Genomic DNA, 144,179 nt, shown 5'->3' on the forward strand with positions numbered 1-144,179 from the left:
TTAGAGAAAATAAAATAAAGTTAGTATTTTTTAGCCAAAACTATATTATCATTATTATTATTATTATTATTATTATTATTATTATTATTATTATTATTATTATTATTCTACACACTAAACAATGACACCGCCAATTGAGTAGAAGGAGACAATACACAAGGAGGCAAAAGGTCATTTTTGTGTACCGCCAACCATCCATTATAAAGAAACCACCCCATCCAAAGGAAGTGACAAGTGAGTGAAGGTTTATTTAGACATATCCATTTCATATACACACCAACTTAACGAAATTAATTTCAGTTCAGTTGAATATTAACATAAATAAATAGATGTATAAAAGGTTTTAATGATATAACTTGTATTATAGACTCATTATAAAAGTGTTCAGAAATCGATATAATATAAGGTTTGTATGATGATTAAGTTGGTCCAACGCTTTTGCTTCAGTTACAATATCTAATTTTTTGACTTTATTCTTTTTATTAATTTAAGCAAAAATGATTATATGAGATGGTCTCGATCACTATACAACATTTCGATATACAAGTTAAGAAGCATAATTAATATTTAATATAAATTATGAGAATATTAGCTATATATTATATTACATATTTTAGATTCATATTAACCCAATTAAGACCAATATTAAACTTATAGACACATATTAGACTATTAGACACTCTAATGAAAATAATAGTGGATTAAAATAATTAGCTAGGTTAATAAAAATCGATTAGGTTTGGTGAGTATGAGTCTAAAATTTTCAAATTTTGTAAGTTATAAAATTTGATTTTGGTCAAATATACAAATTAGATTTGAAGTTAGTTGTTTCAACCCAAAATTCAGGTCATAAACTCATAGCCATTTTTATTTATGGATAGATCATGAATCGGATTCTAACCTCTTGACTCTAATAGAATACTCCAAGAGGAAATCTAAATCTTGACATGTCTAGTCTTTGACTCCCTACTCGTGAATAAATCACGAATCGGTTTTTAACCTCTTGACTCTAATACTATTAAATTGAGCTGAACTTATTGTAAATGTCAGCATATTAACGGGAAAATACAAGGTGCACACACTTCATAAGCCAAAAAGATATATATTATCCCAAAATCATATGGCAATAGAAAGAATGTCTCCATTAACTTATAAAGTATGCACATCATCTTTAATTTGTCGATGTAAAATAAACCATCCCAACAAATACAATACTCCAAGAGGAATCTAAGTTTTGACATGCCTATTCTATAACTCCGATCATTAATCAAAGATCAAATATATATTAAAATTCACATATAAAAATGACAAACAAATTAATATTGATTTCAGCACGTATATACTAGTATTCTATACTCGGCCTTGTAATACTCCCGGTGTTAGCCAAGCCAAAAAAGGAAGACTAGAAAGTGTCCAACAAGGATGAAAGGACACGTGGCAAAAGTAGATACCCTGAAAGTGTGATAAGTCCGCAAGTGTCAAGCTAATACACCTGGGCTTTAGCATCCTTAACCTACGTACGCATATCCATGCCCCTCTTACCTCTACATCTCTGATCTGCCGCCCTTATTTCACTCTTATTAATCTTCCTTGTCATTTTAGACTTGGCTACTTAAATCCTTTATGTATTTATAAAAATATCTTTGTATTAAAAATAATAACAATTGTACAATGCAAATATGCAATACTAACTAAACATAATATATACTTCTAAATATTAATTCATGCTAATAATATAATACGTTCATTTTAATTTGTTACATAATAATAATATTACTATTTTTTTTTTTTAAGTTTATCATATCATGAGGTCTAGTGGGGAGTCTAGTGCTTCTTCTGCAACATCTATCATTGGATGTCCAGAGTTTGAAATTGCTAGAGTTTTGGCTAGTTTGGGAAATAATATCAACGTTAACAATAATATTAACACTAAGCACGACGCTGTGACGGTGGCGGGGGTGGTGGTGGATGGGGAGGAGGAGAACGAAAGCCATCACGACTCCACGAAGAAAAATTGTATGCCTTGGGGGAGTAAAGGAAAACGTCGGAGTAACAGTAATAGTAACAGTAATAATAGACGTGTCAAGGATTCTCGTCCTCCTTCTCCTACGCCGTTTCCTTTTGATCTTAACTTGGTATGCTATCTTTATTCTTTTCTATTAGCTTCTTTTTAGTTTAATTTATTTTTGGTTGTATAAATGATTTTATATTGTTTTTTTTTTATCTTGCTTATGTTTTTTTATTAATTATGTAGTTTATATAATTTTAAGTACTTTGTATGTGCAAAAATATTTTCTTAACAAAATCATTAAAGATAGACAAATGATGATTCTTTAGATATTCAACTATTTATAAACAGAAAGATAATAAAAAAGTGAAAAATTAAAATATGAAAAATTATTTTGATTCATGTGTTTTGTTGATAAAGTTATTATAGCCTATAAATTATTGAATATTTAAATAGCTTAAATGACTATTAATATTAATATTAATAAAAATAAATATTTGTTGATTTTGTTGGATACTTGGATTTTCTGTTTTACTCTTATGATTGTGACATATGTAATCAAGAATAATGTATTTAATTACTACTTCTTAGTATAGATTTTTTTTTTATTTTTTATTTTTTATTTTTTATTTTTTTAAAAAATTTTGGTAGTGCTTTTGAAATTTTTAGAACAAATGTGTTTTGCTGAGAAACGGCTGAATTTTTAAAGGGGATTTTAAGTGAGAAGTATCTTTCAAATTAAGGGGAGTGAGATAATCTAACTGTCACAAGTGGTGTACCTGCAACCACAAAGAAAGACTAAATCGGGAGTTGATGTCCCGGAAAGCCTCTCTGATGTTTAAGTTAAATTAGAAAATGTAAATGTAAGGAGTGTAAGTATACTTATGGGTAAGAGAGTAAGATTTAAAAAAAAATCTATTTATAAGAGTTTCAGTATAGGAATCATAACTGCTGGTTGGTTATTTCAGTAGTGCTGCTTTATGGAGAACGTGAACATGGAAGTGACATAGTGGACAACAGTTACCTGGGCGGTTATCCTGAAAAGCGTCTTTAATCATGGTGATAGTGGAAAGTTGCTGTGTGATGTCTGATTAGGATAAGTATGCGATTTTGGCCATTATAATATTGACTTTTAACGATTGACATTGACTTATAGTTTTAACCTTTGATCCATTGAATTAGGGTATTTTGGATGTTTCATATATATGGGATTTTTAATCCCCCAACAAAATGGTTTCAAGTTAAAAGATCATGGATAAAGATATTAGATTGTGAGTATTATCTATTTTTGTTGAGATCAAATAGCCAGATTAACATAACTTGGATATATATATTTTGGTGAAACCGTGAAAAAAATTTTAAAGTTTCGTGAAGAATAGCGCAATAGTTAACTTCAATCAATAAATGGTACTTATGTTCTTTTCTAATTTATTTTTGGTTTACTGTAGTAAAGTAATAAAGTATAAATATAAGTTTTAATTAATAAATTTATTTAATTAAAATAATTAGTTTGATATATAACTTAGTGTATATTAGACTATTAGTATTTTTTTTCTTGTTTTACATGAATATGTATATTCAGTAATGTAGTCAATTTAGTGGTAATAACTTTTTATATTTAATTTAGAATTGCTTTGTTTGGTTCATTTTATTTCAAATCTATTGAATTTGATGTAATTATATTAATTTGTAGTTATTTAATTTGTGGATTTATTAATGTGAATTTCAAATTTTCTTCATTCTAAGGATTAGTATAATTAGTCAAAATTGTAAATTGTATTATAGGAATGTATATTAAAAAGTTGTTCATGAAAAAAATGACTAATTAATGTAGTTTTTAACCCTAATTTTGATGATATAGGACCAGCCTTCTATATTTGAAGAGGAATGCCAGAATGGTGATGTGAAAGTTGAGGAGGTTTGTGAATCAATTGAACCTGGTTTCGCTAACAAGCTACGAAACAATTGTAGTAGGTCGAGACATAATCTAACCGAGGTACATGATACTTCAAGACGTACGTTTAAATTGAATTTCACTTTTATGATCGTGTTCTTAATTTTTATGTCCATAACATATGATCCAGGAAGAGAAAGAAGCACGAAGAATACGTAGGATTTTAGCTAATCGAGAGAGTGCTAGACAAACTATTCGTAGGAGACAGGTACTATCATCCTTGTACCGATTTTATTTGATATTACATTGTTAAGGAATCAACTCAGCTAAAGCTTAAGCTCATGGTTGAGGCTCAAAGAATTGATATATACTCTAACACACTCAAGGATGCAACACATACTCTCTTCATACCTAAAGCTGGATATTCAATTTTGGAAGCGGGGTGGATGAGATTAGAACCTTTGACATCTTGTCACGTTGGCTTTGATATCATGTTAACAACTAGTTTAATCAAAATGTTAAATTGATGGTTGAATCCTCGTGATATGTTATATATTCAAGCACGCTCCCTCACATGAGAGCCCATTGAGCTTTGAGCTAGAAGTGTGGATGGTTCTTGCAGATGTTAACACAATGTGATTTCTGCCTAATACTCTGATACCATGTCAAATAATCAATTCAATCAAAAGGTTAAGCTGATAGTTGAGGCTCCAAGATTTGTTTTATACACTAAGATAAGATACACGATTGTGATTTTAATATCCGACTTCAATAATTTACATTTTGCTTAGGCATATCATGAAGAGCTAACTAGGAAAGCTGCAGATTTAGCATCAGAAAATGAGAGATTAAAAAGGGTATGTAACCTTTGGCTTTGAAGCATTGCATTATGACATACTATGTTTCATACTCACTTCCGCAATTCTGTCTTTCGAGCAGAGTAAGGAGGCGGCGGTTAAGGAGTTTCAGTCGCTTCAAACTGCCAATCAAAAACTGAAGGGAAAGGTACGTATGCACAACTGTATCAAATATCACACGAGTTCGTTGCATGCTTCGACATGATATTCGACAAATTTTACTATCAATAGTGTAATGCGCGCAGTTAGCTCAAATGTCGGGCATCAAAAACAAGGGCGGAAATGAAGCATCCGGTACTGTAACTCATAGTCTGCACCCTGCGAATTGGTCACATTACATGTACAAGAATATATCGGCAAACCGCCCTTTAGTACATCCTGCATGTGTGCCACCTTCAGATCATTTAAGCCAACAATTTCCTTGGTGTATATTGCCTTGCCCTGTGGTGCTTCCGATGAACGGTATTCACCAACTTTCATCGTTTGAAAATATAGGCGAGGGTGGTTTTGTTGATTCTAAACATGTTTATAGCCCGTCTTCTGTTATACATTGTCTTCACAGTTGTCCTTTAGTTATAACAACAGATAAGAAAACAGGTCCCATACAAACACAAGGTGAATCTTTGAACAGTTTCTATCAGACTTTGTCGGGAGGTTCACAAACCTCATGTTTTTCGGGGGGTGGACTTGCTCTAGAACGAGACGATTGTATCTCGTTACACCCACATCTTAACTCTGATTTTCCTTCAGCAAAAGCGGCATCATCAGTGAAGATTGCAAGTATTTCGTCAGAAAATAGAAAAGAGCGGAGTTTGAGAAAGAAAGAAATTTCAGTCGCAGGGACGGAAGCAAGGAGAAAGAGGAAAGAACTTATGAAACTCAAGAGTCGCCTTCATTATCATTTACTAGGACGGGAAAATGGCTAAGAAATGAAAACCGAAGCTGTTTTATTATGTCTCTAATACTACTGATGATTGCTTTTTTTTTCTTATATGTTCGTGTTCGGTAACAAGTATTTCATTTGAAATTATGGATTTCAATTATAAAATCATAAATATAGAATTTGAGAATGATATGGTTTGGGAAGTAATTCTCAAATTCTCAACTTTTAGTACTTTATAAATAATGGTGGAATTGATTCAAATTCGAATTTGAAAATTTTTAAGTTACCAAACAATAAATTTGAGCCAATTTCAAATTTATAAATGAAATATCGTTCTCAAACATGACAATAAGGAATAGCTGCCATCCTTACTCAAGCGCAATACAGGACACTGGTGTTGATTGAACACGTCTGTGGCTTAGCTACAGCCGAGCAATAACAGACTTGTTTTGTTCCTTGCATTTTTCAATTCATCGTACTTAACTGGAGACGGAAGACTGCTATGATCACTCGAAGAAGAAAATTGACGGGTTTGCGATGTCACTGCGTGACTATTGTTCATTTAGCATTGGTTTCGGCTTTTGTCATGTATTTTCCCCTTAAATTACGTTCTTGTGTTCGTTAGTATACCACAACTCTACTGGTATGTTTGTTGATAAGAAACTGTTTCTAACATAAAGCATAAAATTCTGGTGAAGCAACCGTCATTTCTTCAATTTACAACAGACAATCATTCCAAATTAAGACTAATTAAAATCTTGGATTATCATTAAGCTTAAATGTAAACTAATTACTCGAAATAATCAAACAATAGGCCTATAAATCTGAATTGGGCTTCTAACTCTATGCTTTGGATCAACCCATTCTAAGAATGTATTGATATTGTAAGGTGTATCCTTTGTTATGGATCCATTTATCACAACTTTGTAGGTTCTTCTTTGGTATGTTCGTGTGAATTTCAACACATCGGGAAAGGTTTTGATTGAGAAACCTTTGGGTACTGATGTAACCTTAGCTTTGTACTCTGCGGTTCCATTTGCAACGTATGTCACGCTACGATAGAACGTTTTTGAAATTCTTGTATCGGACGATTGCAGATGGATATGCATTGAAGGGTAGTTGAGCCCATCTACCCCTATGCCAGGCTTGAATTTCGAGCAATTATAGCGAGGCGGCCCCCTTGCGTTACTTCCTCTTCCACCTCGGAGAAGGGCTAATGTGGTTCCGTTGTAGCCTTCCCTGCATAGGTACCGAATGTAGTCGTTTGCGGAGATGTTGTATACTAGGCCCGGGTGGACAGCTGCGACAGGGTTGAGAAACCCAGCCCCTGAGCTTAACGGGTCCTCAGCGCCATTATTCAGTACCGGTTTTGCTGTTTTACATGGACAGGCTGAAAAATCAGCATTTCTACTAGGTGAAGTTTATATATGGCTGCAAAAGACTTGACACAGTACTAACCAGTGGTCATGAGAGCGGATTTGATGGCTGCAGCTGACCAGTCAGGATGGAAGGACTTGACGTAGGCAGCCGCACCAGCGACATGAGGGCAAGCCATGGAAGTTCCCGACAGGATGTTGAACACGCTGTATCGATTGTCGACGCCTTCGCTAGTTATCGACACCAGTTTTGAGTAACCAGCAAGAATATCAACTCCAGGTGCACTTATATCTGGCTGCATATTTGGTATTTAACCAATGAGGAAATAGATTTCATATGACTTTTTGATCAATGAATTAATTATAGTTTCGGAAACCATGCTAGTGGTCATGAATTTGTTACCTTGAGGATATTCCTAGCTTTTGATTGAGGACCTCTTGAAGAAAATGAAGCAATCATAGGAGTTTTTGTTGTATTTACAGTTCTAGTTTTGTGTATAATTGCCTGTGGTGACCTGCAGGTACTGCTTGAGTCACGTAATGCACAATACGTATGTCCAAGAGTCGGACCAATGTCATGCTAGGCGGGATTTAGAGGAACAAATGATGATCATCATACTGGTTAGAGGTGTTCAACGGGCCGGGTTGGGGTGGTTCATGGCAAATGTTAAATGGGTCGGGGCGGGTTAAAGCCCGTTGAAATCCAATCCACTATGACCCATTTTTTAAAAGTTCATAAAGTAGTTTTTTTATTACTTTATGGCCTGATGGGTCGATCGAATTCCTTTAATTATCCAATCTGGCCTGGTCCAACTCTTCACACCAAGGCCCGTCAAAGACCCAACCCTTGACCCGTTGAAACCTCTATACCGAATATATCCAGCTCATTGTAGCTATGATTTGGGTCTGGAGAGGGTAGAGAGACAACAGACCATTACACTTATCAAGGAGATAAGAAGGTCCGGTTTTCATACAAATTATTTAAGAGTTATTTTACTGTAGCCAATAATAAGAGGGAATTTTAACGAGGACTTACTTGGTGGTGTTGATGTAAAGATCAATAAGGTGTCCACTAATGGAAGAAACAAAAGAAGCAGGAATGAGAGTGGTGGAAGTCATATCAGTGAATTCATCAACAGCCATGATCGTACCAAATCCTTTGTTTCTTTTGATTACATAATCAGCTAATGTTGATCCAAAGCACAACACTATTTTGCCTCTCACATTACTCTCTGATATTGTTGCATTATCACATAGGCTGCCACACAATTCTATTACTCTTTATTATATATTTTTTTTAAATCCACGATGTCTGATTTCACGAAAAATATTATTTTGCAAAAATAACTAAGTGGATGAAATTGTCAACTTTCTTTTCCATTTTCTATTTTTCGTCAAATCAAACAATAAAAATGGAAGAAAACAATTTTTTGAAAAATATTAGTCCCAAACTAAAAACTCTTAATAAATTTAGAATTAACTCCAACTAAAAAAAACACAATACCTTAAATTTGTTGACGGATTTGGGTTGCCTTTATATGCAAGAGTACCAGTTGTTAAAGGATACATAGTTTTCTTGGGTGAAAATGTATTGATTGATATCCCCTGATCCACAAATATCATTCATAAATCAATCGCTTTAATTCATTTTCATATAATATGTTTGGTGGGCAATCCTTCTACTATCATATAGTTTTAGAAAAAAATAAACCTTATTACGTATGTAAGCAAGTCAATACTCATTACCTGTAAGTTTCTGGGCTTGAGCCCACATGTGCCCCATAAATGTGCCAAAAGAAGTGGGCCCATGAGATAGTTTGGTGACGAATTGTCACCAACTAAATAAAGAAACAGAGGATAGTAATTGGAAAACTTACATTAAATTTTTTACCATTCCCAAGCTGAACCATGGTCTTAAACTTCCTATCCAAAGTAGTAGCAGCAACAGTTAAAACCCAAGGAGAAACATTATTAACAGTCCATAGATCAGGACCTTCATTACCCCCAGCACAAACTGTAAGTATCCCTCTTTTCATGGCGTGAAATGAGCCTATGGCTAGCACATCATCCATCAGATCTCTACTATAACCGCCAATCGAGACGGATATAATGTCCACTCCATCAGCAATGGCATCATCAAAACCGGCTAATAAGTTCATATCGGAACACCCAAATGAGCCACATACTTTGTACGTGGCTAAGCGAGCCTTAGGCACCCCTCCGCGAGCAGTTCCTTTGGCTAACCCGTAAAGGCTAGCACCATTTACAGTTCTTCCTGCTGCTGTTGATGCTGTGTGAGTCCCATGTCCGTCGTAATCTGTGGGAGTAGGCTCTATTCCTGTGTATTCTCCTCCTAAGTCATAATATCTTGCTCCTATCACCTTCCTGCATACAAATGTAAATTGTATTTGTGGGTCATCCTTAAATTTTCAATCATATTAAGTCTGATTAATAGGAGTGAATGTAGGATAACAGTATATGGAGGGTCAGACATGTTAGAGCATTAAACATTTCATATATAATAACTAGGTACAAACTAGAGTATCTAGTAATTGTAATTTTTTTTAAAGAGGCGATGTTTGCTATCAATAGACAATTATAAAGAACATTTTAATTATCACCGACAAAAGTAAGATTACGTGCATCTGACCAAAATCTTTGGTGATGAGAATTGAAAGCCATCAAATTAATTGCATTGCGATTATGAAATCTTGTTATAAGCGCAGTTGCAAATAATATATACTATTATGAGTCGATCCAAAATAGTCTCTACTCCAACCCCATCAAGTTGGAGGAACATAATAGTTGAAAATATGACAATACTTTTCATTGTATCAGACAGAAACAAAAAAAGAAAAAGACCTGTTACATCCGGTGAAATTTGCTCCTTTATCACATTTGCCTTTCCATTTGAGTGGAGGAGGACCATATCCTTTGTCATTGAAGCTTGGAGCATCAACATAAATGCCTATTAACATACAAGTATAAGACAAATAAATTCACCTAATATTAGACACTTCACACTTTTTTTCAATTAAATGATAGACTGAGAAAATAATAAGACTAGAAGAAATTCATATTCAAGACCTAATTAATATTGAAAACTTATTAGTACTACGTATACAATATAATTTTAATTTCACACATATAAAAACTATACGTATGAGCTACATTTATAATGTATATAAAACATAAATTTAATTGTATTTTAAAATAATAATTAAAAATCTATAAATTCTTTTGAATTATAATATAATCGATTCTATTAATTCATGTTAAATTCTTAAGAAAAAACTTTAAACATATAAAATATGTTAACAAAATACAAATAACATGGACAAAGAAACATAAAGAAGAAAATACAAGAGTCCCAAAAAAACCTGTATCCAAGAGTCCCATAATAACATTGCTTTCGGTTTGAGAATTACGTTGCTTCAAATCAATAGGCATTCCCAACAAATCCCATGATCTTGTTGTCACAAGTTTACGTATTGTATTTGGAAATACTGATACTACGTTGCTTTTCTCTGCATTTTCAAATTTACATCTATTTATTTTCATTATTAATCGAAATAAATACTCAGAGGGTATTTAACAATTAACTTTTTGATTTCTTTAGTTAGTTTTAATTTTTTTTGTTGGTCAAACGGCAAAAAAAAAATTAATAAATAACTTTTAAGTTAGCTGAAAAGCTGACTATTTAAACCAAAATCAAAAATATTTATTGTAACTTTTTCATTGACTTTTGACATATTATTTCTTTAATTTGTCAAACTTGTACTCTAATCACATTTTCAAAGTCGTAACGTTAGTTTTGACATTTTGACACTTTTGTCATATAAAACTTTTTCTATTACTATATATTTTGTAAAAAAAATATTTAATTTATACATAAATATTAATTAAGGAATTAAGAAGACGGAGAAAGTATATGCCAATATACCTGATAAAGCAGTTGCTTCACTAGGCAATAAATTAGCAACAAATCCATTAAAACTCTTTCCGTAGCTGTGTATCTTAGCTTTTGTTGCTATACTTGCACTATTATTTAGAATAAAAATTGAGGATTATTTATTGTTGACTTAATTAGCAAAAAAAATAAAAATAAAATAATTTAGAGTAATTAGAAGCACAATAAGAAAAATACTAACTCTCCAATGGTTTGAACAAGCAAATTGTGATGATGCTTTTGCACTGTTACTTGTTTAATCCCTTGCGATAATTCTCCCATGTAAACTATATATGGCTGTATTATTTCAAATGTAATCCAATTCAAAAAAATAAAAATCGACATGAGTTCCTCAATTTCATTTCTATATATATATATATATATATATATATATATATATATATATATATATATATATATATATATTATGAATAATTTTTGAGACCTCATTCAGACTTCATAGGTGTTCATTCGGTGTTATCGGTTTGATTTCAGGCTAGGTGTACATTTTGAGTCGGTTTAATATTGGATCGTTTGTTTATCTTGATTTTTACATAATTGTATAAAGTTAAAGTGGGGAAAATTAGATTCAGTTACAAAGTCGGGTAAATATCGAGCCGTTGAATTTGTTTTAAACAACTCTACTCGTTAATTATTTTACAATTTTGTAAAATTATAGTGTCTAAAGAAATTAAAACAAGGTATTATTAAATAATATAAACTAATATATGAGACACTTTAAGTTGAGGTTCTATGCAATGGTGCACCTTAAAATTTGCATTTTTCACATGTTTTCTCTAAAAAATCAAATGTTGTAAAATCTAACAACAATTCTCATCCAATCTTTTCCTTTTCTAGCCTACTCCATAATTTAAAATTAGAGAAATACTAATTTTTTTATCAAAGAGATCCACATAACTCAAAATAATGAGAAAAAAAAAAAAAAACATGTAACTTATCCAACAAAACGGACATAGAACACCCAAGCAAACTCTCTCACTAACCATAACATTAAACTGCACTTGGTAAATAGCACTAAATAATTTTCATATCTTGAATCATTGTGGCAAACTTAAATTAAATTGTGTTATGGACTTATTTGGTTGCCATATTAAAATTAAATTTCCATTCAAACAAAAGTTTATTGTAAAATAATTAATAGTATTAGAAGTAAATAATGGAAACCAATTTTTAAAAAAGCTTTTTAGTGATAATATGAATGAGATGTAATTAAATGAATATTGAAATGACAAATTTTTTAAGCTCGTAAATAATAATACGTTCTATACTACATAATTATGTGGTGATCAGAATATCATGAAAGCCTATGACATAGACCAAGGGGAGCCCGCTTAGCCGTTTATTAAAAATCTATTAATACTATTAGTTGTGTAACATAAAATACAAATAAATAACAATCAAGTTAATGCGAATCATAGTAGTACATGACATATGCAACACATACAAGATCTATATTTTAGTAACAATATGGTTGATTGGAGTGCATCTACTTAATAAAGTCCTTCTTCACTGATCGTAACATTTTTCCACATAATATATCACAATCAGTTGTAAATATTTCACAATCAGTTGCAATTTGCAAATATTTAAAAACGGAGATAATAAGACATATGTACCTTTCTTTGATTGTCATGATTTGAACCGTGGATCAGTGTGATTGTAATGTTTATGACAAATACAAGAATAATTACTGAAATCTTCATAATTTGTGATGTTTCAACACTGAGTTTGAGTAATGATTCAAAGTTAAACACTGCACATATATAAACAGTATTAGTAGGGTAAAAAAAGGGGGTTTATGACCATGTTAACTAACAAAAAAACAGAACCATAGAATTTGTAGGAGTTTTACAGACAAGTTTACTATTTGGGGTAAATAAATCGATCTGCATACCATGCATAACGCAATGTCAGTTTTACAACAAATTCCTTGTAATTATTCATATGCTTTTCCTTCTATTTTTAATTATTTCATTTATTAATTAATACTATTGTTTTAAACAATTTTCTCTTGTTTTTAGTTAGTTCTATTTGTAAGGATCTCACTTTTTGTTAAAATAGATTACTATAGGCTATTTAGACATGTATTTTTTTGTTTTTTTTTTTCTTGTTCGATGGAGTGGAAGATTCATAGTCCTTTTTTTTTATTTTGATTACAATGGATTATAGTCACATAATGTTGGTCTACCATAATCAATCATAATCAACCTTTTGTTTTGTTAGTACTAATATTATCACTAATAAGTATAAAATTACATATATTTAATTATTTAAATTTCACTGGAAGTGGGACCCACTAGATGACATAGGGTAATTAAATGTTGTTTCTTTTTTGTTTTATCTTGTTACATTTGACATTCAGAATTTAATAAGTTAAATATCAAAATATAATGTTATAGGGAGTAATAAAGGTCATTATAATTAGGAAAATATTGAAAATTCATTATTTATTTGAATATTTAAGGAAGATCATTAATCCTTAATTGAATATTTCAAGAAGATATTATCTCAAAATATTTTGAAATGCATTGAAGTGAAAAAATTCTAATGTAGATGTGAAGACAATATGCACAAGACTACAATGACAATAAATATCATAATTCATTATATACGACTACTCTACTAGTATGTACTAGTAATAGTACCAGTACAGTAGTATGTAGCAACAGTACAACAGTAGTATTTCTGCTGAGTGCTGGCATAACTCATTAGACTACACTAATGATAAAATTACTACGTACAAAACCATATAGACTACACTAATAATACTATCAGTATGTACAAAAATACAGCAGTTGTCTCTGAGATCACCACTTTAACAGTTTCTTATCAAACACTGGGGCAACAATCTCTTGACAACGCACAATTCCGGCTGCTCCGCCATAGCATAACCATCTCTCACTACCTTTGTTCATATTCCATCTCACGCTGTACATCGAAACGATTTTGGGAGGAGGAACTTCTATTATCCTACCTGCTTCTCCTTTAGGATCTGCTTTATTGTTTGAATTCTCCTCATTTCCGTCAGAACAAATCAATGCTTGATCATCATTTGTTTTTTCCGATTTGCTTGTTTTATTTTTTCCACCTTTTGCACTTGTCTGAAGCTCATTTGTGTCTGCATTTCTGGTATCATCACCATAGCACAATGCTGCAAGATTTCAAGGAGTTGTTGAATTGGTGAAAATGACATTAATTATCACACAGGTAGCAAAAAGGATTGATAGAAGCTTACCAGGAAGCTGATCATCTGGTTTTTGGGTTTTTTCTGTACCTTTTCTAACCCTTTTTGCTTGATTCAAATCAGATGCAACAGTTCGTGCAGATCGGGGTGCATTTGTCCATTCTGTTGCCGACTTTTTTATTCTGTGGGGAGAACTTGGTAGTTGAGTGTTCATTATAACCGTCGGCTCGTCATTTGCCAATGAACCATTGAGAAATTCAGGAGCCCGTTTTCTTAATGGATCTTCACTTGCCAATGAACCACAGAGAAAATGTGGAGCCCGATTTCTTAATGGATCTTTGTCCACTTGTTTGTGTGTTAGCTGGTAACAACATAATCAAATTTAATCAAATCGAGAAGCTTTTCCAAATGAATTCCTTGAAAAATAAATCTAAAAACACCTAGCTCATGTATAGCAGGTTATCTATAGCATCCTGTCTCCTTCTAACCCAACCAAAAAGAACCCCTATGAAATATAGAATACAAAATCTATTTTAACTATAACTTAAAACCTTCAAACTCTTTTTCAGGTTTCGGTCCAATTTAGTTCAATTCAATTCCAACACGTTCATCTCAACTCAGTTCTAATATATTCCAAGTAAAGTTCAGTTCATTTAGTTAAGTTTAGTTCACTTCAGCAATAATTAATCCATGCAAACAAGTAGTTAAGTAACAGTTAAACACGACTTAAAACTGCCTCGGCAACCATTTAGAAGAGTAGTACAAAATATAATGATAGATCTAACCATTCACTTGTTACTTTTTTCCCAGGTTTGAGCAAGCGTTAAATCAGTTCTGGCAATTTCAAAAGTAGATCCCTTCCCAGGTATTTCTTGCAATCTATTTTTCACTTGCTAAAATTTTCAGAACTCACTTCTACTTTCCCAGCATCAAGGAATAAAGTTGTTCAGGTGATCAAAGAAAAGTGAAGTGTAAATTATGCTGAACTTTCTCTAAAATATTTTACCGCATTTGTCTGCTTGGCGATGGACAATATAAGGATGAAGGAGATTGAAGGAAGAAAGAGGCTTGTCTCTATTGTGAGTTTTGGTTTGCCTTCCCTTTGTTCCTTTTTAATCAATTTCAACCCATGCCAGTAGTTTTCTTTTGGATTTTAAAGAAGGAAAAATAGCTAATTATGTCAAGAAAAAACAAATATGTACAATCAGTCATATTTTATGAGTAGCATGTCATCTATGGCGAAGGAATTAATGCCACAACTTTGAAAGAACGGATCAGGCTAGATTTCACTACTTACGAGAATGGAGAATAAACATTGATGAAAAGCTTGTGATGCAATGTCTAACACGTATACCATTCCAAGAATATCAAAAAAAGTAACTGACGGAGAAAATAGGACATTATTTATGCTAACAGAAATTGAAGGTGCAAGTTGCAACATACCTGAAAATAGAGAACAGTTCCATCTGTACAGCAATATGCAACCATACCTATACAAGAACATAATTTCAATCAAAGGCTAAAAAAGGATAACTATATCGAAAGAAACTACATAGATGAATGAAAAAATGAATATGACATTTGGCTTTCTTTAGCTAACTCAAGTATGAGAAGTGACGGGTAAGAACCCTTTTCAGAAATAAAACAGGCATGAAGAGATCTCAAAACCCAGATGTCAGGACTCAGAAATGTAAGAAATTTTATATATCCATTTTGACTCCAAGGTCTAGAATTCTGATCTTTATAATCTCAATAAGTCAAATTTAAAATGAGATAGGTTCAATAGAGAAGTTCAATCAAATCAAATTAAAAATATATGCCATAAAAGTATATTAATGCAACCTGTTAGTCGTGAAACATGGATTCTCCATACGGCAAATGACGATAAATAATAACTGTGCACTCCTTGTTGTTGTGTACCACTAAAAGGTCGCCCAGTAACTGGAACATCACATGCAGCTCTTGATAAGCTAAGCATCCGTAGTGTTCCATCATCATAGGTTACAAGGACACATCTTCACAGAAAAAATACCCAACATGTAAGTGCAGCAGAGAAGTTTCCTAAACATCTTATTATCAGATTCAACTTCTTTTTCTTGTAATGATAACTACCATATTAAAATCTTCAATTCACAATTAAGTATCATTTTTTCTCTCCCGTCATTGATTGTACTTTACTCTACTTTTTTTTAAAAAAAAGGAAAAAGACAATTAAAAAGCTTAAAAAGACAAGAAGAATATGTTATTGTTAATTTCGTATCAAATACAACTTTAATGCTATTATTCTCTTATAATGTTCAGAATTTCATATCAAATATCAAATATGCATGCTAACAATGTCAAAATGTATGGCAATCATAGCCAATGGGTGGTAGTGTGGACAAATATTTGTTAGGCTGTAGTCTCGTGGGAAACAATTCTCCCTAGGTTCCAGGAATCAGCACATTGCCAATGTTAAGTACTATCCAAATTCAAGCTCCAAAAGACCTTTCAATAGCTAGGTCTTTAATTTTTTAGATGAGATAAAAAGGATTATGTAAAAGTTGAAAAAGAACCAAGTAAATTGAGGAAAAGATGCCATCTAATTTCTTCAAATTTCTCCAATCAAATAACTACCCTAAGCTCCACTGTTTGAACCATAACAACAGAGACGCTGACTAAATTAGTTACAAATCAAGACAAAGAAATTTCAAAGGACACTAATTCAGTTCGAACCACAGGCACCACATATAAATTATTCACAGTTAGTGATTCTGCACCAAATCAAGGCTCTTCATACAGAAAATAACCTCCTCTGAAGTTAATATACCATCTCACAAGAACAACATGCAAACTTGATTTGCAAATAATCATCAAGGCAGAGAGATCGTGAGATAGCCAAACCAAGCGTACAAGTTTAGAGCATTATAAACGGCTAAGACATAATAACATACACCATGTCAGCAACCTAATATGAATCCCACCACAAGCGAGGATTGAAGAGGTCTATTAGTAGTTAAATTCAGTAATGTTAAGACTTCAATACTTTATTGTCACATTTTCACTTCATTTCAGTACTAATAAGTCAAGTCCAGTTCAATAGGCCTTTAGTCTTACACGCTTACCCTTCAATAGTCCATGCAAAAAGAAAGATGTGGCAGACCCACATACAATATTTTATAAAACAAAACAATAAATATGTTCTTGTAAGGGAGAAAACTTGACAAAAAACACATTAGTAGCATCAAGCATGTGTATGCTAGAAGCACGAAAATTTTATACAGTTTCAAAAGACAATGCTATTTTACCTTGGATCAGGAGCCCAATCAAGACCATATATGAAACGTTGTGAAGGAATTGCATCCCACAAAGGCCGGAATGGATCACTGCAGGTAACAGTAGTATTCACTAGTCAGTTTATAAATTATGCATTACAGGTCAAAACATTCAATAGCTAAGAAATGAACCCAAGAGCAAAATATAGACACAACCAACAAACTTCATTTATTTGGGGGTGGGAAGAGGAAAAATGGGGAGAGACCGTGAGCGACTAGGGAAAGGTAAGCGCAACAAGAAAGTTGAAATATACAGACTATCCCAAATCTTACTCTGTCGGTTTGTCCAGAGTCTGTCATACAGCCTATCACTAAAAGATAATCTATTTCACACTGATGAGTTTAAGTGATCATTCAAGGTTTTATAAAGTGAACAAATAAAAAAAAAACACTGCTATATTACCGCAAGTCCCAGAACTTCAACCCTCCATGTCCAGCGGTGACAATAATATTTGAACTCTCAGGATCACTGAAAAATAAGAAGAAATATTAGGTTTCTTCAAAGACAATTCTAAAAATTAAAAATGAAAGTTAACTTGAAAGGTCTATAAGCAACAACAAAAACAATAACACGCCATTACCCCAATGCCAAGTGGGAAAAGAAAATTTCTTTCCAGGATCATAAATTGATAATACAATAGAAAGAACTTTCAAAAGAACAAGATGGTTCATAACTTCTTATTATTAGTACGTGACATCAGTTTCTTTGCCTTACTGATCTAGGGTGTAATGAAAAAGAAAACCATTGTTGCTCATCAATAACATTCCATTACCTCAATGTTAGTGGTTTCCAGTCTCCCACCAAGGCAGGATTTGGGGGCTTAGATTGATGCAACCTTAGGTTGTTTTTCATTGACCCTTGATAGCAAACATATTAAGTTTTGGGTCTTTTCAAGACTACAGTTACCATTATTACTTCTCCCAAACTAAAAGAGCAATCTGATTTACCATCTTGACTCAACAAAAGTTACTACCATCCGTCTCTACATTCTCCATTACTCTTCAGACACTAAGTCGAATCGTGGCTTTTTGTACAACACTACTTTTTTGAATGAAATATAGCGAGATTGATTGTCAAGGAAAACGTTATGGACTTAGTGTTGTCTAATTTCTTAAGAGACCTCAAAGGACCCTTAATATTACATAAACTTCAGTACAAGAAAAATTATGATATTAAGAGGAGTGAATATATGTGCGTGGATTCTAGATTGTCAATGACACTCATTCACTACCTAGTTTAAACAACATACTACCTCCTTCCCCTTTTGGTCGTCTTTGTTTAATCAAAAAAACTCTCAGAGATTTGAGATTAGGTCAAACCGGGACATAAAAAGGAGCTAATGGAGTAGAAGAGTTAGATCTTTATAATATTTCCTACAGTCAATAATAATATCAGTAAATATCAAATGCATAATGTACTAACAATGAATTTTCATGCGCACACATTAACTACAAGACACAGCATTGTACAGTCTAATAACCTTCATACAAAATAAACCTGAGCAATGAAAAAAGGCAATGATAGTGAAGTCAAAGAATAAATTCTGAATCGGTGAGCTCTACTTTCATCAGATGCGATTTCCCAAAGGTGTTTTCTACAGAGACTAGTGCCTAAAACTTGAAACACATTCATTTTTTCATCCTACAACTTCGACAGAAAAAAAAAAAAAAAAAAAAACAATTTCTCAATCAAAATAAATTACCCTTCATATGGGGCCCAAGTAAGAGCTCTAATAGGACCTGTCTCTGCGCTAAAGCACAACAGTGGTCTGGAATCTGTAGACAAAAAATGCTACAAGTTAGCAACTGAAATTCAGGAAATACAAAGCATAATATTATTAAAAATTCTTTTTTCAAATTTACTTTAAGGATTAACCAATCAAGCAAAGAGGAAAGAATGACATGTGAGCTCAATGACCAAGCACACTTGAATCAAGTGCCCTAAAACTAGATTACAAAATTCTAAAGCATACTTGCTTTTAGATTGAAAATAACAAGGAGATAGGGCGGGGTGACAAAGATTAAGTAGACTAAGTCAATCACTTATGTACCTTCAGGAGAAGCATTTGCAGAGAACTTCCACAAAGCTACCTGCATTAATTTGTGGTTCGGTAGAAAAAAAAAAAACATAAGTATCAAAAATATTTACCTTCAATTCTTTAGAAAGGATAACTAATAGCAAAATATCATAACTTTGCAAACATGAAACATCAATTAATCAAACTATTGAAACTCCACATAAGAAGGAAAAGGAAAAGGTTCTATAACAAAATGAACACGGCTGGGTATGGACATTAAAAAAAAAGATGAATGAAACCTACCACTCCATCATGACATCCTGCCAATATCAAATCGTGCGGGGGGGTAGTTGACCATTCCACCGTGAGAGGCATACTGCAAAATTGACAAATTTAAGCTACAAGTAGCTAAAAAGCCATGCTCACAAGAGCAGTTATTAGATGTACTATTATCAAAATAATGAAGAATTCATGACACCAATGAGTGTAGCAGGAATATGATCTATGTATAACTTTAAGTAGTCAACTTTCTTTCCAGATAGCCTATTTTGCAGATTGCAACAACACAATGTTTTTATCCACTAAGATGCACTAAGAGTACTGGAATGAGTCACAATATGCTCGTGGGCATGTCAAAAAGTTTCTCTAACTTCTAGCTTGCCCCCCAATCAAAAGAAAAAAACAATTGGTACGTAATGTCACATTATGGTATGAAATGCAGCAATAAACTATGTGTATTGGAGCTAGATATAGACGAGAATCAAAGAGAAGAGGAATAATATATACATGGGTTGTTTCTTATCATAATTATCTGATCTTATAAGCCCTACATTGAACTTCTCTGAGATTTTAATCTCCTATCACTGAAAATAAGTATATGAAATATCTCGTAACTAAAATTAGTTAGAGTTTATTAGACCTGATTGGAGCCTGATCTACCTGGATGAAGTTATTTGCTAACTCATCAACCATATTTGAAACTTATTAGACTTGGTTAAGAAAAAAGCATATCAAAACTGATTGAAACTTATTGGAAGACTTGAAATTTATATCATTTTTTTAAGTGAAGAGAATGTATATGCATTCTCCCCAACCTTTTGGGTTTTAGATTCCGACTTTGTTGTTGAAGAGAATGCACTCTATATTAACATCATTTGAATTGAATGATTAAAAAGTAATTTGTAAATATAGTGTTGAGAATTGAGATGGCAGATTCCGACATTCTTGTTGAAGAGAATGCACTCTATATTAACATCTTTCTAACTGATTTTCATTCACTTTTTACCTGAACTATGCTACCTGAACTCTTCATTTTACCTGAATCATCCACGTCAGATCCTTGATACTCAAACATGGGTAAGGCACTTCAACACTTTATTTTGAGCCAAAAATATGGAATTTTTTCATGAAATAGCCAAGTACAACTCTTGGACCGGAGTTCCCAAGTCCAATTAACATAGGTGAATGCGAATAGTCTAATTAACTTGAGTTTTATTCAATCTATCCCTTGCTTCCCTTTTTTATGATACATGATATGAACAGATGGCGTGTTTCTGAGTTCATACTTAACATAAGCATATTATTTATTTTGAAAAATTCAGAAGCATGTCAGATAGGAGACGAGCTTCTTTTTATTGGGTTGCGTAAGGACTATAAGACTTTACAGTCCCACAACAAGGCACGAGCATCTCAGACTCTTGATGGGTCGCAATACCAACACTAGACAATGAATTTATTTAGCGTTCAATGCCATATATTTGTGAACATACATCTATGATTCTATAATAATACTGACACCAATAGATGATTCTCAAAGGCTAAAAATAATTGATCAATCATAAAAAGAGCAAATCATTCATGTAATGTCAAATATTCAACTGTGTGAAAAGTAGAAACATAAGATGTGGTTTACCTCTGCCTATCACCGTATTTTAACATTGAGCATCGGAATACTGGCTTCAATTTTGCAAAGCGAGGATCTGTATCCTTTGCACGTCGAGATGCATAAATAGAACTAATTACTTTAGGTGAAGGAATTTCCCACCTGCAGTTGATATAAAAAGTGATGCTTAAGTAAAGAATTGGGAATGTCAGCTTTCAAGATTGATGGAAAGAAAGATAGTATGGATGTGACATTAAGCCCAGAGAGTAGATTTAAAGTTATGAAAGCCATGAAGCTGAAGAATCTCAAAGACATCATTAAATTGCACATGCAGAAAAGAGAGAGAAAACGGGACCTTACACTTCCACAGATCCATTGCCAAGAACAACAGCTAGATAGCCCATTCTATGCTTAGCAACAGACTCGGTATCAATAAGAGGCCTCCATTTTACATCCCAAGCAACCTTCCCATCATGACCCAGGCATAGGACAACTCTAGGGAGAACATCGTTTAGGACATGACCACAGTCAGATCCCAGATTTGAGGTATTTTCACGCATGTCTTCTTCCGATACCAAATTGTTTTTATGCATAATATTTTTTTCCAGACTCACAGTTGCAAGAGAGGGTGCCGGATCCAAAATTTGAGTCGGATAACCATTGTTTTCGCGATCCAATTCATTAAATGCTTTTGACTTATTTCTCGACCTTCTCTTCAACACTGCAAGTGTGCAATCCATGTCGGCTGCAAGCAATCTTTCGCTGGTACGGCATTTCTTAGTTTCTTCAAGAGGCCCAGAGGTGTTCAGCAAATTATCTCCAGTTGGAGAAAATTTTTTCATACCTTCTGGAAATTCAGTGGCAAGAGCTTGAATAAACTGCCCTTCAGAGCTACCAGCCGTTCGGGCTGTTGCATTCTTTTCATTATTGGCAGCTTTTCTCTTTCTTTCTTTTCGTTTTTTTGGAGCAGAGACACTTATTATATTTTCATCCACGGGAAGCACATCTAATGTATGCCCTGGGAGCTGAACTGCAAGGGCTGGAATGAACTGGCCTTCAGGATCTTCAACAGAAATATTATTTATTCGATTCTTTCTAGCCTTTCCTCTGGGTTGTTCTTGTTTACTTTCTTCCTTTGAAAGGTTCTTACTTTGATGTAATTCATCATTTTTGCTACCAGGAGATGACATTTCCTGGGCGGCATGTGGCATGTCAGATGTATTTACTGGAAGCTTAACAGCAAGATGGTGAGCAATCTGAACTTCAGGAGCTATTTGTTCCTGGAACTCATCAGCAAGTGACACTTCTAATGTATTTACTGAAGGCCGAAGCACAAGAGCTTGACTTATCTGACCTTCGGAATTTGAGGCAGGAGGTTTTCTCAGTACATTCTTTTTAGGTCTACCCCTAGGCCTCACAGGTTTATTCTCGTCATTTTTTGCAGCCTTATTTTTTTGGTATCTCCGCTTTATGCTCTCTACAGGAGCTAGCATACCTTCCTTAGTCGTGGAGTTTAACAGACACCAAATCTGAATCATCCCTCGACCACTAAGAGGATCACCTATTTTGTGGTGCTTTGAATCAGGGGGATGAGCAGCAACAGCAATAAACTGAAACATGACAAAAAGAATAAATGAGCAAGTCTGAAGGTAACATTGCAACATACAATGTTGTAATTTAATACCATACAGTGTACTTGTGGCTAACAAAAAAATGGTACCATGCACTTAGATTTCGTACAAGGCATAGTGCAAAAAATCGACTGCATTAGGGCACCAGGATCACATTGTAAAGTTTTTTGGGGTTACTGTGACCGCAAATTAAGTCACGACAACAACAAAACCATATGCATTAACCACGTTTTCCAACTGTTACCGCAATTGCATCCATGTTTTGCACAATGGTACAAAGTCTTGGATCCATTTATAAAATGCCAGAAAATCAGTAATTTATTTTAAATATTAATGCAAAAATATGAAACCTTATCAAAAAGGATTACAACAATGCCGAAGTCTTAATCCCAATTCCCAAGTCCCAACAATATGGAGTCAACTACATACATAAAAATAAATTAACGTGAGAGATCGTTGCTAACAAAGATAATGCTCGAAGAGGATTGCAATACAAAAAAGAAAAAACCAATTGCAGTTTTAAGATTTATACAATAAAAAAAAAAGCTATATATATATATATATATATATATATATATATATATATATATATATATATATATATATATACATACATATATATATATATATATACATATATATATATATACATATACATATATATATATATATATATATATACATATATATATATATATATATATATATATATATACATATATATATATATATATATATATATATATATATATATATATATATATATATATATATCTTTTAGCTAAATAACAGAGGGGCATGATTAGAGGGAAAAGAAACTTGATCTTTCCAACATCGGGAAAATTTATAAGCAAAAGTGATCACTAATATCTTATTCATTCGCTCTCTTTGTACCAAAGATGTTCCAAATCCAAGAAATAGATATGTCTCCATTCCACAACATAGATGGAAATCATTTTTCTCTAAAAATAGTACCCACACTTAATGGCTCAATGCCAATGAGTGCTCTTTTCCTAGTCATTCGATAACAAGGAGGATCGCAGTGGGTAACAACTAGTGCACAACTTTGTCCCACCTACAAGCAACAAAAATCCTCATCTTTTTTGGCTAAAGGTCATGTTCTGCTTATCTTTAAAGAATTCATAATCATAAAAAATTAGTTCTAATCAGAAAAAGTAAGTTGTAATCTCTAAAAAGTACTAAAGCAGTTACGATGAATAAGTTCAAACTCGAAAACGATAATAGTAATTATCAGGCTAATCAGTAACAATCATTTCAGTAATTAGTAACAAATCATTTTGATCAGTATCATTCGGTTTTAATCTCTCAAATCAGCTTTCATCTGTAAAAATAAGTTTTCATCACAATATAATTTCAATCCAGTAAGGTGAAAATAATAGGACTTGCAAGAGAATAGGAATATCAATCTTTTACTATTCTACTAATTATAATATTGAAGTATCAACACCATTACATACATGCTCACTACTCTAGACATGTGTATAAACAGATGAAAAAATAAAGAACATATAAAAGTAAAATTGAAAATGAGAAATGGAGGCACCATGCTATTACCTCACATTGTGCAGCAGAGTTTGTTCCTTGATCCATCCTAGGACACCAATCCAGTGACCACACAAGTCCTCCGACATATAATACAAAATCATTGCTGAAACAAACTTAACATTAGGTACATCTCTAGTATAGGTGAAAAAATAAGTACAAATAGAAAATTAAATATGAATAGACATGCCTAACACACAGTGGAATTACCAATGTGGCTCTATGTTAGAAAATTGTACTGAGGTCAGTTCAGGCGTCTTGACATTAATGAGGCAATATTTAGGTCTATTGAGGGCGTTTACTTCCCGCTTAAAGTGCTCTAAACATTATAGACCAAGCATTTCTTCCATGTAAGGAGCACAAGATCATAAACATGATATGGAGAAACAAAAATAGGTGAACGAATGAGGTGCAGACTCCAATGCACTTTTCTTTGAGAGTCAACAGCAAAAATACACGGCAAAGGAGCTAAAAGTGTCTTAAGGTAGTGTCTTGTGGAACAAATGTCACATAAAAAATGTCAAAGGTAGTTTTTTTCCATCATTTCATGTTTAAATTACAGAAGCCTGTAACTTCAATCTTCAAAAGGATCATTGAGGAAGCTTGATAGGTAACAGGTATAAAACCAAGTTACAAGATTATAATTTTCAGCATACCAGGAATCCGTAGACATCGGATCAGCCAATTTCTCTGTCTGAAAAGCAAGGACAGGAATCAGCATCAAGAAGTCATTTTTTCATGCACATGTACTAGAGTTATAGTTTATTATCCTTGCAGCAATTAAGTGTTCTGGAGCAAAGATTACCTCCTTATCATACTTTGGCACCATCGCAGCAGAGAATTGAGATAAAGCTATTTCTCCCATCTCATTGGGATGTCCTGTTTCAGACACAAAGCGAATACTCCTTGAATTGTATTTGAAATATCTCCACTCACTGCACACACACACACACAGTATACATGAAATAGGAAAACAATCGAGAGGAAAAATGAGGTAGAAGCTGTCTCTTACTCCAGCCTAATATCTGATATGAAACACAAAATAGTCAAAATACATAGAAGGACAGAATAACATATATTCACTTCAACACAAACAAGTTCAATAAATCCCAGCAAGTTAAGTTCAGTACAGTACATGCACATTCTTGTACAAAATTTCTAAAACCTATTTGTTTCAAATCTCACAAACTCTTACAATAATATTGTTGAGATATGATATTGAGCTATACATTGTATACTGTCTGCAGCCTTCATATGGGTTATTCTTAGTTGCTTCACAATCCTTACATTGCAGCTGTATGGAATATTCAATAACACATCAACAACAGGCGCAGCTATCTCCACGTCAGATGATACATCAGCAAGCAGCAGCACGTTTATTTTAGTTGTTCTGTTTAGTGTTTGTTTCTTTTATATGATGTAATCAGTTTTGTTATAGGTTGTTAGGGAGTTTGTTAGAATAACAGATTGTATAACTAACTCCCTCCTAGCATTTTCTTGATGCCTATATAAGGAGTTGTTTTCTCCTGATACATTGTACAAAATATTGAATGTTTCAATAACAAAGTATCACATTCTTGTATCTTCTCGCTTCTTTTCTTTCAAATATCATTCACTAAATTCACATGCAGATTAATGAACATACAGGATTCCCAATTCCACTTTCCAGCAATCATCCACATGAATTAAAAGCATCAACAATTCTATATTCAAGGAAATTCTTAAGCTAACCAAAAGAATCACTTTTTTCGTACTAATCCAACATTATCAAATTATAAAAAAAACAGAAAAACAAAAGGCATCAAAATTTTCACAAAATCATAAAAAATCAGGAATAAATCAGTACCTAAGAAAAGTGATAGTCGACGCTAAACGTTCAATTTCACAATCAACCAAATCTAAATCATCCTCTTCACCACAAATCTTATAAATCATATCCATTGCTTTTAAATGATTCTCATAACAATAATCAAACATCGATGATTTAATTTTCGAATTATCCTCCACATTAGTATTATCATTATCAGTAGTTGTGGTAGTAGTACTACACTTGATCAAAGGTACTTCTACTGCTTCTACTACACCTCGTGAATCCAATGCTGTTCTTGAATTTTTGTCTTGATTCTTATTCTTCTTTTTCTTATTCCTATCAGTTGATTTTTTGTGCATGATTTCGACTTCCATTGTTGTATTTTTCTAGGGTTTAGGGTTTTCAAATTGAGGTTGAAGGTTCGAATCAGAGTAAAGGGAATCTGATTGATGAATAAGTTTCTAATAAGTTCCAGCGTTCGAGTCTTTGTAAGGAGTATTTGAAGTTTTGAGATATCGAAGATGGGGGTGCTAATGGTAGGTATCGTACTGAGGACATGCGGCGTGATGGGTAATACTAAATTACTAATAGGGTTCGGCTGGGTACTTTATTTTTGCCGCCTATAAAAAATTAGGGCTTTTTTTTTTAAGATTAAAATTAGGCTTATTTAGAAGCACAAGAGTGAGAGTGATAAGGTGATAATGAAAAATACAATATATAATTTTTATAAAAAATTTTTTTTTTAATGTTTTGGAAAATTTTAATTTTCAAAGCAAGTGTTTAAACTAAAGTCAAGATTTGTTCGCTGTTACTAACACTGAACGAGAGAATCTTTTGCTCGCTATTGGTAATAGTGAACAAACCTAACCTTAGGCTCAGACATGAAGATGTTTATTTTGAAAATTTAAATTTTCCAGAAAATTATTTTGGGAATTTTGTTAAAAAAATTTATTTTATTCAATTTTTCGGTGATAATTAAACTAAAAACTTTTGAAACAGTCTAAGTCGTGCGACTGGCCCAAGACCCAATCAAATTTTTATTTTTTATACTCCAATAGATTATGACGTACTAATTTCAATCTTTAAAAGAATGATTCCAAAACTTTAAAGGCGGTCAATTTTAAGACTTTAAAGACTAATTTCAAATTTTTAATACCAATTTCTTAATTTGCTTGTATCATCAAAACTATAATTTACCATAAGAATTTAGAATTTTCAAAAATTATAACTTCTTACGCACTTTATTTACTATACCCGTCCCTTAGTTATATAAAATTCATATGATATTGAAAATTCTCTAATATCCAACAAACAATACTCAATACTATTAGTAAATTCCTAAAATTTAACATAATAAATAAATTTTTAAAATTTAAATTTAAAAAAAAATTTACTTTCTATTTAAATAAAACTAAGAAACCCTTAGAAATATAAAATAAATAATTGCATTTATCACATGGCACTAACAACCAAGAGTACTACCTTTGAATGATTCAAATTAATTTTATAAAAGTTTCACAAAATACATTACCTAGGAATCATGATTTGGCAATCCTAGGAATCTTTTATTTGGCATCATTCAAATATCAAATTCCACAATACAACACTTAATTTCTTGGAAGACTTAAGTCTGGTTTGGACTTGACAGATATCCTAATTATAATTATAATTTTTATGAGCGAGATACACGCCTGATTATAATTATAATTTTTATGAGCGAGATACACACCCGATTATAATTATAATTTTTATGAGCGAGATACACTGATATAAGTTACGATCATATATCATAACCTAGCTAACCATGACTAGTTTGTTTTTTTCTTGCATGCAACAAGACAGGTAACCCACCAAGAAAAGTAGCAGTCAAACCAGGAGAAAACTTTGGAACTTTACAAAAATCATTATTATCCACTAACTCAAAATGAAACTCCCTTAGAAGACAAATAGCTACACATTTAATCTCCATTAATGCCATTTCTTTACCCAAACAAACCCTAACACCGGCTTGAAACACAGGATACTTATAACAATCTTCTTGAAAAAACACTCCATTTTTAAGCCATCTTTCAGGCTTAAACTCTAAACAATCTTTACCCCATATCATTTCCATCCTTCCCATTGCATAAGGATGGTATGTAACTCTACTTCCTTTCATCACTTTTGTGTTCATATCAGGCAAAATATCATCATTTTCAGCATATTTTGAGTCAAACTGAACAGGAGGATATAGCCTCATACTTTCAAATATTGTTGCTTGTAAATAATTTAGTTCAACAATTTGATCATACTTACAAATCCCTTGTTCTTCTCCAAGAACTTTATTTGCTTCTAGAAGGATCTTTTCCTCAACTCTAGGATGATGGGCTATTAGCATGATTAGGCTTGTTATGGCTGATGCAACTGTATCTCTTCCTGCTAAAAGGAAACTAACAATAATATCTCTAAGATACCCATCATTGTTATTATACCCATTTTTCATAAATCTTGAAAGAAGGTCTTTTTGATCTTCTATTAGATCATGATCATTGGTTGAGTTTAGTTTGTTTCTTCTTTGTTTGATGATCTTCATGGCTACAAGATTCACTTCTTTTATAGCATTTCTTAGCTTTTGTTCTTTTCCTAGACCTAGCAACCGTTTCAGCTTCCAGGAGAACGAGCACACCTCAAGTGCTCGTTCTGCTGAAAGCCTGGTTGCTAGGTCAAATGAGGTTGAAAAATCTTTAGAAGAGCCAACAAGTTCTTGTAATGATTCAAAATTTACCCCAAAGGAGATTTTAGAGATTGTGATGAGGGAAAATGCTCTGAAAATTTCTTGTAAGTCCACTACATGGTTAGATACTTTTGCATAAAGATAGAGTATGAGTTGTTTGTCTATTTCCTCTTTCACAACCTGAAACAATCACAAAATTTAAAAATAATAAACCTTTAATCTTTTACCAACTCTTTTGTTAAGATTCATGACTTGTTTTATAGCTAGTTCAATTTACTAAGTATTACTATTACTATATTAGTGTTATAATACTGATAGATTATATAACATATTTTTTACCAAAATATTATATGGAAATTTGTTTCGTTTCGTTTTGTTAATGATATTAATTGGTGGCTATAAAAATGAATTTTAGTATTAATTAATCTCAAGGTCTTATCCTCAAACATGTAGTTTCTTCAAAAAAATTTCATTGCGTCTAATATTTTGGAGAAAAAAGAAATTAAGTATTCTAATACCACTATTTAATAATACCAACAATTAAAAGAGCATGTTATATAATGATAGAGACACTTTTAAACTTCTCTAATAGAATTAAGTCTTGTCTCAATTAAAGCAAATACCATATATTTGAGATGAAATTTTAAATTCAATTCTTACTTAGCCTTTACTTTCCGTCAGCCTAACCTGTAATCCAAAAAAGCTTCTCTAACCTGAAAGGAATAAGAGCGGACTGAGAATCTATCTAGCTCAACCCTAGCCATCTTCCTTTGAAACCTCCATGCATCACCATCAACATTGAAGATTCCATGCCCTAAAAGATCACCCAAGATTGTTGAAAAGTGTTTTCCTTTTGGGTAATTATTGAAATTAGTCTTCAATATATACTCAACATTTTTTGGGTTGGCAGTTATTATGTTATCCAATACATGGATGTGAATGGTTTTTGAAGGGGAGTTTTGGAGAAGATGAGTATACCAATCACATACATTTTGGTAATTTTTAGACCAGCTTGAAGTCACATAACAATGGCATATTTCACACTTACAACTAAGTTTACTCCTTTTTAGTAGTAAAAAGATGAACAAAGTAGTAAAACTAAGCAAACCCAGAAGTAAGAAAAGTATTAGGATGATAAAAATAAAGAAAAAATAAGATGCATGAACTGATTCATATAAGCACAAGGAAGGTTCAACCAATTCCATTTGTTAGTATAAGAAAATAGTTTTTCTTTTTTGAGGGTAAAAGAGAGTTGTGAAAATGAAGGGAATAATACCAATGACAAATAAATACATACAACTATATATAGATGCATGTATCGACTTGTCTTTTCTTGCTGTTTGTTGTTTTTTTAGTCAAGACTCTCATCATACCTTCTATGAATATTATATACTTGATAAAAATATAATAATGGTTTTTTATCGTGTGAGTATGTGAACGTATTACTTTCTGGTAAAAAAGTTATTATTTTTTTTTTGTATTTTTTGGTTGAAAAGTAACATTTTTTTTGCTAAGAAATAACTCTTTTTCAAATTTGTTACTTTTATATCAAAAATTGTTACTTTTCACCTATAAAAATTCCTAAAAAAATCAATAGTAACATTTTTTATACACTATGTAGAGAATCATTGAATACAGATGGAAATGAAAAGGTTGAAAAATAAAAGGATAGAAGAGATGACAGCAATTATAGGCTTTAATAAATAAAACATAAGTGATTGATACTGTTTTGAAAAGCTTAATCCATGATCTATAATTTGGTTCAATATTTGATATGATAGTGTTATAATACTCATTACCAGATTTTAATTTTCAATCACTATAATTAATTAATTGATGAGGGTGATTCCACTAACCATGAAAAATTGATCGTCTTAACAATTTTAAAAGCAAGATACAGGCCACGTGCGATAAATTACAAGATATAAATATATTTTGGGAAAATTTCATTTGGTAATCTGGAATTTTCGACTTTTACACATGGTAGAAAAACATTTTTTTTAAATTCACAAAAAGTAACCTTGACTTTTTAATTTTTTCACATGGTAGACAAAAAGAAAGTTTTTTTGTTAATTTTATGCTATTTTTATCCAACGTAATGACATTTTTTTTAAAAAAAACAAATGTCGTGATCAGCCTAATTGACCATATATTTCGAAATTCAGTCGAAATAAATACTAAATTTTACCACAAACTTAACAATTTGACTACCACATGAAAAAGTTGAAAGCTTAAGGTCACCACGCGGATTTAAAAAAACATTTATAGAAAAACCTAAATCTTAAAATCACCACATGAAATTTTCCAATATTTTTCAATTGCAGATTAAAGTGAGCTTAGATTAAGAAAGGAAAATTGTTGTAAATCAATTGATCTATTCGCGATCTGCTTAAAAAAATCAACTTATTATTTATTTTTTAAATAAATCAATCTAATGTATTTAATTTCTTAGAACATAGCATAGTGATATGCAATTGGTTATTTAGGTTAGTAAAGTTAACGTTTATGTCCTTTCACAATTGACCCTTCCACCTCCTTCTGATTTTTTTATTAGATCAATGTTCATATCCTCTCACAATTCAATGTTTTTAAATCTAGAACAACGAATCGAAGAGAAGTACGCCATAATCAACTATTGAATTTTGATTTTAGGTTTTTTCTCAATGTATGTTCAATTGATTTTATGTAGGTAAAGTGTATTTGATGATTTCACATTAAAATAGTGGTATCATGTTGTTTTCAAAAGAACGGAGATTAGGTTAATCATAATACCTTTCTTCAGCCCTAGAACCATTCTTCGTTGTTTTCAACTCCGCTACAGCACCATGGTCACAAGTAATAGATCTATTGACATTTGAATTTATCGAATTCGATGAAGAATAGTGGGATGCCATAAAAGACTTCAACAAACAGTACTGTTATGCATTTAAAATTAGAAATGGCGAGAAGAAATATGGAAAGAAGAGTAGGATTGAAAACAAGGAGAAAAGAATTAAGCTTCTAAAATGGTTAACAATGGTGATGAATGACTTTTAAATGTGAAGAAATTGAAAAAAAAAATAAAAAAATTACCCAATACAATCGGTGATTTACCTACAAACTAGACCAATTAAGTAAATTAGGTTGATTTATTTAACAATAAATAATAAATTATTTTTGCAAATAGATTAGATTATTTAGAGTAGTTTTTCATATTTAGAAATATCCGTTTAGCTTTCAGACCTCACTAAATCATACATACAGAGAGGATATGAATGATAGAGTGACTAGACAATTATAAGTAGATAGTGGAATCATCACATGTTATTATTTTTTTTTTACTTTAATTATTAGTGGGAGGCAATTATAAAATTTAGAAGGTTTAAGAGGACAGTAACAAAATATAATACCCAATAATAAAAATCTTAAGTTTAAACTTTAGGAGGGTACTAGAAGTATATGTTTAATTAACTATTATTATAATAATTACTGATCATAATAATAATAATAAATTAATAATGATGCATCATGGTCCATATGGAATTGCAATTAGTCCCTGTGAAGGATTCACCTGACGATGCTTCACGTGCTTTTATTCGTATCCGTACAGCTACGGATACCAAGAGAGTAGTAAAATTTGACTATCTTTTACGGATGTCATCCTAGTGAAAAAAGTAGATATACATAGCCGTATACGACCTAGATTCCTTCGTTTTGAAAACTTGGGAGTTGGGAGAATTTTTCAAGTATTTGGTTAGTAATATTCATTGTTTAATTTATTTTTTTTATATATATTGTGCAGATTACGTGTTAGGGGGCTAAATTGTCGATATACGAGCAAATTATTTACTATATATAAACTAGTTAAAATGTGAAAATTTTAAAATTTTATAGACCGAAATAAACTTGAATCATAGCAAAAATTATATTTAACAAATATAGTTGAAGCTTCCCTATAATTACCCCTTTAGAAAAAACCAAGTGTGTTTTGACTCCATATATTTGCCTTCTAAGTCTCCAAAAAAAAGCACTATTTAAATTAAAATAGCAAAAATATAAACACATATACTAAAAAAAAGGATGAATGTGAAATTATGAAAGACAAATAGTAATGACATTATAGTATTAATTAAATTTATTTGTCTACTAAAAAATAATAGTTCAAATTTGGGTTTGATTTATTAACCTTAGATTACAAATATATTATCTCAACAATTGACCTATAGTAATTTCTGTACAATTATGCACTCTTTAAATTATATAATATATTAATAAGGGGGGCCAAAGCCACAATTACAAAATATCGCATTTTCGGCAAGGGGGTCGGGCCTCTACCGGCCCCCAGTGTGGCTTGCCCATGGTGCTATTGAAATGTTTATTATCATTTACATGTAAATTATCTCATATCGAAGAAAGAGAATTTAAGGTGAAGTTAGATAAAAAAAAAAAAAAAGATTACATTTGTTCAAGAGATTAAAATTTTAAAAAAAATTATAACTATTATCATAAAAGGAAAAATTCATGGTGAAGGCCTTGTATCCGACTCATGTACACATATATCGGCTTATCGGTTAACTTAACCAATATATGTATCAGTAATCAGTTAACATTATTAAATGATCTTGAATTTGCCCTTGTCCATGTAGACATATGCAGGAGCAGAGCAACATAACTATGAATTATAATACTTAATAAACTAATAATTTAAATTAAAATAGAGCAACGTAAATTAATATTAAGGCTCATTAATATCGACTTTGCATAGGTGATAGGAAGTAGTATATAATATAAGTAGCCCATGTGTTTGTAATATTACATGGGTTGGTTTCTAATATTTGTTAAAACTTAGAGAGATAAGAAGGAAATAGAATGAGTAAAAGTTAGAAGATGGAGATTTTATTAACTTCCATATTTATAGGTAAGTTCATCTACAATTACATGAATACATTCACATTAGGGTAAATTTAATAATTACCTTTCACACTATATTTCAACACTCCCCCTTGAATCCATTCTAATTATGTAAAAAAAAATATTATTACAATATTTCTATTTAATACTGCCTCGTTAAAAACCTTGTCAGTGAAAACCCAATGGGATAATAACCTGAACGAAGGGAAAAAGAGTGCAGTGAGTATGATTCTCCCCCTAAGTTCAACAGATATCTCGTAGATAACACATTCCAATTTTATATACAAGTTGCTCGAATCTCTTTGATAGAAGAGACTTTGTGAACAGATCTGCAAGATTTTCACTTGATTGAATTTGTTTGACTTTTACTATTTTATACTTCTGGAGGTCATGTGCAAAGAAAAGTTTTGGTGTTATGTGTTTGGTTCTATCCCCTTTTATGAAGCCTTCACTAACTTGTTCAATACAACCGATATTTTCTTCAAAAATTACAATTGGAGAATTTATTATCGAGTTTATCCCACATCTTTCTTGAATGTGACCAATTACTGACCTTAACCAAACGCATTCTCTACTTGTTTCATAAAGGGCGATCAATTCTGCATGGTTTGATGATGTAGCTGTCAGTGTCTGTTTCGTGGATCTCCAAAATATTGCGGTACCTCCATATGTGAATACATATCCATTTTGTGATTTAGCCTTATGGGGATCTGATAATATATATTGAGAAGCTATTATATATGAGAAGCTAAGGTATGATAATATATATTGAGACCTTAATATATATTATCAGCTTAAATAACTGTCATTATAAGAGATGAAAATCGAATTCTTAACATAAAGGTTTAAGCTTTAAAACACCGTAACAAAAGATAGAAAAAAGTTGATTACATACCTAAATTGAGAATAAAAATGGAAATGAGGAAGGAGGAGGTGAATAAGAGGTTATGTGTATGCCCCATTATAACAAGTAAAGGGATGTAGACAATGGAGGATGAAGGATGTATGAGATGTTGTGGTCGTAAAAATAGTGCTTTGAATCTTTATAGTGGTATAAGAAAGAAAAGTTTGTATATATAGAAATTAGTGTTGTTCTTTGTCAAAGCCTAGATAAAAAGCTATAATAGGAAGTATTCACAATGGCGTTACTTTGTACTATTTTTTATGTATGTATTACCAAGTGTAGACGCACTTGCCTCTTGTCTATCACTTTATTCCATGCTTTCCTTTTGTGGGCCTATGCATCATCCCTATCTCATTTCCTTTTCAGTATTAATGTTAGAGTATTTTTGTATTATTTTTATCTGCCACAAATATAATAAGTATCTAGTGTCTTGATCCGATTTGTTCAGGTATCCGGATAAATCAAGTCGGGACATGGGTCATTAAAACAGAAAGTACCCGACTAACTGATCACTTGAGCTTAAAGTAATGAACAAACGCACTAGCAAGAACGCATAATGTTTAATTGATTTTATGGACACCTCCCCCTCAAATAGAATTAATTATATTAATGACTCACAAAGCTTGAACTCGATCACTTGAGCTCAAAGCTATGGTGCAACTCAACTGTTCTTTATTACAGATCTGTAATCTTCATTGCATTTCTACAGGATGCATGGCCGTCGGACTATCAACTTGATGATCTTTTATATCTTTAACTCTAGGGATAAAAATAAGTGAGACGGCCGTGATAGGATGATATATATAATCACATAAACAATGGGAACTTAAAACATTAAGTACAATTTTGAAAGCTAGTCTTTGGTACAAGAAATAATATGATTTGAATATCACAAATCACAATTGAAGCTTAAGACTACATTAGAAAACACTAGCTAGCTAGTATCTATGTTATTTGGATTCGTATACCCATGCCAACACGAATACTTTAAAACTCGCAAAACTTTGAACAAAAATTGAAGTATCCAAGTGTCTTATCCATATTTGAGTATTAGAGACCCAAGGGTACTTGAGATAAAGCGAAAAGTCTGAGTTACGGAAGCTAGTACTGAAAAATGATGCTAAAAGAGACAAAATTTAGATCATATACTGAAGTGTGATGACTTAAAGCTAAGCAATTAAACGACTTGATCTGCTAGTTGATGCTCATTTAGGAGGGAAAAAGATGGCATCTGAAGTCCTCTTTGATCGGAACTGATTCTCTATCTCTGCACTTACATTGAAAGCTGCTTGAAGTACTGCAGGCGATAGTGCCTTCCATGCCGAGGTCTTTCCTGCTAAGTGTGTGAATGTTGGGCTGCAAACAACACAAAGATCAGTATTTGGTTTTAGGAAGCAGCGAACTAAGAGTGCTCGAGAAAACATGCATAACATATGAACTAATCAAGCATGATTCAATGCAAAAGTGAAGATTAAGGACATCAGAAATGCTGTTTTCTGTGCTTAGACCATGATATGCAGCCTGCAGGATTAGGTTCCTAGAATGACTTACTTGGGTGTCGTAATGATCGAAAACCATTCCATTCCCATGGGATCAGCAATCTTTGAGACAACAAAGAATCTCGGAACTATAAACAACTGCCCTGCCTTCACATTAGCTTCCAACATCCTTCGGCCATCTATCCCCACAACTTGAACACGGCCACTCCCTCGAACAATGTACGTGACTTGAAGGGCAGAATCACACGAAAAACCAGGAGAACACATCGCGCTCCCATCCAACTTCACAAGATCTGCCCCGAAACCAACCTGGCCAACCAAGGGCAAGTTCTTATCGTTCAAAACAACCACCCTACCGCCATTCTTCACATCCACATCCTTTGGAGCTTCTTCACAATTAAACACCATTCCTTTCCTATGCTCATTGATGGGTTCTGGCATTTGGGTTGATCCATTAAGTTGGATTATTTCTAGACCAGTTTGACTTCCTACTAATGAATTGGCAATTTTTTCGCCTACATCCCATGCTCGGCACACAAATTCTGTACTGAATCCGGTGAAAATGCCATTCGAGCCAGTTAAGAAAAAGTCTGTGAATCGGCCTGCTTTATGAGATTTCGAGGTGTCACCTAAGAAGAGCATGACTAGCTCTGTGTCCTCTTTGTTGTACCACCATGTTACTACTCCAAATGGGAGAGCTATTGCATCTCCTTTCTTTATTGGAATCACTTTCTCTTGCTGTTCTGGAAGAACAATCCCAGCTACTCCACTTCCTGATAAATTATTACACAAAAAAAAAATAAAATTCAGACTTATTAAAAGGCAAAATCTTCAATCAACAAATACTGATGAACATTTTGAAGCAGGGTCGGTTTTAAAAAATGATCAGAATTTCGATGAACAAGAACCTAAGAAAAGGCCCACGACTTTCGAGTGAGTTATTGGATTGAAAACTATGATTAGCACATAATAGTCGAAATGACATAATATATATTTTTTAATTTGATAAATATAATTTTACTTAGTTCAAGAGCACCGCTTTATTGCATACTATCTCTATTAAAATCAAATTCAGAAATGATTAATACCCAAATTTAATCTTTGAGAGGATCATTCGACAATCTACACAATATATAGAAAAATTGAGGAAGAAGAGTATATGACATATTTGAGTTTCAATTAGCCTGTGACTTTCTAACTTAAGTTTATAGTTGAAGTAAGATAAAAGATCACAGATTTGAATCTTGTTCGCCTCTTTTTTCAAGATGGCATGTATTACATCAAAGCTTTTAGTTCAAATATCCGTTTTATTTGAATAAGCGTGATAGAATATATAACATATATCAGCCTATATCAACCAGCTTAAACTTGTTGTTGAGCTGATTGCTCGACACAACCATCAATAAACGATTGCGTCATGCAGAATAATGTAAGAACAACTTTGTTAAATAACAAGAAATAAATAATAAGACAATGAGCTCTATGATTATGACATACATTCAATTACCCACTGCCATTAATTCTATAATCATTAACATTATAAACAAAAACAATATCATCAAAAAATGGACATATGGGTGATAAATTTAGAAGAATTAAAGAAAAGTTACCCTGAAGAACATAGGCAAGCTTAGAAGAATCAGAAAAAGAAGGAAGAGCAAAGCCAAATTTATTAAGAGCAAGTTTAGCAGCACCAATATTAGCCTCAAGTAACATTGGAATCTCAGAGTCACACCATGCGTAGAATGTTCCTCCTAATCCTCCATGAACCTTCGCTGCCATTTGCGGGGCTAGATCATTCTCCTTCTTCTCCATTTTTCTCTTCTGATTTTTCTTTTTTTATTTATTTTTTTCTTTATTTTTTTCTTTATTTCTCTATGCAATGCCAAGACTTGCAATTCTTAATCACAGAAGAAATTATTAATCAATTGTCCTACAAATGGTATGGTTTAGCTGATTTTGAGGGTAGCTTTTATTAATAGGCACTAATTAGAGTTTTTGTTCTTACAAAATATATTCATGTATCATATCTACACTAATCTTTTTGTGTTTCTAAGTAAATGAAGGATTTTTTTTTATTTTTTTTTGTTTTATTGACTTGGGGACTTGGGGTCCAATAAGGTAAAAGTATTATAAGTAGAGGTGTCAAACAGGTCAGGTTGGGTCATTTTCAGGTTCAGGTCATATATAAATGGGTCAATAGACCCTTGACCTGAACCTGACCCATTTAATTAAATGGGTCAAAAATTGAAACCCCGACCTGATCTGTAGCAGGTCGGGTTAACCTGCTAATGACCCATTTAACCTGCTTTTTTTTTCAGGTCATTAAACCCATATATTTCAGGTCATTTGACCCATTTGACCCAAATATTCTATTCACATTTTTACTCAAATCAGACTCATTGTGCAATGATATCTTCATGGGATCATCACTTAACCCAATTTCAGATTCATCATCAATTGATTTAACAACATCATCAATTGATTCATCATCAATTTAACAACATCAATTGACATGATTACTCCCAAGAACAACAAAATGGAAATACAAAAGCAAACTCCAAAGGAAAATACACAAAGAACTCAATATACATAGCAGTAACAGGATTTGGTGGAATGGAACACAAACAAAATCGAAAAAATCGAGCATTAAGAACAATGAAAATAGCAATATCAGGACTAACAACAATGAACATTAAAATCAGAAAAAATCAAACAAAAAAATCAGAAAAATCGGACAATAAAAATAAAAGAATGAGAACAGAGAAGAGGAAGGCCTGAAGGTCGAAGACTCGAATCACTCGAAGACGAAGTGGAAGGCGCACAGAGAAGAGGAATAAGGAAGGCGCACAGAGAACTGAGAGAAGAGGAATGAGGAAGGCGCACAGAGAACTGAGAGAAGAGGAATGAGGAAGGCGCTCCGCAGAGAAGACTGAAGAGGAATGAATGAGGAACAAAGGAAGGCGAAACCACGAAATAATTTTAGGGTTTATGATTTTGAATGGAACAGAGCGAAGAGGAATGGGTTAATATCGCAGGCCCAACTCCCAAGTGGGTTAATATGGGTCGACCTGACCTGAATGACCCATTTAATAAATGGGTTAAACGGGTTTTTTCCGGGTTTAAAACCCATTTAATAAACAGATCAGGTCGGGTTGACCCATTTAATTAATTGGGTCAAAAATCTAAACCCAAATTCGCTAATTTCGGATCGGTTTCAGATCAAGTTGACAGGTCGGGTCAGCTTTTGCCAGCCCTAATTATAAGTGTATGATATGTTGTCTTTGATCCCTTCCTAATTTTATTTATAGTGATGATTTTGGAAAAAACTATTCTACTCTTTTTCTTTGTACTCCATTAACTCATAATCTCTAATTTATATTTTTTATGTTTAAAATTAATACACATTATATACTCCATTTTTTTGAAGCGGGTGTTGACTAAATCTATACCGGACCAACTTATTGGTCATGGGTGCTTCTCCAATGGAAATTGTTGAATAACTTTGAAAACTCTAAGGCCCATAGCTTCCTAATGAATTCCTTAACATGCTTTTGAAAAAGCCCATTAGTTTGATACCACTTGAAACTATGACCCGTTTTTATTATATATGGATATGTCTTGTTCATGTAATGAGTGATCTTGATTTCATTCAAATTGATATTTTCTCTATCCCTTTCAATTATACGTCTTTTCATTTTAGTTTGTCTCTCTTATTTCGCATCGTTTTTTTTTTTGACAATAACCCCACTTTCTTTCTTTATATCTCATCTACAAACTTATTTTCTCTCTCCATCTTAACCATTCATTTCTATCATCTACTTATTTATTGTCTTATTCTCCAATCCAATTTTACATTTTATTAAACTTCACTGTAAATAATTTGGGTGCATTCTCACATGAGGATGGGAGTAATTGATAATAATGCATTGACTTCAAAACCCAACTTCTTCGCTCAAACGGGTTTAAAGTGATTGTTAAAAATTATTTTCACCCCTATCAAATTAGTTTTTTTTTTTCTTTTTTTTGAAAGGAATTTATCAAACTAGTTTCATCCCAAGCTTATATGTCTTTTTTTTCAAAATAAATAGCTCAACAAACTATACAATTCTACCATGAAATTATAAAAAATAAAAAAGTTTAAGTATGTCTTATACTCCCTTGTCCCTATTGAATTGCATGCATCTGATTTTTTCATATAATTATTAACTTTGTATTAAAGAATAAGACACTTTTAAAAAAAAAAAACTACTTTTGTAATAGATCGTTTTTCGGTGAAATGATCTCAAATAAGGACTTTATATTCTTAAATCTCATAATATGTATGAGATGGACTAATTAACCCATAAATAAGACACGTCTCTAGATAAGACCGTCTCATACAACAATTTGTAATAATACAAAATACAAATAAATGAAAATATAACCAGATTAGATGATGAATGATTAGAATTAGTATGTGGATGATATTTATAAGTAGTGTGACCATTGCTGAAAAAAAAGTGAGATTAACTTAAACTGAATAGAGAGCAATTTTATAAGGACAATCTAAACAGTACATAAAATAAATAATTAAATTGTGTGGGCAACCTTATTTTTCAAATCCTAAATCCGTCTAAAATGATTCAATTCTTTATAAATACCACTCTTGTATTATAAATTAATAATGCAAAATACAAATTACAAATGGGAATTTGTATTTTCCCTTTGTTGATGGCTAAATAAACTTACAAAATACACTAAGAATTAACTTGAAGATTATCTTTGTAACGACAACCGTTATTCGAAAATTTGATATTTATTTTAGGCATGTAATCACTTTCCTTTTATGATATTTCCCTTACAAAGGTACTTGGATTTTGAATTGAAAATTCACAACGAGATACAAACAACACAACACACCCTTAGTACTTAGAGTATGTTACTTAACAACAAGTGTTTAATGAATTATAAGCTTTGGAAGTTCTAACAAAAGTTAATTACTCTCTTGAAAGAACACAAGTAAAAGAGAAAGAGCAAGAATGAGAATTCAGAAATTAGAAATTAAGTGTGGTGAACATCTTTCCCCGAGCCGTTATTTATATTATCCCAAGTATAGCTAAGGGTCATGGCACATTCAATCATCCATTGATGACCAATCTTAATGGCCTCCAATCAATACCTTTAACCAAGGTATTCATGAGCATTATACCTCCCAATTACTCCTTTGTAACATAGAAATGATATGGAATAAGTGAAGGAATCCAATGCAATTAAGTCAAAGGAAACATAAAGACACAACGGTCAGAAAAAGCCGAGTTGGCTTTTGCTCTAATCCCAGGAAAGCTGACTCGGCTTTACTTGCTGGACAAAATGATTTTTCCAGAACCTAAAGCTAAGTCGGCTTTAGGCCCATTTTAAGGAAAGCCGAATCGACTTTTCCTGCTGACTCGGTCTTTGGATTTTCTTTTGTCTTATCCTATGAATTCCTTTTGGACCTTGTATTTTAATACATATTGCCCCACTATTTCTGTAATACTTTGGTGATTATATATTTAGAATTATTAGACGCTAAATGTTCAACATCTTAAACATACAAAATGTTAGTTCCACAGTCATAAGTGCTGAAATTTGACAAGAATGTAATGGCAAGAGAATGATATAATGGACGACTAGAAGTAGACAATTCAATTGGTGGTAATCAGAAAGGGATGATACACCAACCATTATAGAGATCTTCACTATAGCAACCTTTGAAAACCACTCTTTTGCTTATTTACGAAATCTTAATGAATGTAACTCTATGTAAACCATGTATCTTCATAAACAAGTCAACAATCAATATTATTAGAATTAACATATATATTGCTTTAAATTTAGGTATACGTATTTAATCTATAATTTACATATTTTTATGTTTATGAAAAACTTTAAGCCATTTAATTTAACTTTATGAATACTAGATGTTTTTGCATTTGTAACTATTAGAGCTTGAATTAATAACATTTTCTGTAATAACAACAACAATAATAATAATTATAATAAGTGGGTGATTAGCTTATTGTTCGGCTTTCTACCAACGTCATTTTGTAAGTTTGTTTTATATAATAGCACTGATATAACAATAATAACAACAACAATGGGGAGAGAATCTGCTTTCACCATTAACAATGATAACAACAACAACAATGGGGAGAGGATCTTGATTTCACCATTAAGGGGTCGCTTGGATTGAGAATGGATATTTAAGGGGATAAAAGAAGTCAAACTAATGTAACAAAGCTAGCTAATTGGAGTGCAAATGAAGTTATTGAAATAATTGTGATAAAGGTAAAATGAGAGAAGATAAAAAATGATGATGTAACACCCCGGCCCAACGGACCACCGGTGGCTACTCATAAAGACTATAAACTAGCCCCACAAACTAACACAAGTCTTTCCAGTGCTCTTTGGCTTCACTCGTGTGCGTCCGGGAAAACTTTTCAGGAGGTCACCCATCCTAAGATTGCTCCACAGCACCTTGTTGATATGAGTAGTCTATCAATCCTTTTTAAGCTAAATTTGGGGTATTACAGATGAATAAAAAAAAGGTTGATTTTCCTTATTAGGAGGTGAAGAATTTTCCCATCCTCTCATAGAGTAAATTTGTAACCCAAATAATAGAACTAATTGCTATGTTCTCCATTTTTCATTACCGTCTATTTAATTCTTTTACCTCTCTAACAATTAAATTTTTTTAATCATTTATTTAATTAACTTTTTTTTCTAGTTTGACTTTTATTTTTCCCATTAATATTTGCTCTCAAGCGATTAGTTTTGATTCTCACCTATAATAAAGATTTATATTATTTTCTCAAGCCCGTGCTTGTAGTATGCCCAAATCAAAAAATAAATTAATAATAATAATGATAATAATAATTTATAATAATAATAATAATAATAATAATAATAATAATAATTGTTATTATTATTATTATTATTATTATTATTATTATTATTATTATTATTATTATTAATTCACTAAAAACAAAATTAGAAAAGATTACTATTCACTTATAAAACAGAAAAAAATTATTGCTTTATTTCGAAGCATATATGAAAATATAAGACTAAAATACAATGGAATTTTGATCAATTTCTATGAAATTTGAAGAAGGAAGATCATTAATTTCTTTCGTATTATTCCAAACTATATGCCTAAAAATAAAAGAAACTTAAAAACTACAAATACTAAATGTATTATGTATATATACATGAACATCAATATTCAAAACCAGCTTTCCCTCTCCCATATTATATCTGAATTTTGTGTGAAAAAGAAAAATGAAAAAACAGATTTACATCTAACACTAAACAGTAGTATATATAATCCGAATTAATATTTACCGATTCCTAAAAGGAGTAATCTTGATAATAAGACCCGGAAAAACATCATCCGGGTCGTTAATATGTGGGTTTTCTTCAAGAATAAACGGGTCCCCACATTTTTCACTAATTGTATGAACACTTTCACCTTCTTTAACCACATATATTTCATCACATGGTTGTTTCAACATATCTTCAGTAACTAATTTCCAGCTTTCCGTCGTCGTCGCCGCCGCCGATACGCCTTGGATATTATTCTCACATAAGCTCAAGCCCAAGAAAAAAGTCATACACAAAGCTAAATACCACCACCAGATATTTTTCTGTCCCATTTTTGGAGTTGAATAAGAATTATTATGAATTATGAATATTTATTTTCTCAATCCTGGCATCTATATATATATATATAAATATGTAAAATATTAAAAAAGTATATAAAAAAAATAATGTGGATTCCAAAAGAAAGTCTTGTAATATGGCTGCTGCTGCCTGCTGGTTGCTTTCATGGACGTTGAATATTCGTGTACTACGTGGTATTTATGGGAAGTTTCTTCTAATAAAACGTGTGTTTGAAAAGATCAGTTCAACTACTTTTTAAAAGAAAAAAAAATAGAGAATTGATTTAACTCAAAAAAAAAAAAGAGAATTGTATTTTATCAGAATTAGATGAATTAATTTTAAATTCAATAATCAAAAAAAATAATATAAACAATAATAATTACACAAATTCTCATATTAAACATTTTCATGATGAGACTATTTATATTCGATAAATCTAATGTATATATAATGTTTTAAACTAATTAGTTACAATCTTAAAATGTTCGTCTTTTATAATTTTAATGTGATTACTTATAATTTTAAAGTGATTAATTATTAAAAAAAAAATTGGGCTAATTAGACTCATCTGTGAGACGATCCAACAAAACGAGCTGTAATAATTAATAAATGTTAATGTGTTTTAATGTTTTATTCCGTTTCTTGTTCAAGTAAGGTTGGTCATGTATAAGTTGTGGGTCAATTGAGAAGTGGTTGGTTTGGTCACTTGTTTTATATTTTTCTTGTATAATAATCAACATTTGCCCACGTCTCATTTTCTATCACTTACCTATTTTATTTCAATTATTTAAGATTCAATGATAATTTGTTATTTTAGTTATAAATTATAATATATACCTCAATAATTACATTTATGATTACAATTATTGATACTCATCTATTTACGTTATGATTACAATTATTAATTAGATTCATATATATTATAATTCAAGTTATTTAATTATATAAATGTATAAATACATTATGAATTATGAGCATGTCTTACGCAAGATAATTATTTATAAGGTAGAGATAGATGTATAATTATAATTGTTAACTGTATATATTTAAAAATTACTACGTGAATAGCTATTAGTGATACCATTAACGGCTCGTTTGGTTGATGGTAATGAAGTAATGGGAATGAAATGTTGTAATGGCAATAGTAATGAAGGAATGGATATGAGAATTGGTAATGAAGATTCTTTTGTTTGGTGTGCATGACTAAAGAATGGTAATGAAAGATAATATTCCATTGATTGCATTTGGTTGTTAGTAATAAAAAATGATAATGACTCTTAGTTTCATTATTATATATTTGTATCTAAAAGCATTATTGTATCTAAATTATTCTATCTAATGATTCTTTTTTTAATAATAATATTTTTTTGGATAATTACATATATTACCTTTTTTTTCTTCATTATTTTTTTTCTTCAGCTCGAAACAACATTACCTTATTTTATTACCACAGTAATACTTCATTACCATTACCGCCTAATACCATGTTGTTTGATGGTAATGAAAATGACCCTTTTTGGTAATTTCATTACCTTATTTTATTACCATCCATTACCATTGAAGGCATCCAAACAACCAAAATTTTCATTACTTAATTTTATTACCATTACCGCCCTCTAATACCATGTACCAAACGGGCCGTAAAATTAATATAACGAAGAGGTTAAGGTTTTAAATAGTTATCTTAATTATATTGTACAATACGTGATGATGATGGGTGAATAATGATGAGAAAGTTGGTGTAGCTGCTTATATTCGATGGAAGGTTCAACGTATTGTAGCCTAATTATAATAATAATTATTTAAGTTTAAATTAAATAGGATGGTTGGAGGAATGGAGACATTTTTGTTTTTAATTACTTAAGAGAATCATATATTGTGAATTTCTAATCACATGATTATGTCTATAATTATACAAATCACGTGTATTTTTATCCAACTCTTATTGTTCTATTATAAGCTATACTTACAAAAGTCGTTGCCTCCTAATCTTCATTCTTCATTATATAAATAATAATAACTAATAATAATGAAAAACTTAATAATAACAATTAATGATGTCTTACTAAAGAGGATGATTGAAAAAAAAAAAAAATAGAGGATGATTGTAGATCAAATTGAGTTTTATCTCAGTAGGATCAATTACTACTTTTTTCAGGTAAGATTATGAATTCGATTTACACTTAACTTTCTTCTTTTCTAAGCCTACCCTATAATATAAAACAAAAAAAATAAAATAAAATAAGAAAGTTAGATGATATGAGGTAAGATCATCAGCAAGGTGAAAATCATCACTTCATCACCATTATCGTACTTAATATATAAAGCTCATAAGAAATATAATCTGGAAAGAGAAGGAAGACCGTAACCCATAATCATTACTGCAATATTCATATTCGCTAAAATAACAAAGTTTAAAATATACTTTAACTGATTTAATATGTTGTGAAAGAGACCTTATCATCTTTAAACATATTATCCAGATCAAGTTCATAAAGAAATACAAACAAAAACGTTCACGAGAATAAACCAATCGAACATCAAAGTGTTCAAGTTAGGCTTTTTAGTTTAACCAAACAAGGCTTGAAATTTTGCTTAAATGTCTATCGATGATAAACGAGTTTAACCGAGCTTATTCTCGAGCTGCGCACGAGTACATCAACTCATTCACAACCCAATATAGGAATAACTTGATAACAACAACGATCAACGAGAACAAGTTAATAAGATTGCATTGAAGGGATTAACAAAGAAGAGAGTGTTTGAATAAACAAATGCATTGCTAGCATAAAAGCTGAAGCAAATTAATCAGCCCAGATTATGTGGGTGAACATAGAGATTTACAATATTAACAACACATTCATTCAATCTTCAAATCTGCATTAGTTGGTTCTTTATGTACATTTTAACTTCTTCGACGTCAACTGTCCACGCTACAGAAATCGGAGAATATCCTGTCCATGGATTTTCCGAATTCCACCTGTTACGCATAATCAGTCAAGTTTATGTAAGAGGCGGGATTTAGAGAGGTCTGAGTATATATGACTAGATAGAAAATGAATTTAACTAACTTTTTAAGCCCTTGATCCATCAATGTATGTCCCACACAGATGCCCTGCGTCTCAACTCTCACGACCCCTTTCTTGTACGTGAAAAGATCTGGCCTCACAAGTGCTACAAAGCTAACCGGATCATGAAGGAATACACCTATGGCCATAGTTTTCATGTGTTGGAATGTTAAATGTAGACTAAACTGCAGATCAATCAATTTTAAGAAACACGTAACCTCTTTGTCATTACAAGGGTAAGATGGCTTACATCTGACCCCTCAAACCCTTCTTAAGTGAGAGCCTAGCTAGGTAGGAGCCACTTATAGGGTAATGGAACGTTGATCAACCAAATTTTAGATGATGTTATTTGGGTCTTTATTTAACTTGTCATTGTCCAAGTCAACAATTCATGTTGAACCAACAGCTATAAAAAATTTTCGTGAAAAAGTAAATTCTATTTTCAATCATTCAATGGCCAATGCCATAAATAGCTCCCACCTATGAGCAGGGCCGGCCCTATTAAGGGGCAAGAAGGGTCTTCGCCCCGCGCCCATCCTGAAAAACTAGAACAAGTTTACCCAAAAATTCATATTTATCTAATCTTGATACTTTTATTATTTCACATGTAAATAGTAATAATTAGGGGCCCATAATTGTTATCTTGCCCTAGGCCTCTCAAAACTCCGGGCAAGCCCTGCCTATGGGAGGTTTGGAGGCTCGAATGTACGTTACCTTACCCTTGTTAGTAATAACAAAGGTTGTTTCTAATTTCATAAATAAATAAGTAAATAACCAAATTTAATGCTTAGGCACAAGCCCATGTCAAATATGAGATCTAGATTCCGAGTAACATAGATTTTAGGTATAAGCAATGTAATTTTTATTAACCAACTAGCAAAGGTGTGATAGAAAACGGTAGTTGCATACCATGTACACCATCGGACTTCACATGCCAATCACGGTAAAATTTGCACATATCAGTGAGTACTTGTGTATGTCTTCCTTTTGATTCCCTTAGCTCAAGAAGTTCAGAGTCTGCCACCATAGTAATATTAGTCGATAATAGCAGTTCAAGTTGATAACAGAGGGCATAATATAACGTCGTATTAACATGAAAATCGCAACGAAGTTGAACTGCACCTGTAAATTTGACTTGGGTTGTGATGTTAATGCCAACAACTGTTATATTTGCCCCTGAAGTAAAAACTACGTCAGCCGCCTCAGGGTCTCCGTAGATCTGAATTTAAGCATAAATGTTAGCGTTAAATATTAAAAACTAGTAGAAGTATAAGATACATGTTGCGGTATCATAAGAAACCGACAACATTTGACAAGGGCAAAAAGAGCAAGAAATTACATTTGCTTCAGCGGCAGGATTAACATTTCCAACACAAAAGAATGCGCCCCCGAGAACCACAATTCTTTTCACTTTGCTTGCGAAGGTTGAATCCTTCTTGATTGCCTGCAGTATAAGATGTCAGATACAGCTATACTTCGAGAGCATTAAAATAACCGAGAAAAGTAAGCAGACTAACCAGGGCTAAGTTTGTCAATGGCCCCAACGCAAGTATCGATATTTCACCAGGGTATTCAGAAACCTTATCCACCAAAAATTCTGCAGCATTTTTCTCAATTTTTTTCGCGTTGGGAGGTGATAGATGTATGTTGCCCAATCCATCAGAACCATGAACAAAGTCAGCAACACGTGGTATGCCACCCTGTTTATAATGAAAAAACTGATACAATAAGTGTACAAAAGTATTTCTTCCTCGAGATGTTGGCCGGGACTGAAAACTAATGTGCCCGTTTCTCATAGAACTTCGATAAATAACTATATAGCCTATGTGAGATGTGGCGCAACCAACAAAACGATTCCAAGGTCAGAAATCTTAAAACTTGTTTCAACATGCCGAAACCAACATGAGCAATTTTGTATGGAAACATAACATGGGTGATTCACTGAATCATAAAACTTCAAAGCTCAAAACAAGACAACTATATGCTCGAAAGCTATGTTATTGGACTCGGGTAATTATGCCGGATATCGGTACGTATCCAGGTGTTAGATACGTCTAAATATTCAGTTTTAAGCCTAAAATGAAGTGTCTAAGTGCCATACCAATGTCCGAGCATCAAGGATCGGACACCGGTACGTAAAGCAAAATGAAGAGTCTGAGTAACATAGCTCGAAAGCAAAAGCAACAAAAGGACTATTTGTCCCAAAAGGCAGCAGTAAATCAGATTCCGTCAAACAGATAATACCATTTAACACATAAGTTCATTTTCATAAGAATGTAAAACAGGTGAGTCATTGACAAACAATGAATCGAGTTTCAACAGTCTTTGACTAAAACAGAAGAGAAGAAATTGTCATGAACAATCAATTTAGAAGAAATACCTTCAAAGGCCCAGGGCTTCCCTCTGCGACCGGAATATCAGGACGTTCAGCAATCTCACACTATCCTTTTGCACATTAAAACCAGTGAGTGCTCATAAATATGAGAGAAATCAGATATCTACGTGGGTTACGAAGTATAATAAGAGAACAAACATAGAAAAGAAGTGAGAAAGCAACCACATACCAGGAGCAAAGCATTCCTACTTGCATTTTCAGTCATGACATTTCCAAATATCGTTGTCAACCCGATGATTTCTACTTCTCGAGTTTGAAAGGCCATTAGGATTGCCATGCTATCATCTACAATCATTTTCATGTAAGTATATCGTGAAGCGCATTTAGAAAAACCAATATACGTAAGTGTAAAAATACACATCAAAACAATAATTGGTCAGAAAGTAAACATGCAAAGTCAGAAGATGAAAAATGTTTTCCCTCAAAAGATAGCTTCCAAATTAGCACCATAAGAAGCAGAAAGATCACATGAAGCTTGCCTCAGGTTTCCAAAAGGAAAATAAAGAATCCGAAAAATGAAAATGAATGGCTGATTATAAGAACAAAACTAAGACAAGGAAGAGAAACTACTGGCCTAGCTTCACATAACTTTGATGTCCGGTATCTCACATTTAAACGGTTATGATAATTCATACTTGAGATTCAAAAACGCTTCCAAAATACCTCGATAAATTTTACGCTCAATATATATCGTAAGGCATGAATGACAACCAAAGAAGTTTATCCAAATGCCAAAATTGAAACATCATAACATGGCATTACGCCAACTCTAGTAAGGAGCACTCAGTCTCTCACGTCGATGGAGCAAGAAGATCGAATGCAGGCAGCCTTTATATCCTAATAACATAGAGACGGTTTCCGAACCAATATCGAATTACAACATAAAAGCTGCTTGAACCACTACTACACCATGTTGATCGTACTTTTTATTTCGCCTTCAAATTAGATATCTATATCGAATCGTTATCACTTCAACTTGGGTATGAATTGACACTTGATTATTTGATCAATCATTAAAATTCCAAATAATAGCAAAACAACACTTAAGAAACTTCATTTAAGTACTCCCCAATGTCGAATTACACATTCATATCAATAGTGCTAAAAGAAAAGCAGTTTGTTTAGACCCGAGCGTAAAAATGAAACCATATTAACACATTAAATCATATACACCATATCCGAAAATGACCCGACCCAGAAAACATGAAACAAAACCACACAATTGACCCAAATGGACACCCCTATTGGTGGTAGAGATGTTCCAAACAGACACGACAATCCGAAATTTACACGATCTTGTAACCGAACCCGATTTGACTCGACTTCAAAAATGATTTACAATTATGTAATAAACTATATGGATACAAAACCCAATTTCAATCCGACCCGAAAAACCTAACCCGAAACCAACCCGATGACACGAATGAAAACATCTAATTGATGGTGATGAGAAAGGTTCTGAATTTGCTATTCTTTTTATTTTTTGGCAAAAGGGTAACTGGAAAATTCCCAATCCTTAGGAGATAACCTTTGAAGATTCCAGAATGAGGATTAATCATTCTAATAGCCATTTCAGGAGAGAGCCCAATCATCATTCTTCAATAAAATTCATCACAAAAATTTACCCTTTCTCTAAAAAAAATGCAATCAAAGCGGTGATCATGTCAAAGATTTCAATTTACTTGTGATTTGAACTATAATCCTGGAAATTAAGGTAAATTGGAAGCTTTACTAATACTTGTGATCAAATAAACTAACAACAAACATTAAATTCATTCTATAAAAAATCAATAAACACAAGAACAAATTAAAATCATGAAATTAGCAAAAACCCAATAAATAATGTCATCAAGCATTGATGATTAGACCATAGATCATGTATTGTCCCTAAAACCCATTGATTGAATGATCAAAATTCTTTCACTTTCAGTCTTGTAAATCAATTGCTTAAATTATCAAGTATAATCTAAGAAAAATAAAGATAAACCTAGAATAGAATGTAACAAACAGGAATCTAAAGTAATGGGAAAAAGAAAAAATGCAAATTACCAATGCCAGGATCAGTATCAATAATAAGCTTTTCAGGCTTATTAGAAGAATCATAAATTATGCCATTGGAGATGCTTTCTCCAACGTGAGAATCAGTTTCCAAAATTGTGCCCATAAAGAGAAATTCAAGTTAAAAACTTTAGATGAATGCAGGAAAAAAGAAAAACTTTTGGGATTTATAAGAAAAGTGTCAGTCAATAGAACACAAAAAAGGAGAAAGAAGAAGGGAAATCCCAAAGTGAAATTGGATCTTCTCCTCTAAACGTCACCTAGCTGATCCCACCACTTGTTTTTTTTTTCAATAAATTATAAAAGTAATTTATTTGGAACTAATTTTTTAATACTTTTGGAAGAGTTTTATTTGGAAATACTCCGACTCTGACGTAAAGGTTTTTGTTTTTTTTTTACTTTTTAATTTTGATAAATTTTTTATTAAGACCGTTTCATCGTGAGACGGCTTAATATGGGCTGATCTAATTTTTTATTTCTTAAAATTTTAATGAAAAAACTGTTTTTATATAGTTAACTGCTATGTAAGTTTAACTTTGAACTGCTTGTATGAATCCGTCTTACGGTGAGACGGTCTCATAGAAGACTTGTTGAATGCAATGTATATCTTTTTCATTAATTTTTGGTCTTTTAACATGTTTTTTTTTTCTAATAAATAATCAATGACTATTTTAACCAAACTAATTGATAACAACGTGCTTAAATAGGTGGTTTAACAATATTAAAAAGGAAGTAATTGTTACGATTAAGTCAAACAAGTTAACCAAATCAGTCACCAATAATCAAATTGTCAAGCATCTTTTATATCTCATAAGATGGTAGTTTTCATTTTGATTAAGATGCAAAAAAATAGCTACTAAAATAAATATTAGAATAAAATGATAAGAAAAAACTAGTTTATGTATGAGTGGAGCTAAAATATAAATTTATATCCGTAAATAAAATTAATAAATCAACACTAAATGTTTTAATTGAAAATATTATATGATATTTTACTTATTAAATTATTATATCGCTGGCAATAGTAACAAATCAAGAGTAGGTATTGGTGTAGATTAGTACTTCATAGAATAAAAGTAGAAGTCTAAAATGGAGTTGGGTAAGAAGCCTTGGGAGAAAAGCAATAAGAAGAATACAAGTGTACGTAACGATGACTCATTTACAGACATGCATGATGCATCATACATGATACAACTTGTGGATAGGATTCAATCTTTGAGAAAAAAATAAAAAACATAATAAAAGAATTAAAGAGAAAGTGCGAGGAAAAAAGAAAGTAAATAATGATAATGAATAGAGAAGATGAATTGCATAGATGAAATTAAAAGAGAAAATACTTCTTTTATTTTCATATGTTCTTTTTAAATAGGATTTACGAGTTTTAATGTCAAACTTTGATTATGATTTCTCATCGATCTACATGGCAAAACATATTTATGTAGAATTTTGATAGATTTGTCTCAATATAAATTTTCTAAATATTAACTTTTTAAAATTCTTAAAAACTCACAATTCAAATTATTTGACATTTAAGTTTATATTGGGATCTGTTCAAAAAATAAATAGAAAAAAAAAACAAAATACAGGGTGTAAAATATATAAATGAGATTAAAAAAAATGATAGATCAATTGTCCAAAAATAGAAATAAGCAAATTAAATAAGACAAATTAATGTAAATTGAGTGAGACAGAGAAAGTATATATTTAAAGTCACGAAATAATATAGAAGTATAAATTTTTTTTGTCTAATTACCTAATCCACTTTGATGAAAAGTTCCATTACAATCAACATGTGCCTTAAATAATTAAGGATATACTTGTGTAGTAGTACACATCAAATTGGCATCACTCCAATTAGTATTTAGTATTTGTATTATGTCACCGACTCACCGCTTTCATCTCATAATTATTTTATCTTAAATATTAAAATAGTATAAATAGGGTTAAAATAAATGAAACTGTGTAAACAAGAATTAAGAAAATAATATTATTTAAATGACATTATCTCAAGTAAAAGAAACATACCAAAATATGCGAACGTTGTAGCATTTTGATTGAAGCTGAAAGAATCAATCGCTGTGATTTGTAAATTATCATAAAAAGACAAAATAAATATTAATAAAATAAATAAAATAAAAAAGATATATTAAAATCATAAAACCCCCAACTTATTACATTGTTCCACATCAGGGTGATTTACTAATATCACGATTACCGTTACTTAGATTATATCTATGAAAGACTACCAAAAAGAACATGTAATGTAAGAAAAGTACAAAGATTTCAGTGAATTTTGTAAGTTTGAAACACTATCAGAAGAGAATTTACTCAAAATACAAAGAGCACAACAATGGGTACAAGTTCATCACATGTTAACAAGTACACTAATAGGAATCATCTAAAAAAAATTCCCAACTCCCCCACCATTTACTCGCTACAAAATACATCATCGAATTCTTCGTTTTCCTCCCCAGATTATCATTCTATCGGGCCAAGTAATCTCGAACTTGACAAATTTCTCGCTTTTATTTGTCAATTAGCGTCTTTTCCTTTACGATTTCACCGTTGAGTGCATATGAGATGGCTATTAGCTATAGCGGTCAGAATAATGGGCGACTACAAATACAACATTTGTACAACAGATTCTGTAATCTGTACTTCAAAGAAAAACACATTTATAAGCTTTCGTTAGTGCTTGACATATAACTTTGATCACCGATACATTTGATGACCAAAACCGATGAGCTTGAAGAGTTGGATTGTCATTTTGGAGGTACCGAAATCAAGATCCCACAACATTGGTAGCTGCTTTAGTGAAATTTCCTTTCACATTTCCTGTAGCTGGTCCGGCAGAGGTTTTATTCGTTCCTGTCTCAGCTCCAGTATGAGATTTCTTTATCTGCCAAAATTGAGGAAGAGAATGGTGCAAAACAAACCGTTACACAATATAAAACATTAGAAACCAATTACAGTACACATAAAAAGTAAAATATCAGGTAACGCGTATCTACAAAGAAGAAAAAAGATCGGGTACCAGAGCTAGGCGCTCTTTGTGTATGTCATTAGCAACCTGTAAAAACAAAAATGAATCACCATTATGAACTCAACATGAAACCGACATGAAACGAACATAAATTGACATGAATCATCCCGAGCGCTACAACAATACCAAGATTGGATTACCCTAATGCCAGTAAGAGGGCTCCTTAGTCTGGATTTAGAGAGTAGATGTACACTACCTTACTCCAGTAATAGAAAAGAAGTTGTTTTGAACTGACCCTTAAATTGATCTCAACATGTATTTTTATACGAGGGTGGGTGTTTGTGTGTGTTGAGGGGGACACCATCGAACATTATTGCAAAGTGTTGATTTCGTGTTGGGCTTTTCAAGTCTGGTGTTGGGCTTCAAACATGGGAGTAATCTTAATTTCAATGAAAAAGGTGTGATTCGTCTGGGATGGGATAACTTGGCATTTTCAAGGTCAAATTTTCCTATACAATAAGTTCTATATCTCATTCAAAATCTGATACTCACTGGTTTCTTATAGGTCCTGATTTCATCTCCACTAAATCCAGGAAGCGTCATGTTCCAAGTTCTATCTGCGTTCACATAAACAACTATTCAAATTAGCAGAAGAACAAACATATTTTGATGATTAATTGACATGCTAGAATATGAAATTTAAACATTGCCTATCATTGACCTATATGCAGCAGTATGTCCTTTGCTTCCAGTGTACTCGACTTCCTATGTTTGGCCAATGAACAGCCAAATGTCGTTATCTGCTCAATAAAAACACACAAGAGTTAGTTTCTTAATGGGATGTAATATAATTTTAATGAGGCAATGGTGAACATGTTTCATACTTGTATGTGGTTTGGAAAAAATTTTAAGGTATTATAACAGCATCTAATAATGGCTACATAAGAACATTCACAAACTCTGTGATGAGGTGCATTCAAAATTAAGTTATCACTCGTCACGAAAGTAGAAGTTCAAACTCACCGAGTCGATAAATTCTTCAGCAATATCAACTAAAACATCTTCAACTTCAGGATCAAGTTTCTCAGATGGATCAATCTGATGATATAGCAAACGTAAATTCCAATTCTTAAGGGGGTGGAGGGAATATTACAGGAAGCAAGGAGCCAAAGATTGAAGGCAGAAAAAAGAATCCACCTGATTCACGATTTCCTGGATGTTTCTCTTGCTTAGGATCGTGCTACAAGCTTCAGATATCTCAGTAGCATTTGAATTTTCAGTGGGGCGGCCAGAGGGGGCGATGCTTGCTTGCCCAATTGCTGGGGAAGGAGGTTTCTGATTCGTTGATCCCTGAACCCTGATGAGTTGTTGGTTAGCTAAAGGTTGTGGAACTCTAGCTGACGAGAGCTGCTGTCCATGATTGTCTTGGGATTGATTTGATGCTGGAATCTGTTGCGGCTGTTGGGAAGAAGGCAATAATTGATGTGGCAGTGAAGCTTCTTGCAACAGCTGAGGTGATTGCTGAGGGATATGAGATCTCTGCTGTAACGATTGAGGATTCACTTGGGTTCTGATAGATTGGGATGGCAAAGGAGGGCGCCCATGTTGAGCAGATAACCACGGCTGGTGTGGAGACTGCTGGTTTTGTGATGTACTGGGTGTTGATGTACTCGAGGCAGAAACAGAGGAAGCTCTCAACATGCCATGTCCTTGAAAATTCTGCAAAGTTAGGTCAAACAAGTGAACTTACAATGTCTAGGAAAAGGAAAATCTTTTGAGGATCTCAAACCAAAATCAGTTCTAACAGTGAAGGATACATCCAAGAATAGAAAAATAATCAACAAAGGCTAAATGGGAGGCTAGTTGAGAAGCGAAGTGAGGTGAGTTTAACAGCCAAAAAGAATTTAAAAAAAAAAAAAAAACTATTAGCATGAAAATCACCCTTTAGTAGGAATGAGTGAGGCATTCGAAGATGAAAGTTGAAACTATTCAGTGCAAGATTTCATGATATAGGTAAATCAAAGACACTTCTTATTTGAGCAGTTCCATCAATCAAATCCTAGAATTATTATAAAAATCCAACCCACCCTTAACATTCAGCAATTTCTTCCCTTGATAATGCTGCTCTTCGCAATAAATTTCTTCCAAGTTGCAAACAACAGTAAACATAGATTCACAGTCAACAAGAATCGATTGAAGGTGTTAAAAGAAAAGTGGTTTAACAAATTGGAATATTCAGTAGTTCTATGTAATCCTATAGTTCAGGAAAAGCCTTATATCAAGCCCTAACTAGCCACTCGATATAATTTTCTGCCATTAATTGTTATTAAATTATTACAATGTCGTGCTAAGAACTAAAAGACATAAATCAAAAATTTGACATAATAAAAACGCAAGATGTTTAAGTATGAATGGAGCCAGAGTGCCAAAAGCTTGAAAAAAATTCTTCAATTTTCTACATTATATAAAGCCTGAAAAAAATTCTTCGAACAATTTCTCATTGCATTCACCTGCAGACTACATTATATAGTGCTTTTACTTGGTTTCGTGTGATTTGTTTTTGATTTTTTTGGATATTACGCCCTTTGTAAGATAATGTTATGTTAATACGTAAGTATGAAAAAAAGAGGGAAAGAGTGATTATTTGATGGCATTTGAGTAAACGGATATTTCATGATATACCACTGAGTTTCTTCGAAATTCACCATATACCACACAAAATGTTTTAATTCACCATATACCATTGAGTTTTCGTTCGTTAGAACAGAATACCATTAATGGCAACTGTCGTTAGTGTGTCGTTTGTGGTAAATTATTAATTCACCATATACCATTAATTTTATTTTTTTTGCGTCAAATACCATTTTTTGCGTCAAATCTGATGATAGCTGATATCCGTATGTATCAAGAAACGACACACTAAAATTGCATTGGTAACAATAGCTATGCTATAGAAAAAGGCAGAGATATCCGAAACTACTATATGAATGTTTCTAACTCATCATAACTCATCAAGGCACACGCAAGTATACATGTTTGTGACATCGCGTGGCTAAAATAGGCTACGTTTACAAGCAAATTCAAAAGAAGACATCACTTCAAGCAGGAAAACCCTAGATAAGTTGGTAGTTTACAAGCAATAAAGATGATTAGAAAAATTTAGTCTCTATGCCCAGCATATGAAACGCAAGTTTTAAGGTGTGCAACCATGGATGAGTTCGTCTACAGATCATGCCTATCCCTCACCAAATTTGAAAAACTAGTTCAGCCCACAAGTCATCAGAGAACATGCAGCATGCCTCTTTAGCCGCAAACTTAAAAGAGTCGTGACAAGCAGCTTTAAAGTTTACAATCTTATTATTGATTAAGTTATCTTTATTAAGAATTTAAGATGAAGCATATTGAGAAACGCTGCAACCATGGGCACATTAAGGATTACGGAACATGTGGTCCTTTGTAAAAATGGGCAGCAGATGTCATGTTTTATCAAGATATGAACCAAGATTAAAGCTCATTCAAGTCAATTGCTCGTAAAGCACTCATTTATCCTACAGAGATGCCCTATTATACTAAAAGCCTTATTAAAAAGATAGTAGAAGAAAGGAAAACAACAAAGAAATCAACCAAAATGGATCACGTTCAACCCCATCACAGACTCGTATTCCAAAAATTCAGCAACTAGGTTTTCAACTATTGTCAGATTTGACGCAAAAAATGGTATTTGACGCAAAAAAAATAAAATTAATGGTATATGATGAATTAATAATTTACCACAAACGGCACACTAACAGCAGTTGCCATTAATGGTATTCTGTGCTAACGGACGAAAAATCAATAGTATATGGTGAATTAAAACATTTTGTGTGGTATATGGTGAATTTCGAAGAAACTCAGTGGTATATCATGAAATATCAGTTGAGTAAATAGTGGGATCTCATTAAAGCATAAATAGGGAAAAAAGGTTACTAAATTGGAAAATGGAACACTTGCTTTTAACATGCCAATAGCGGAAAGCGGACATTTGATTAGAATAAGAGGGAGTATGTTTTTAAAGATATTTCCCTATTTTCTGGCCCTTAACAAATACTAAGGATGATGCCTGCTAAACCCTGGACACATAGAACATTTGAGACTAAATTGAGGAAGAAAAGAAACAAAAAATTGCCTATTGTAGCCCGAATACATGGGCAAGGTGACCAGAACCACTCCGGTAAATTTCTTCATAGTTTTGGATCACTCATAAACACAAATAAGAAACTGACCAAGTGCAATAGAACATGATTACTCAAGCGATAATCCTCCACAGCTATAACAGTTGCACGCATAATGTTTTTGGTCCTAGATCACTTAAAAACACAAGAAAACATAAAGTTTACAATCCCTAAAGTTTCATAGAAATCTAACTTTCAATATACACCCCTTTCGGCCACATCCCTAAAATTCTAGAGTATTATAAGCTCCTTGAGATATGACTCGCTAAATGCCACTTGTCCATAGTCTAGAATTTTCTTATAATATTTTACAAATATATTTTCTTGCACAGCTCTAGTTACCTATTGAGAAATGAGTCCTAAGAATCCTTCAAATTCATTAACGGCATACAAGAAAAATTTACATAGTTCAAAATGGCTTTTACTCACTCCAGAGTGTTTCAAAATTTTAGTGCTCTAGTGTTACAATGTACTAGAGTTCAATAACAACGAGTCCCAATGGCACATTTCTCAAGGAAAATCTCAACAATCCCAAATATTACTGAAACAAGATGATGTCACGAAGTTCCTTAGATCCTAAAGAACCCCATACAAAATATATTGTGGCCGTAGGATTTTGTTTGCCCCTCCAACTCGCTTAGTATTATGTTTGTGTAAAGGATGTGTCAAAACGGGTCATTGCCGATGTCTCATATAAACCTCCGCTATGGGAATTGTCTATTCATATGGGTATCTTTGTGGGATGATCACAAGCAATGCTCCAAGGGTTAAGAATAAGTCTTAAATCGTGAACGAACACTTCAACTAAGATAAGCAATAAACCTAGTTGCAACAATAACCAATCATCATATTACCTAAAAAATTCTCCACACATAAAAATTAAATCTTCAACATAATTCAAGAAAACCTATAACCATTTTTAAGGAAGGAGTTCCTAAAAAATTTCCTGATAAAACATCTTCTGGAAATGATAGAAAACTTGTACAATTATATGAATCCTCCTATAAGGACCTAAAAGAGCACTAAACACACTTCCTTTGATTTTAAAACAAATGATTTACTAAGCCCTCATAGTCATATTGCAAAAATCACATATTGATAAAAGAAAATTAAAACCATCAGATCATTATCAGAGAAGTAATCATTTTTTCCCTTCCCTAAATCACCATCAACATCCTACACATATATCTGCTCATAATGTTACAATGTAACTAGACATTAACCTGGGAAGCAGAAGGCAAACTATTGGATGCAGGCTGAGGTCTAATGCCTGATGCTGCTTGGACTGGTCTTTGCTGAAGAAGAGCAGAAGGTGGAACCCCACCGGGACGTAATTGAGAGCCTATCATCCCCATACTCGGCATTCCATGAATAGATGGACGTGCCTACAAAGCATTTCCACAAAACATTCAATGCCAAAAAGGTGATAAATCAATACAGAATGATCAAGAACCGTTAGTTTTAATGGTGACTTGAGTGCACCAAATAAAGTCAACCGTTAGTTTTAATGGTGACTTGAGTGCACCAAATAAAGTCTATGCATTATGTGAGCATAGAGATGGAATCCCATGGGCGGATTAATGTGTGTTAAGTGTGTGCATTAAGTATGCACATTAAGAGGAAAGTTTATGGTGGTGTTTAAAAGTGTGTTAATGCATTAAGTTATGAGTGTATTAATAGGTGTCTTAAACATGGATATTAAGTTGGCATGATGAATGATAGTTAATGAAAAGACTAAATGGTGAAGATTCTTGTACGAGGCATCCAAGTAATGAAGCATTGCCTTGATCAAGCATTGGATTCCGTTTTTGACTCTTAAAGTTCCTTAAAGTTGCTTGTTGTGCATTAATCCTTAGCCTTAATTATGTAATACTCATTAATGTACAAACCTCTATAAATAGAGGTCTCATATGCCATTGTAACCTATCCACAAAAACACCCCAAGTTTAAACACATAGCCTATATCTCTTTCTCTATTCTCCATTTGAGAGTTCTTTGAACTCCTTTGTGATAATATAAGTGAGATACTACACACCGAAGGACGTAGCCTTAATTGGTGAACCTCGTTAAATCTTTGTGTCATTTTATTACATTGTTTTCTCTTACAAACATTCATTTCATTGAAAGTGTAATTTGTTCGTCACAAGACTTCATACACTCAATCTTGGTGATGTTGGAGTTTGAAACACGTGGTTTGAACTCTAATATAGAGTCGTTTTCAAGAACCAATCTTTTTTAGAAAAATTATGATCACTCTTAAGCTCAAAACCTGAATGACAAAATCAACATCAATCCATCTAAATTAAACCAGTACATAAGAATTCAAAATTAATCTTAACCCCAAAAGGCTTGAAATTGGACAAGTTCCTCATAAACCCATCAAAATGAAATCATTAATTCACAGAATCACACAACGAAAAATGACGAAACAGCAAGAAGAGACTAACCGGAGAGGGAGACGAAGCAGGTGGACCAACAAAGTGAGCACCAAAAGAGGAAGAAAACGAAGAAGGTTGAGAAGAAACGGAAGAAGCTGGGACACCAATAGCAATGCCAACTCTTTGTGGAGGAGGAACACCTGGAGATGAAGTAGAAGTAGGAGTAGAAGTTGAGGAAGAAGAAGATGAAGAATGAAATTGAGAAGGGAAATGAGAGAATTGAGAAGTGGGTTGAGACCAAGGTCTATTAAATGGAGGCCTAGTACTAATGTTGTTGTTAGCAGGTGGCTGTTGAGGGAAATTTGTGGGGATCGGATTAGGATTAGGATTAGGATTAGGATTAGGATTAGGGTTAGGGTTAGGGGTTGGAATTGGGGAAGAAGATGATGAAATGGTATGAGGTGTTTGGAATGGTTGTGATTGTGGAGTTTGAGAGGAAGAAGAGGGTGGCTCTAATGGCTGTGGCTGTGCTTGTGGCTGTGGCTGTGGCTGTGGCTGTGCTTGTGGCTGTGGCTGTGGCTGTGGTTGTGGCTGTGGCTGTGGTTGTGGAGTTTCAGTAACAATTGGAGGAGTCTCCATTGAAGGTTGTGAAGAGGTTGTAGGAGTGGGAATTGGTGGAGAATCCATTGAAGGTAGAGAAAGAGACAAGAAAGGGTTTGTGTATTAATTTGGGGATTTGGGTTTGAAGATAAACTCACTGTGTTTTGAGCATTCAAGTATGGAAGAAGTATAAATTGGGAGTCAAAGTCACTTTTGGTAACACTAAGACCACTCTTACATGAAAACTTGCCATGTTTCTGATAGTAAATAATATAACTTTTTAATTTTTTTGTTATAATAATATGAATTTTAAATAAAAAATAATAATCGGCTATATTTTGCTTTAGAATTTTTTGTTATAATAATACGAATTTTTTAATTAACAATGAAGGGTCAAGTATCTTTTGCTTTAGAATCTAATAAAATAGGTGACAATTTATACTAAAAAAACTAAATTAAATAAAAAAACAAAACTCTCATTTCCTTCACCTCTACTAGCAATTTAAAATTATAAGTGACCACTTTGAGATTATAAGTAATCATTTAAAACTATTAAAAATAATCAATTTAAATTTGTAAATCTTTAAGATTACAATTGGTCATTTTAAAATCATAAATGATTAAAAAGGTAATAAGTGATCATTTAAGACTATAAGTGTGCATTAGGTCAACCTAGAGATGATCTCCAATAATTCCGTCTCATGTGAGAATTTGTGACTTGGGAGTTTAATCTCAATCATTTTTAAGGTTAGTAATCAGAATGTCACTTTATTCATTCTTCCAATAGAATTTACAGGGAGCAAAAGAAAGAATTTCACAGTTTACAACCCATGCCTTGCATGGATAAATCAAAGGAAGAGCAAATGAACAAATGTAGTCTCCACAGTCAATTACATAGGATTGATGATTTTAACATATATTTGCACAAATCACATTACTTTACATACAAGACCCTCTATTCGATCAAACATCTAAAGACGAACAGCGAACTGTAGTGAACTCTACCAGGCACCAGCAACATGTCAACCACTACAACATGGTCCTCTCTGCGTAGACACGTCTCTTCCAGCAGCGTTTCCTTGAGTACCTCCATATCCAACTTTAATCCCGTAAGACTGCATACAGAAGAACAATTTTAGTAGGTAACTCTAACTGTTAATCGTATGAGTAACACAAATTAAAATTAAGTAGTATTTAAATCTAAAAAACAATATTTTCTACAAGGATGCTGACAATGGTGTACTCGATACTTTCTCTAGCAGCTTGTTCGAAGATTCCATTCATTTACCTGTAAGCTAATAGAACTAACCTAAAAAAGAAATGGAGGTAGTACTGGGGAAATGTTGTACCAATCACGGAGATAAAAGCAAGAGAAAACTGATGTTAGCTTTCATATGGTTGGTGTCTACTTATAATGCACTGTTGTAATTCTCTGACTTTAGATTCACAATGGATTATAGTAAAATGAGACATTAAAACATTTCAAGTTTTATATAAGTGAACTTGTAGATAATATTTGCAAGCAAGAGTCAATTTGCAACCCTCTTTGTTATTACACAAGGATATAGTTGCGTACATTCGATCCTCCAAACTCCGTCTCAGCAGGAGCGACTTGACGTTGAGGTAATGACATATTGTAAAAGCTTATTTGGTCGTCAAACTTCTATTAGGTTAACGCCTCTCCCTTGACACAATTTAAATGCCTAGTATAAAAATATGAACACATATCTACTATCAGTAATAGACAATCAAAGTAAACCAAAATTTATCACGGGGTACATAAACAAAAGTTTATCGAAACAAGCTAGGCCAAGTATGCAATGTTCTCATCTTTGCAAGGGATATGACTGGTACTACACAATATTTCAGCTGAGATTAGCTTAATTGCAACAAGTGGTTAGAAAAGACTCCAAGTGGAAGCTTGTTGAAGAAGCCGAGTATATAGTTACATATAGCTTGTGCAAAATTCTAACAGCGCATTATAAGTAGACGAAAGCAGTAACAAGGACGATATGTGAAGAACTAATAGTTGTATTGTTCTACATTTCCCTTCATTTTAATCTTCTCAACATTCGCTTTATTTCAATGGAGTTCTATAATTCTCAATGTAGTTTTCCATGTTCTTTGTATTCTCCAATGGCCATGTTGTTTGTAGCCAAATAGCAGAATATACACATGTCTGAGGAAACTTTTTCAGTAATCCAAAGATATTACAAAGTAAATAGAGCGATGTCAATGTTTTACGTGCAGCAGAAAGCACAGAATAAATCCCCTTGTTCAATTTACAATCATTCTCGAATTCCATTTTCTAACGTCTTGACTCTTGAGATGCAAAAGCGGTCAAAATTTTAAAAATAAAATTGCACAAGAGCAGTAGATCCAAGATGTTAACATGTTGCTGTTCATACAAAAATGAAGTTTCAAGGACATGGACAACAAGACTTAGTTGCAAAGTACACAAATTGGATATGATCGTGTTTGAAAGTCCAATAATTAGACTTCTAAACCACATCACAACCCCCTATCACATTGTGAGATAATAATAATGTTGATATAGACAGAAATCTGTTAGACACCTTCACTTCAACTTACAAAATTTATGTGGTGAGAATAGACATTTCCACTTCATCTTAAAATCACAAAGATCCAACTTTAATAACGGCCTACATGCGCAGCAAAAAATCTAGGAGCAACTGCAACAAACAAAAGAAGAAGGAGGAGGGACTTCTTTAAGTGGACTTTAGGGTTTTCCGGTGGAAATAAAGTGAAAGCTTCATGGTAACGCTCCCACTTCCAACTTATAGGTTGGGGTTTGATTTTTCACTAACCTAAATCCTCATTTCTAATTTGGCAATGATTGTGGGTTGTTCCTCATGGATAGAACACCTAGTCTCTAGTCCAAAAGGTTAGAAACTCATCGTGAGTTGACATCCACTGGTACTTCCCCGAACTCACAAGCTCTGTACCAGTAAACCTTCTAAGGCCACTTAATATTCAAATAAAAAGAAAACATTCTTTTTGTGTCAATGCTACAAGGACAAGGTAGAATCAGCTAACCTCATTTGATATATCAAAAACTCCATCCTGAATCTTCTTGTAGATTGTGGAAGCAGTTTGTATAAATGCCTTTCAAATAAAAGAGTTATCAGATCATACATTATAAATGATTGATGCCTTTTTAAAGAATTTTACATAATAAATCCGTAGATATCAATATGAAGTGCAGCATTCAAGAAATGCAATTTAGTACCTCCTCAACATTTTGAGAAGTTTTTGCAGAACACTCCATAAATATCAATCCATGTTCCTTTGCAAACTGCTCGCCTTCCTCAGTGCTTACTGCTCTCCTATGAGCAAGATCACTTTTGTTACCAACAAGCAAGATTGTCATGTTTGCATTTGCATGTTGCCTCGCATCTTCCAGCCAACTTGCAAGGTGATTAAAAGTCTCCCTCCTGTACAAAACACCAAAAAGATTAATAATCCAGGCAGATGTCCAAATTACGAAAAGGGGGGCTATTCATCCCACATTTAAGAAATACACATAATATGTTGGTCCATAGATTATTTTATAATATAAAAAATAGACCAACCAATTCCAACAAGAACTCCAAGAGCTAGTATTTGTTTAAAGCAGAATTTCTTTTTCAAAATTTACAGTATTATTGACGTTGACAAGTACAAGTTGAGTACAACTATATATTCAAATCAACAAGCTCTGATGACTTAAGAGTTAAGATGTCTGAAGACCTTTTCTCTTCATTTCTTTCATTTGAACAGGGGGGGGGGGGGGGGGGTAAGAAAATGTCAAATAATTAAATTTTTGCTTATGATAACCAGAGATATGATATTCTTTGCAGGCTCCATCACCTGGTAATGTCATAAACCAGAAGAGCGCCAGCAGCCCCTCGGTAATAAGACCTTGTGATAGATCTAAATGATTCTTGACCAGCCTATAGCAGAAGACAGACGGTCAAATTCATAAAATTGCAACATTATTCAATTATTTGACAACATTAATATTTGGTACCAACCGTATCCCAAATCTGCAACTTTATAGGCTTGTTATCAATTGTAACCATCCTGGCCCCAAATTCAACACCAATGGTCAAGTCGTGCACAGGCTGAAACCTCTTGTCTGTAAACTGCAGAAGAAGACATGATTTCCCCACTCCTGTGAATAAAACATGCATGTCTTAGTTTTGACCATCTATTTTAAATGAGTTCAACAGTAATCTATACAAGATATTATGATGACTATATATAAGCAATTGGACAACATATTCATGGAAAAGATAAAACTCACTCTGGTTAGCCTATATACATTTTCGATCCCTTGTGCAACCATTCTTCCCAGAAACCTCAAGGCCAAACTCCAAAAAATGTTTTAATTTAAAAGCTTCTTGACTGTGATGTCAAATACTTAACGATTTTTAGTACTATCAGTATCACCAATTTACTTTTCTTTACATACAATCATACACGAATAATTCCTTTGAAAATACGTAATATTATGTTATTATACAGATTTCAGCTAAAATCTTTCACCAGTCTCAGTGGATTCAATTAACATCCTTGAGTGGGATAGCTATCACTTGTCAACTTCATGTTGTGTGGCAATCATAAGCACATGACAAAAGGAACTGGGCATCTGCGTCCAACTAATTTCTTCTTTAAACTTTCCTAAAAGGTAACAGCCAGTTTGGTATAAGGAGTTGAAAATGGCAATGGTAATGAAATTTTAGTGTACTTTTGCTTGGACAATCTTCATGCTCATGCTTATCCAACTTCAAAGTTATCTTGTTCTTCACAAAATTCATTCCCATCCAATACCATTTGAAGGAGTGGTATTAAGTGGTAATGAAAATTTATGAAGAAAAAAAGGTCTCGGGATAGAGTTCCATTTTCACGAGGATGACATACTACTTATCTTAAAATTTACACCAATTTTTTTTTACCATTACCACTATATATGGATCTAAATGTCAGAATTTTAGAAAAGATCGTTGTAGGAAGATGAGGGTTGCGGAAAATGTGGATGATTAAATGGATAAATGGACATACTCTGAGAGATGGAATTCGAACGAAGGCACAAGAAAAGGTTCAGCGTCACAGATATTGAGAAAAAGATGAAAGATAATATTTTACAATGGTTTGAGCACGTGCAACGCCTTAATATTCGCAACCTTCCATTCTTAGCACCAAGGGTAGTTTATGAAGCCACAGATTGATAATCTCTAGGGATGAAACCACAGATTGAAGGGTTTAAATTCATTCAGGGTGGAGCAACATGATTCAAAGCATATAAGTTATGAATTATGATGTCGTCAATTATTTCAAATAATTTCTCTGCTACAATTCAAGTATTCAACTTAATCAAATCCCTAAATAAAAATACATTTACATAATTTTCTTTAATAATCAACAAGCTACGGCATACCAATCAATAAAAGGATGATGATCAAAACTAAGCGATTATATAATCATTCATAAAACAAAATTAACATAAATAGCAATGAGATTTAGAAATGATTACCGGTATCTCCGATGATAATGTATTTGAAAAGGTATGCGTATGACATATCCACAACACAACACAACACAACGATCGTAATTAAGAATTATTTGTTGATAATCAATAATTAATTAAGAATTGATTGATTAATTAATAAATATAGATTGAAAAAATGGAAGATAATATTTTGAAATGGGAAAATAGATAGAGATTGAAAGAGAAGAGAGAAAGACGTCAGAAAAAATTATGGAAGTTTTTCTTTCCTCCTTCCTTCTGCTGCTCGCAAGAAAATCAAGTTGACATCTTTGAACGCGGGTATTTCCCGAATCGTCGGTTAGGGTTAACCTACTAGGTGCTAACGAGCGTCAGTTTGAGAGGCACGAGACGCTCGAGCTCGGTCAAAACTTAATTTAGTCGATTTGAATAGACTTGATATGAGTTGAACATATTGTGAATATCAGAATATTACTGAAAAAAAGTGCACATACTTTATAAGCCAAAGAGATGTATATCATTTCAAAACTATATTGGTAATGGAAAAGAGACTCCAATAACTAATAAATTGTGCACATCATTTTTAATTTGTCGATGTGCGATAAACCATAGCAACATGAATCCCCATCAAATTTGCATGTGAGAGTAATCAATTAGGACAGGAACGCAATTCTTTTCGGATCTACCATTTTGATTTTTAATAGGACCATCGGGTTGGATATCATGTTTAATTAAGCTGGACTTATTGTGAATGCCAGCATATTAACGGAAAAACACGAAGTGCACACATTTCATAACCAAAGAGATCTACACCACCCAAAATCATAAGGTAATGGGAAAATGGCATCCAATAACCTATAAAGTGTGCACAAAATTTTTAATTCGTCGGATTAACCATCCCAACACATTAAACTTAAGAATTATACATTAGTCAAGCGGTTAAGGGTATGTTTGGCCTAGCTTTTGGAAATAAACTTTTTTTTCCTAAAAGTAATTCTGTAGAAACTGTTTTTAGAGAAACATTTTTTAGAAACGGATATGTTTAGCTTCATATTTTTAAAAAGAGTTTTTGGAAAACAAAAACAATTTGTGTGTTTGGCCTTTTTTTTCCTATGTTTACTTAAAGTTAGTGTTATATGACGGAAAAACATATAGCATACACTAAAAATAGTTGATGAGTTAAGTCAGGAAGCATTGATTTTAAGAGAAACACCCAAAAAACATATAACATATAGTAAAAAAATAATCACTACAATGTTAGAAAAAGAAAATTCAAATACACTAAAGTAATTGAAAATAAAAATAAATACCAAATTTGACAATTTACTATATGGAAAAACATATATGTTAATAAATTTAAAGATAAAACATATATGAAAATTTGATGTAATTTGATCGGATAATATTCAATAACCGTAGAATTACTTAAAATAATTGGGATGTTGGTTGTAATAACAAATGAATAATTATGCAATGAAGTAGAAATTTTGAATTTTGAAGGAAGATATAGGGGAAAAAGAAGTAATGAAAAAGATTTTCATAATTAGTTGGAGAGAATATAAGAATTTTTTTAACATAAAATAAGAAAAGTATGTAGCTCTTTGAGAAGTTGGGAGGAGAAGTTACAATTTGTAGCTTCTCCTCTTGACCCTTGTAGAAGTCGTTTTTAGCTTTTTTCAAAATTATTTCAACTTGTTACAAATATAATATTTGGCCAAATTTTGACTTTTCTGTTGCAAAAGTTGTTGTAAAAGCTTGACCAAATACTACCTAAGAGTTTTTTAATTTTTTTTTTTTTTACTTTTTATGACACTGGTTAGACTCTCACCATTTATATAAAAAAATAATTGTCCCTTGCATGTAGATAGACTCTAGCTTACCCAAAATTAAAAAAAAAAATAAATAAATGAAACTCATTTAAACTTGGCTTAAAAATCTACTAGTATACAACTATACAAGATTGTTGTGATTTGGTTTAGCCAAGGTTTGACTTAGCTTTATTATGTTTTGTAATCATCTTCTAGAAGATATGGAGCAGGAGGAACAGATTGATTCACGGCGGTTTTTCTATGTTAAGTTGAGCTAAGACTTGGGAATAATCAAAGTCTTTTGACATGCATGAAAAAGGGAGTTTAAATGGTGAACGTTATGAAGTAGTTTTCCAATTTTCAAAAGTTTTTTTTTTTTTTTGCCTTTATATAAAGAGCTGAATATTTTGGATTAAAATTGTAGGATCGTGCAAAAGCAAAAGTTTTCTCTTGCTGAAGCACTCAATCAAGTGGGATATTGCTTAAATAAGCAAAGACCAAAAGTCAGAGACATTAATTTGTTGGAAGGCTGCTTAACCGAGCAACCAAAAGCTCCATCGATTGAATATGTGTCTGCCCCAAGGATGAAGTTTGACCTATAATCATCAACTTATGTTATATTTTCTATCATCTCTTCATATGAAAGCCTTTTAGTCAAACATAAATTTGTATATGAAGCGATTTCACAATGAGACCTGCTCCATACACGAACCACATAGTCCAACTAATACAAACTATGAAAATATGAGCTCTTTATTTTGAAGTTTTCTTGCTAAGAGACGATCTCTCATAAGTTATAAGATTAATCATTAGGTAAGAAGCACAAATTTCTAATCAATCACCGTTATTTGTAAATCACCACAAAAAGACAAAAAAAATAATAAAATATACAAAACCAAAAAAAATAAAGTAAAACAACAAAACTCTCACCCTATCAAATACTACCACATAAGGACAATTTGTTGACCTTACAAATAAATATTATTTACTATAAGACTTTTTCGATAACAAGTATGTATGCAACTTGCAACTTACAAATAAATATTATTTACTATAAGATTTTTCGATAACAAGTATGTATGCAACTTGCAACTTATGCAAAGTGTTAAATCTTTCATTTCAAAAAAGGTGGATAAGAATTAAAGTTGTGATTTTTTATTAATGTTGACTTCTGATATCATTTCAATAAATCAATTCAATCAAAAATTAAAGTTAGTTATTGTAACTCTAAGAAATCTTATATATTCCATTGCGACGTATACATGTATAACAATTAATATGTACTCCCTTTGTTCCCTAATGAAGTTCCCATAGTGTTTACGAAATTAAGAAAAATAGAATTTTTAGATATTGGATATATTATTTAATTGAAAAATAAAGTTGATGGAAGAAAAGTAGAGACCATAAACATTTAAAAAATATTAAAAAAAAGTTAGTGAAAAAATATGAGAACCACAACTAATAAAAAAATATTGTTACAAAATTAGTGAAAAACATGCGGAGACCATAAGAAATATAAAAATATTAAAATAAAGTTAATAGGAGATATGTCGGACCATACGATTATAAAAATATTAAAATGAGGATGAATAAGGTTATCTTTGTCCAAAATTTATGATATAAATAGAAAAATTCTTTATACAAAAACAAATAATTCATTTCAATGCGCAATATCAATTGCAGAGGTGTGGTATTAAGTGATAATGAAAAGTTATAAACAAAAGAACTTTTTTATTATCAACTTTTTATTACTATAGGAATGACATAATACATTTTATGAAAATTTACACTATAAATCATTTTCATTACCACTATTTAGTATCAACAACCAAACGCGTGGTTGACATAATACTCTCTCTATTCCTCTTAATTTGTAACATTTTTCATTTTAGTTTGTCCCAGTTATTTTGAACCTTTTTTGCAATTGTTTCACTCTCTTTCTTTTAATCTAATCCATAAACTTATACGTTTTTTACATCTTAACTACTTATTTCTATCCATTAATCTTTTGTCTTATTCTCTAACTAAATTCTAATTTTCACTAAATTTTATTTATTTTACGACTTATGCAAAATAAGAGGGACAAATATTTAGCACGTGAAATTAGAAATGTTAGCCTTGCTAGTTGTTATACATATCTGTCTTAAATTTATTCCACCCATTTACAATCCAAAAATGTAGAAGACCCACCATGAAACTCCTATTTAGTGAAGCCATTAATTCGAAAGCAAACACACACAAGCCGACGACTACTTTGAAAACCCTATATATAATAAAAATACATAATGAAAATATGTCAATGATTGATTAATTATGCAGCTCACTATCTTTTTACTAACTTTTTACTATTTCCCAACTAAATATATCTTTTTATTATTTTTACTAACTTTTTCTTTATATTTGTCCCATTTTAAATTTAAAGCTAGTTATATAAATAAAGGTGTTTTTTTAATATTTATATCTTTTTTCTAGAAAGAAGAAAATAAATTAATAAAAAGATATATGTTCATAACATATTGAACCAAGCATTCAATGAGACCAATATTTTGTTATTGAAAGATATTTTGTGAAAGAACATTAGAAATTTGCTAATTATTTTATTAGATATTGAATTTGTAATGATTTTAACGTCTTATTATGCAGTTGAGTTTATTTAGTGTTATTGACTTACTTTTATATTGAAGTTATTTCAAAGGCGGAAAACCTTTTATGTAAAGATTTTAACATTATTGAAATAATTTTTATTGTTGACTCAAAGAATTTAAGATATTTTCTGCAAATATTATGAGTTCTCATAAATTGATAAAAAAATTGTATTTAATTATTAAATGATTTACTTTATTTTGTGTTCTTTAAAAATTGGCAGATCTTTTTTTATAGAAAACTGTTACATTGCTTCAATAAGAAATGAATAATTAATTAAGAGATGTATAAACATATTTACCTACGTTTATCATGGAAATAAGAAAAGTGTGGTTTCATATTTACTATATTAAGAAATAAATTATAAAAGTCAATCTTTTTCTACCACATTAGCTTGAAGAATCGGCGGAAAATTTTTTGCCTACAGTCTGACACGTGTCAAGACTGTTTCTTCTTTGGTAGTTTTTATAGAGTAGATAGTTGTGGACTTGTGGTTCTTATATTTTTTCTACTAACTTTTTTTTTTTAATATTTTTTAATGTCTATTGTCCTCACTTTTTTCCTATCAAATTTATCATTTAATTAAATATTATATTCACTGTTTGAAAGATTTTATTTTTTATAATTTTCGTAAACATTCATTATGGGAATTTTTTTAAGAAACGAACATTTTAAAATACAAATGATGTGACATTCAATACAAATTTTAACTATTTAATAATTTTAATTGTAATGTTAATATCTTTAAAAAAAACAAGTACTAAAGAATAAATATAAAAATTGATTTATTGAAACAATATATTTTGATAATTTTATAAAATTTCATGTGACTATATATTTTTAGTTAAGATATTCACTAACAGATACTCCCTCCGTTCTTTTTTGATCTTCCACTTTGGGTTTTTCACACATATTAAGAAAGATAGAATCTTTGGGTTGTAGTGGATATTATTTTAATTAAATAGTAGTGTGAAGTAATGATTGTATTGAAAGTATGAGGTTGTAGTGGGTATTATTTTAATTAAATAGTAGTGTGAAGTAATGATTGTATTGAAAATATAAGAGAGAAAATAATTATAAATAAAAGAAAAGGGGTACATTAAAAGAAAATGGGGGGTTTAGGGGGTAAAAGTGAGATAAAAACTTTCTAAAAATAGAAAGTATTCTAAAGTAGAAGAACTTTTGAAACTACCCGTTATAGTAACGTGGAAGATCAAAAAAGAACGGAGGGAGTATCATCAAAACACAACTTGTAAATAATGTTATAATTAAATTGTTGCAAGTATATTATAAAAGAAATGTATTGATGTATTGTACTTCATATTTAGATTAAGAACCAAGTAATTTAATTGTTGGGATAATAATATAAAAAATAAATTTTGTTGATGGTATTAAAACTATCAAGCAATGCGTGGATGAAATTAAAGAGACTGGTGCGAATTGTTTCAATCCCTACAAAAATGTAGCAAACCAATTGAAACAATCAAACAAATGTTACAGTATATATGTTGAGTGAGGCTCCAAATCACACTTTGGTGGAGGTAAGTTTGATCACCTCGTTGCTTACTCAATGGCTTGCACTATTGAGAATGATGATGAGTATGAATTAAAGCACGGAGTGATACGCTTTAGATCACTTGATGAAGTGATCAAGGTGGATGAATTGGTGTGTATTGATGATCACAATGAAGTGCCAATGAAGGCTGCTCGAGTGGTCGAGCATATGAGGCACGATCGAGCTGCTAACCAGGAGGAGGACAGAAGATTCTGATCTAAGGCTCGACCGATCGAGCAGCCAGCAGCGGCTTGCTTCACCAGTTTCCTGTTTTGTTGCTGTTTTTTGTGGGCTTTAAGCCCTTTTGTCCTAGGTTTTTCTAATATGTTTTAGGGCTATATAAGGAGTGTTAAAACATCATCAGGGTATAAAGAGAGGCACATACAAGAGTGAAAGCTAAGGTTTACACCATAAGAGTACTTCCCCCTTGTATATGCATGTTTGTGAGAGATTGACATCAAAGGTTCAATCTTTGCTTTGAGAGTGTAACAGACTCACAATTCTTAATCATAATCTTCTGATTAATTATTTCGAATTTTCAATTCAAATCTATAATCCTTTGGTTATCCATTTCAAACTATCTTTAATTCCTAAACATTTTCCAATTTTGTAATTTCTTTCATATATTAAACTAAAAAAAATATTATTTTGTTTAAAATCTTTTTATAAGCACTAAAATATTATTTTATTATTTTATAGTACGAAAAGTAAAATTTTATTATTATATTCACGGTGTTGTAAAACGTTACGTTTTAACTTTCTTCCTTAAACTAACATTATTACTTATTATTTTAGGGCATTACTATTTGTCGCCACTCTTTTCATTTTATCGCCACCCCCTCCTAATGAAATTGCAAATTTGCCCCTGAACTTTAAAAATTTACAAATTTGCCATTGGAGTTAATAATAGGGCATTACTATTTTTTTTTAATTTTTTTTTATTATTTTTATTTATATTATTATTGTTATTATTATTATTATTATTGTTATTATAATTATTATTTTTATTATTATTATTATTATTATTATTATTAGTATTATTATTATTATTATTATTTAAATAGAAGTAACTTACAAAATAAATTAATTAAACAAAAGAAATTTTATAAGTCGAAATTCAAAAAATAAAAAAAAATAGCAGTCGCACAAAACGTGCGACTGTACCTAGGTCGAGTCGCACAAAAAGTGCGACTCGACCTAGGTACAGTCGCACGTTTTGTGCGACTGCTATTTTTTTTATTATTATTGTTATTATTATTATTATTGTTATTATAATTATTATTATTATTGTTATTATTATTATTATTATTATTATTATTATTATTATTATTATTATTATTATTATTATTATTATTGTTATTATTATTATTATTATTATTATTATTATTGTGGTGGTTATTATTATTATTATTAAATTATTATTTTTGTTTTAATTATTATATTTAATTTATATTTTTAAATGTTATTATTGTTATTATTATTATTATTATTATTATTATTATTATTTAAACAAAAGTAACTTAAAAAATAAATTAATTAAACAAAAGAAATTTTATAAGTCGAAATTCAGAAAAAATAAATAAATAAAATAAAATAAAATAAAATAAAATACCAGTCGCACAAAACGTGCGATTGTACCTAGGTCGAGTCGCACGTTTTGTGCGACTCGACCTAGGTACAGTCGCACGTTTTGTGCGACTGGTATTTCATTTTATTTATTTATTTTTTTAATATTAGTATTATTATTATTATTATTATTGTTATTATAATAATTATTATTTTTGTTATTATTATTATTATTATTATTATTATTATTATTATTATTATTATTATTATTATTATTATTAATATTGTGGTTGTTATTATTATTATTATTAAATTTTTATTTTTGTTTTAATTATTATATTTAATTTATATTTTTAAATGTTATTATTATTATTATTATTATTATTATTATTATTAGTATAAAAATAAGAAATTTTAAGTCCAATGGCAAAGTTGTAATTTTTTAAATTCCAGGGGTAAATTCGTAATTTCATTTAAAGGGGTGGCGATAAAATGAAAAAGGTGGCGACAAATAAGAATCGGGTTTAACCTTATAATTTAGATGCTTTGACAAATAAAGCCAAATTATGGCATCTTAGAATGGGACACATGACTATACAGAGATTGGAGCTCCTCATTCCAGGATTGAAGCACAAAAGAGCCAAGAATAAAGTGTTTTGTACTATTTGTCCCCTTGCAAAGCAAAGGAGGAATACATATCCTACATCTAATAGGAAAACAATAGCACCCCTAGAGCTCCTCCATATAGATATATGGGGACCTTTTAGGTATGTGACTAGAAAAAATTGTAGCATGTTCATCACAATAGTGGATGACTTCAGTAGAATGTGCTGGATATTTTTTATCAGAAATAAATCTGAATTCCCACAAATTTTCATGCATTTTGTCAAGTTTATTGAAAATCAAATGTCTATGAAATTTAAAGCCATAAGAACCGACAATGCAAAGGAATAAAACCTCTAACATTATTATTATATTATTATTATTTGAAAATATAATTAAAAAAACTCCAAATTAAATAATATTAAAGATAGTAGTAATAAAAATGATGAAGCAAAAAGGCATAGTTATTATGTTTGTGATCATGGTCGTTCAAGTTCACCGTAAGTTGTAGCTTCCAGTTTTAGATACTATTATGTTTGAAGAGCTTGCTGCATCACTTAACCTTAACCTTAATAATAATAGTAATATTAATAATAATAATAAAGTTGAATTTACGGCAAAAATGTTTGTATGGATGTTGAAATGTTTGCCAAAATCGTTACGATGTTAAGAACGATACAAACAACAATGAACAAAACAATGTTTGTAATGTAAACTAAGCAAAAGAGACACAAAGATTTAAGGAGGTTCACCCAATGATAGCTACGTCCTCTGTGGTGTGTAGTTTCTGTTTATATTATATCAAAAGAGTATAAACAACACTTACAAATGAAGTATTACAATTGTGTAAGAGATAAAAACAAAAAGCTATGTGTTTGGCTTAGGGGTTGTGTTTGATGTGTTATTTGAGTGAGTATGAGAGCTCTATATATAGTACTAGGTACATGAATGTCAATAGCTCACTTGAATACAGAGTTAATATAGAGTAATGAGTAATATAAAATAACTCCAAGAACTTGAAAGGTCGAAAACAGCATTCCATGCACATCAGAGAAACCGCTCGACTGGAACAGAGAGCTCGCTCGGTCGAGCGAGCAGTATATACCTTCTGGATACATTCTGTCTGACCGCTTGACCAACCAATAAGGCTCGCTCGGTCGAGCGGGTAGGTCGAGCGACCATTCTACTTCCTCTGCCAGAATTCTGATCGAGCAATCATAAACCAAGTCCTTTCTACTTCTTCATTAACCTTCATTAACACCAATAATTCCATGAATACTCTTCCACATAATTACACCCTTTTATATTCCACAACTCAAGAGTCACACACATGAATACACACTTCAATTGTGCACTCAAGTCACACATGATACCATTCATAACAGATGTCATTAGAGGCTCGCCCTTTGCTGGGATCGGACTCTTTTCATGGGCTTCTGGGGCTTCTTTAGCCAATGCTGCAGTAAGAAAGAGGAAGAAATACACTACCAAGTGTGAGGAGCATAACTACAAATTCATCCCTTTTGCTTTCTCCATCATTGGAGAGCCAGGGGAGGACGCGCTCGACTTGTAATCTAGAATTGCTTTGTTTTTTTTGGGTAATTCTAATAGCACCAAGTCTAAGACATACATTTTTCAAAGACTAGCTTTTGTATAAAAAAGATATGGACGGTTAACCTATTGCTCGACTCCCCAACAACTTCTTGTAAAAGTCTATGGAATACAACAACAATAATAATAATAATAATAATAATAATGTTGGGCAAGAAGGTCTAAAATGTGGGGTTTGGTGCGGCTGGCGCCCTAGTGGTGCGCCGCCCTGTTGTCCACCATATTGTTCCAATTATGATCCTGGTTTTGAATTAGGAATATTTGCAAAGAAACACCTTTTAAAACCCCTTTTTTGTAAAGAAACACCTTTTATAATTTTTTTTGTAAAAAAACACCTTTTAAGAGACTTTTTTTTTAAAAAAACACCTTAAATCAGTTTCCGGTGACTTTTATCAACTTTCCGGCGTTGACTATGCCATTTGTCAACTTTTCGGCGTTGACTTTTATTTTTATTATTAATATTATTTTTTATAAAAATTTTTATTTTTATTATTATTTAAAAAAATAAAAAATAAAAAATAAAAAAAAATAAATAATAATAATAATAATAATAATAATAATAATAAAAATAAAAACAAAAACAAAAAAAATAATAATTTTTTTTAAAATTTTTTAGAAAAATATTTTTTATTATTTTTTTTATTATTATTTTTTTATTTTCCTTTTGTTTTAATTTTTATTTTATTTTTAATTTTTATTTTTATTATTATTATGTTTTTTATTTTTGTTTTTATTTATTATTATTATTATTATTATTATTATTATTATTATTATTATTATTAATTTTTTTTAAATTTTTTTTAAAATAATAATAAAAATTAAAATTAAAAAAATTAATATTAATAATAAAAAAATAAAAATAAAAACAAAAATAAAAAAAATTTAAAAAAATTTAAAATAAATTAATAATAATAATAATAATAAAAAGTATAAAAAATAAAAAATAACAATAATAATAAAAAATAATAATAATAATAATAATAATAATAATAATAATAATAAAATAAAAAAAAATTAATAATAATAATAAAAATTAAAAATAAAATAAAAATAAAAACAAAATAAAAATAAAAACAAAAGGAAAAATAATAAAATAATAATAAAAAAAAATAATAAATTTTTTTTTTTAAATTTAAAAAAAATTATTATTTTTTTATTTTTGTTATTATTATTATTATTATTATTATTATCATTATTTATTTATTTTTTTTAAATAATAATAAAAATAAATTTTTTTAAAAAAATAATATTAATAATAAAAATAAAAATAAAAATAAAAAGAAAAATAAAAATAAAAGTCAACGCCGGAAAGTTTACAAAAGTCACCGAAAACTGATTTAAGGTGTTTTTTTTTAAAAAAAAAGTCTCTTAAAAGATGTTTTTTTACAAAAAAAATTATAAATGGTGTTTCTTTACAAAAAAGGGTTTTAAAAGGTGTTTCTTTGCAAATAATCCTTTGAATTAATATATATGTTTATGATCTAACAATAAATATAATTATATTTATTTGCAACCAATTATTATTATTTTATATTTCCAAATTCCGATCCATATTCAACAATAAACAAATTAAATATATATGTTGTGCTAGCTGAATATCAAAATGCATGTAGGCGTAGCTAGCTATTTAAATATAAAGTTGGGATCGGAGATGTTACAACTTAATTTTAGTTCTGTTTATGATAATCCAAGTCAAGTATTCTACGTTGTACTACTGTTCAATGTGGTTAACTGGGTGTTGTATAACATTATTGTGTTATTTGTTTTAAAATTAAAATTTTTTTTTTTGCAATTTTTAATATTTTATTATTATATTTATTTATTTATTAGTACAATAAATAAATTGTTCAGATTTCATCATACTAAGAATTACGCTTATAAATATTTATCATGTCATTCATATGATAATAAAAGTTTGATTATAATATAAACACAAATTCTTGTAAGAGACGGTCTCGTCGAGAGACTATTTCTAATTGGACCGGCATATTATATATTATTTAAAATATTATAAGTAGGCATTAGGAATGATGTAAGTAGACATTTAAGATATTGAATGTGGGCAATAAGGATACTATAAGTAAGCATTAAGAATAATGTAAGTAGACATTAAGAATACGGTAAGTAGACATTAATCTTTAATGAGCTGGGTTTAAGATACGTCTCTCAACGAGACGGTCTCTCAAGAGACTAACTGTAATATAAAATAGTTTTTTAATTTTCAATTATCACCTAATACCAAATTTTAAATGATAATGTGTTTGAATGAATATAGTGAAAAAATTAAAATTATTAAAAGAAAATAAGCATAATTATTAAATTTGTCAAGAGATATTAGTACGGAATGATTTTCCAATACCATTTTCACACCATTAATTATTACTCATTACCAAACGCATTATTAAAGTTTATTTTTACAAGACTGAGCACGCACACATAACAACTACTTAGAAAACAAATAATATAATTACCTACGCTGTTATTTACAAGTTAGTAATAGCTTAAATATAAATCATCAAACTCAGATTTTTTAAGTTTCTTCAGTATATAGATGTGTATCAGATTAGGGTTCTAAATTGTTACCCATTAATGATTTCTCCATCCCATCTTTTTTTTTTTCTCTCCTTTATTAATCCAATTACAAAATTAATATTTTTACTTACAACATCTCATTGGAAATAAAACATCCAATTAAAGAACTTTTAACCAATAATTAATTAGGAATCCACGTAAATTCCATGTCATCGATACATATTGGGCATGTTTTCTTCCCTTTGTTCTTATACCCCGATAAGTTGTCATATGCTGGAAAATCATTAACGGTGCATAAAAGCATTGCACGCAAGGTGAACTTCTCATTAGCATATGCATCAAACACTGAAACGCCTTCATCCCTCATCTTTCTCAAATCCTCAACGAGAGGTGCAAGATATACATCTATGTCATTGCCAGGTTGTTTAGGACCCGAGATAAGAAGCAAAAGCATAATGTACTTATGCTTCATACACAACCAAGGTGGCAAATTATAGATCACTAACAGTACCGGCCAAGTACTATGTTGAGAACTAAGATTGCCGAATGGGTTCATTCCATCCGTACACAGTTCGAGCCTTAAATTACGAACCTCATCCCCAAAAGTCTTATGCAACCTATCAATACTCTTCCACTCCGGAGAATCAGATGGATGTGTGAGCAAGTGACCTTTCTTCACCTTATCTGCATGCCACCTCAAATTTAACGCATCTTTCTTTAAAGAAAACAAGCGCTTGAATCTTGGTATTATTGGAAGATACCACAATACCTTAGTCGGGGGCCCTTTAGCATCCCGAGCCCCTTTACGCTTGTAGCGCGATAACCCACACCTAAGACACTCTTCTAAGTTCTCGTTTTCATTCCGATACAACACACAATCATTCGGACACGCATGAATCTTCTAGTACTCTAAGCCGAAAGGACACATGAGCTTTTTGGCATAATATGTCGACTTTGGAAGTTCATTTCCCTCAGGAAGCATCTCACCTAACGCTTCTAATAACATTGTGAAACTAGCGTCACTCCAATTGAACTTTGACTTAATGTTGAAAATTGTCAACACTGCTGATAGTTTGGTGAACTTTGTACATCCAAGGTACAAAGGCTTTTGAGAAGCCTCTGTCAACAAGTCAAAAACACGAGGACGTTTTCCTAACTCATCCTCGACTCCCTCCATCATCTCATCAACACAATCCACATCCTCATTGACATTCTGTTCATCTGTCTCATACCCATCAACATGATCTACTACATCCTCATTGACATCGGCCACATTATTGACGTCCTCAACAACACTTTTCTCTTTGTAAACTCCCTCCTCACCATGCCAAACCCAAACATGATATTGAGGCCTAAACCCACGTCGAAGTATGTGCTCCCTAAGGATATCAACACTATCTACATTTGATACATTGCCACAACTGACACATGGGCAATAAAAACCAACTCCCCCGTCCTAACTTGATGTTCAACCGCAATACTACAAAATTCTAATACGCCATCAATAAATTCCGACGATTCAATGCTTCCATACATCCAAGAACGATCTTTTGTCATCCTAATTAGTGTGATTAATTGATTCAAAACAAAATTAATACACAATTTTTAAACATATATACTTATTTCTAACAAACATATTTAACCCTAAAAAAATATATACTTATTTATACCAAATCTATTTAACCCTAAATATACATACTTCATATTCTAATAATATACTTCATACTTCAATATTAAGCACTACATTGTAAATAAAATCATATTCTAATTCTAATAGTTAAAGGCATAACTATAACAACAAACCACATTTTTAACAAATTACACAAATATTTAACAAACTAATAACATAAACTTGAATAATGTAAAATTCATAAAAAGTAAAATTTTGCTCAAATAGTATCCAGATTTGGCATACTAGCATACAAGCAAAAGCAAAACATATCATTTGCAAATAACAATTCAAACAAAAATTCACTAAATTACTAAATTACATGTTAAACAATAAAGATATGAACTTGCAAATTAGTAAAATAAATATAATTACCTTGATTTCGTGGGTTATGTTATCTACAACGAAAAACAGAGAAACAAAATTAGTATACAAACGGTTGCCATAATCGAGTTTTTTCATGAATATCTTGCAAAACTTAAATGCTTAACAGATTAAAAGGAGAATAAATACCTTAATGTCGTGGGTTTTGAAGATGAACAAGACCAAAGTATTAAATTTCGTGGGTTTATGAACCAAGAAGATGAAGAACTTTGAAGAAACTGTTAACACACAGCGTTTTTCGAGTTTGCAAATGAAGATGAAGAACGACTTTGAAGAAACTGTTGTACGTTACGTTTGTGAAGATGAAGAAGAGGAACGAAGTAGATGAAGATGAAGAAGAAGTGTTTTTTCAATGGGTTTGAGAGGTTAACGTAACAGCAAATTAAGTGTGTAGTCGAGTTTTGTTAAAAAAAGAGAAACATTGAAATGGCGGGTTATATTATATTTGTGAAACAGTTATTTGCTCCGGGCCCAAGAAAATCGCAGCACTTACTAATGCCAAATGTGTATTTGCTGCGGGCAAACACCAAAACCGCAGCAATTAAACTAAACTTGTAAGGGTTATTTGCTGCGGGCACTAAAAAACCGCAGCAATTAATATTGCTCCGGAGTATTTGCTGCGGTCACACCTTAAAACCGCAGCAATTAATTTTTTTTTCAATTCTTTTTCCTATTTATTGCTGCGAATATACAAAAACCGCAGCAAATGATAAGCAGCAATACTTTTTTTCCACTAGTGATTTTTAATTTAATATCCAATCATAAAGGCACAACAATAAATCAGATTCTGATACCTTAATAGAGTTTAGAAAATAAGTATGTAACCGTAAGTGAACCTTCTTTGAGCTTGTAATGAAGATTCACTTACGGTTACACACTCAATTTCTTAAATAAGTGTGTAACCGGGAAGAAAAGGCAACTCACTTATTAGCCAAAGGAGATACGCTACTAAAACTAATTGGTTTTATAAGTAAACCTTCTTTAAACATGTAAATGAGTTATCTTTTCTTCTCCTTATTTGGTTTACTCAAACTTATTTCCTAAAAAGCTACGAACATTCGAAGTAGGATGAGGTAGAATGCTCAAAACTTGCTGGTCCGAAAACCATTTTAAAGCACTTAATTTACTTTACTTTCCTTTTTAACATATCACATTATATATCTTCAATTTCTATTTTTCACCATAAACCGCAATTTCAGTATAACTTGCAATTTCAATTCATTTGCCCATTTTAACTTAATCCATATTTCTTAACTGTCAAAAAATAGTTTAATGTCTTGCTATGATTTATTGCAAACCAATATAATGTAAATAGTGGTAGCCAGTAGGTAGGCATGGCCACGGTCCGGGTTGGGCCGGTTCCGTTCCGGTTCCACCCGGTTCCGGTTCCATTTGGAACCTGTCGGGACCGGTTCCAGGCGGTTCCAAACGGTTCCTTGGAGGTTCATGAGGCGGTTCCGACGGTTCCAACTCACGGGATGGGCGGGTCGGACCATCGGTTCCATTTTTATTTTTTCTTTAAATATTTATAATATAAAAATACTATATTATTGCGGATGTACCTATGATGATTACTTGATTATTAGCGAAATTCATTGCTTGTCAAGTTGTCATCGTTATTAAAATATTTACTAAAAAGAATGAAAAAAATAAATTAATAAGAAACGAATCAATGATAATGTCGATAAAGATGATTAATAAAAAAAGAGGGAGAAAATGGACTTGAACCTAGTACCCAAAGGAATACTAAACTGCCTACGTATCCCGAAGGAATCAAAGCCCACGTAGTTCTTTGTCATACCTTTTATTTATAGTTGTTGAATGTTGATTTATTGTTGTCTGATGGATCCTATTCGTCTTCGTCATCATCATCTGGTTGGTTAGATGCTTCCGCTGACTCTCCTCCTGACGATGGTGCAGATGTATCCATCATCATCCATGGATCATCATCATTCCTTAGTCCTTGTGTTCGAATCTCCACTTGATCCCAATCTTTCTTGGAAACACATATTTGAATACTATGTGGAGCAAGACGAGATCTCTTTTCATCTAAAACTCTTCTACCTGCACTAAAACCAGACTCCGACGCCATTGTAGAAGCAGGAATTGCAAGGATATCCTTTGCAATCCTCGATAATATGGAAAATTTTACAGATTTTTCTTTCCACCACTCTAAAATATTATAGCTACCTTGGTCAATTTCAAAGTGGTGTTTAAGATAACTATCTAATTCTAAATATGAGGTGGAGGGTGAAGAAGAAGATGATCCTACAAAATTATCATCTTGGCTCATTATATTAGCTATTACGGAATTATAATAAGAGGGACGTGCCGAAACGCTAGCACGACTAGACGTATCGCGTTTTGGGTTATATACACTAGCATAATAATCATAAAGTTCAGCTAAAAGTTTTTTACATGTTCCAACATAATTATGTACATCACTAGGCGAACGATCTAATGATTGGTAGTAAAATCCAATTACTTTAGTAAGGACTTCTGTTTTAAAACATGGGTCTAAAATGGTTGCAATTCCATAAATATAAGGAAAATCGGTAAAATATGTCTTCCACTTATCCATCATATCTGCAATAATCGGCTTTAAATATGGGTTAGTATCATCATGCGTATGTTTAAGAAGATAAAAAATAGTAATACACTCACTTAATACTAAGTGGACGTTCGGTTCATAAACATATGAAAAAATCTTAGTTGCGTGGTCATACGCTTCTAATATTTTATGTACACCTATAGCTAGTTCCCATGTGTCATCAGTTATATAGCTATCTGTACACTAACTATACAGTTGTGTTATAACTGGACGATAAGCAATCGTTTTTCTTAATAAATCGTTGGTTGAGCCCCAACGTGTAGGAGTATCTAATGACCAATATACTTTTTTTAGTTGATGTTGGTCACATAATTGCTTATATCGTCTCTTTATCTTTTCAATTCTAAGCCACTTCACTATGTCTCTAATTGGATTTAATAAATCGCTTAATTGTTTTATACCTGCTTAGCAAGATAAGTTAACTATATGAGCACAACAACGTATGTGTAATAAGTTACCCCCAAGGATAAAACTAAAAGCAGGCTCGTTATACAAAATTTCCATACATTTAATGTTAGCGGTTGCATTATCGGTAGAACAACAAAATATCTTATCTAATAAGTTCCATTCTCTACATATCTCTACTAATCCATATTTTATCTTTTCACCCGTATGTCTTTCTAGCATTGTCTCAAAAGCAATTATTCTTTTTTGAATAATCCAATTTTGATCTATCCAATGTGCTGTTACACACATATAAGATTCTAAATGTGGGGGAGCAGACCAAATATCAGTTGTTATGCTAACCCTACCATTAAAAGATTTAAACATTTCAACTAATTCATAGCGCATTGATTCATATAATTTAATTGTGCGTCTTTTAAGAGTGCTCCTAGGGATTGCTCTATATTGTGGTTGCAAAGTTTTTCTAGTGAAACGCTCGTGTGCCCTACTTTCCCCGTGGTTAAAAGGCAATTCATCACAAATTACATACTTAGAAAATTCATCAATCATATCATTACAATTATATTTAAAAGGCATACTTGTGCTGGGAATGTCCCACTGTCGGCTTCCACTTGTGGTCCCGCTGCCGCTTGCTGCATGAGTTTATTTTGTGATTCCATGCTTCTTTGCTAAATGTTTGTTAAAAGATGTAACACCCCGTCATTTATCGGGTTTAAAAATAAAATATAATATAATAAAATAAAATATAACAAAATAAAATAAATAAGTGATATTAAATTATATTATTTTACGTAGTTAATTATAAGTAACAAAGTGGGGTATTTTTAACGGTAACGAGTTTAATCGCATGACGTTTTGTTTCAATTGTAATAATAACACAATAATTACTCAATTAATTAAATGATTAATTAAAAAAAAAATAATAAGGGGGAATTTGGAAGGGGTGGCCGGTTATTGTGAGGAGGAATGGGAGGAGTTTGTAACTCCTCTCATAAGTGAGTATTATGGCACATTAAGCTCACCTCTTAAGTGCCTATTAATTCTTAAGCATCATTTGAATTTCCTCACATTTCCTAAGCTTTCAAAGTGAACAAAATTCAGAAAATTTTCCTCTTTTCTTGTTCTTGTTTCGGTACTCAAGAAGAAAAAAAAAAAAAAAAACTTTGTTCAATCCAATCTTCAAATCAAAGGGTAAGTAAGTTGAGTTGTTATTTATAAATTTTATTTATAAGAAATTCTAGTATGAGATTATATAATATTTCTTTCAATATGATGACATCCTATGACTTATTAGGAGGATTGAGTATTTTATATAAGTTTTCTTTAATAATCCTTTGATAAAATTGATTTGTTAAAAGGGTTAAATCATATTTCTGTTATGCAAATTTTCCTTGATTTACATTCTTTAACAAAGTTTAAATTTGTTATAAGAATAAAGTCTATTCAAATGTTAAATTGAATTTATTTTACGATTTATATTTCTCTAACGAGATTTTAGTTTGTTAGATGAAATTTTAAGTGTGTGGATTAAGTGATGTAATTATCCATGAGTTTATAAATCCTTTAACAAAATTTGATTTGTTTAAAGGATTGTCCTTATATATATATATGTTCGATTTTAAAAAAAAAAAAATGTTGGTTTATGATTCTCTACAAAATTTAAATTTGATAAGAGGATCAAATATTTAATTTACTTATCATGGTTATGAAATTTTAAATGTTTTTGAAGATCTTGATGATGAGTATGTCTTAAGTTGTTAGCCTTATGTTTTGATGATGGCTTAGATTGTTGATGGGACTGTGTATTGCCAAATGTGTGGAAATATCAAGTGGTTGTGTGATAGGAAATTGGTCTTGTTTGTTTTATTTTAGTAGAATGAAAATTCGGTTTCGGTTGGTATGTAGGTTATGAGATTTAAAAAAAAGAAAAAAAGAAAGGATTTAATAATTCGAATAATAAAATAATAAAAAAATAATAATTAAAGTAAAAGGGGATTCCGGACAGCAGCTGCTGCCTCGGTAGTGGCGCCCCGATCCGGGTATCGGGTGTGTTCCGTTGTGGTTTTATTTAACCGATGTGTTTTTAAACCTCGTTAAAACGCTTAAAATAATTAAAAATAGTAATCGGATGCTAGAAATTATGAAATTTGGTACCCAAGATAATTGATGCGTTCCGGACGCAGCGGTGAAGTCGGATTTTTAATTTGAATTTTCTAAACTGTCCGATTTGGCCATAAAAGTTTCTGGTCAGAATGGGAATTTTGGAGCGAACATGAATTGGATGAAAACATTTGAAATTATCAAGTCTTTGTGATATTTTAGTAGTATGGAGTGGATTGTTTGTGAAAACCCGTTATTAAACGTGGTCGTTTTGTGTGTTTGTTAATTAGGACCTCGATTCATAAGAGGGTGAAATTCTTGTCGTGCTTGAACGTTGTTTGGAATTGCTGTGCTTAAAGGTACACGCTTAGACCATACTGTTTATATGGTTGTGCAAGTAATGTTGTTTTATTCCTAATCGAGGCATTGTAATCACATAAGGATTAGACACCTCAAATAATATGAAATGATTATGTGGAAATTGAGAATTTATGGATATGTTACCCAAAAGGGTTAACAAATGAATTGGAAAATTATCAACTATTTTTCCCATGGCATTCAGGGATCTTTATGATCACCATGGGGGTATGCATACTTAGCCTTTGGCGACCCGAACAGGACGGGCAACGTCTTAGGTAGGTGGTTGCCTTGGGATTAGCTCTCCTAAGTGTATTCCACCAAAACAAATTGGAAATATGACTTGCACGACCCGCACATGTCGGGCAACGTTGCAAGGTTGGAAATAATGAACAAAGATTACATAATAGAGCCTTTGCATGCTAGGGTAAACACAATGCTTGTATTCAACCTGTTTAATATATGTATGAAGTCTCTGACGTGTATTGGTTGTTCTTTGGAACCTGCTACGTGTTATCATACGACGTGCAGCAGGTTAATCGCAGGAGGGGGCTGGAGTGAGGATTCAGCTTAGAACCCGTAACTATCAAGTCTAGACTTACTTTGTAATGAGTCTAAATAATTCAGTTTATGTAACCAAATTTTGTGATGTTTTCTTTTATCTCGTACAATTTTAGTTAGTCTAGAGGCCGATGGGCTCTCGAGTTGTATGTAAAGACTTCCGCTGTTTGTTTGGTTTTGTTTTGTTTAGCGCTATTTTCTTTGTTGACCATATTCCTTTACCGTTGGAACGTTGACGATCCGAGTAAGGATGAGTTTTCTTGCGTCCGTTTGTGAGCCGGATTCATGTTCTCACATGATATTCCAGGTCACTTAAACCGGGCCGTTACAATTGGTATCAGAGCCAACGTTCCTTAGATGATAAAGGAATAAACGACCTAATAGAGAGTTGGGGAAATAGTCCTTAGGACGTAATTTTGCTGTATTGTGTTTGTGTTGTTGTGATAGTAATGTTTTATTTGTACATCCGTGTAGAATTAGGATATATGGATAAGGGAAAAACACCCATGCACTCACACACCCCTAGGAAGACTAGCGAAGTATCGATATTTGACCCAGAGACTGCCTGGAGAGAAATCTCCAATGCTGATATATGGAGAATAAGGAATGGTGAAAGTATCCGAGATTATAGGGAGAGGATGCGAATGGTTAAGGCAAAGGCTGATAGGGTATGGTATGATTTAGATTTAGACTTAAATGAATTACATCGTTTGTCTGAATCTAGGAAAAATGTAGAACCCGGGAAGGAGGGCGAGACCTACATATCAGACGACGCTGATATGGTCATGGAACAGTTGAAGGAGCGGGACCTACCCAACCCTCCACTAGTGGAAACCGAGGTTCAGTCGGAGAGTGATGTCAAAACGTGGGAGCCTAAGCGGGAACCACCTACTTACGTTGAGATTTCCAGTAATGATGAGGGCGACAATTGGGGGTCGCACTATGACCTATATGGCTATGGGACTGGGCTTGATAGGGTTTGCTCAGATGAAGAGGATCCCAAAGAAGACGAGGAGGAGGTACCAATAAACCACCCTAGAGATAGTGACAGTGAATCAGGAGAAGCACACTCGAACTCCAGCTCTAATTCTGGGGAAGATGCAGATGATGAGGATTTTGACTTAGCTAGCTATGAAGAGAGTGCTGACACTTGGGATGCTTAGTGTTAAGATAAGATGCCTCCTTTGTCAAGAAAGAGACTGTCTAGAAATGATGCTAACCGTACGCTAAGAAATCTGGTGAAAGCATTATCAAGTGTAAGCGCACCACGAGAGAGGTCTATGTCAGGATTAGCATCTAAAATGAGCAAACGGATTAGTCAGAGCAAACCCTCGACCTTCGACGGTAAAGGGGAACCGTCGGAGCTTGAACTCTAGTTAAGAGAATTCGACAAACTTTTTGATGTAGTAGAATGCCCGGAATAATTGAAAGTCAATCAGGCTGCATTTTATTTAGTTGGAGAAGCCGACTACTGGTGGGCAAACAGTAGATCGGGGTTGTTGGAGCAGGCTGAGGGGGATTTTGGTTGGGTTTTGTTTAAAAGGGCCATGCGGGAGAAATTCTATCCGCTGCACGTAAGGAAGGATAAGTCGAACGAGTTTGCGCGATTGGAAATGGGTAGTATGACATTAGACGAATATTATCACAAATTTATGGAATACCTCAAGTATTGCCCTGATGATGTACCCACTGAGGAGAAAAAGATGCAACGTTTTGAGTTAGGTTTATCTTTCGATATTCAAAAACATATTGAGAGTGACCGATATAACACACTGGAGCAGATGTATAAGCGAGCGTCACAAATAGGGAATATTTTGAGGAAAGAAAAAGAAAAAGAGAAGGTTAATGCCCCTGAGAAAAGGAAAGAAGTTTTTGGCCATGCAATGGAGAATGTGTCGGGCTTTCATCAGAAGAAAGCAAGGAATTTTGGAAATTTTCAGGGAGGCGGATCTAATTCGAATTCAGGAATTAGGAACAACACGAAGTTTGTTAAGCCATTATTCGATCGAGATGGCAATGAGAGGAGGTATTTCTGTAAGAGGTGCAAGAAAAATCATCCGGCAAAGGATTGTGAAGGAAATCTGATCGAATGTAATTTTTGCCACAAGAGGGGGCATAGATAGTTTGAATGCTACAGAAAGAAAGGGAGCGGAAGTCAACAGCCGAGTGGCCAAAACCGACAGCAGAATTTAAACAACGCTGGTAGTCAAGCCAGTCAACAGCACGGGAATGGAAATCGTGGCAATGATGGTCAAACGTTCCCGCAACCTTTTTATGGCGGGCAAGGCAGGGTTGGTGGGAATCGAGTAGAAGGGTCAGAAATGCAGCGCGGGGGAAATCACGTGGGAGGAAGTAATGTACAGCCGGCGAGCGGAAGGGTATCTGCGGTCAGTGCAAGAGAAGCTGACCAGGCGACAGATGTGGTTACAGGTACGTTCGCCATTCATTCTATAGCTGTGAATGTATTGTTTGATTCGGGAGCTACATGCTCATTTCTTGCAAAGAGTAAAGTGAACGAGTTGAATTTGGAGACCTTTGAAAAAGTTTCTTATACGGTGGCTGTACCATCGGGAAAATTGTACAGCTGTGAAAAACTGTATAGGGATGTACCCTTGAGGATAGGAAAGGTTGTGTTTCCTAGCGACTTGTATGTGTTAGATATGGAAGGTTTAGAAGTAATTTTGGGGATGGATTGGCTGGGAAGGTATAAGGCCACTATTGAATGCAGAGAGCAGAGAGTTTTGTTGGAAGGACCACGAGGAGAAAGCGTTAGATATAGGAAGTTTCCCAAGGGACCCAGGTCGAATTTGGTATCGACCTTAGAATTGCAAAGGCTTGTGAGGCAAGGACACCCTTTGTATTTGTGTCATATCAGCCAGGGGGATAAGAAAGATGGAAATCCCCAGGATATTGCTGTGGTGAATGCATTTTGGATGTTTTTCCGGACGAGATTCCCGGAATGCCACCTCAACGGGAAATTGACTTCACGATTGACTTGGTACCGGGGACTGGACCGATTTCTAAGGCCCCTTATCGTATGGCTCCAAAGGAGATGGAGGAGTTGAAGTCTCAACTTGAAGAATTGTTGGATAAAGGTTATATTCGACCTAGTGTTTCACCTTGGGGCGCTCCAGTTCTGTTTGTGAGAAAAAAAGATGGTAGTTTAAGGTTATGCATTGATTACAGGGAGTTAAACAAGGTAACAGTTAAGAATAAATACCCGTTGCCCCGGATAGATGACTTGTTTGATCAATTGAGAGGAGCCGGGATCTTTTCGAAGATTGATTTAAGATCGGGTTACCACCAGCTAAGAATAGCTGAAGGGGATATACATAAAACCGCATTCAGAACACGTTATGGACATTATGAGTTCACAGTGATGCCGTTTAGGTTGACAAATGCTCCAGCCGCGTTCATGTGCTTAATGAACCAAGTGTTTAGTGCGTACTTGGATAAATTCGTCGTTATCTTTATCGATGATATTTTGGTCTATTCGAAAGACCGAGAAGAACATCAGGAACATCTACGATTTGTCCTGCAAACCCTGCGAGAAAATAAGTTGTACGCGAAGTTGTCAAAGTGTGAATTTTGGTTGGATAAGGTATCATTTTTGGGTCATTTTGTCTCTAAGGAAGGTATTTCGGTGGACCCGGTAAAGGTGGAGGCAGTTCGAAGTTGGCCGTCACCTAAGAACGTCACCGAGGTACGAAGTTTCCTAGGTTTGGCCGGGTATTATCGTCGTTTTGTTAAGGATTTTTCGCGTATTGCTCGGCCCATGACCTCGTTAATGAAGAAAGAGAAGAGGTTCCAATGGACGGATGAATGTGAACAGGCCTTCATGACTTTGAAGGAAAGGTTAACTACGGCTCCTGTTCTTACTCTACCTGACCCTAAGTTGGATTATACTGTTTACAGTGACGCGTCGAAGAAAGGGTTGGGTTGTGTTCTGATGCAGGACCGTAAGGTGATTGCTTATACATCTCGACAACTGAAGGTACATGAAGTTAATTATTCGACCCATGATCTGGAGTTAGCCGCTATAGTTTTCGCTCTCAAGATATGGCGGCATTACTTGTATGGCGTTAAGTGTAGGATTTACACTGATCATCAGAGTCTGAAATATCTCTATACACAACCTGACTTAAACATGCGACAACGTCGGTGGTTAGAGTTGATGACAGATTATGATCTGGAGTTCGTATATCATGAGGGGCGAGCGAACTTGGTGGCCGATGCCTTGAGTAGGAAGTCTAGTCACTCGCTGTCTACCTTGGACGGAGTTGAAGAGTTGCATCGGGATTTTGCTAGACTGAACTTGGAAGTGGTACGTAATGGTGAACTATAGGGATGTCTGAACGCCTTGGCTATTCGACCTTCCTTCTTGAGGAAATTTTGAATTCTCAGGATAAAGACCCGAAACTCTTGAAATTAAAGGACCAAGCACGGGAAGGAACAGCAGAGGGATTCCTTGTCCATGAAGATGGAAGCTTGAGGTTCAAGGGTCGTTGGTGTTTACCGACAGGGGAGGAGTCTTTGAAGGAACGTATTCTGGATGAAGCCCATTGTACGAAATTTTCAGTACATCCGGGTGGTGACAAGATGTACCAAGATCTCAAGTTAATGTTTTGGTGGTCGGGGATGAAGAAGGATATTGCAGAATATGTCTCACGCTGCCTGACCTGTCAGAAGGTTAAAAGTGAGCATAAGAGACCAGGAGGGTTATTACAACCGTTAGAGACACTAGTATGGAAGTGGGATGATATCTCTATGGATTTTGTTGTGGGTTTACCTCGAACAAAAGCAGGTAATGATGCGTTATGGGTTATAGTTGATCGTTTAACTAAATCGGCTCGTTTCATCCCTATTAATTGTCGCTGGGAGATGGAACAATTGGCACGAGCCTACATTAAGTATGTCGTACGATTCCACGGTGTACCCCGTACTATTGTGTCAGATAAAGACACACGATACCTGTCACAGTTTTGGCAAACCTTGCAACAGGCAATGGGTACAACGTTGCTCTATAGTACGTCGTTTCATCCGCAGACGGACGGACAGACAGAACGAACGAATCAGGTATTGGAAGATATGTTACGTGCTATTGTCATGGAGTGGCAAGGTTCATGGGATGAACATTTGGATCTAGTTGAGTTTTCTTATAACAACAGTTATCAAGCCTCTATACAGATGGCCCCATTCGAGGCTTTGTATGGGCGTCGTTGTCGTAGTCCGGTTTATTGGGACAATTTTACTGAAGCGGTGACCTTAGGACCTGATTTGTTGTTTCAGATGAATGAGAAGGTAAGGTTGATAAGAGATCGGTTGAAAGCGGCACAGGATCGCCAAAAGTCGTATGCTGATTTGAAACGACGGCCTGAGGAGTTCACTGTGGGAGAACAGGTGTTACTCCGCGTATCACCCATGCGCGGAGTAGTACGTTTTGGTGCTCGGGGAAAGTTGAGCCCTCGGTTCATAGGGCCTTATGAAGTTTTGGAACGTGTGGGTAAAGTGGCTTATCGGTTAGCTCTTCCAAACTCTTTAGAAAAAGTACATGATGTATTTCATGTGTCTCAACTAAAGCGGTATCATGCCGCAGCCACTCATGTATTAGACCCTGAATCTTTAGATTTGGATGCATCTTTGTCGTACCCTGAGCAACCGGTTCGAATCTTGGATAAAAAGGTCCGTAGCTCTCGACGGAAGGATATAAGTATGGTAAAAGTACTGTGGTCAAATCACGAGCGTGAAGCGGCTACTTGGGAAACAGAAGACGCTATGCGAGAAAAGTACCCTCACCTTTTTCAGGTCAGTAGAGTTACGGGGACGTAACTTCTTAAGGGGGGTAGAGGGCGATAGGAATTTCGCGCAAGGAGTGTTAAATCTTTGTTTTGGTAGTCGTGTTTTATGATGTGGAGTTATAGTTGTGATAGCGTTTGTGTTCTATGTTTTCCGCTGCCACACAAGTTACGAGGACGTAACTTCTTTTAAGGGGGGTAGTCTGTAACACCCCGTCATTTATCGGGTTTAAAAATAAAATATAATATAATAAAATAAAATATAACAAAATAAAATAAATAAGTGATATTAAATTATATTATTTTACGTAGTTAATTATAAGTAACAAAGTGGGGTATTTTTAACGGTAACGAGTTTAATCGCATGACGTTTTGTTTCAATTGTAATAATAACACAATAATTACTCAATTAATTAAATGATTAATTAAAAAAAAAATAATAAGGGGGAATTTGGAAGGGGTGGCCGGTTATTGTGAGGAGGAATGGGAGGAGTTTGTAACTCCTCTCATAAATGAGTATTATGGCACATTAAGCTCACCTCTTAAGTGCCTATTAATTCTTAAGCATCATTTGAATTTCCTCACATTTCCTAAGCTTTCAAAGTGAACAAAATTCAGAAAATTTTCCTCTTTTCTTGTTCTTGTTTCGGTATTCAAGAAGAAAAAAAAAAAAAAAACTTTGTTCAATCCAATCTTCAAATCAAAGGGTAAGTAAGTTGAGTTGTTATTTATAAATTTTATTTATAAGAAATTCTAGTATGAGATTATATAATATTTCTTTCAATATGATGACATCCTATGACTTATTAGGAGGATTGAGTATTTTATATAAGTTTTCTTTAATAATCCTTTGATAAAATTGATTTGTTAAAAGGGTTAAATCATATTTCTGTTATGCAAATTTTCCTTGATTTACATTCTTTAACAAAGTTTAAATTTGTTATAAGAATAAAGTCTATTCAAATGTTAAATTGAATTTATTTTACGATTTATATTTCTCTAACGAGATTTTAGTTTGTTAGATGAAATTTTAAGTGTGTGGATTAAGTGATGTAATTATCCATGAGTTTATAAATCCTTTAACAAAATTTGATTTGTTTAAAGGATTGTCCTTATATATATATATGTTCGATTTTAAAAAAAAAAAAATGTTGGTTTATGATTCTCTACAAAATTTAAATTTGATAAGAGGATCAAATATTTAATTTACTTATCATGGTTATGAAATTTTAAATGTTTTTGAAGATCTTGATGATGAGTATGTCTTAAGTTGTTAGCCTTATGTTTTGATGATGGCTTAGATTGTTGATGGGACTGTGTATTGCCAAATGTGTGGAAATATCAAGTGGTTGTGTGATAGGAAATTGGTCTTGTTTGTTTTATTTTAGTAGAATGAAAATTCGGTTTCGGTTGGTATGTAGGTTATGAGATTTAAAAAAAAGAAAAAAAGAAAGGATTTAATAATTCGAATAATAAAATAATAAAAAAATAATAATTAAAGTAAAAGGGGATTCCGGACAGCAGCTGCTGCCTCGGTAGTGGCGCCCCGATCCGGGTATCGGGTGTGTTCCGTTGTGGTTTTATTTAACCGATGTGTTTTTAAACCTCGTTAAAACGCTTAAAATAATTAAAAATAGTAATCGGATGCTAGAAATTATGAAATTTGGTACCCAAGATAATTGATGCGTTCCGGACGCAGCGGTGAAGTCGGATTTTTAATTTGAATTTTCTAAACTGTCCGATTTGGCCATAAAAGTTTCTGGTCAGAATGGGAATTTTGGAGCGAACATGAATTGGATGAAAACATTTGAAATTATCAAGTCTTTGTGATATTTTAGTAGTATGGAGTGGATTGTTTGTGAAAACCCGTTATTAAACGTGGTCGTTTTGTGTGTTTGTTAATTAGGACCTCGATTCATAAGAGGGTGAAATTCTTGTCGTGCTTGAACGTTGTTTGGAATTGCTGTGCTTAAAGGTACACGCTTAGACCATACTGTTTATATGGTTGTGCAAGTAATGTTGTTTTATTCCTAATCGAGGCATTGTAATCACATAAGGATTAGACACCTCAAATAATATGAAATGATTATGTGGAAATTGAGAATTTATGGATATGTTACCCAAAAGGGTTAACAAATGAATTGGAAAATTATCAACTATTTTTCCCATGGCATTCAGGGATCTTTATGATCACCATGGGGGTATGCATACTTAGCCTTTGGCGACCCGAACAGGACGGGCAACGTCTTAGGTAGGTGGTTGCCTTGGGATTAGCTCTCCTAAGTGTATTCCACCAAAACAAATTGGAAATATGACTTGCACGACCCGCACATGTCGGGCAACGTTGCAAGGTTGGAAATAATGAACAAAGATTACATAATAGAGCCTTTGCATGCTAGGGTAAACACAATGCTTGTATTCAACCTGTTTAATATATGTATGAAGTCTCTGACGTGTATTGGTTGTTCTTTGGAACCTGCTACGTGTTATCATACGACGTGCAGCAGGTTAATCGCAGGAGGGGGCTGGAGTGAGGATTCAGCTTAGAACCCGTAACTATCAAGTCTAGACTTACTTTGTAATGAGTCTAAATAATTCAGTTTATGTAACCAAATTTTGTGATGTTTTCTTTTATCTCGTACAATTTTAGTTAGTCTAGAGGCCGATGGGCTCTCGAGTTGTATGTAAAGACTTCCGCTGTTTGTTTGGTTTTGTTTTGTTTAGCGCTATTTTCTTTGTTGACCATATTCCTTTACCGTTGGAACGTTGACGATCCGAGTAAGGATGAGTTTTCTTGCGTCCGTTTGTGAGCCGGATTCATGTTCTCACATGATATTCCAGGTCACTTAAACCGGGCCGTTACAAAAGATCCCGTACCACCACCTAACACGTATTCACAAAACACAATAAATAAATTTTTATAAAATATTAATACATAATGTATGTATAAAAAACTGAAAAAGTATTTACCTCTGGCGAAATTGTATGAAATTAAGAGCTTTACTCCTTGAGTTTCACAAATTTGACAAGTGCATAAGAAAACATCTGGATTGTCGGTTGGTTCTTTTGTAAAATACGACCACACATGTGAAACAGCTCTACCACTAGGAGGTGACATTGCCGGAAAAGGTTTTCTTACCGGTTCATCTTCATCTAAATTTAAATATAAAGACATACTCAGATATATACCACAATATATAAATAAATAATAATTTAAAATTTAATCAATTTGAAGAATAAAATTATAAAACTAACCGACAGTTTGGAAATTGACTCGTTTACCACGAGCTTGTCTTTATTGTTGTTGTAGTAGTTGTTCTTCATGTGATCTTGTTGATGACTGTCGAGAATTATGTATCCCAATAGGGGTCGTTGGTTCCTCTTCTTGTTCTTCTTCTTCATCAATTTTTTTTTCTCTTTCCACTTCTTCTGCATAATTGTGTAATTCTTGGTCGTACCCTTCTGAATAATTTGGTTCATAATTATAATTACTAATCGAAGGTGTTGTTTATACCGACGGAGTTGAAGTGGCCTTTCTTTTGGAGCTAGAACCTCCCAATGATTTTGCCACTTTAGTAATTTTTTAGAGGCTTTTTTCAAAAAAGAAGACATGATAATATTGAAATAATAATAGAATTAAAAAATAAATAAATAAATAATTAATAGACTAATTATGTAATTAACTAAATTAAGAAATAATTAAAAGACTAATTATGTAATTAAGAGAATAATTGCGTAATTAAGTAATTAAGTAATTAAGTAGAGAGAGTAGGAGAAGAGATGAGTTGTGAATGAAAATGATTGAAAGTGATGGGTATTTATAGAAAAAATTGCAATGGTTAGAAACGGCTAGTTAACGGCTATATTTCCGGTTCCGATTCCATGGAACCGCTGGGCTGGTTCACCCGGACCGGTTTCGGTTCCGGTTCCATGGAACCGTTGGACCGGTCCCGGTTCCGGTTCCGGTTCATGCAGTTTTTTCCGGCGGTTTCAAGGTTCCGGCAACTTTTTTCCGGCGGTTTCACGGTTCCGCAGTTCGGGCCGGTTCGGAACCTATCGCGAACGATTCCGGATCCGGTTCCAAGCGGTTCGGTTACGGGTAATCCGCCCCGTGGCCATCCCTACCAGTAGGTATATAAAATTATAGTCCAACTTCCAACCATATCAACAATAAAAATGTGTGTAGAAATAAATTTATAAAGAAAATAAAACCACACAGTTGGGATCATCTTCACTCCTCATAAACATAATATCCATGCGTATTTCATTATCTTCCACACTTAACACATTTATCATCTAGAAATCTAGTTGCTCTACTATGAGAGATGTGAGGCCCAATATTAATTATGGCTCTTAACTACTAAATATATTATCATAAGTTCTTATCTATTAAATATTAAAGCGGTGATTTTTTATTTTTTATGATCCGGATCACAGTATAAAAATACGTAAACAGCTTTGATCGTGGTAACGAAACAGTGATACAGTAACAGGAATGATGCAGTTATTGTCAAGGAACCAACTCAACCAAAAGCTTAAGCTCATGATATACTCTAACACGCCAATTCACACGAGAGCCCATTGGGCTAGAAGTGTGGATGTGCACATGCACTGAACATTCTACATTAAATGAGGGGTGGTTGAGATTCAAACCTGTGACCTCTTGTCATGATGGTTTCTGATACCATGTCAAGGAACCAACTCAACCAAAAGATTAAGCTCATGGTTGAGGCCCCAAGATATGTAATATACTCTAATAGTTATTATAATGCCTAAATATCATTCGAAACCATAAGATATCCCGACCCAAAACGTGAAAAATATCAAAACTTTTATTTTGAAAACAAAGCACCAACTTGCCCCTTGTAGGACCGGCCCTACCTCTATTTAAAGGGGCAAAATACGTTCCAATTTACAAACCAAGACGCAACAACATACAACATTCAAAAACAAAGCTAAAAACATAAAAAAAGATGAAGCAAAATGGGATTGCACTTATGGTGCTCATGCTCTCACTTGTTGTGTTAACAATGAGCTCTGCCTCAGCTGATGAATCGGGCATGGCGGTTCCGGTGAACCGCAAGCTGATGAATCAGTTTCCTCTGACGAAGATTATTATGGTTGGGGAGCTTGGTCAAGGATGCCTCCGCCATGGGGCTTGGTGCGGCTTCCAGCCACAGGGTCATCCACCCTGTTGCCCACCATATACTTGTCAATATGATGCTAATATTGAAGAAACCTGCAACTGATCCACAACCCATGCACCCTAAATATTTCTTAATTAATTCCATAAATAATCCAGCAGTATATGCTAAGCTGGGCCTGTGCTTGGAAACAATGCAAGTATCTATCGTTAAAATTGGAGTGATTATATCTCATATTTATGTCTACCCTTTAATGTTTTTCTTTATGTTAGATTACATGCATCATTTTTAACCATCCTTTATTATTATGACTTATAAGCCTAATATTAGTTTGTAAGTTGAGCTTGTATGGACTTAAAAGAGTATAAGTTAGGAATAGAGGTGTTGTTTCGGGTTATTAGGTCGGTTTTGGATCAGGTATTTTGAATCGGTTTAAAATGGATCGTGTGTCAACATTGACTATTATGTAATTATAAAATTATATTTAAGTCGGGTCAATCAGATTCGATTATAAGGTCGAGTGGGTATCGGATCATCTAATCTGTTTTAAACACCTTTAGTTAAGAAATATTGATTAGTGGAATGGAGTGGAGAGTGGAGTTGAGGTGTAGTCAAAGAATCAAACAAAATATAAATGGCTTGGTGAAAAAAAAAACAAGTGAATGAGATGAACCGGAATAAATCCACGAATAAGATTGAAAATGAAAATGAGTGATAAGATCGCTAAAAACAGCAAATAAGTACAAATTTATAGTGACAAAATATCAGTATTTACATATAATTAAAACACTAAAAACATGACTTACTCGAAAAGGTGAAGTCACGAGATATACATACTATAAGACAAGAAAAGGTCAACTAATTTGAATTTGACAAATTAAGATTCATTTAAATTGTCATATATGTTAACCTTAACTAAGTTATTGGCTTGATTTTACCTACTTTCAAATCTAACATTTTCTTTGGTAAGTTTACTATTCATTTTTTGTCATTTTTGTTAATGTATTTCTAGTATGTTTATCTTTTTATTTTTGAACTTTTTGATTCTCTTGTTTTCCACTAAAAAAAGAAAATAGAATGCAAAAATATGCATATGTGAATTATCTACTACTCTAAAATGAAAGCAACAATTACCAATTGATATTTTTGAAATTTTTAAAATAATACTTTCTCTGTTCATGAAGTTTTTATAAGAAATATTTAGAGAATTAAGAAAATAGAATATTTTAAATAATGCATATACTTCTATTTTATTAAATGATAAATTTAATAGGAGAAAAGTGGAGACTATAAAATTAAAAAAATATTCAAATTGAAAAAGATTATATGTATTTATAAAATTAGTGGAAAACATGGGAGGGTAATAAGGAATATAAAAATTTTAAATAAAGTTAGTGGATAATATATAAGAGCCATAAGCATTATTTAATTATTAAAATAAGGATAAACAAAATTATTGAATCTAAAAATTTTGTTTTAAATAAGAAAATTTTTTATAAAAATAATAAATAAAATAACTTAAAATGACAAATGAAATTTTTTAAAAAAACGGAAGGACTATTCGCTTTGTAGTCTCATATAATCGTTTTTATTACTTGAGCCCCACTTTCTAAATTTTGCGTAAACAATTGAGCTTACATAATCATCAAAGATTCATCTTAGCAATCTGATTTATAGTCAAAAACGGTTTGTGCGATAGAAACTAGACACATTAGGATCATAAATCATGAATCATGAAATTAATAAATTCATGTCAAGATAAAAGTATCACGGACGCTCAAGTCTCGTCTCAAGACCAAAGAACGAAAGCTACTGACCAGCCCAAAAAAATCATGCTCGTTTGAACACTCATTTCTCATTCGAGCAAAATTATGATCATTTGAGCAACTCTTCTTCCAATGAGGAATACGCATTTGCTCGTTGGAGTGTTCCTTTGCTTGTTCGAGGGTTGTTGTGCTCGTTCAAGCCATTGCATCTACACCCGTGTACTTAACCAAGCACCCTCTTCAGATAGTTTTTATCTCAAGACATAACCCAAAGCTCAACACCAAACGGAGTCACTAAAGAAATTATCATTTTTCGTTTGTGATTCATTTTAAGAATGTAGGATTGTAAACATTATTCATGTAATAGGTGCATATTTCGATGGTCAGAAGTGATAGAATGAGAATAACTTAGATCACTCAAAATCCAGCTCCTTCAAAAATAGAGTATGGTTTGTCACCAGGAACGTTTGATGATTCAGGTGATGGAAGTGCTACAACTTACAACTTTGTTTTCTATAAGTCGGGCCAAATCCATGAGGCAATCACCGGGCCTCTCAAGCCCGATACTGTTTATTACTACCGTTGTAGCGGGGATGCTTCTCGTGAGTTCAGTTTCAAGACTACACCACCTCAATTGCATCTCAAATTTGTTGTCATAGGTACGTTTTTGTATAATCTTGTTCCGTTGTTCGTCTATGTAATTCTCTTCACTTACTAACAGTTCAATTCATCACAAGACTACACCAGTTGTTCCCGATGATCACAATAAGCATGAAATGCCATTGCACAAAGCAAGGCTAAGGGCGTGTTCAGCGTATTAGTAATTGCGACTGTGAATAATTTTAATTTATGAAGCTAAAACATCTCTTTATAATCAAAAAATATCACTGATAAAGCAGTACTTGTAATAACCAAAATTGTAATATCCTTGCCAATTTCATTATCTTCCACACATTTATCACCCAAAACTTCTATTTAAAGGAGCACTAGCTAGCTAGCGTCTAACATTATTATTATATTATTATTATTTGAAAAAAAAAAAAAACCCTCCAAATTAAATAATATTAAAGATAGTAGTAATAAAAATGATGAAGCAAAAAGGCATAGTTATTATGTTTGTGATCATGCTCGTTCAAGTTCACCGTAAGCTGTAGCTTCCGGTTTCAGATACTATTATGTTTAAAAAGCTTGCTGCATCACTTAACCTTAACCTTAATAATAATAGTAATAATAATAATAATAATAATAAAGTTTAATTTACAGCAAAAATGCTTGTATGGATGTCATTAGACGCTCGCCCTTTGCTGATATCGGACTCTTTTCATGGGCTCCTAGGGCTTCTTTAGCCAATACTGCAGTAAGAAAGAGGAAGAAATACACTACCAAGTGTGAGGAGCATGGCTACAAATTTATCCCTTTTGCTTTCTCCACCTTTGGAGAGCCAGGGGAGGACGCGCTCGACTTGTAATCTAGAATTGCTTCGTTTTTTTTAGGTAATTCTAATAGCACCAAGTCTAAGACATATATTTTTCAAAGACCTATTGCTCGACTTCCCAACAACTTCTTGTAAAAGTCTATGGAATATAATAATAATAATAATAATAATAATAATAATAATAATAATAATGTTGGGCAAGGTCTAAAATGTGGGGTTTGGTGCGGCTGGCACCCTAGTGGTGCGCCGCCCTGTTGTCCACCATATTGTTCCAATTATGATCCTGGTTTTGATTTAATATGTATGTTTATGATCCAACAAAAAATATAAATATATTTATTTGCAACCAATTGTTATTATTTTATATTTCCAAATTCCGATCCATATTCAACAATAAACAAATTAAATATATATGTTGTGCTAGCTGAATATCAAAATGCATGTAGGCGTAGCTAGCTATTTAAATATAAAGTTGGGATCGGAGATGTTACAACTTAATTTTAGTTCTGTTTATGATAATCCAAGTCAAGTATTCTACGTTGTACTACTGTTCAATGTGGTTAACTGGGTGTTGTATAACATTATTGTGTTATTTGTTTTAAAATTAAAATTTTTTTTTTTGCAATTTTTAATATTTTATTATTATATTTATTTATTTATTAGTACAATAAATAAATTGTTCAGATTTCATAATACTAAGAATTACGCTTATAAATATTTATCATGTCATTCATATGATAATAAAAGTTTGATTATAATATAAACACAAATTCTTGTAAGAGACGGTCTCGTCGAGAGACTATTTCTAATTGGACCGGCCTATTATATATTATTTAAAACATTATAAGTAGGCATTAGGAATGATGTAAGTAGACATTTAAGATATTGAATGTGGGCAATAAGGATACTATAAGTAAGCATTAAGAATAATGTAAGTAGACATTAAGAATACGGTAAGTAGACATTAATCTTTAATGAGCTGGGTTTAAGATACGTCTCTCAACGAGACGGTCTCTCAAGAGACTAACTGTAATATAAAATAGTTTTTTAATTTTCAATTATCACCTAATACCAAATTTTAAATGATAATGTGTTTGAATGAATATAGTGAAAAAATTAAAATTATTAAAAGAAAATAAGCATAATTATTAAATTTGTCAAGAGATATTAGTACGGAATGATTTTCCAATACCATTTTCACACCATTAATTATTACTCATTACCAAACGCATTATTAAAGTTTATTTTTACAAGACTGAGCACGCACACATAACAACTACTTAGAAAACAAATAATATAATTACCTACGCTGTTATTTACAAGTTAGTAATAGCTTAAATATAAATCATCAAACTCAGATTTTTTAAGTTTCTTCAGTATATAGATGTGTATCAGATTAGGGTTCTAAATTGTTACCCATTAATGATTTCTCCATCCCATCTTTTTTTTTTTCTCTCCTTTATTAATCCAATTACAAAATTAATATTTTTACTTACAACATCTCATTGGAAATAAAACATCCAATTAAAGAACTTTTAACCAATAATTTTTAATTTAATATCCAATTAAAAAGGCGCAACAATAAATCAGATTCTGATACCTTAATAGAGTTTAGAAAATAAGTATGTAACCGTAAGTGAACCTTCTTTGAGCTAGTAATGAAGGTTCACTTACGGTTACACACTCAATTTCTTAAATGAGTGTGTAACCGGGAAGAAAAGGCAACTCACTTATTAGCCAAAGGAGATACGCTACTAAAACTAATTGGTTTTATAAGTAAACCTTCTTTAAACATGTAAATGAGTTATCTTTTCTTCTCCTTATTTGGTTTACTCAAACTTATTTCTTAAAAGCTACGAACATTCGAAGTAGGATGAGGTAGAATGCTCAAAACTTGCTGGTCCGAAAACCATTTTAAAGCACTTTTTGGTCATAAGGTAGGCCGGAGGGAAGGGTGCGAAAATCATTATAAAAAACTTTTAATGTGTATCAAATAAGATTTTAGTAGAATACTTTCTCAATCTCAAAAAATTTACTTTACTTTCCTTTTTAACATAACATATTATATATCTTCAATTTCTATTTTTCACCATAAACCGCAATCCACACTCTTTTAACTCACAACCACACATTTAACTTACAATTTCAATTCATTTGCCCATTTTAACTTAATCCATAGTTCTTAATTGTCAAAAAATAGTTTAGTGTCTTGCTATGATTTATTGCAAACCAATATAATGTAAATAGTGGTATATAAAATTATAGTCCAACTTCCAACCATATTAACTATAAAAATGTGCATAGAAATAAATTTATAAAGAAAACAAAACCACACAGTTGGGATCATCTTCACTCCTCATTAACATAATATCCATGCGTATTTCATTATCTTCCACACTTTAACACATTGATCATCTAAAAATCTAGTTGCTCTAGTATGAGAGATCTGAGGCTGAATATTAATTATGGCCCTTAACTACTAAATATATTATCGTAAGTCTCTAACTATTAAATATTAAAGCGGTGTTTTTCTTTTTTTTTTATGGTCCGGAGCACAGTATAAAAATGCGTTAACAGTTACGATCGTGGTAACGAAACAGTGATACAGTAACAGGAATGATGCACTTATTGTCAAGGAATCAACTCAACCAAAAGCTTAAGCTCATGATATACTCTAACACGCCAACTCACCCGAGAGTCCATTGGGATAAAAGTGTGGATGCGCACATGCGCTGAATATTCCACTTTAAATGAGGGGTGGTTTATATGAGAGGTGGTTGAGATTCAAACCTGTGACCTCTTGTCACGCTGGCTTCTGATACCATGTCAAGGAACCAACTCAATCAAAAGACTAAGCTCATGGTTGAGGCCCCAAAACATGTAATATACTCTAACAGTTATCATAATGTCTAAATATCGTTCGAAACCATAAGATATCCCGACCCAAATTTGGTTCTTTTACACTGTTACAACTTGAGAAATATCAGAACTTTTATTTTGAAAACAAAGCACAAACTTGCCCCTTATAGGACCGGCCCTGCCTCTATTTAAAGGGGCAAAATACGTTCCAATTTACAAACCAAGACGCAACAACATACAACATTCAAAAACAAAGCTAAAAACATAAAAAAAAGATGAAGCAAAATGGGATTGCACTTATGGTGCTCATGCTCTCACTTGTTGCGTTAACAATGAGCTCTGCCTCAGCTGATGAATCGGGCATGGCGGTTCCGGTGAACCGCAAGCTGATGAATCAGTTTCCTCTGACGAAGATTATTATGGTTGGCGGGATTGGTCAAGCATGCCTCAGCTATGGGGCTTGGTGCGGCTTCCAGCCAGGGGGTCAGCTACCCTGTTGCGCTCCATATACTTGCAAATATGATTCTGGTTTAGAAAAAACCTGCTACTGATCCAAAACCCATGCACCCTAAATATTTCTTAATTAATTCCATAAATAATCCAGCAGTATATGCTAATCTGGGCCTGTGCTTGGAAACAATGCAAGTATCTATCATTGAAATTGGAGTGATTATATCTCATATTTATGTCTACCCTTTAATGTTTTTCTTTATGTTAGATTACATGCATCATTTTTAACCATCCTTTATTATTATTACTTATAAGCCTAATATTAGTTTGTAAGTTGAGCTTGTATGGACTTAAAAGAGTATAAGTTAGGAATAGAGGTGTTGTTTCGGGTTATTAGGTCGGTTTTGGATCAGGTATTTTGAATCGGTTTAAAATGGATCGTGTGTCAACATTGACTATTATGTAATTATAAAATTATATTTAAGTCGGGTCAATCAGATTCGATTATAAGGTCGAGTGGGTATCGGATCATCTAATCTGTTTTAAACACCTTTAGTTAAGAAATATTGATTAGTGGAATGGAGTGGAGAGTGGAGTTGAGGTGTAGTCAAAGAATCAAACAAAATATAAATGGCTTGGTGAAAAAAAAAACAAGTGAATGAGATGAACCGGAATAAATCCACGAATAAGATTGAAAATGAAAATGAGTGATAAGATCGCTAAAAACAGCAAATAAGTACAAATTTATAGTGACAAAATATCAGTATTTACATATAATTAAAACACTAAAAACATGACTTACTCGAAAAGGTGAAGTCACGAGATATACATACTATAAGACAAGAAAAGGTCAACTAATTTGAATTTGACAAATTAAGATTCATTTAAATTGTCATATATGTTAACCTTAACTAAGTTATTGGCTTGATTTTACCTACTTTCAAATCTAACATTTTCTTTGGTAAGTTTACTATTCATTTTTTGTCATTTTTGTTAATGTATTTCTAGTATGTTTATCTTTTTATTTTTGAACTTTTTGATTCTCTTGTTTTCCACTAAAAAAAGAAAATAGAATGCAAAAATATGCATATGTGAATTATCTACTACTCTAAAATGAAAGCAACAATTACCAATTGATATTTTTGAAATTTTTAAAATAATACTTTCTCTGTTCATGAAGTTTTTATAAGAAATATTTAGAGAATTAAGAAAATAGAATATTTTAAATAATGCATATACTTCTATTTTATTAAATGATAAATTTAATAGGAGAAAAGTGGAGACTATAAAATTAAAAAAATATTCAAATTCGAAAAGATTATAGGGATCACAACTGATAGATTATGTATTTATAAAGCTAGTGGAAAACATGTGAGGGTAATAAGGAATTTAAAAATTTTAAATAAAGTTAGTGGAAAATATATGAGAGTCATAAGCATTATTAAATTATTAAAGTAAGGATAAATAAAGTTATTGAATCTAAAAATTTTGATTTAAATAAGAAATTTTTTTATGAAAATAATAAATAAAATAACTCAAAATGACAAATGAAATTTTTTTAAAAACGGAAGGACTATTCGCTTTGTAGTCTCATATAATCGTTTTTATTAGTTGAGCCCCACTTTCTAAATTTTGCCTAAACAATTGAGCTTACATAATCATCAAAGATTCATCTTTTTTTAAGAAAATGTTCATGAAATATGCTAATGTGCTTTGAATGGTAAAAATTTTCCATGTTAGTTTGTGTTAGTTTATTATTAAGGCAGTCAATTAGTATGTACAAAGCGGCATACAATATATGACCATAGCCATTATCAAAAAGATCTCAAAAATTTATTTTTATCTTTTGGTATTTGCATTGAACTGATACAATTGTAAATATTTTGAATATTATACTATTTAATTTCATACCAAGGGTTTTAATCAAAAGGTCTAAATTATTGTTAGAAAAGGTTCTGAACATGTACAACATATTCAATTGCACATTTGCCATGAAAGTAGCGGGTCAAGCCATAAATATTTAACGATACATAATATACTTACGTATTAAGATGATGATGTGGTAAAAAGGTTTAATATGAAACATGTCATTAAGAGCAGAGCACACATAATTTTAAAATTATTTATCAATTATTAGTGCAAATATAGAAAGACTTGGCCTAAATTCTTACTCTTTTTAGAGTTTCACGATAAATCGGACACAAAGGAGGATGGGATGAAACTCCAAAGACCAACTTTTTATCAAATTGAGTTGATTGTCTGAAATATTAATATTTCTATAATAAGAAAAGTCAAACGTTTTGTATCCCTTCGTATGAAACACATTCTCTATCCGAAAATGAAAAGTGAACCTTTATACTACGTATTTTTAATATTTAAATATTATTTTAGTCAAATGGTTTATTTACTTTTCACGTTATTTACTTATAATTGTTAGTTCGTATTTTAATTTCAATTTATATTTAAAACATAATCAAGTAAAATTTTATTTGATTCATCTAAACATAAATTTTATCAATTTATAATATTTGACCAAACAAAACTAAAAATAATTAAGTTTAAAATGTACGACGATAAATATACAAAATCGGACATTTAAGTAGAATTGGAAGGAACAGCAAGTATTAGCTGCGTCACGGACAGTTTGCGGACGTAACAAATACTTCAATTTATTACCCAATTCTTCTCTCCGTTAAATAAATTGTGTACTTTCGTATATAAAATCTCTATTCTATATATTTTAATTACTTCGCTACATAGATGAAGTATATGTATAATTATATATACACGCATCTTCATTCTCAAGCAGACCAATTTTCAGTTGATTCAAATATAATAAGTTATGGCATACAGCATGAAGATGGTACATTCAATTATGATGATAAAAACTAGTATTGTGATGCTTCTATTGGCCATCATTTGGGCTGCATTTCCGGCTGAAGTGGCGTTGCACAACCGTACCCTATCAAGAGCGATGCGCTCTTTTACCGCAAGGCGCTCTTTGGTAAATACTCCTCAGCAGGTAAATACTTCCTCTAACTTTTAATAGCCGTCTTTTTCTCTCATCTATATGAAAAGATTTGATTCGTATACTTACAATATTAGTTTTCTCCTACTTTTAATTTAGAATGTAATTCTGATATATCAGATTGATATAAAGCATAAAAATGCATTTGTTAAAACTTAGATAAAGTTTCAAAGAAGTTTGACTTTCGCTGCACTGTAAGATCAATTCTCTTTTCACCCTCATGACCAAAGAGTTCAACTCTTATTATCTATAAAAAATTTAATTTTATTTTCCCCGATAGAAAATTAATTTTATTTTCCCCGATAGAAAATTATCCTTACTCATGAATGCAAAAATATAAAGAATGAAACCCTTATTAACTTGGAAGTACATGGTATACTATATTTTGAGCATACGCTATGTAGATCACCGAGGCCTTTTGATTCAAAGCATATTTTAGTGCTGCGTCTAATTAAATGCCTTGAAGCAACTGCCAAATACGTATTTTTACAAGTATTATTTGGTGTTTAAAATTGGCAAACTCTCCTCTTTGTATTACTCCCTCTGTCCTTCGCAATTATCACACCACTTTTCATTTTAGTTTGTCCAACTAATTTTACACCTTTTTTTTTTTTTTTTTGCAATAATCACACTCTCCTAATTTTATCTCACCAACATACTGATTCTCTTCATTTTATCATCCACTTAATTTTAATCTTATTCTTCATTCTCCAACTTAATTTTCATTTCCACTAATTTTCACTAAAACACACACAACATAGGTATTTGATGGTGTAGCTTGTATGAAGAGTCTACCTTGTCTTTTTATCAAAAGTCAGCTTATATGTGTGTTCTATAAAGGTAAATATATGGAGTACAAGTTCAATATAGATACTATATTAGGAAATACTACTAGGAAGATAATGAACTATACATTGGATTAGTGTTCCGTAAGATTGTCTTACTTACATACGGAAGTGATTATGTACACATAATAGTACATGAGAGTATAGGTTTTAGTAGATAAAGTATGTTTGTATTTAATGAATTTTTTCTTACTTGGTTTTCCAATCAACAATAACATAATGGAATCTGATTTATAGTCAAAAACGGTTTGTGCGATAGAAACTAGACACATTAGGATCATAAATCATGAATCATGAAATTAATAAATTCATGTCAAGATAAAAGTATCACGGACGCTCAAGTCTCGTCTCAAGACCAAAGAACGAAAGCTACTGACCAGCCCACAACAATCATGCTCGTTTGAACACTCATTTCTCATTCGAGCAAAATTATGATCATTTGAGCAAATCTTCTTCCGATGAGGAATACGCATTTGCTCGTTGGAGTGTTCCTTTGCTTGTTCGAGGGTTGTTGTGCTCGTTCAAGCCATTGCATCTACATCCGTGTACTTAACCAAGCACCCTCTTCAGATAGTTTTTATCTCAAGACATAACCCAAGCTCAACACCAAACGGAGTCACTAAAGAAATTATCATTTTTCGTTTGTGATTCATTTTAAGAATGTAGGATTAACACTGTAAACATTATTCATGTAATAGGTGCATATTTCGATGGTTGGAAGTGATAGAATGAGAATAACATGGATCACTCAAAATCCAGCTCCTTCAAAAATAGAGTATGGTTTGTCACCAGGAACGTTTGATGATTCAGTTGATGGAAGTGCTACAACTTACAACTTTGTTTTCTATAAGTCGGGCCAAATCCATGAGGCAATCACCGGGCCTCTCAAGCCTGATACTGTTTATTACTACCGTTGTAGCGGGGATGCTTCTCGTGAGTTCAGTTTCAAGACTACACCACCTCAATTGCCTCTCAAATTTGTTGTCATAGGTATGTTTTTGTATTATCTTGTTCCGTTGTTCGTCTACATAATTCTCTTCACTTACTAACAGTTCAATTCATCACAATACTTTTACTCTTAAGTTTTTGATATTCTTTCAATTTAGATTAGTTGTAATAGTCTTACAGAATAAACTCACAGTTATGTACCCTAGAGATGGTCGGTCTATCGACTTAACTTGGCACATTGATTTGTTTGTTAGGTGAGCAAGTCTTTTTTGGCTGATCAATAGGCTTAATATTTGAATATTCTTGGTGTAGGATTGCATAAGTGGCTTGAGTTGGATCATTTTGAAGTTTAGTTTAGTTTTAGTTTATAGATGAAATTAAAATAGCATTTATCAATCTTAAAAGGTGGATGCTTGATCTAATTTTCAATACGATAATGATTATGAAGAAAAAATAATATAGGGTGACAAAAACAGGTGATTTAGGGCAAACAAAATGGACAGATGCAACACTCCAACACATATCACAAGTCAACTATGACATGCTCTTACTACCAGGAGACTTATCCTACGCAGACTTTTGGCAACCGAGTTGGGACTCATTCGGCCGCCTTGTAGAACCCTTAGCTAGCCATAGACCCTGGATGGTGACTCATGGAAATCATGAAGTTGAAAAGATACCGTTAATTCACAACACTCCTTTCACCTCCTACAATGCTCGATGGCACATGCCTTTCGAGGAGAGTAATTCTCCGTCCAACCTATACTACTCCTTCAATGTCGCTAGTCAAGTTCATGTTATCATGCTAGGTTCCTACACTGATTTTGGCCCAAGCTCAAGCCAATACAGTTGGCTTGAAGGCGACCTAAAGAAGATCGACAGGAAAAAGATCCCATGGGTTGTGGTCCTATGCCATGCACCTTGGTACAATTCTAACAAGGCTCACGCAAGGGAGTTTGAATCAGTTGGTATGAAGCAGGCCATGGAGAAATTACTCTATGATGCAAAAGTTGATGTAGTTTTTACTGGTCATGTGCACGCTTATGAGCGCTTTGTAAGTCAAGTTCACATCTCCTAGTTTTCGTGATGTTCTATTATAATATACTATTCTTCGCTATTTAACATAAATGCTACATGATCCCAATACTTCATCATCATCATCATTGATCATGAACCATGAGATGTTAAGCTTTTCATCTCTAATAATGTTTGCATTTATCAAACTAAATCAATGAACAGGATCGAGTATATGATGGAAAAATCAACAAGTGTGGCGCTGTGCATATCACTATTGGGGATGGTGGCAATCGTGAAGGTCTAGCTAAAAGGTATATTTAATATCATTTTACCTTCAAATGAGAAATTTACAAGTAAATGGGTGTTTTCTTGGCACAACTTTGTTGATGATAGATCAACGTATTTTAGTGATCAATCATGAAGTTGTTCCAAAATCTCAAAGTTGAAATGTAAACAAAAATCTTCATAAATAAAGCCAAACCTTCTAATCTTCAGACTTGGGAAGAGGTTGAAAGAATGTGATGAGTACAAAATACATGCAATCATTTGGGAATGCTTGGGCATAAGTTGGTATGGTCGTATGAACATTGTTATCGATAATAATAATAATAATAATAATATTTTGTCATGATTACCATGTTTCGTGGGCAAGTGATGTTTCTTCTTTTCCCAAAAACTTTGTATGGCTTCCCAGTTACCTATTATAAATAGATTGGATCAAATATGTCGTGATAGGGTCAAATTCAATAAAATTTTTGGATCGGATCTGTTTCATTGAGACTATGGGTTGATTAATCTTATCATAAATGTTTTCTTGACAGCTTTGTCGATCCAAAGCCAGAGATCTCTATTTTTAGAGAGGCAAGTTTTGGGCATGGACAATTTGAAGTGATCAACTCAAGCCATTCTCGATGGACATGGCACAGGAATCAAGATGATGTCTTTGTAGCAGCTGATTCATATTGGTTAACTAGCATTAGTTCAGATCCAGATTGTAAGTTTCAGTAACTAGATTAGGCCGAGCATTCTAGACCATATTCTTACACATTTGATCATATAGAAATACTCTCGAAAAATGCATTACTTTAAGTTTTAACCCTTTTTGACTATTTAATATTTATGAGAAGTATAGAATATAACCAACAAGACCTCACAAGACTATTTTTCACAGCAAATTTTCAAAAATGGTTAAAAAAAAGTGTGTAAATAATGTTTACGAATCATTGCAATTTCAGAAAAAGGGAGAAGAATTACCATTTGTTAACTTTAATTGAAGATATCCACGAACTTTAACTGTAAATATATTACTTGACCTTGCTCCACAGCGCCAACTTGTTATGTAAAAAGAGGATGTGAGGATGGCACCAACGACCAACATTCTTGCAATAAGTTAGCGTTGGTCGTGTTGATAGGATGCATAAAACCTACGATTGAATCGTGTTAGCGTCCGTGCCTTTGTGGCTCTCTCTACATTATAGCCACCTAAAGAGGAAAGATTTTATAAAATTATACAATGGGGTAGAAAAATGAGCCACAAAATATAATGATTCATCTATTTCAAGTCTCCATAAGCATTTATACAACACAGGCATAAGGAGGTTCAGATAGGCAATAATAAATATCGGGTGCAAAGACCACAATATCAGGCCATCAGCAATGAAAAATAGACTACAGATGACAACCAGAATGAAAACTTTTCAACTTACAACTGCAATCTTAAGCAAACCATATGACTGGCCATTCAAATAAGAAAATAGTTATTCATATCAAGTATCTACCTCCTAAGTCCTAAGCAGCCTATGATAGCCCCCATGAACGTCAGTAAAGACCTGATCATTTTGCAAATAAGAGGCAAGCCTGAGACGGAAAACACAAAACTAAATTCCAAAGTCAACCGAACTTGACATCTTAAGACATGCAATGCGAGAAAACACAGTAGTATGATTATTCACTTTAGGATGAAGAGAAACTTTCACTTGTAGTCTTGTAGACCATGCATCTTAATGAAAACGAGAGCAAGATAAGTCCACTATGAAAGAAAATAGATCATACTCCCTCCTATTCAATAAGAATATCCCATTTACTTTTTGTAGGCTATCCAATGCACTTATTCAATGCCTAGTAACTTTTATTATGCCTAGCGAAAAAAATTATAAAAAGTAGATATTAATAAACCTTGCATTGAGATGAATTAAATAAAATCTCACTTGACTAAGTTTTAAAATTATAGATTATGAATAAAATACATAATGAACAGTGAATAGTGTTCAAAAAGTATATGGGACATTCTTATGAACAGGAGGGAGTAGCATGCAAGTAACACTGTACACTGCCTAGGAAAAAACAGCAATGCAAAATACAAGTGAATGACGGACTGACAGTATGACACTTAATTAAAAAGGAAAACAGAGATCCAGCATTTTCTTCTACAGTGAAGCTATGAAAGCCATGCAGTCAAATTCATCATGTGCCTCCTCTTAGTTTCCTCATTGGACAATTTTCTTGATTAAAGCATATGTTGGCACGCAGTCCAAGTAAATTACGGTTAACTCTAGGCACTACTTTCAGTAGTTTCTAGCTTTTGATTCAAATCAACCCCTTCTTAAACAATAAACAGTTGCAAAAAAGTTTGATTCGAATGCACAAGAAAACACACGAATTAAAAATTCAAGTAACCTAAGTCAAGAGATTGTTCATTCTTCACTATAACAAGTAGAGTGAAGTAATAAAGCTCAGTGGATAAAAGGGACAACGATTCAAGTTTAAACAAACTGCCAGATAAAGCAACTCTAGAGTCTACAGCAAAGTGGATGAATATTTAAGACAACTGATTCACAACATTTATATTTTCGAGTTCATACTTTACCCATTAAGTAAAGAAAAACGTAATGATTTGTACTTGTTGGATTATTGCAAGAAAAAAAGACAAAGGCTGTGTAGCTACTGGCTAGTATTAACTAACCTGTATCAAAAGGGCAATAAGCAGGAGATGCTTCTGACTCGACCTATATCACTCTTTGCGAACATGTTTGGGCTTAGTATTTCCTCAATCACACAAAGGTTCCTTAACTAAAAGACTCATCTTCTCCTGAAGAAATAAAAGGACATCTTGTCTCTGTTCTTTTAAAAGCAAATTCCTCAGCTTATGGAAGGTCAGAACTGGAGGATGAATCCCCTTTTCAATCATTTCTTCCATGTATACACATGCATCACTCACCTCACCCTTCTCACACAAGCCATTAATAAGAACAGAATATGTATGCATGCTTGGTACAAACCTTTTTGACATCATGTACTTCCACACCTTCAAAGCCATTTCCAACTGATCTTTCTCAAAGAACATCTTTATCATCATTGTATATGTGTCAGCGTCAGGCTCACATACTTTAATCATCTTTCTAAAGACCTTCAAAGCTTCATCAGTTTGTCCCTGCCCAATCAAACTGTTCAGAATAATATTGCAAGTCCTCGCATTAGGTAAGATCCCTTTACCATCCATCTCTCTTAAGACCCGAAATACATTTTTGAATTTATTTACTTTACAAAATGCACTAATTAGAGCATTGTACACAGCTACATCGGCCTCCACATTATTTTTGGCCATGTCCATAAATGTATTTATGGCATCTTCAATTCGATTCTCCATGCCATAGGTATGAACTAATATACTGTAAATAAAAGATGTTGGTCTACAACCATTAGCATCCATGCTCCTGAGAACCTCAAAAGCTTCATCAATTCTCCCAGCTTTACAAAGGACATCAATCATTATACCATATGTCACTATATCAGGATAGCAACCTACATGAACCATTTGTTTGAAAGTCTCCCTTGCCTTGGGAAGATTAGGTTCCCGTCCCCAACCTTCAAGCAATATGCTATAACTTTTTGAGTCAGGAACAAAATGTTCTTTCATTTTATCAAAGATCTCTTGAGCCTTCCTGACATTCTTAGACTTGCATAGAGCACTTAAGAGTCCATTAAAAGCAGCAAGATTTGGGGAAATGCCATATTTTTCCATAACATTGAATGTATAGAGCGCCTCGTCTACCTTCTGCATTCTAGCATACTTTCTCATGATGATGCAAAATGTATCAACACTTAGCATCCCCTTGTTCCTCATAGTGCTAACAAGATCCCACATTATCTCAAATTGTCTTATTTTGGCCAAAGACCCGATCATTGTGTGATAGGCTAAAATACTATGTGTGTAATTACGTTGCTTGCCAGCCCATTCAAAGAAGCGATAAGATATCATACCTGCGTTTTCAAACCTCTTGAGAACATCCTCAACTATCTCAGGCGAGGCACCAACTCCACTATGATCGAGCCTAACATCAAGTCCTACTTTAGGACATGATATCATAATTCTACAAATTTTTTTAAATGAATCATCAGATAAATCTTTAGCTACTGCATCTGATGTGTATAATCTAGAAATGCTGCTCAATTCTGAAGCCAATTTCATACAACGGAAGTGAGCCCTAAGCATCTCCTTTCCTCACTCTGAACCTACAACTGCAAGATCACCTGAAGCATTCTAATATAAGAATTAGCCAATGAATCAGGAGTAAATCAGAAAGAAACAATATTTTGAGAGTATCACACATCATATTAATCCATATACGGCATGCTAACTAGGATCAATTCATACACATGGGAGCCTTAATGTCGACAAAAAGAGTATCCACAAGAGAAGAAGATAAAGAAAGAAAAAAAGAAACAGAAATATTCAAAAAACACAAATTTATGAGCAAATATCACACAAAATCACAAAAATATATTTATAGAGATCAATGATATTGAGAAAAAAATATTGAAATTTACAAGACCAAACACCAAACTGCTCTCCTCTAACTTACCAATTAACACACGTAAACCTCTTAATCAGGTAACATGATTTCCTTCGCTAGGTCTTCCAGTACTTTGATGCACTTACTTCACACCATTTAAGATGGTTTCAGATTAAAACATGAATTTCAAATAGAAAATTTCAGATTAAAACCCTGCCTTTGAGCAGCATATTGGATGTGATGATGATGAATAATTTTGAATAGAAAATATTGGCATTGTAAATTCTCAATTTCAGACCGACCTCCAAAACCATAAACCTAATTAAAGTTCTCTTCGCTTTTTTTTTGATCTCACCAATTCAAACTTTTGAAAATAGAATCCAAATCCAGAAATAACTAACAGAAGCATACCAAAAATTGAGAGCATTATATCCACATTCATGATTTTCAAATGCAACCCCCAAATAACTTGGTAATTTGGTTTCAACATCATTAGGTCTAGAAACTAGTCGATCATTAGCAGTTTGACTTCATCGCAAAAGAATACTAATTTCACTTTTCAATTCAGCGGTCCAATATGGTTGAAAAAAAAAATATGTACTTTCAATTGTTTGATAAACATAAAATGAATTTCACAAATTACAAGTTTACAATGGTGGATTTTCAATCAACACTCAGTACCCAAAACTATAGCAAGCCCTAGCAATCATAAATCAAATGAGTCAATCAAAAAACCTAATTGCAGAATTAAGGCAGAAGATGGAAACATATTACATTCAACCATCTCAATTCAAGAATAACGAAACAGGAAAAAAAAGAATACCATACACCCCAAATGTAATCTACAAAAGAGTGACAAAGGAAGAAGAACGAACTTGTCGCATCTCAGGAAGGAATAAGGTGGTCAGGCAGTCGGCGCTGGAGAGGGTGTCCGAGATCAAATGGAGTTCAGAATTGGGGTTTATAACCAGTAATCTTTAGCAAATGGGGTTTATCACCAGTCAATACAGTCGGTTGGCGTTGCTTGTGGGTCCCGTTACTATCGATCAGGTTAACATTGGAGTGTGTTAGTTTCGGGTTAGGTCTTGTCGGGTTTGAGTCGATTATTATTGCACTAATTTAAGAAGTATTATAAAAAAGACCAATATAGTTATTGTAAGTATACAATAGAAAAAAATATTGACTTAAAATACAAAAGTTACAATAAAGATATTAAATCTTGATTAAAAATTATTAGATGATAATGCGGAAATAAAAATGATGACGTTTAATTGAAAATGATAACGTGGAATAAAAAATGAGGTAAGATAGTCAAGTTTGGGTTTTGATCGAATTTTATCCATTTTTTTCCAACATTTTCAAATTTGATCATTTTCGGGTTAAGAGTAAAAATTTAGGATTATAATGCACTAATTTTCGATCAATTTTCAAGTCAATTCATGTCAAATTAAATTTTTATTGGTGTAACAACTATGATAATAGAAATGCACACAAATAATGGCATAATAATACATACCTAAAAAACCGTATACATTATTGCCTTTTTTATTATCATTGTCAGATGTACGTAGCATGTGTTTGATGAATAGTTGTTATTGTTAGCTTGTTTAATCGGCTGAAAATATTAGCTAATAAGCCAGTGGTTTAAATCAGAAGATGTTTGGTATAAACTATTTGATAAATATTGCATGTTGGTTATTTATTAGAGAAAAAAATAGGTCAAAAGTAAAAGTTACTATCGATCAGGTTAACATTGGAGTGTGTTAGTTTCGGGTTAGGTCTTTTCGGGTTTGAGTCGATTATTATTGCACTAATTTAAGAAGTATTATTAAAAAAGGAGAAATTTGCAAAGAAACACCTTTTAAAACCTCTTTTTTGTAAAGAAACACCTTTTATAATTTTTTTTTGTAAAAAAACACCTTAAATCAGTTTCCGGTGACTTTTGTCAACTTTCCGGCGTTGACTTTTGTTTTTATTTTTATTTTTATTTTTATTTTTATTATTAATATTATTTTTTTAAAATTTTATTTTTATTATTATTTAAAAAAAAATTAATAATAATAATGATAATAATAATAATAATAAAAATAAAAACAAAAATTAAAAAAAAATTAAAATTTTTTTAAATATATTTTTTTCATTATTATTTTTTTTTTTTTTTTGTTTTTATTTTTATTTTATTTTTAATTTTTATTATTATTTTTTTTTTTTTTGTTTTTATTATTATTATTATTATTATTATTATTATTATTATTATTATTATTATTATTATTATTATTATTAATATTATTATTATTATTATTATTAATTTTTAAAAAAAAATTTTTTAAATAATAATAAAAATTAAAATTTTAAAAAAAATTAATATTAATAATAAAAAAAATAAAAATAAAAACAAAAATTAAAAAAAATTAATAATAATAAAAAAATAAAAAGTATAAAAAGTATAAAATAAAAATAATAATAATAATAAAATAATAATAATAATAATAATAATAATAATAATAATAATAATAATAATAATATTAATAATAATAATAAAATTAAAATTAAAAAAAAAATAATAATAATAAAAATTAAAAATAAAATAAAAATAAAAACAAAAGGAAAAATAAAAAAATTATAATTAAAAAAATTATAAAAAAAAAATTATAAAAATTTTTAAAAAATTATTATTTTTTTATTTTTGTTTTTATTATTATTATTATTATTATTATTATTATTATTATTATTTAATTTTTTTTTAATTTTTTTTAAATAATAATAAAAATAAAAATTTTAAAAAAAAATTATTAATAATAAAAATAAAAATAAAAGTCAACGCCGGAAAGTTGACAAATTGCATAGTCAACGCCGGAAAGTTGACAAAAGTCACCGGAAACTTATTTAAGGTGTTTTTTTTTAAAAAAAGTATCTTAAAAGGTGTTTGTTTAAAAAAAAAAATTATAAAAGGTGTTTCTTTACAAAAAAGAGATTTTAAAAGGTGTTTCTTTGCAAATAATCCTAAAAAAAGACCAATATAGTTATTGTAAGTATACAATTGAAAAAAATATTGACTTAAAATACAAAAGTTACAATAAAGATATTAAATCTTGATTAAAAATTATTAGATGATAATACGGATATAAAAATGATGACGTTTAATTGAAAATGATAACGTGGAATTAAAAATGAGGTAAGATAGTCAAGCTTGGGTTTTGATCGGATTTTATCCATTTTTTTTCCAACATTTTCAAATTTGATCATTTTCGGGTTAAGAGTAAAAATTTTAGTATCATTGTCAGATGTACGTAGCATGTGTTTGATAAATAATTGTTATTGTTAGCTTGTTTAATTGGCTGAAAATATTAGCTAATAAGCCAATGGTTTAAATCAGAAGAAATTTGGTATAAACTATTTGATAAATATTGCATGTTGGTTATTTATTAGAGAAAAAAATAGGCAAAAAGTAAAAGTTAATAAAAATAGTCAATATAAATAACTTTTAAATTTTAGCTTAAAATCCAACACAAAAATCAATTAAAAAAAATTATTTGTCAAAAAAAGTTTTGTAAAGAGTTTTGTACGAGTTGTCCAACAATATAGTAGAAGTTGCTCTTGTGAAAGACTGTCTCTCAGTGAATCGACATTAAAACAAAAAATTTATATGCTATTAATTTATATATTAGACCATATATCCATATATAACGTCGTCTTATGAAAAGATCGTCTCAACTCTCATGTTTGTAGTATAGACGTATAGTAGTGCTTCATTGGTACTTTATGGATTGCTCGTGGCTGTGGCTAAAAATTACGAATTGCATAGTTGGGCCACATTTTGAGCCTTTTGCGTAGCTGTGCTATTAATGGTCTATATTTAAGAGAAGAGAATTGTAAATTTCCCTTCTGCTTAATATACGGACATTGAAGAAGTCTTGTATGAGATGAGACGGATTTATATAATTAGTCTATTTTTTTATAATCAGTTTATTTATCTTTTTTTATAATCAGTGTACTTATCTAATTGATCAATTTAAAATTATAAGTGATCATTTATGAGTTCCACTCTCTCCAAACAATTTAGTGCACCAATAAAATTGATCTTTCTTACATAAGATAGGATTCCTATTAGGCTATGACTTACAATATGCATAATTTTAGCTCTTTAAATTGTTATTGTTATTATTTCTATGAAAAATTGTTAAAGTTAATTTAATTTTTTCTCTGATTTTCTATAATAACTCTACTAATATTACCTCTTTAAATTGCTTAGATTGTTATTTGTTGTCTTATTTTTATTACGTATGTTATGAGAAGAGACGGTCTAGGTGAGAACGAATTCAAGACTTTATCCGAGAAAAATGATACTTAATCCAACTAAGACAAGACTCGATTCTCAAACTTTTACCAACTACTCTACCTTATACAGCTAATATATTGATCAATATAAGCAAACCGAATCATTTATTACTAATAAAAAAATTGAAAAATATATTTAAACATTTTTTTATTTAGATCATGTTCTATAAAAAAAATGTCTTTAAAAGATATTTCAAAGAAAGAAAGTCTATCAAGTAGACAAATTAAAAGAATAAATGCACTACTTCAAGAATAATACGCAAATTATATTGACACATTAATTGTTAATCTTAACATAAATTGCTTAAGAAATTTAAAAATAAAAGTATATTTATCATATTGTCTAAACTCCTTTTAGATCTTAAGAACTTAATAACTTTCAAAAATCAAACTTTATTTTCGTTGCAACACGTATCACCTTCTCTGAGTCCAACCTGAGTTTGATTCTCTGATAATTTTTTTTCACTCAATTTATCTTGAGACAAAAATATGAGAGAAAAATCTTGGTAATATTTAACTAATTTATACGTAAATTTTATCAATTAAATATTGTAACAAATTTTCAAAATCAAAGATAAATCTCCCTTTCTTTAACGTCACAAACTTCGTATTTTTTTAAAAAAAAAATTACTTAGAAGAATCTAATCTAATCATGATTTTCCTATAATAATTCTACTTATCGATTAACCATGAATAATCCCAACTTTAAAGAGTATTTTCCTAGAGTAAACCCGGTAATCGAATAACTTGCGATAGTAAGTTTTTTTTAAAGTAAAGATAAATAAAAAATAAAAGGAAAAATTACCGTGAATAATAAAACATTTCGTTAATTTTCCTACAATATTACCAACTATTGATTAACCATGAACAATATCAACTTAGTGGGTTTTTTCTAGAATAATACCAAGTTTAGTTTATTAACTAATTTACCAAATTTTTTTGTCATATAATCTCCTATAGTTTAATTTTTAACATGTTAGGTTTATTTTAGGAAAACGCCCCCAAAGTTGGTATTATTTATGGTTAATCAAAAGTTGGTATTATTGTAGGAAAATAAGCAAAATGTTGTATTTTTCCTGATAATTTTTCCAAAATAAAATGTCAAAAAAATGTTAAAAAATTCTATAATTTTTTTTATTTTTTAGAATTTTTTATGTAAATTTTTTAATTTTTTTTTAATTTAAAATAATTTTCTATTTACTATTTTGATAAATTACCTACAATAGCAGGTCATCGAGTTACTTAAGTTTATTTTAGGCAAATACTTTCTAAAATTGGGATTATTCATGATTAATCAATAAATGAAATTATTATAAGAAAATCACAAAAAAGTTAGATTATTTTAGGTAATTTTTCCTTTTAAAAAATAATTTTAATTTACTTAATGTAGCAAAAAATGAAGGGACGGCATTAAGGGAACGAGCCCCATGAGAAGGGGACAATGTTAGATGTAAGTTTAAGGAGAGCCATAAAATTAAAGACAAACCTGTCAAGTATGATGTAGCACGTTAAGGGCAGGGTACTCATATAACCCATGAGGAGTCCAGGTTTTTCTTTAGCTAGCTTTCAAATTTTAATGATTTCAATTTGTCCTTAATTATTGCAAGAAAAATGTTTTAGGTACTAGACATATATAATCATTATAATGACTTATTATTATAAAAGTTAATTAATACACATAGAAATGGTGATGAGCATGCATGAATAGTACTTAAGGAGACAAATTTAAACCAACCTACCTTAACTTCAATTCATATGCCTAATGCCTTAACAAGAAAAATTCTTACAAACACCTTTTTCTAAAACACTAAGACATATTTGGCAAGTTACTATTCAGTTGTTTTTTAGTTGGTTTGTTTGACCAGCTTAAAATATTAGCTGATTTTGTTGGTTTTTAAGTTGGCCTGATAAGTCGGCTATTTAAAGAGACGTTTAGTAAACTTATGTTTTGAATGTTGGTTTCTATTAGAGTAAAAATAAACCAACAATTCAAAAACCAACCAAACTACCAATTCATCTCGACTTAAAAATTATTTACCAAATACTTTCTTGATATTTTCACCAATCAATAAGCCAAAGCCAAAAGCCACAAAACAACCAAAAATTCAAGTAAAAAGTCATTTATTAAACATAGTATATCAATATCCAATTGACTTTATTACATCAATATTATAATATTACAATTTTAGTTTTTATAAAAGAAATAGACAAACAACATATGTTTGATGTAGATATATTTTATACTTTATTAAAATAAAGTTAGTGAAAAAAATGTGAATAAGATTAAAAATTAAATTGATTTTATTACCAATTGTAAGAATCTAATAAATAAATAGTACGACCACTATAAAAAATAAAGCAAAATTATAGAACAAATAAATAATAATCTTTAGAAGTACGGTGAATTTGATTAACTATGATTATTTATAGAGACATTAACTCGTGCAAAGAAATGTTGTAAATAATGTATAGCCATCATTTAACAAGAGATGATCGAATATGTTGTTTGGACTTTTAGAAGGCAATTTTGATGAGTGGGGATTTTTCTTGTATGAAATGCCTATTATTGGCCATCATTCTTCTTTTACTTTTTTGCCTTCATGCCAATGAGTAGCCTAATATTGAAATCATAGTAGTCCCTTTTATGTATTGTCCGAGTAATAAGTTGTTAGCTTTCAAAATATTCAATTTTTAACCTTTTTTTTAATGGCAAGTAATTGTTATTGCAAATAAAAAAAGTCTTACTTTATTATGATCGAGTCTTACTGACCGCAACCTTCTTATTATTTTTGATAAGGGTATGAAATATCATCTTTTATCTCTATTCATATGATCATAGATTATATGAGCAAGATTCACTATGTATAAAAATAATGATGGTGACTAGATTACGAATTATGAGTGTAGTAATTTTTTTTCTGTGGTAGGTCTTGGTGAAGTGGTCATAAATTTACAACAATTATATATATATATATATATATTAATATATATATATTGTGATAAAAACAAACACTATTTATTTATTTAAATAAAGAAAAACACTTAATTTCTTTTTTCTTCTTCTTATTATTACCATACTAGGATGAAACTAGCAAATTATCATTATGTGTTTTCATTTTCTAGAAGGGCTTTTAAGATTTTATTTTATTTTATTTTTATTTTATTTATAATAATGTTATGTATTTTGTCTTTTTATGATTATTTGCAAATAACCGTTATTGTTTAGAATTTTCTAATTACAATAATATTTATAAACATATTACCCCTTACCTTGGTGAACATGAAACCCAAAAGAAAAGAGTATAATTAATACCAATAAGAAGGAAAAAAAGGAGAAATCTTATATTGGAGCAAGCATCTATTCCACAATTGTGGCACAAGAAATGTTTTTAAAAATTAGTAAAGGAAAGCATGATTAATAGAAGAAGAGGCAAATTGGATACTTGGTTTCTTTTAGTGGCTAAGATGATGATATGAATAGAGTGTATACGAAAACAAACAAAGAGAAATAATAAGTTAAATAGATGATGATGATGATGATGATGATAATGTAGGATGTGGAGATCATGATGATAAACGAAAACGAAGGCCAAGTAATGTCCTTCTACTTTCTCTATACTTATCACTTTGCTACACATTAATTGTTTGACAAAAGAAACACAAGTGAATGAGAGAATAATTAAGAATGTGGTAGAATGGATGGATGGGTAAGGTATAATACTTTTTCCCCTATCCATATCCATGTAAAACTACAATGGAATTGTAAGAAGTTCGTATAAATTTATCCGCCTGTACCTGTAGAAAAAATATGATAAAAAAATAATTTTGTTCGGCGAAAATTAATTATGATTTTTCCGAAAAATCAAAAAATTATATATATATTTCTATGCTAAAACTTGCAGAAGATTAACACTGAATTTAAGATACAATACTCATTGATTTTCTTCTCAATATAATATAACCGTTAAAATATTTTTAATTTCCTTGACTTAAAATCTCAAACATATCTCTAAACGAATTTTAAAAATGTAGCAAATTTATAATAATACATCAGCTAAACACAAATAGTTGTGAGAGACGGTCTCTTTGAGAGATCATCTCTCTAATTGAGTCAGCATTATATATTTTTTAAAATATTTTAAGTATGTATTAAGATTGATGTAAGTACACATTTAAGATATTGAAAGTGTATTAAAGATACGAGAAGTAAGTGTTAAGGGATAATGTAAGTAGGCATTAAGAATACGGTAAGTAGACATTAATTTTTAATGGACTGGGCTTGAGATACGTCTCTCAAAGAGACGGTCTCTCAAGAGACTAGCTGTAAACTAAATCACAACTCATAAGAAAACCTGTAAAAATGGTCGGGTGGGCAGATTTCGAGTCAAATTACTTTTAGTCGAATCATTTTCGAATCAGATTATTAATTTTAAATTGAATCGTACCGGGTTTAAGTAGGATTGGGGGACAAGATGAAGGGAAGAGCAGCTAAAGAAGAGGTGTGTTTAACGTATAGTGTAGTGTGTTGTGTAGTAGAAGTAGTTAAGTAGTAATGTGTAGAGAAAGGTGGCGTTATTAATGAAAAACAATCCAAAACATCATTGCGAATCTTGGGACGGCTTAGGGGCTTCATCATTTGGGACCCCTAAAATTGGTCTGCAACAAATAAGCTTCGGCCCCAATAATTCTTTTTTCACCTTTTATTACTTTGCTTACCAAATTGCCCTTATCTTCCTCTAAATCTATCTTCTATATTCATCATTCAACATGACGCCATCTCTTTACCCTTTCATTAAACCTACTAGCAAATGCTACTCCATCCGTCCGATATATTTGCTATAAGTACATGTTGTGAAAAAAAATAATGTTCTATGAAAAAGTAGAAAGAGAAAATATATTGTTTTTAAGAAAAATGTGAATGAGATTAAAATATAAATTAAATATGTGGATGAGAATCAAAACTGTTAAACAAGTGTCAATGTTCACATGAATGATGTTAACTTTAATCATATTATCGAGCATGCTTTATCATGTACATTAGAGGAGGATGGTGAAGATGTGTCGAGTTGTGTTGGATTAAGGTTTGGAACGATCGATTAGGTATTTAATGTGAAGCAAATGAGGCTTCACTAAAGGTGGGAACCATGCCTTGAACGAGGCAAGGCATGGTATGAAGGTTGCTCGCTCGAGGCAACATGAAAAAGCAAGTCAAAATGCACCAGAGGAGGGTGCTCGTTCGAGCACATGTGAAATCAGCCAACAGAAGCTTTCTGAACTATGTGCTTGTTCGAACACTTTAGTGTCTTGAACGAGCACTTTGCCTAGGATGTTATTTTGGACTGTTTAATGCTGATTTTAAGGCACCGATAGTGTGTATGGTGGGGCAATTAATCTAGGAATAATGGTGGGCATTATTTCTATGGTTATTGCTAGGTTTCTTTTTGATGTTTAATATGCATTAAGAGGGTGTTTCATTGCTAAGATTAATGTATATTAATTATAGGGTGTTAATTGTGTTTTATGGTGCATTGAAGTGTGACTCTAAGAATGATACTCACATTCCTTTATAAAAGAGTATCATTCATAGAGCAAAGGGCACCACAAACACACTTTGAAAGAGAGCTATTACTTTGATTAAAACTGTTCATCATTGTTCTAGCATTTTGTAATCTTGAGAGATTATTCTTAAGATAAGGGAAGGTTTATTATATTGTAATTATTGAATTTCAATCTTATAAAACTACATTTGAGGGGGAGGTATCAAGATACCCCATAAACACTTGTGTTTATTTTTACATTTGATTTTCATTTTGTTTTTCATTGTTGAATCTCTTTGAAACTTTCAATTCAAAAACAAAAGTATTGGTCAGACGAACAATAAAAATGTAGCAAATTCTATTAAAAGAGACAAATCAGACTGAAAAATTTATCAAGATTTACAGGACGAAGGAAGTAATTTATATCTTTGTATTACTATTTTTTTTTTTGAAATGGAGTAAATACTACTTTGTATCGATGAATTTGTAAATGCAAATTGAGTTATGTGATTGATTGAAATATGTTAAAGGAAATAATAGAACGTGGTAGAACTCATTTTCAAATAATAAAATAAAAAAAAATTCAGAATAAAAATTAAGAGGAATTGAGAAGAACGAATGGACCAAGAGAGTATAGGTTATGCAAAAATTCATGCCAAGAAATTTAATTAAGAAATAAACCCCACAACTTTTATTTTTAGCTTCGCCCATATGTAGTAAATTCAAAAATAGAACTTGCCCAATGTCATTTTAATTATTATGTTTGAAATGTTTTATTTTACTTTCAATTCCCTGGATATCTAAAATTTAAAATATATTTATATATAATCTTATTAGATTTATCTCAATGAATAAAATTTTAATATAAGTATTTTTTATTTCTTCTCCAATTATACTTACAATTGTAGTGATATTTTTTCTACATATCACAATCATTTTAAGTAATCAAAAGGTAATAATTTTTTACTAACTCAAAAAATATTTTTTTTAAAAAAAAAGCAAATACATTAGTATATTAAAAAAGGAAAATAAAATGTATTCAATATTTAGTATCTTAGTAGAGAGAGTGTGTAATTAAGGAAGGGAAAATGATGATGATCATAAATCCAAACCCCTAAACCGGCCGCCTTACATGCTTCCACATGCATGATTGTTGTGTCAGAGAAATACATTAATTTTTAATTATCACTTTAAATAACACTTAAATTTAATTAATAAAATCTTAATTTTTAATTAACAACCTTTTGTTTGTCTATATAAATTAACACCCATTGTTCCCATATTTCCACTTCACTTCTTCACAATTTTCTTTGGGAAATCTCTCTTTGGCAGAAATACAGCTCCTCTGTTTCTGATTCTTCTCCTTACTTCTTCATTAAAAAGGTAATCTTTTTTGAAAATATAAATAAGGGCCCACTTTTCTTCTACCATTTTTTAATTTTCTATATTATAACTACAATATTTCTTTTAATTGTAGCAAATTCATGAAGTATATCTCTTAATTTGGTTTACATTTTATAGTTTCTCTGTTTTTTTTTTTTTTTTTTTTTTTTTTTTTTTTTTTTTTTGTTCTTGATCCTTTATATGTGTACTCCACATGATATCTTAATTCATAGCTTGTTAAGGAGGGAAATGTCATGAAAGTCTTTTCTTATCCAACTTATTTTGCTATATTTTTTTATTTATATTATTTACATTTTTTTTTTATATTAATTCGGACACTCGATCTTATTTATTTATAAAGAATCGAGTTTTATTTTAATTGAAAAATAAATATATTAACTTTCAATAATATCATAGTTCAATTCTCACATGGTGTTTATCTATTTATAGTAAAAAAAACTTACAAATATATTAGTTTTTTTAAAATTGAATATATATTGCATGCCCACTTTAAATTTTTAATTTATATACTTTTAAATCTTATGATTCAACAAAAAAGATAAAGTAAAAATATTTTATTCCTAATTTTCTTCCTATTTTCTCCTTGTTTCAATTGGGTATTTTAAAATATTAATATGTTAAGAAAAAAAAATGTGTCCTATTTCATATGAAGGGCATTATAATATTAGAATGCATATTGCATGTTGTGTGTTTTTGTCTTGCTAGAAAAACATACTTCTATAATTTTCTTATCACTTTATCTTCATAAAATAAAAAAATTGTTTTTCCCCTTTTTTATTTATTTACATTTTTTCATGCTTAAAACAATCTATGCATATGCATAGCATGAAGACTCTAGCAAGTTTCTTACTCTAAATGTAAACTTTTCTTTACTCAATGTTTAAGATTTGAGTACAAGTTTAGATATCACATTACAACTTTTTTTTAATTTGTTACGTTTACATTACATTAAAAACTTCCATTTCAATACCTTTATAACATTTTATCAATTTAATGTATTAAGTGACTTTTATAGGTTTGAAGGTTTAGATGTACGATATACGATATTATTATTACGACAGAACAAATAAAAATAATGAAATAATTTTGTAATATATTTTTCAGGGTAAATAAAATTTGACAAGAATGGAAAGATTGAACTCAGAGTTATTCTTGCAAAATTGCTACATAATGCAAGAAAATGAGAAGTTAAAGAAGAAAGCACAACTACTTGATCAAGAGAATCAACAACTTCTATCAGAGTTAAAGCAAAGACTTGCAAACAAACCAAACAAAGGAAAACAAACCAACTCTTCCTCAAATCCATCCAATTCTATGTCAAGCAATTAGCATTCCAAATTAAGTTCTAAAAATGGAAACATGGGTCCCACCTCCCATCTCACTTTCTCATTTTATTTTATTTCAAAAAAAAAAAAAAAAAGAAAAAAAAAACTTAGTATTATTTAGTCCTAGTGGAGGTTAGGAGGTATTAGTCTGTTCCTTTGATTATTTTATGCGAACGTTTTTTTGATTAAATGGGAAGAAAAAACAGATGTTTTAGGCTTTTAGCAGTTTGTAGTTTGTTTATGTTATTCTGGCTATTTTGTATTTCTCTGTGTTGTAAGAAGACTTTTACAAAAATTCATAGGATAGATAGAATTAAGGAAAAGGCTGGTGGATAAAATACAAGTATTTTTTATTTTGCAGAAGATGAGCATGCAGTTAATTAATTCTAGGAAAATCTCTTTTATTTGTTGGGATGTTTTAAACAAGGTGTATTAATTTATTATTATTGATAATGGAACATATTAATTAGTAACTTATGTTTGGTACTATTGGTTTTTGAGCTTATTATATGGCTTATTACATAATTTCATTTCATTTTAGAGAATTGAGTCTTGTTTCAATTTAAGAGTAATTGAATATTATTTTTTATGAATAATTTTTAGTTTGATTTTAATGTAGTCGCTCAGACTATCTTATAATAAAAAAAAAGGTAAAATTTCACATGTATACAAGTGAATTGACTATGTCAATTCCACTCCTCTTGCATCATCTCTTTATAATAAGCACATAAGATGACAATGTGCTCTAGTTTATTAACAAAAATCATATTGATGATTATCTATACTAGTGCAATAAACACATAGATTGATAAGCGGTTTTAGCATGGATTCAATAGATTTAATTGAATCTATACTCAAACCACAAATATTAAAAATTTAAAAGAAAATAGGATAAATCACCTGGAAAAAATTCATTTTTTTTCATAATTTTCCTACAATAATCTAACCTATTAATTAACCATGAATAATCCCAACTTTATACGATATTTATCTAGAATAAACTTGGTTAACCGAATGACCTACTATAGTAAGTAATTTACCAAAAAAGCAAATTGAAAATATTGTGAAATTAGAGAAAAATTTGAAAATTTTACATAAATAATTTTGAGTAATAAAGAAAATCAGATAGTTTTTTGACATTTTTCTACATTTTTTTTTGACATTTTATTTTAATTTATCTTTTTTTTAAAAAAATAAAACTTGCTATAGCAACTCATCAGGTTATCGAGTTTACTCTAGGCAAATACACCCTAAAGTTTGAATTATTCATGGTTAATCAATAGGTGCAATTATTATAGGAAAATTATTAAAAAGTTGAATTATTCTAGACAATTTTTCTAAGAAAATAAAAAAATTATAGAATTTTTAACGAAAATAGAAGTTGTTGCAAAAATTCATGGGACCTATTGCTAATGTAAAATGCTTGTTATTTCATATCTTGGATGAGGATCAAGAGTTCAAATCCATTTCAACCCCTTTAATTCTAGTTTTTCCCCTCTTTTCACTATCATATATAAATTCTCTTAATTTGAAGAATCATAAATTGAGAATTTAAAATTAATTCCAATTTTAAACAAATTTATGACAATAATGGTCCCAAGCTACAAGCATATAATCTCTGGTAGTTCCAATCAATGATCATTTTATTTGCCATTTATCATTGAGAAAAATCTACCGGAGATTTCACTTTTGACATGTTAGGAATTAGGAGTACATGTTTCATAAAATAATAGTAGTACTTCATATACTTTTTATTATTTAGCAAGAATTTAAATTATCGCCCAATAGTCTAAATAAGTTTGTAATAATAATACCAATCCAAAAAAAGTTTGTAATAATAATATTTATAATAATAATAATTATTATTATTAGATTAATTTACCCAGAATAATTCAACTTATTTACGATTTTTCTACAATAATTTCATCTATTGATTAACCATGAATAATCCCATTTATTATTTCACTTAACCCGTCCTGTTGTTTAGTTACCCACTGCAGATTTTAATAGGTAACAACTTTTTTTTTTTTTTTAATTTACCATTAAACATTCAACTACCATTGAAGCTCGTTGCAATTCTCTCATCTCCAAGCCAGTTTATGGCAATTCTCCTTTCCAAATGGTAAGTTAAATCTTATAATTTCTGCAATTTTTTTTTTATTGTCAATTTAACCTAATATAATCTGATTATTTTTATTGATTTGTTGTTCATAGTTACTCTGATGAAGTTACCGTGAAATGGTGGTATGGTAGGGTGTTTAAGATAATAGGGTTGAATTAGAGTACGTGGGTGGTATGTGTTAAACAATGAGTGTAGACCTAGATAAATTGTTTTCATTTGAACTTAAAAGAATTGTTGAGCAAGATGTGGGTTACACACCATATTTTAATTACATCTTGGGGTTTTCCTTGCAATTGAAATCCTACTTGAAGAAGAATGGGAATAGATAATGCTCTTCATGAAAGGAAATAGGAATGAGATTGATGTAAAAAAAAAAAAATAAAAAAAAAATTCTTGAGCTTGAAGAGGTTGTTGCTGCTTCCATTAATGGAGATACTGAGCATTAAAGGAGGATGAAGAAGGTAGAGGACAAACCGGTAAACAAAATCCAAACAGCAGCACAGGTTAAGTGAATTAATAAATAGGATTATTTATGATTAATTGATAGTTGAAATTATTATAGGAAAATTGTGCATAAGTTGAATTATAAATTTTCCTTATTATTATTATAATATTGTGTGTAGTATTGTTATTAAAAAATGCTCAAAAGTGTGACAAATATTATATAAGCATAAGAAAAAACTTAACAAATAATAATACAAGAAAAAAACTTTTTATTAACATAAAATTTCTTTATTAGCATTAATATTTTAAATTTATATTCAAGAATTTTTTATTTACTATTTTTTTAATAAAAAAGTTAAGGAAAGTAGAGAATTAATCTAAAATAGTCAAATGTAAAGAGACAATGCAGCTTTATTGCTTTTAAAACAATGAATATGTCTCAAAATGTTTGATTATGCCTCCAACTATTGTAAAGGCATGTATTGTTAAAGCAAGCTGTTAACTGGGTTTTTTTTTTAATTATAACATTTACCTAAATTTATTGATTGCAAATTGCAATTATCCATAAAAACCCATGTCTTCTTCTTACATTGGATTTGGGGTTAATCATTGAACTTACCTTTTCTTTCCTGGACCATTGCCATTTGCTACCAAATAAAGTGCTACCGGAAAATTGAAATAATCAAAAGAAAACTTAAATTTCAAAATTCAATAAAAGGGTTTTATTTAAATAATGGTTTCAATATGTGTATTCTGATAGAGTTACCCCCCATACATTACCTAAAAACAGTTGTTCTCATTATACCTGAAGCAGCAAATTCAAAGAGATACAAAACACTATATTAAATGAAATTAAACAATTAATTATACCAACAAAATATAGTAGTTTGTTTAAGTAGTTTATAATGGATGATCATTTGAAAAGTTTCTCAATTGTGAACCCAAGTGAGAATCAAATATAGTTTAAGAATTTATGTCGGTCATTGGAGATGAAATTTATATATATATATGATCGACAATGATCAGCTTGACTCTATGAGATGTTAACATGACACAAATATTAAAATATCACCTTGTCTGAATTTCTTATAATAGAACACCGAGAGCATATTACATACTTCTCTATAATTCGAATAATAAAATCATAATAGAACACTACTCAAGCTTCAACTACAAATCCTTTAAACAAATTACTTTGTAATCAAAACTTAAATATCAAAATGTCTTAGAAAATGGTTAACATTTAAACATAGGTGGAGCTAGGGATGCTGAGGTTGGCTACAACCTCCAATTTTCAATTTTTAATTTTTTCTTTTTACAATACCTATGAGAAACTTTTATGAATTTTGACTATAGTCTGATCTTTTGGCCCACCTTCATCTTAAATTTCGACTTTACCGTTGCATGTAATTCATTCCAATCTCATGATAAATTATTTTTAATCTATAAAACTTTGTGAAAAAAGGCAAAGACATTAGTGATTAGTGTAAGTAACAATAAGTAAAGTAGACAACATTGAATATACTAAGAAGTTTCCTTAAATTTAAAGGGAGAGTTAACAGATTGAAAAGATGATTTTCTTTTCATTCAGAAGCTGTCCAGCTAGAGAGTGATGGCCTGATGGATGGGGAAGATCTAATCAAAATTCAGAAACAAGTTTGCAAATGGCAAACTGCAAAGGGTGAAGTCAATAAAGTTTGATTAACTTTGAAAATGTTAAGAGTGAAGTAAGGTGAGGTAAGGTATAGTTGAAAGTACCCCACAAAATCAAAGTTCATGTCAATAATCTAATTTGCCAGGTTGACTAAGATGAAATATAATTAAAATATTAATAAAAAATGTGTAATATTAGAATAAAAAAATAATTAAAACCCATAGTGTCATTTCAGCTTTAAATTAAATACCATAAATAATGAAACTGAAAGGAAATCTGAAAAAAATACTGTTTGTACTCATAGGAATCACAGGGACTAATAATGAGAAATTCTGAAACCAAAGATACAAAAACTCCTGAGTCAACAAATCCATCTTCGATCTGCCAGCTACAAGTAAGGATGAAGGGTCTAGGCAGGTAAGGTTTTAGGCATTTTAATCATTTGCATGTCCTTCCTTCCTTCACTACTTCACTTATTGTTACTTACACTAATCACTAATGTTCTTTACCTTTTTTCACTCAACCAAACTTTTTTTAGATATGGAAGTACATTTGAGTGTTCACTCGTTTAATAAATTGATTTTTTTTCATGTATGTGCAATTCAGTTCGAATTGAATTAATTTTATGTAATAGACCAGCCGGACTTGTTACCGAAACTGTTAGAATGGACACTTCGAGTCTACCCACTAACTCCTAAAAGGTCTTTCCTTATTATTCTATTAATCCCAAAGCTAAACAATTATTACAAGGGTGACTCCATATATAGCCTGAACCCCAAAAAGACAACTAAAAGATAACAATTATTCTAATTAGTAATTACAAAGTACAAAGACTAATTAATATGAAATGGTCAATAATGCCCTTGGACCTTTTGACCCGAGTCATGACATTTTATTTCAAATTCGAATTTACTAAATCCAACTTGAACAATTCTAGATTTGAATCTACTAGAGCTTTACTTTTGGTAGAATAGGCATGACATGGTACGACTTGACTCATGCCTTCTTAGACTTGCTCAAGCATGACCTCAAAAAATCCCGGGTCTAGTTCGAACTTTACCCTAAGGCATTTTATTACCTACCTGTCTAGCTTGTGAAAAGACAGAGCTTCCCTCAACTTACCAAACGAATTCAACGATTTCCCTACTTTTCTAGAGCCAAAATTATGAGGCCTGGTTTTGAGTGAGCTTTGAGAGCTCGAGGCTCGAGCAGCAGGCATCATCGACTAATGGTCCAGCTATGGTAGTTCTACTCTACGATTCAAGTGGGCATACTCTGATTCAGTTGGAACTTCCAACTTGGAAGTCAGAACAAGTAACGGAAAAGGGAGAGTATTTGGGGCATACATGATGAGGAACACCACTTAAACAACAAGGACACTGACACGAAGGCCGACATGGGCACCAAAACATTATGCCTCCACATTTCCACAACGGATAAAGCATTCTAACTAGGAAATACAATGATAGCAGCTCAGGCAGGTTGACCCAAAAGAGTTCTTATACAAAAATGATTGCAAAGTTTCAATACAAGTAGAATTTATCAAGCAAAATCAATTATCAAAATCCAAACAAAATTCTAGCTCCAACTACAATATCCTTGCCAGCACTGACAGTTATCTATACCATGCTGGTACATAGTAGGACTAGTTAGAGGGAAAAGGAGACGTACAAACATTACAGTCCCGGTGATGAAAGCCAAACTTACTATGACCCCTGAAGTATTTAAAAGAAAAAAAATCAGGTTAGATTTGATTTGTGACAGACTTCCTACGAGCTCTTTGAATATGTGTTGACAAAACTGATGCTTTTATCCGAAGAATAGATACGCCCTATGCCACCTCTCCACCTCTCCAGAAGGGGAAGAGGCATTGGAATCCTATTCCATATTGTAAGACTCAACATGCTAAAAACTAAATAATTCAGATAAAGTTCGTAATTTTGATTCAAGTGGAGGAGACCACATTAGACCAGGCTGTTGATAGCAGTTTACTTCAAGATCAAGAAAATTATAAAATGTGAAGAAATTTGTAGTACCTTTTCTATTGGCATAAACCGCAGGCAGGCCCATGAAATTGCAAACAACATGTGCAGCTAATGGAGCAATCAGATGCCCTGCCGAAACAAATAAAGGCAATTTAAACAACTCAATCAATTATCACTTAGAATAAAAGATAACAGAAGTTCATTATATTAACCAACTTCCTGAAGGGACACTACAACTCAAAAGATGCATAAAAACATTGCATTTCCAAATTATCTTTAAATCTATAAGAAAAGTGAAATTGTTATATATTATAGGTACACTATGACAAGAACCAATTTATCAATCAAACAAAATAACTATGCCTGGTGCAGATTATAAAATCCAATATTAACGGATCTGAAGACGAATCAATTAACTTGTCCAGTTGCACCTGCTAAATGGAAGTACATCAAAAGAAATTCACCACGGAATGATTAAACGCTGGCATTCCGTAACCCCGATGCAAATAAATGACACCGTCGAAGTTGGTTAGGTGGGTCGTTGACTTGCAACGTTGCATAGATAGAAGTGTACATGATTTGACTATACATTTACTATAATCCAATAGTCCAAAGCAAAGAAAAAGGAACCTTAGGCTTCTTATAAAATAAGAATCAAAGAGAAATGGAACTATTGTAGTGGAGGACAAACATAGCAAAAATGAAGAAACTTCCTATATAAAAAACTCAAGATAACCATATGTCATATACAAGCAGCACTCAATCAGTACCACTATCATGCATAATCCCTGACAAGAAAGCTCTAATATGAACAGAATCAAGATCCACTATGAGTAAAGATAGAATCATAGAATATTGATATCAACAGCCATAGGCAGACTCTATCATAGCTTACCAAATGGTGATAATTTGATTAGCGGACAGAAAGATAGAAATACAATGCAGCTATGATTCTAAGACACATATATAAGTCCAGGTTTTAACATCTTTCAAGGGAGCTAACCATGATTACTTTCATATACGAATTATGGAAACAATATTATTAAGAGGAACTGGTCCTTTTCTATCTATTTTTAATACGAAAAATAATAAAGATCTTCAAGCAGTGTACAGACATAAGGCATATTCTCCTAAGAACAACAAAATCAAATTACTTAACCTAGTTCTGTTGAATTTCCCCAAGTAAATGCTAAAACACATCTACGTAAGCTCACAAAGATGTTACACAAGTAATTATATCCTACAGAAAGTCATTAGTTAAAATCGTTCATGACCTCTAAAAAATTGCAAATCCCATTCGAACTATAGGCAGTTAGACCCCGCATGATAGCCATTAAAGCATTATGCCACACAACATACACTTCTAAAATTTTCCCTTCTAAATCCCACAAAAAAAGTACACTTTACCTTAATTGGGATCCTAGTGTTCAAAATAAATTTTCTAACCAGGGGAAGGGAATAACTCTACGGAAAGCATAAAAAAACAAAAAATATAAACAAGAATTACTTCACGAAGAATACCTCAGCCATTTCCTATCATCCCCTGCTTCCTACATTTCATGAGAGAAATCACCAAACATAAGGTGACCTTATCATATTTCACAAGCATGGGAAGGCCTCCTTAAGTAATAATCCCACACGGCAAGAATAGAAAGAAGTAACAGGAGCTTCCAGTAAAATGATAGTACATCACTGAATAAACACACACAATATGGTCGCTCCCTAAAGTGTATTCAAGTATGCAAAAAAGATGGGTTGACTTTGAAGAAGCATACAGGGGAGATGTTTGCTTGCTTTGGCAGATATAATTAGGGAATTGTGGAAGGTAAAAGATTAGCTTAGATCATGGGATTCCATCTTGCAGGGAACGAAGAACTAGGCCAGGACCTTATTGCAATCGGGTAAGCTATGGAGGGAAAAAAAATACCTAGTTCACCTAGCTAAATACACAAAATATTTAATTGGAAGGAGCTCCTTCTGATCTAACTTTACAACACATTCGCTACGATTATTCGTGCCAAAACGACATTCCACATGCTTTGTCTTACTCCTTAATTTAAAACCTTTTGATTCTAACGCCAACCTCATAATCTTTAACTTAGCATTGCTCACATCAATACTTTCATCCACTAAATACAATGTCATCAGCTAAAAACATGCACCATAGGATTTCTCCCAAGAAGTTCTTATTCTGATCTAGGACATCAACAAACTTTAAAGAACTCAAAGCATAACCTTGATGTAGACAAATAGTGATCAGGAAATCTTTAGTTGCTCCTTTACATATCCTAATACTAGATTGTACTTCATTATACATATTTTGGACTATAGTAATATACTCGACATACCTTTATTTGCCATAAACCACCAAATTACTTCCCTTAGTACTTTGTCATAGGTCTTATTCTGACCTAGGACCTCTACAAACTTAAAAGAACTCAAAGCAGAGCCTTGATGTAGACAAATAGTGATCGGGAAATCTTTAGTTGCTCCTTTACATATCCTAATACTAGATTGTACTTCATTATATATATTTTGGACTATAATAATATACTTGACATACCTTTCTTGGCCATAACCACCAAAGTATTTTCCTTAGTACTTTGTCATATGCCTTCTTTAAAACCAAACATGTGCAAATCATAGTGCTCCACTTGTTGCGCATGTCAGATGGAGAGTATCCATGGTAGAAATGGTTTTCAAAAATAATTGTACATCTTCTCAGGAGCTGTCCTAGTTCTCATGCTCTCAAATCCAGTCAAAAGAAGATAATAGCTATATTAGCAGCACACAAATGGATGGTATATGCGGTGTTTTGTTAATAGAAAACCCAAGTTGAAATACCTGATCTGAACAGCCTGACAGAGTACTCTTAATACTTCAACTCATACCACTACCAAATAAACACCTTTTAAAGTTAAGTACAGAAGAAGCCCAACCTTCTGTGCTCTGAGCGATTAAGCATGTCAGTAATGGTATCTTCCTTTTTGGAGGAGCAATTTCTGGAAAGAGATGCATCCAGAGAGTGCAGTAATGATGAAGGTAATGAAAGGCAAAGTGTATAAAAAGGAGCAATTTCCAGTGGGCACCACATTTGCTTTAAGCTCCACCAAGCAGCATTCTACGGCAAAAATAATGTTTGAAAAGTTGGCTGCCCATTTTAATGGGCCTTTCCAAGTGGTGCAATGCATTGTTTTGATATTGGCTATAGGCATTGTAGTACACTTTTGATATTTCTTTTCAACAAGAGAGTACAGGCCAGTCTGAAGCAAGAGCTAATTGTATCAAGTTAATACCTCAAAGTCAACCTATATCCTTCTCTTTTTCTATATCTCTCATTTTCCTTTTGCTATCTCACTGCAAGTTAATACCCCAAAGTCAACCTATATCCTTCCATACCCTCGTCCACCTTCCAGTTTAGTTGACAATATCAAAGCCCAGTTTACCAGATGATTGCTTCTGTCATATTTTCGCTCAGTACCCCTCTTAATATATAATTCAATACTTCAATATTTAAAATTTTAAATGAAGACAGGCCCAAAGAAAAAGCTGCATATGTCTGTCAATTATGATGTTAACAATGAAGACACAGTGGAAATAATCTCTATCTAAAATCTACTCTAATGGAATTAGCATCAAGGTATATCCATGTTTGACTTGCAATACTAGCAGCATTCATCAGAGGCAGCAGCGTATGAGTATGACTTCATATATTGTGAATTTAGTTTCAACTAAAAACAAGTACATGAATGATCAATAAAAAAAATAGAACACAAAGAAAAACATAAAACTAGAGAAGTATACCCATACCAGTACATATTTATGTAGATGACATAGTTATCCCTCCACCCCTTTACCAACCGAGTATATTGTTGGCAATGTTAGGGTAGAAGCAATATCTTCGTGCAAACTAAGATAACTAGACATAGTTGGGAAAAGGGCACACTATATATCATCATGATGTTAAGATGTAATGACCTGATTTTCCAAGACCAAGAGAAACCAAGACATACCAGTTCTAATGAAGAGAAAGGAAGCATAAGAGCCAAAAATCATCGTATATGCAAGTTGGGTCCCTGAAATCCAATCATAGCCAAGCGTAAGTGCTACCAAGAGTATTATGTTATGGAATGCAATTTAGATAAGGATATAGTTAAATCATTGTGAGAAAGTTAGATTGAACTTGTTTCAGAGACATTATATACAGAAAAACCAAATTATTTACGGAGCAGAAACACTTGAAGATTAGAAGATCATTGCCTTAACTCTTAACAGGTCATGAAAACATAAATTCCTGATGTCTCGAATAGTTACTAATGATAGCATCTTTTTACTAAAACTTCTAATTACTAATTATAGCATAATACATGTCTCGACTAGGCTGGTCACTTGGCATTGGGGTGATAGCATTTTATTTTTGTTGTAGATAGCATAATACATGGATTAAATTGCTAAAGTAGTCAACAAAATCGGATAGAATAGGAAAATTTACTAAGAGCATAAAAAAAGTGACACAATGCATCACTGTAGAGATGTTTGGAAAAGCACAGCATAGCAATAACAAGATAACAAGGTAGAATGACCAAGAAAGACTTATATATTGTATATGTCTGATCACAGATTCACAAAAGAATGTCAGAACAGCCAATGCAACAGCTTCTTTTCTTTTGTTAACAGTGCTATAGAAACCCATGATACTAGGGAAAAGAAAAAGTGCAAAAGACAAAATGAATTTCCTTGAAAACTAGCATATAATTAAACCAAAATTAAAGTACATCAATGATGAAATAAAATAAGGCGCTATTCAGTTAAAATCATTTTTCGAAATATCCACATGTAACTCCAAGGTATTGCAGTTTGAGCTTGTCATGGAACATAGACAGGTACCAGATGGGAAAGGCATTACTTTTTTGTGCTCAGAATCCAATTACTTATACTTCATGCTTATTTATAGAAGGAAGATAAGTATATACCGACAGCTATGGAAGTTTTCTTCAGGCTGTAATTTTTCCGGATATAGAACTCCAGCAGATGGTTCAAGTGCGCTGTTAAAACAAAAATAAGCAGTGGTAGATTAGAAGCCACAAAAAGGAAGGAAAACAAAATGATATTCAAGTACTCGAAAAAAAGGAAACAACAATTGCATGCACATGAAGAAAAAGAGTTGATACCGCATACTTAAGCTCTTAGTCTGATAATGTACTTAAGAGTATGGACTGAGACTGACAATGGATGCAGAGCAAGCAAAGAGGGAGATTTATGGACACAAATAGACTGAAAGATTAGGCAACATCTTTTGAAAAAATAAGTGAGAGCGTCAATAATAGAACATTGGGTCTATAACAAAATCCGGACTTAACCAGGTTTTAAACAGACAACATAATACTGCTAAGACTGTGATTACAATATTACATACCAAATGAAAAGACCTCTAACTTTAAATTGGAGTCATTATAACCACTGGTCAATTTGGCTGTACTTACCCAAGCTGAAGAACATAGGGCAGAAAAATATAACAACTTGTGCCTTGAACCCACCACACAGAAGTAAAGGTATCATGCAGGCCCTGAAGACCAATTCTTCAGTAATTGGAGCCTATAAAATCAAAGACTGTAATAGTGAGACTCGTATCAATGGTCAACCACTATTTCAAGACAGTAGGTACACATGCAAAAAGGTTACACTAAATAGAGTGATGTCAGACATGAAACAGCATTCAAAAAACAAAATCAAATTCTCAGAGCAAAATTTTCAATGAAAATAAGGTGTTCATCTGAGACCTGTTAATTAAACAATCCAACCACAAAACAATAACAAAAATAAACCTGGAACCAAAATGATGAACACTATCACACACCACTTGGGTAAATGACCCAATAGTTGGGATTTTTACTTTTATTTTTCCTTTTTCTTTAAGATAACTCACCTATAAAAACAGGTTACCATTTGGTCATCAAAATTCTTGGGTAAATGACTCAATATTTATGATTATTTAAGATAAATCAAAAGTTGGAATTGTTATAAGAAAATCACAGAAAAGTTGGATTATTCAGGGCATTTTTTTCCTTTTATTTTTTAATACTAATCACCTACATGTAAAAGATATTCATCATTATTTATGGACCAATACATTGCAGGTGGACCTCAAATCTCAAACAAAAATTTATAGATTTTTCCTATCATAGAGACATTAATTTGAATCAATTCAGCCATCAGTATGTCAAGATACTGAATACCGTACTGTAACTAAGGTATCTGCAGCAAGGAATATAAGAGTAATTAAGGTTAACTAACATCAAACCAATTAGTAAAGCATGCGAGTAAGGATCGATATGCAAAAGTTCAACATATGGAATGAGCAAGAAGACAAACTGACCACAACAAGATTACGCCAAGCTGCAACGTTTGAGGCCATTGATAACATCATACAACATATCTTGTTATATACATCATGCAAAGAGTTGTGTTGAACATCCTCAATTCCATCTCCATTCCATAAATCCAACAATAACAAACATTTTAAGACCACGGACCCCGCATACACAAGAGAAGTCAATGACACTGGAAAGATCAGAGCGTGCCACTGTTTCATACATGCAATTGAGCAGGCAAATTTATCAGTCACCCATTCCTAATCTGCAGAGCATCAGATTTGAATATGATAACTGTAATGCAAGAACCCAATCCAAATGTATCCCTGAAAAAGGCAATGGCAGAAATCAGCCCGCCAAAGATACTTACAGCATGGTCAGTCTGAATACCATAAAGGGCTAATAGATGTGTAATCTTCAAGTTCTCAACCTGCAAAAGACAGCTTTACATCAAAATCAGACTCTCAATAACAATGAGAAAGGGGCATCTGAATACCATATTGGATATTGTTCATCGATTGGTTTAGTTGGCTTGTTTGATTAGTTATGGCATTAGTTGTTTAGTTGGTTTTTAAACCAGTTATATATGCCAAGTATTGATGGTGATGTTTGATAAAATTAATCATCGGCTGTTGACTATTTATTCGAAAAGTGGACCAACGAGCCCAAAGTCCATAAAAAAATTGCTAATAGGAGATTTTTCATTTTAGCTTAAAACACAACTTTTCAATTGACTAAGCCATTCACTTGGTAAGTTTTTATGACGATTTGACCAACTACTAAGCCAAAAGCTAACAAAGCCATTAACCAATCAATGCCTTAGAGTTCAACCTACACAGAAGCTGAATATTACTAAAACTTAAGCTGTACTTGTTCTATGACAACATTGCAGCGTTTAAACTCATCCATATTCAATGTTATCGTAGTAACAGCATTACCCAATCAATCTGTTATTTGTTTCAATAACGTTGTCTTTTCGTTTGATTTAATGAGATAAGCAGACATCTTCTTGATTGAAACCACCTAAAAATAGTCTCTCCTAAACGAACTATCGGATGCATGCATAACGGTCTCCCCTGCCAAACCTAGCACTCTTTATTAGTGCATACGCTAGGAGTATTGTTATCCACCATGATCAAGAATCCCTATCTATCATATACTACATGCCTGGAATCTCAGTATACTTTGAATACAACAATTGCAATATCAGTGTTGTAAGTGTGCAACAGCAAGTTCCAATCATAAGTGCTTTAACCACAAGATGAATAGCGTGAGCAACTCATCAACAAATTCCTCTTTGATTCTCCGAAACTCCCCCAAAATCCAGATGCAATATGACAGCTCAACAAATCAATCAAAAACCAAAATCCTGATTAAATAACAAAATTCAAAAGATCCAAAAATTATCTTACATGAATTAGTTTAGTCTACTAAACACCATACATCCTTTATTTTCCAAATTACTCTACTAGACAACCAAACAAAAAATAAATAAAAATAACCCTAACTATCATCTACTAGTTTCAGATGTTTCCAATTTCCTACATTTCCAGAAATTTAATTTTTAGAAATAAACGCAAGATCAATCGCAGACTAACAAACATCAATTAACCGAAACAAAGTAACTTGACAATAGCAAGTATTGACAAAAAAACCGGAAATCGGAAAAAAGAAACAAAAAAGAAAAGAGAAAACTTACAGGAAGAAGAAGGAAAGACGAAAGGAAGAGACAAAAAAGAGAAGCGAAAGCAGCACAAATGAAACGTCTTATCATGAATTGATTAAAGGAATTTGGAGGACGTAATTGGAAGATTAGAGTCGGTGAGTGAAGTATTGCAACGTACATCACCGACATACCGGCGCATGTTATCACTGCCGTCGTTTTTGACATTGCCGCCATTGTTAGTACTCCGAGTTCTTCTTCTGCTTCCATTTTTGTAATCGCAGGAACATCAACAATGAAAATAACAAGACTTTGATTGGGATTTGGGAATAAACTAGAACCAGTTTTCCATTAATCGATTGACAAAATCAATTTGGAAGATTTACGAATTTAAAAAAGGACAGAAGAATTTTTTGAGTGATGGGAATTTCAGTCTGTTGACTACTTGACTTATTGCAGGAGACAAAAGGTCAAATGAGATGGGACTTTGATCCTACAATATTCATTACATTTCAATAATAACATAATTTATTTTAAATTCATTTTAGTAACTCCAACTTTTCTTCTTAAAACCTCATTTTTTTACCCGATCCTTAAATTTCGCCACCCTTTTCATTTTATCGCCACCCCCTCCAAATGAAATTACGAATTTGCCTCTGATTTTTAAAAAATTACAATTTTGCCACTCATTTCAAATTTCTTATTTATAACAATAATAATAATAATAATAATAATTAACTTTTTATATTCTTAAAAAAAATGTAAATAAAATTAATAATAATAATAATAATAATAATAATAATAATAATAATAATAATAATAATAACAACAACAATAATAAAATTAAAATTAATAATTAAAAAAAAAATAAAAAAAAATTGAGTCGCCCAGAATTGGGCGCCTGAACCATGGTTCAGCCGCCCAGAACCGGGCGACTGGACCCCGGTTCAGGCGCCCAATTTTGGGCGACTCAATTTATTTATTTTTATTTTTTTATTTTTTTTGCTTTTTGGAAAATAATAATAATAATACTAATAATAATAACTTTAAAAATTAATAATGACTTGTATAGGTCTCGAACCTGTGACCTTTATGTTATTAGTACAACACTCTAACCAACTGAGCTAATAGGCCACATTAATCTATAAGTTATTATTATTAGTATTAGTATTATTATTATTATTATTTTCCAAAAAGCAAAAAAAAAAAAAATTGAGTCGCCCAAAATTGGGCGCCTGAACCGGGGTCCAGTCGCCCGGTTCTGGGCGGCTGAACCATGGTTCAGGCGCCCAATTCTGGGCGACTCAATTTTTTTTTTTTAATTATTAATTTTAATTTAAGTTTTGTTATTATTATTATTATTATTATTATTATTATTATTATTATTATTATTATTATTATTACTACTGTTATTATTATTAATTTTATTTATATTTTTTTTAAGAATATAAAAAGTTAATTATTATTATTATTATTATTATTATTATTATTATTATTATTATTATTATTATTATTATTATTATTATAAATAAGAAATTTGTAAGGAGTGGCAATTTTGTAATTTTTTAAA

At 31.9% G+C, this 144,179-nt stretch overlaps 11 protein-coding genes across 16 annotated transcripts; 2 read left to right on the forward strand and 9 right to left on the reverse strand.

The window, feature by feature from the left end:
* Positions 1-1,805: 1,805 nt before the first annotated feature.
* On the forward strand, positions 1,806-5,685 carry LOC130813655 (uncharacterized). The gene is made up of 6 exons (XM_057679499.1): positions 1,806-2,135; positions 3,870-4,004; positions 4,093-4,170; positions 4,694-4,759; positions 4,842-4,907; positions 5,005-5,685. The coding sequence occupies exons 1-6, from the start codon at positions 1,806-1,808 to the stop codon at positions 5,683-5,685; spliced, it is 1,356 nt and encodes a 451-aa protein (XP_057535482.1).
* Positions 5,686-6,365: 680 nt separating this feature from the next.
* LOC130813656 (subtilisin-like protease SBT4.15) lies at positions 6,366-13,690 on the reverse strand. The gene is made up of 13 exons (XM_057679500.1): positions 13,634-13,690; positions 12,805-12,874; positions 12,605-12,741; positions 11,170-11,264; positions 10,962-11,059; positions 10,399-10,545; positions 9,881-9,986; positions 8,896-9,403; positions 8,523-8,623; positions 8,055-8,276; positions 7,422-7,533; positions 7,101-7,314; positions 6,366-7,014 (listed from the first exon to the last, which is right to left on the reverse strand). Exons 1-13 carry the CDS (start codon positions 13,688-13,690, stop codon positions 6,446-6,448), a joined length of 2,436 nt encoding a protein of 811 aa, XP_057535483.1. The 3' UTR covers positions 6,366-6,445.
* On the reverse strand, positions 13,503-26,956 carry LOC130813150 (uncharacterized). The gene is made up of 15 exons (XM_057678906.1): positions 26,427-26,956; positions 25,386-25,515; positions 25,237-25,274; positions 24,593-24,686; positions 21,747-22,996; positions 21,417-21,548; positions 19,804-19,880; positions 19,538-19,573; positions 19,190-19,262; positions 17,890-17,955; positions 17,460-17,537; positions 16,015-16,187; positions 15,616-15,662; positions 14,224-14,533; positions 13,503-14,139 (listed from the first exon to the last, which is right to left on the reverse strand). The coding sequence occupies exons 1-15, from the start codon at positions 26,762-26,764 to the stop codon at positions 13,796-13,798; spliced, it is 3,186 nt and encodes a 1,061-aa protein (XP_057534889.1). The 5' UTR covers positions 26,765-26,956; the 3' UTR covers positions 13,503-13,795.
* Positions 26,957-27,873: 917 nt separating this feature from the next.
* On the reverse strand, positions 27,874-30,377 carry LOC130813187 (cytochrome P450 94C1-like). Its single transcript, XM_057678947.1, has 2 exons — positions 29,817-30,377; positions 27,874-29,283 (listed from the first exon to the last, which is right to left on the reverse strand). Exons 1-2 carry the CDS (start codon positions 30,306-30,308, stop codon positions 28,189-28,191), a joined length of 1,587 nt encoding a protein of 528 aa, XP_057534930.1. The 5' UTR covers positions 30,309-30,377; the 3' UTR covers positions 27,874-28,188.
* A 5,310-nt stretch (positions 30,378-35,687) lies between these two features.
* LOC130812884 (glutelin type-D 1-like) lies at positions 35,688-38,366 on the reverse strand. Its single transcript, XM_057678516.1, has 3 exons — positions 38,007-38,366; positions 36,449-37,169; positions 35,688-36,253 (listed from the first exon to the last, which is right to left on the reverse strand). The coding sequence occupies exons 1-3, from the start codon at positions 38,209-38,211 to the stop codon at positions 36,103-36,105; spliced, it is 1,077 nt and encodes a 358-aa protein (XP_057534499.1). The 5' UTR covers positions 38,212-38,366; the 3' UTR covers positions 35,688-36,102.
* Positions 38,367-46,437: 8,071 nt separating this feature from the next.
* LOC130813291 (uridine nucleosidase 1) lies at positions 46,438-51,899 on the reverse strand. Its single transcript, XM_057679097.1, has 9 exons — positions 51,592-51,899; positions 49,712-49,827; positions 49,528-49,587; positions 48,665-48,847; positions 48,487-48,591; positions 48,270-48,366; positions 48,057-48,164; positions 47,151-47,286; positions 46,438-47,059 (listed from the first exon to the last, which is right to left on the reverse strand). The coding sequence occupies exons 1-9, from the start codon at positions 51,704-51,706 to the stop codon at positions 46,951-46,953; spliced, it is 1,029 nt and encodes a 342-aa protein (XP_057535080.1). The 5' UTR covers positions 51,707-51,899; the 3' UTR covers positions 46,438-46,950.
* A 1,751-nt stretch (positions 51,900-53,650) lies between these two features.
* LOC130812920 (transcription initiation factor TFIID subunit 12) lies at positions 53,651-62,022 on the reverse strand. The gene is made up of 8 exons (XM_057678566.1): positions 61,242-62,022; positions 60,018-60,179; positions 55,781-56,302; positions 55,607-55,681; positions 55,305-55,383; positions 55,136-55,200; positions 54,635-54,670; positions 53,651-54,499 (listed from the first exon to the last, which is right to left on the reverse strand). The coding sequence occupies exons 1-8, from the start codon at positions 61,857-61,859 to the stop codon at positions 54,383-54,385; spliced, it is 1,674 nt and encodes a 557-aa protein (XP_057534549.1). The 5' UTR covers positions 61,860-62,022; the 3' UTR covers positions 53,651-54,382.
* Positions 62,023-62,511: 489 nt separating this feature from the next.
* Positions 62,512-67,666, reverse strand: LOC130813235 (ras-related protein RABB1c-like). 2 transcript variants are annotated; one of them, XR_009042186.1, is made up of 7 exons: positions 67,309-67,666; positions 65,807-65,946; positions 65,643-65,725; positions 65,023-65,227; positions 64,830-64,898; positions 63,349-63,475; positions 62,512-62,887 (listed from the first exon to the last, which is right to left on the reverse strand). XR_009042186.1 is itself a non-coding variant. In XM_057679020.1 (6 exons), the coding sequence occupies exons 1-6, from the start codon at positions 67,352-67,354 to the stop codon at positions 62,795-62,797; spliced, it is 636 nt and encodes a 211-aa protein (XP_057535003.1). In that variant the 5' UTR covers positions 67,355-67,666; the 3' UTR covers positions 62,512-62,794. The 2 variants fall into 2 exon arrangements, 1 of the variants encoding a protein (XP_057535003.1); XM_057679020.1 differs by lacking the exon at positions 63,349-63,475.
* Positions 67,667-107,977: 40,311 nt separating this feature from the next.
* LOC130813657 (probable purple acid phosphatase 20) lies at positions 107,978-111,981 on the forward strand. The gene is made up of 6 exons (XM_057679501.1): positions 107,978-108,178; positions 109,059-109,127; positions 109,707-109,998; positions 110,433-111,010; positions 111,196-111,284; positions 111,795-111,981. Exons 1-6 carry the CDS (start codon positions 107,978-107,980, stop codon positions 111,979-111,981), a joined length of 1,416 nt encoding a protein of 471 aa, XP_057535484.1.
* LOC130812789 (pentatricopeptide repeat-containing protein At1g77360, mitochondrial) lies at positions 108,064-116,837 on the reverse strand. Of its 5 annotated transcripts, none has more exons than XM_057678393.1 (4): positions 116,642-116,837; positions 113,936-115,503; positions 112,228-112,397; positions 108,064-108,201 (listed from the first exon to the last, which is right to left on the reverse strand). In XM_057678393.1, the coding sequence occupies exon 2, from the start codon at positions 115,463-115,465 to the stop codon at positions 114,020-114,022; it is 1,446 nt and encodes a 481-aa protein (XP_057534376.1). In that variant the 5' UTR covers positions 115,466-115,503; positions 116,642-116,837; the 3' UTR covers positions 108,064-108,201; positions 112,228-112,397; positions 113,936-114,019. The 5 variants fall into 5 exon arrangements, with proteins under 5 accessions (XP_057534376.1, XP_057534372.1, XP_057534374.1 ...); XM_057678389.1 differs by having other exon boundaries at positions 112,228-112,455; XM_057678391.1 differs by having other exon boundaries at positions 112,228-112,455; positions 113,936-115,513; positions 116,642-116,733.
* Positions 116,838-129,605: 12,768 nt separating this feature from the next.
* On the reverse strand, positions 129,606-143,099 carry LOC130812849 (CAAX prenyl protease 2). Its single transcript, XM_057678464.1, has 8 exons — positions 142,646-143,099; positions 141,317-141,376; positions 140,952-141,158; positions 140,059-140,170; positions 139,549-139,620; positions 138,589-138,651; positions 134,627-134,704; positions 129,606-134,305 (listed from the first exon to the last, which is right to left on the reverse strand). Exons 1-8 carry the CDS (start codon positions 142,877-142,879, stop codon positions 134,169-134,171), a joined length of 963 nt encoding a protein of 320 aa, XP_057534447.1. The 5' UTR covers positions 142,880-143,099; the 3' UTR covers positions 129,606-134,168.
* Between the last annotated feature and the right edge of the window lie 1,080 nt (positions 143,100-144,179).

This window comes from Amaranthus tricolor, chromosome 5 (genome assembly GCF_026212465.1).
Source record: "Amaranthus tricolor cultivar Red isolate AtriRed21 chromosome 5, ASM2621246v1, whole genome shotgun sequence".
Lineage (NCBI taxonomy): Eukaryota > Viridiplantae > Streptophyta > Magnoliopsida > Caryophyllales > Amaranthaceae > Amaranthus > Amaranthus tricolor.

Excerpts from the sequence above, each read along its gene's own strand:
- LOC130813655 (XM_057679499.1), top strand. The coding sequence starts at position 1,806 with ATGAGGTCTAGTGGGGAGTCTAGTGCTTCTTCTGCAACATCTATCATT. Across the intron at positions 2,136-3,869 it reads TTCCTTTTGATCTTAACTTG|GACCAGCCTTCTATATTTGA; the intron begins GTATGCTATCTT and ends TTGATGATATAG. Across the intron at positions 4,908-5,004 it reads ATCAAAAACTGAAGGGAAAG|TTAGCTCAAATGTCGGGCAT; the intron begins GTACGTATGCAC and ends TAATGCGCGCAG.
- LOC130813656 (XM_057679500.1), bottom strand. The coding sequence starts at position 13,690 with ATGCCAGCACTCAGCAGAAATACTACTGTTGTACTGTTGCTACATACT. Across the intron at positions 8,624-8,895 it reads GGAATGGTAAAAAATTTAAT|GGGATATCAATCAATACATT; the intron begins GTAAGTTTTCCA and ends TTTGTGGATCAG. Across the intron at positions 7,015-7,100 it reads ATCCGCTCTCATGACCACTG|CAAAACCGGTACTGAATAAT; the intron begins GTTAGTACTGTG and ends CATGTAAAACAG.
- LOC130813150 (XM_057678906.1), bottom strand. The coding sequence starts at position 26,764 with ATGGAAGTCGAAATCATGCACAAAAAATCAACTGATAGGAATAAGAAA. Across the intron at positions 25,516-26,426 it reads TCGACTATCACTTTTCTTAG|TGAGTGGAGATATTTCAAAT; the intron begins GTACTGATTTAT and ends GTGTGTGTGCAG. Across the intron at positions 22,997-24,592 it reads ACTCTGCTGCACAATGTGAG|TTTATTGCTGTTGCTGCTCA; the intron begins GTAATAGCATGG and ends GTCATGTTTCAG.
- LOC130813187 (XM_057678947.1), bottom strand. The coding sequence starts at position 30,308 with ATGGAATTGGTTGAACCTTCCTTGTGCTTATATGAATCAGTTCATGCA. Across the intron at positions 29,284-29,816 it reads TCCGCTCTTATTCCTTTCAG|GTTGTGAAAGAGGAAATAGA; the intron begins GTTAGAGAAGCT and ends TGATTGTTTCAG.
- LOC130812884 (XM_057678516.1), bottom strand. The coding sequence starts at position 38,211 with ATGGAGAAGAAGGAGAATGATCTAGCCCCGCAAATGGCAGCGAAGGTT. Across the intron at positions 37,170-38,006 it reads GCTTGCCTATGTTCTTCAGG|GAAGTGGAGTAGCTGGGATT; the intron begins GTAACTTTTCTT and ends ATAATTTATCAG. Across the intron at positions 36,254-36,448 it reads TCGATCATTACGACACCCAA|CCCAACATTCACACACTTAG; the intron begins GTAAGTCATTCT and ends TGTTGTTTGCAG.
- LOC130813291 (XM_057679097.1), bottom strand. The coding sequence starts at position 51,706 with ATGGGCACAATTTTGGAAACTGATTCTCACGTTGGAGAAAGCATCTCC. Across the intron at positions 48,848-49,527 it reads GAAGCCCTGGGCCTTTGAAG|GGTGGCATACCACGTGTTGC; the intron begins GTATTTCTTCTA and ends CATTATAAACAG. Across the intron at positions 47,060-47,150 it reads ATGGATCAAGGGCTTAAAAA|GTGGAATTCGGAAAATCCAT; the intron begins GTTAGTTAAATT and ends TATGCGTAACAG.
- LOC130812920 (XM_057678566.1), bottom strand. The coding sequence starts at position 61,859 with ATGGATTCTCCACCAATTCCCACTCCTACAACCTCTTCACAACCTTCA. Across the intron at positions 56,303-60,017 it reads GTTTGCCTTCTGCTTCCCAG|AATTTTCAAGGACATGGCAT; the intron begins GTTAATGTCTAG and ends CTAACTTTGCAG. Across the intron at positions 54,500-54,634 it reads ACAAAGAGCGCCTAGCTCTG|ATAAAGAAATCTCATACTGG; the intron begins GTACCCGATCTT and ends CAATTTTGGCAG.
- LOC130813235 (XM_057679020.1), bottom strand. The coding sequence starts at position 67,354 with ATGTCATACGCATACCTTTTCAAATACATTATCATCGGAGATACCG. Across the intron at positions 65,726-65,806 it reads AGTTGCAGATTTGGGATACG|GCTGGTCAAGAATCATTTAG; the intron begins GTTGGTACCAAA and ends CTTCTGCTATAG. Across the intron at positions 64,899-65,022 it reads CTTCTCAAAATGTTGAGGAG|GCATTTATACAAACTGCTTC; the intron begins GTACTAAATTGC and ends TTTATTTGAAAG.
- LOC130813657 (XM_057679501.1), top strand. The coding sequence starts at position 107,978 with ATGGCATACAGCATGAAGATGGTACATTCAATTATGATGATAAAAACT. Across the intron at positions 109,999-110,432 it reads TCTCAAATTTGTTGTCATAG|GTGATTTAGGGCAAACAAAA; the intron begins GTATGTTTTTGT and ends TGACAAAAACAG. Across the intron at positions 111,011-111,195 it reads TGCACGCTTATGAGCGCTTT|GATCGAGTATATGATGGAAA; the intron begins GTAAGTCAAGTT and ends ATCAATGAACAG.
- LOC130812789 (XM_057678393.1), bottom strand. The coding sequence starts at position 115,465 with ATGCTTAGGGCTCACTTCCGTTGTATGAAATTGGCTTCAGAATTGAGC.
- LOC130812849 (XM_057678464.1), bottom strand. The coding sequence starts at position 142,879 with ATGGAAGCAGAAGAAGAACTCGGAGTACTAACAATGGCGGCAATGTCA. Across the intron at positions 139,621-140,058 it reads CCCTATGTTCTTCAGCTTGG|CGCACTTGAACCATCTGCTG; the intron begins GTAAGTACAGCC and ends TTGTTTTAACAG. Across the intron at positions 138,652-139,548 it reads GAAAACTTCCATAGCTGTCG|GGACCCAACTTGCATATACG; the intron begins GTATATACTTAT and ends ATTGGATTTCAG.